The sequence below is a fragment of the Camellia sinensis genome, chromosome 3 (genome assembly GCF_055761805.1).
Source record: "Camellia sinensis isolate YWXY chromosome 3, ASM5576180v1, whole genome shotgun sequence".
Lineage (NCBI taxonomy): Eukaryota > Viridiplantae > Streptophyta > Magnoliopsida > Ericales > Theaceae > Camellia > Camellia sinensis.
Window position 1 is genome coordinate 97,971,371 of NC_138963.1, and position 144,179 is coordinate 98,115,549.

At 38.6% G+C, this 144,179-nt stretch overlaps 4 protein-coding genes across 5 annotated transcripts; 2 read left to right on the forward strand and 2 right to left on the reverse strand.

The window, feature by feature from the left end:
• Positions 1 to 38,046: 38,046 nt before the first annotated feature.
• LOC114263658 (putative polyol transporter 1) lies at positions 38,047 to 40,807 on the forward strand. Of its 2 annotated transcripts, none has more exons than XM_028204243.2 (3): positions 38,047 to 38,396; positions 38,997 to 39,359; positions 39,483 to 40,807. In XM_028204243.2, exons 1-3 carry the CDS (start codon positions 38,246 to 38,248, stop codon positions 40,592 to 40,594), a joined length of 1,626 nt encoding a protein of 541 aa, XP_028060044.2. In that variant the 5' UTR covers positions 38,047 to 38,245; the 3' UTR covers positions 40,595 to 40,807. The 2 variants fall into 2 exon arrangements, with proteins under 2 accessions (XP_028060044.2, XP_028060043.2); XM_028204242.2 differs by having other exon boundaries at positions 38,104 to 38,396; positions 38,976 to 39,359.
• A 504-nt stretch (positions 40,808 to 41,311) lies between these two features.
• Positions 41,312 to 56,505, reverse strand: LOC114263665 (uncharacterized). Its single transcript, XM_082918264.1, has 2 exons — positions 56,358 to 56,505; positions 41,312 to 42,141 (listed from the first exon to the last, which is right to left on the reverse strand). Exons 1-2 carry the CDS (start codon positions 56,503 to 56,505, stop codon positions 41,312 to 41,314), a joined length of 978 nt encoding a protein of 325 aa, XP_082774390.1.
• Positions 56,506 to 59,376: 2,871 nt separating this feature from the next.
• Positions 59,377 to 59,799, forward strand: LOC145821713 (uncharacterized). The gene has a single exon (XM_082918265.1). It carries the CDS (start codon positions 59,377 to 59,379, stop codon positions 59,797 to 59,799), a length of 423 nt encoding a protein of 140 aa, XP_082774391.1.
• A 41,374-nt stretch (positions 59,800 to 101,173) lies between these two features.
• Positions 101,174 to 104,012, reverse strand: LOC114283340 (uncharacterized). Its single transcript, XM_028226151.2, has 5 exons — positions 103,289 to 104,012; positions 102,717 to 103,141; positions 102,410 to 102,564; positions 102,007 to 102,212; positions 101,174 to 101,508 (listed from the first exon to the last, which is right to left on the reverse strand). The coding sequence occupies exons 1-5, from the start codon at positions 104,010 to 104,012 to the stop codon at positions 101,174 to 101,176; spliced, it is 1,845 nt and encodes a 614-aa protein (XP_028081952.2).
• Between the last annotated feature and the right edge of the window lie 40,167 nt (positions 104,013 to 144,179).

The window sequence follows — 144,179 nt, forward strand, 5'->3', positions numbered from 1 at the left end:
GTGAAATTTGTTAAAGATGGAAAATGAGAAGTAAAAGTGAATCTTTTGTGTTGTTGACGAAACTAGATGATTTTTTTAAAAAAGTACTTACGCAAGTATACTTTGGTTATAAACCATCACATTGTTTATATAGTATGAGATGAAACATTCATGATCATAGCTATCTGTAAAGTGTTATTGTTTAGGATCATGTTGAGATCCTTACTGGACTTTATGTTCATCCCACGTTGCTAATTCTTTTTCAGGTGAACTTTCAGAAATGTTTCAAGGTCATGGATTTTCTTTACCTGTTGGCCATGTGGCCTTTTATTTATGGGCGGAATGCCTTTGATGTAAAAAGGGTTAAACCCTTTCTTTTCCTTTAATGATATAAGCCTACGGGCAATTGATTTAATTATGCTTATGTTGCATTTAATTTGCACTTGGATGAGAGAATCTCTATTTATTCTTACTCATGGATGTAAAGAGTTTTTTACATGTTATCTCTAAAATTGAATTAACTTAATGAATCTGGTAATGGAATTCGAGTAATAAAAAGTGGGGCGTTGTAACGCCCCCAAATAATAACATTGAACCCATCAAATAAGACATGCATTGATATGTAAAAGTTCCACATTCTTCCATATATCTGAATTCCATTACATAAGTATTACATGTTAACAACAAAAGCAAATGCCCTATGGGCTTACAGCATTCCAAGTTAACACTTGGTTACAATAAAAGAGTACTAACTCATACACATTAAGCCCTTGGCTTGAATTTACATGTAATACATCAAAAAGTAAAAACGACAAAAGTATGTCTGCCTCCAGCCTCCCAAGCTATGTCCTTGGAGGTGGCATGCTACCTGTACCTGAAAATGATATTCCTATATAGGGTGAGCCACAGCCCAGTAGAAATACACTAAACCAACCATGAACAATGACTAAAAGATTAGCAATTGATAGATGGCCAACACTGATACATTCACATAAATCACATATTTATGTCATACGACTTATGAGTCCAAGTTACTTTTCATTTTCCCTTTTTCAACAGATAGACATATAAGCTCTATCTACATTCTCAATAGATATGTATAAAAACAATATCCCACATTCACAGATAAGCATATAAGCTGTATCCACATTCTCAACAGATATGTATAACAACAATATCCCATATTTACAGATAAGCATATGAGCTATATCCACACTTCACAAAGATAAGCATATAAGCTCTATCTTCACTTCTCTAGACAAGCATATGAGCTGTATCTACGGAGTTCATCCCCTATCTTCTCCCAATACTATCCGGTTTAGAGGTACATCCCCCATCTTCCCCTAAACCGCGGAGTACATCCCCCATCTCCTCCTCTACACATAACGTATACAAACACATTGGTTCTATATACAATCACTCAATACATACAGTTAATGTATTCTATCAACCGTCAAATTCCATGACACATTCCATTGATTAGTTTCCGTTTGCCTAATCATCATGCATTGTCTACAACAATCACGACTATCCTCCACCGATAGCCCAAAGCAGTTATCTCTAAACAGAAAATAAATGCACAATGGATATTCAATCAACATTTCATTTCCTCATTTCTCACAATTAACTATCCCAATTAATCAAACAATGTAATTAGGTTGTTATCCATAATTACCATTTCAACCTTTAGGTCCCATTTTCATCAATGATTCAACATTTATTCCATTTCTCTATGCCAAACATGCATCTAGGTTTATTATGAATAAAACCCCAACTTTTGTAAAATTGCACAAAAGCCCCAAACTTTCACCAAATTACCAAACCAACCCCAACATCTCAAAATACTAAAAATTTAAAGACAAAACCCATAGAGAGGAGTAGGATATCCCTACCTCGAAGTTTGAGCCAAAAAGGAGATGAAGACTCGAAGATCAACGTGCTCCAAATCCAAACTTTTCAGATTAAAACAAAGCTCTCAACGCCCTCTATCTTTTTAACAAAGGCCCTAGGCTAGATTCACACTCTAGGGAGATCAATTCTTAGAGAGAGTGTAAGTTTAGAGAGAGAGAGTCTCGGATCTAGGGTTTGATCAAAAGGAAAGTGAAAAAGTGATGTTCAAAAACGCTACTGTCCGCTGATATAAAACACGCTCGCTCGAGCGAAGACTTCGTCGCTCGAGCGACCAGACACAGAAAACTCTCGCTCGAGCCAAGAAGTTCTCGCTCGAGCCAAAAACTCAGAAGTGCGCTCGAGCCAAAGAATGCTCGCTCGAGCCAACAACTCAAACCCTCAGGTCTGCAACCAGAAGCACGCTCGAGCGACAGACCTCTCGCTCGAGCGAAGAACAACCAGACCGCTCGAGCCAAGAAAAACTTGCTCGAGCCAAGAAATGCAACTCTCAGGTCCAGAACCAGACGCAATCGCTCGCTCGAGCGAAGCCACTCTGGCTCGATCCACCAGACACAAACTCAACTCTCGCTTGAGCGACCAACTCCTCGCTCGAGCGAAGGTCCAAAAATCTGGGCAGCAGCACTAGGCTCCCAAACACAACCAACCTGTAATAAACCTGCCCAACATATCCTAAAACTCAATATACAAAGTAGAAAGGATGCAAACTAGATAATAAACCACTACCAACATCCACGGACACATGTCCGGATCACTGTACAACAAGGGTAAACCCGGGATCGCTATAGGCGTTACATAGGTACACTGCCAATCATTTTGCCACATCCCTTCATGTTTGTCTCTTCGTCGACCACCATACCTCCAGACATCCCTTCTCTTTCTAATATTCCATCCACGAATTTCAAGTGTTATTTGAAATAATCTAAATAAATAAATATATTTTATTTTTTATAAAAAAAAAATACGATATAATAGAAAGGCAATGTGACCCAAATAAAAAAAAATATGTCCTAAATAAAATAAAAAGATAAAAAAATGTGTTAAAATAGTTCATCCCAAATAAAAGCTTTAGACCACTAATTAATTTTGGCCTTTTTATTTATTTGGGATATTACACATAAGTGTATTTTTATAAAAATAACCATAAATCAATAATTTTCTTTAATTAATATTAATAATTAAAGTTATAATTTTTTTAATGATTTTGTAATTATTTTTCTGACACTACAATGAATTTCCTTTATTCATTTCATCTCGTACAAATTGAATTTTATCATAACAAAATATCAAAGTGTCAATATTGTTAGTAGAATTTTTATTTTTTATTTTTACACTACATAAAAAACGTATTTTAGTGGCACTATACTAGTGGCATATTTTTAGAAAATATCACAAAAATAATATTTGGTTGCACGTTCTACAAAAATGTTACAAAGTCGCAAACATAAAAGTCTCTAGTGGCATTTCAATAAAGAAGTGTCACATCATTATAACAAGAATGTGATTTAATGGCATCAATTTTGTGGCATTTTATAAAATAATGATACAAAAAAATTGTTTTAATGACATTTATCAAAAGATGCCACTAAACTTTAGTAGCAATGGCATTTTTTTAAAAAATGTCACTAAAAAGTGTCATTGAACCAATGTTGCCCCTTAGTGGAGTCCTTAAATGCCACCCATTAGTTGTTGTGAGTTGTGACAATATGATTTAAAATTAAAATCAGAAAAGTGAAGCGAGAGAGAGAGAGAGAGAACAATTACGGATGACAATTTGAACCCGGCCCGACAGGGACCCGACCCCGCGACACCGATTAGAACGGGTTTTCCCCGAAAATTATTCCCATAGGACCGAAGATGGTTTTAAAAATTAAATCCCCGACAACTTTCGGGCCGAGGACGGTGATAAATTTTCCAACCCCAGTCCCGCCCCGAACAGCCCCAAATAGCCCCGAATAGCTATTATATTATATATCTTTATTATATATATGCCTCAAGTTGCTAACAGCTTGTCCTTTATCTTTTTGAAAAAGTTGTACCTACCTTACCTATCTTTATTATATTATATAGCTTGTACCTATCTAACCAATCTTTATTATATTATATATCCCAAGCTCACAACCATCTCTCCTACTTTCTGACTCTCATCTCAACTCTCTCATTCTTCTCTCTCAACTCTTACTCTCACTCTCACAGTGGCACGGCGACACCACCACCACCGTTGGCCTCGACCCACCATCTCTCTCTTTCTCTCTCTCTCTCTCTCTCTCTCTCTCTCTCTTATAGTCACTTTGGTTTCTCTTTTTCTCTCTCCACTTCGTCTCTCTCTATTCCGCATGGCCACTGCCACCACCACCGCCGCAGAAGGTCCGTCTCTCTCTCACCACCACCGAACCCACCGCCACAGCCACTGTCGATGGAGGTGTACTCAGATCTGTTAGATCTGCACTCAGATCTGTTATCTCTCTCTCTCTCTCTCTGATTTGATCTTGCTAGTATTGTATTGTTGTTGATGATGATTGTTAGTATTGTTGTTGAAAATATTTTTTTTTTAGATTAATTTTTATTTATTTATTTAAATCTGTTGATGATGATGAAACATACTGATATATCATATATATATTGATTTGTTGTTCTTGAACAAAATTCAAAAAAAAAAATTCAGGGATTTTTCGGGGTCAGGGAAACCTGATCCCCGTTAGGAGACGGGGACGGGAGGGGGACGGGGAGTGCAGTCCTCGGCCTCGCCCCGGCCTGTTGCCATTCCTAAGAACAATACTGTCTTTTTAAAATCCCTAGTTTATATCTTTATATCTCATTCGTCATTGATAAAAACCACTGAAGCTAGCCATTGCACTGGCCACGACGATCGCCGCACATTGGCCATTGCGACCATCTTCTCAACTGACAAACATCCACCATTTTTTCTAGCACTTGTGAGTAATACAATGCAGTCTCAATTTCTCATATCTGTATCTACCCTTCTCTTCTCACAATGTTTTCTCTTAGCACACTGTCTTTGTTTAATTTGGAACAATTTTGTACTCAACTTGTGAATAAAGCCAAGTCTCTTTGACTATGAGGCATGGATAGGAGGTTTTATAAACCTTTTTTGTGTGTGCATATCACTTGTTTGATAAAATACCCCAATGAAAGGGCATTGATTTGAGTTCCTTTGTTGAAATTTTGGAGCTTTTAATGGGTCAATTTGAGATTTCATTTAATTGAATTCAAACATTGGCTAGTATTACAAAAGACTTGTTTGTAGTTCTCTCTCGTTTGTAGTTGCTAGAAGTAAAGATAACTTATGCTTCTACTAGGAATCCAAATGATCTTGACAATAGATTTCTCCATACTATGGTTGCCGAGGGTCTCTAATTGAGTATCCAGTAATTTTGTGAACATGATAATTGTTGACTTCACAGCCAAACAAAGAAGACTATAAATAACAGTGGATAGTATTGGATGGTTCACCCAATTAACATAGAGATGAGATACCTACTTCACAGATTGAAAAGCAATTTGCAGAAATGAGGACTATATAGAGTATGTGTGCATGGGGATGACTGAATTTAATGTTTCTCTTTTTTTCAGTCTACAACATAAATAAAGAAAATGTGGTATAGACGTAAAATAAAGAAAGAGACTAGAAACTTTGAGTTTAAAATTCTCCATTATTTGTTTGGTTATGATTTAAAATAATCTTACCATATGCATGATCGTCAATTCTATGAGACATACTTTTTAAAAGGTGTATATCATATGTTTGATTATAATGTAAATTGATCTTGATCTTGATTTTTTTTTTAATCAATTTTCGTTGAACTAATAAATTGGAATGAAACTTTTGAATCTATATGTATGTGTAGAAAAAGAGCAATGATTACAAACCTTGGGTGTTTGTATGTGTGGTTATGTTTTTATTTTTTATTTTTTGAAATATTTTTGTGTTTAATTGCTTGAGTAATCTAACAGTTGTCAGTTCAAAGCATTATTGAAGATCTTAAAATATATGAACCAACTCTCTCTCTCTCTCTCTCTCTCTCTCTCTCTCTCTCTCTCTCTCTTTGTGTGTGTATGTGTGAAGCTGTCATGTTCTATTGATCCTTGATTTAGGTAATTTTTTTTTCTAAAAGTTAAAGGGATCATCTATCATGCTATATCAACTAACTTTGATTCACTTAAGGGCCTTTAACATCCTTTATTTATTTATTTATAAATATACAACATCCTCTCTAAAATGTGAATTGGCTAATTATATCATTGTTTATAACTATATATTTTTTTTTGAATTTGTGACAGGGGTTTCAAATCTTGTGCTTAAAAGAAATCAACAAATGCGACTAAGAGAGGTAAAACATAGGGGATTACTTTATGGCCATGTTTGTTTGGGCGAACTGGATTAGGTTGGATTAGCATTCCCATGACTAATAGTTCTAGGACTACGAATCGTTTTGGATTGTATATCCTATCCTATGTTTGAATTGAGTTAGGATTATAAGGAGAGACTAATAGTCCAGACTTTGGCTAGTCCTCCAATTTATATCCCACCCCCTATGTGGGATTAAATAGTCCATCATATGTGGGATACTATATCGGTTGGATTGTTAGTCCATACTTCAATTATTTAACCAAATATCGGATTAATAATTTTATTAGACTATTAGTCCAATCCCAAGCTCGTGTCCATCCAAACAAACATGGCCTATAACTATTAGGCTAATCACTAAAGTGATTACTAGATTTAGATATTTCATTTTTTGCTTCATATGATGACAGAAAATAAGATAAATTAGCTTTGATTAAAGCATGGGAAGAAAATGAAAAATCAAAAGCAGAGTGTAGTATAATTCATTTTTCTTTTTTCTTTATGTAATATTCATTTTGTGGTGGTGTTATTAACTTCTTTCATTTCACTGTTTGACCATACATCAATTTGCAGAATAATTTAAAAGTATCTTCTATACTAATAGTGGTGAGCTACTATAAAGTATCTTCTATAGCATCTGTGGAGGGTTAAAAACAATTACCCAAAGATCAGGTGTATGTAACAACCCCGACTTGTGATTAGCCTATAATCCTTGATTAAGAATGATTAAGAAGTAATTAAGATGAGTTAATTGTGTTTATATCTATCTGCTGTAGAGATATATGTCGATAATTCTGTTTTAATTTGTGAATTGAAGACTTTATCGGCATCCGAAGATGAAATTGACTATGTTTATATGTTATTTGAAATTTTTAGAATCATATGTTAAGTTTAATTAGAATTCAATTCAGAACCAAATAGTTAGAATAAATTAATTATTAATTGAATTCATTTAGTTCTAATCATAATTAATTAACCTAAGCTAATTGGACCTATATAAGCCCACTTGTGACTTATGAATACAACATTCCATCTTCATTTCCTTGAGACGAACGTGGAAGAGAGAGAGAGATTGACTCTAGAGTGAGAGAAGGAAGAGAATTCAAGGGAGATGTGTGAAGATTGAAGATAAATTGGAAGAATTTGAAAGATTTAGCATTAACACCTCTAAAATCAAGGTTTCAGGTAGGAAATTCAACCTTTTAGTTGTGAATCTAAGTCACTTAGTGTAAGAATTCAAGGGAATTCGAAGAATTAACATGAGAATTAAGTTACAGATGTGGAAGTGAGCAGGATTTATGCATGCATGCATATTTCATGGCATTTTGAGTTTGATTTCCAAGAATTCTCACATGCATGGGCATATACTTGCATGATTATGAAAATTCAACATGATCCTTCTCTTCTTACTTCATTTGGACATGTTTTGGAACCAAATATTGTGAGTGATTACATGCATGAAAGCATATACAAAGTTTTAAAATTTGTTTTGAACAATTGACTTGCTTTTGAGCCTTGATTTTGCGAAATGGTTTTCAATACATGATATATTATGAGTTTACACATGTTTTCTCAAGTTTTGGGCCCAAAAGGATGTGTTTTGTTTCTTTGAAATCAAGTTTTGAACTTGGAGAGCAATATGGAAATCCCAAAACTCCAGTAGTTTGCTCGAGCGTACATTTCAAGCTCCCACTAGTTTTGTAGACAATTGTATGGTGGCTCGAACGAACATCCTTTTCCTTAGTACTTGGCTCGAGTGACTGTCAACTGACCGTTGAGCGTGAAAATCGAGTATCCAGTACTTTTGTAGACTTTGCAGATAGCTTAAGCGAACTGCCCTGTTTTAAAAATTTTGGCTAAGTGTTCCAAAATGCATTTTTGCATCCTCATTGCATCTAAGGCACTCCTAGGCCATAATTAAACTACAATAATGAGGATGAGAGTTAGAAACATATGTTTAGAAAGAAGAATGAGAAGTTAAGCACTTTAGGGCGTGTGTTCAATGTGTATTTGTCACATGTTTGTGTAGGTAACGTGTTATCACCGCCTGATCAGTTTGTGATGGGTCATTTCATACACCAAATATAAACACTAAACTATACCAAATTCTTTAAAATAACGGTAAGTCTAGGTATCGATCCATAGGGGACAAATAAGAAATTAAACTAATTTAATTGTTAAATTCCTAATTCAATTTTGATTAAAAAGATGATGATTCATAAACTAGTAATAACTAAGAGATTAAACTAAGCAATTAAAAGTAAAATTCGAATTTACTGATTTTGAGAAAGACCTAGGATAATGAATTCATCACTAGTTCCATAAATAAGGCTTGAATTTGAGACTCAATTATGTTACAGTTCAAACTAAATAATACTTCGCAACTACAAGCTCGAAGCATTTATCAAGAGAATTAACATCTCAAGTAGTAAAAGTTGTTCACTCTAAACTAGGGTAGCAACACAACTCGTCCCTCGTAGTATGGCTCGTCTCTTACCTTGAACATGAAAGGATAGAAAACCATTGTATGGAAAATATTCAACAGTAATAGAAAGAAGAATACTCGAAGAAATAATGGAAAAATATATTAGAAAACTTATTGAGAACCATACAACTGTTCAAACCATTACATCAAAGAAAACCTATTTATTTGGCTAGGGTTTCATCAAAAGCCTAGAAATAGGAGCATAGCCACTCATGGAGGAGTGAGAAAAAGAAAAAGAAGACGAAAAAGAAGAAGAAGAAGAAGAAGAAGAAGAAGAAGAAGAAGAAGCCTCTATGAAAATTGCCCTTGAAGCTTGAGAAATCCCTTTCTAAACCCTAGCCTCTCATTTTCTTTGAAATATTTTTGACCTTAAGAGTAGCCTCTTTTCTTCTTTTTATTCCCAATAGAACAAACTAAAATTTCCGCGTACACAACCCTAGGTGGGTCACTCAAATTTCTGCTTGAGCGGTGGTGGGCCACACATGCGATGGAGCCTGACTGCACGTGCGGTGAGGTAGCAGGTCGAGAATTGTCACTATTCGCATGGAGAACCTGCTTTTGCGCCACTTTTTGCTTGAATTTGCATGTTGCCTGCCAATTCTGTACAAGTGCAACAAACACATCATCTCCACCAAATAAACAAAATTCAAAGACTATAAATGTAACTTAAGTAGCCTCAATGTGGTACCTTTCGGCCTACATCACATCCCCCAACTTACATTTTGCTAGTCATCAAGAAAAACAATAGAAATAAGAAAAATAAAATACTCTAGGCCACTTTTATAGGGATCACGATTGCATTTAGCATAAACAACAAGCCTTTAAATCACAAAGTTATCCGAAGTGGACAAGTATAGTCTCATGAGGGTTTTCAGAAATGACACCCACACACATTAACATATTCACATCTGCCTAATAATAATAAGTAATCACACTACTCCAACTATCAATTAACTTACGTGCCAACTACAGTGTGATATTAGGACATGACGAGTCATTGAAGGCACAATGGACAAGTATGAAGGAATCTATTGAGCAAGAACCACAATTCAATTATTACAAAAGTTAAGTTCCATGTACTTGTGAATGCTAGTAGACACATTATCAGTACCCTCGGTGTAAAGTGCAATCCCTATAACTAGTTAACTGTCCACTACAATAGCCCAGTGTAACTCATAATAACACCCATCATATACAGAAAAACTAAACTTTTGCAATCAAGATTCTCATTTTTTTTTTTTGAAAGACAGTGCAATATCCTGATCCATTAAGCTTTCTAATCAACCCATGTAACAAGCATTAGGCCATTGACTCCAAAAGCAGACGGTTTTAGGGCACTAGGTGTAAAGACACGCTACGGGCTTAATAACTTGAGCTGAAAAGGCTATGAACATTTTCCTTATTTTTCCTTAATTGTGTAATGTCTAAGTCCCTTAAGCTTTCTAATTAACTCATGTAACAAGTATTGGGTCAATGACTCTCAAACTAGACGATTTTAGAGCAGTAGGTGTAAAGACACCCTTATGGGCTTAATAACTCGAGTTAAAGAGGCTACAAACCCAAATAGGTCAAGGAATTTTATTTTATTTTATTTTATTATTTTTTTTGAGAATCAAGGCTACTTATTTATTCTTTTCTATAACCCTAGCAATTATCAATGATGTACACTAGGCATTATAATAGAGAGGTCGCCGCTATGATAGTGTATTCATGTGAATCAAGGCATACTTATGATAAGTGTACAAATACCACAACCACAAGCAACTAACTTAGTGCAAACATCACATGCTAGTATTTACCTAATAAACCCTTTTCATACAAGTCTACTATGTTTCCTAATTAACATATGCTTATATCACCACCTTACTAACAACAAGTTAACATCAAGTAAGGTAGTGCAATCAAGTAAAGCATGTATAAACATGAATTATGAATTAGGAGCCAAGTAGAAGTACACAAAAGAAAATACCCTCATCTCCCAACTTGAATATGACATCGTTCGCATCGAAAGCAGAAGTATATTAGAGAGAGAGAGAGAGAGAGTATTACCAGACATTGTAGGTGCACCTCCAGCTAGGCAGATATGAACACACACACACACACACACACACATATATGTTTTTGAGAAATAATAAAATAAATAACATACATTAAAAAAAATTGCAATAACGATTTTTTTTAATAGATAAATAAATAAAATAAAATAAAATAAAAATAAAAATAAAAGAAACAACTCTAACAAGTACTGGACTAATTAGTATACCACAACCAGTGATAGGCATGTACATTAAACTAACTACTTAACAATGGTGTGGTTAGGCACAATACTATTTTATTTAAGTAACTAATGACTAAATAATTAAAACTAACTGAACTAAACAGGTAATGAACTAAACTATTTTAAGCAACCAAAATAATACAAAAGAATAAAAGAAACAACCTATTAAATAATAAAATAAAGAATTAGATATGCTAAACAATTTTTTATTTTTTTTTTAATTTCGACGTGCTGCACGTGCGGTAGTGCACGCCGCACGTGCGGCGACACAAGCTGCACAACCCCTTGCGCCCATATATAAAACAGTAGCGAACGAAGGAACCATGATTTGTGCTGCATGTGCGGTGAGTTGTGCCATACATGCATAATTTTTTTTTAAAACCCAATTATAACCCAAAAACTTCAAACTATTTTTACCTTCATTGCACATCTGAAATATATATCTATATATATATTGCACTTCGAAAACATCTAACTGATCAACAAAGGTATAATCTTCGCACGAAAACCACGGGTACTTCTTTAATCCCTAACTATGTTTGTAACTGTCACTATTCTCCAACAAGGTGACAGACTAGGTTGATTTGGTATCTAGAATCGAGACGCCTGAAGCTAACTTGACCTTTGGGGTTGCCATATAGAGTTCAAGTTGAGGTGGTTTTGAAGCAATCTCCACACCCCTGGGTATTTAAACCAGACTTTAATGTCGAAAATTCTAAGCCTTTGCGTTCTAGGCTTTGCCATTCAAACTCTAGTCTCTACCGTCTCAGTTGGTCTCTTAGGAACTCACTACAAACATAATTAGGTGGCTATATCAGATCATCAGATGCCATTCAAGCGTGGCTAACACCAAAGGAATTACACCTTTAGAGGATTTAAAGTCTCCTAGACACGAAATGCAATCACACACACTACACAAAACACTATTTTGACTTTTGTTTTTTTGTTTAGTTTTTATTTATTTATTGTTTTTTTTTAAAAGACAAAAACAATAGCACACAATATATCTAAATATTTGTTAAATTAAAAACAAAAGCCTTTCCCCCCAACTTAAATGATAATGGCATATACCAAAAGGGATCGACAAGAACAGTAAAAGGAAAGGGAATTAAAACACAATAAAATATACATCCCTGAAATGCAGAGAAAGATGCCCCCCAACTGGAAGGAAACAAAAAAAATAAATGAATAACTAAAACTAAAATGCTCAGGTTTCCTCTAAAGAAGAGCTAAATATATTGTCTTCAGCCAAATATCAACACAAACTTATTTTTGCCCTCCCCCCCCCCCCCCCCAAATTTATGAGATATGGGTCCCTGTAACAAAAATAAATCAACCCGTCCAATAGTGCGGGGCTAGGTTGTAAATGACTTTTGGGAGGATGATTAACTATGTGTGTGAAAAGTATAGTGTGTGAAGAAATGTCATAGGTGGAAACAATAAGATCAAAACCAAAAATAAAATCCCACCCATGCTGATTTACTTTATCACTATAATTTTCTACAATTAAATCCCTATCAATTTTGTCCACATGATAGGCCAAAACTATGGAGAGAGTTTATGTCATATATCTGGGTGCAACACTAGGTTCTAGTGACAAAAATACTAACTCCATATTAGTTGTTGGATCACTGGAGAGATGTGTTGTGGTTTCACAAGGTTCAATTTGTAACTCTTTCAAAAATCTCACAGCGTGCACTCTTATGAAAGTCTTGAATGAGTTGGTCAAAAGAAATCCACACCTCAGTTGGGAACATCTCAAAATTTCCAGTTAACCACATTGTGTCTACAAATTGACTTATTTGAGAGTTCAACCCATTGTAAAAGAAAGCAATGAGTTGAGTCATTTTGTAGCCATGTTGTGGACAATCATCTACATAGCTCTTATATTGTTCCCAACAATGACAAAATAACTCATCCGCTTCCTGAGTATAATTTAATATTTTTCTTTTAAGAAAAGTGAGGTCAGATGGAGGTTGTAATTCTTTCCATTTAAAATAAGCCAACATATTTACCCAATTCAGAGCGGCAAGAACGGCGCCCACGCATACACCACTCACACACAGACACACTAAGTTCTGACACTTGTGCGCTAAGTTATGAAAGCAAAATACCAAAGGAGAAAATACTCATAGCGATTTAACGAAAATGCTTTACTCGTCTTGCGGATGCTTGACATGTAGACCGTTGTCTCCAATCTCCACTTGAGCTCTCTATGTTTAGCACTTTGGTGCTTTGCTTGCGAGTAATTTTTTTTTATTTTTTATTATGCACTTTGGTGCTGCGGTTTGTTTTTAAAGCTCAGTTGCGTTTTGCTCGCACTTTGGTGATAGCTCCAATTGTAAAAACTCTGCACACTTAGCAACATGAAAGCATAAAATTCTAAACTAAAAATTAAAATAAGAATATAACTTTAAATTAATTAATTTCGCTAGAAGTCCCTAGCAACGGCTCTAAAATTTGATGGGTCGTTTCACACATCGAATATAAACACTAAACTATACCAAATTCTTTAGAATAACGGTAAGTCCAGGTATTGATCCACAGGAACAAATAAGAAATTAAACTAATTTAATTGTTAAATTCCTAATTCAATTTTGGTTAAAAAAGACGATGATTCATAAACTAGTAATAACTAAGAGATTAACTAACCAATTAAAAGTAAAATTGGAATTTACTGATTTTGAGAAAAACCTAAGGTAATATCTTCATCACTAGTTCCATAAATAAGGCTTCAATTGAGTCTCAATTATGTTACGGTTCAAACTAAATAATACTTTGCAACTACAAGCTTGAAGCATTTATCAAGAGAATTAACACGTTCAATGTATAAGCACAAACCATCTCAAGTAGTACGAGTCGTTCGCTCTAAATTAGGGTAGCAACACGACTTATCTCTCGTAGTATAGCTCGTCTCATACCTTGAACATGAAAGAATAGAAAATCATTGTATGGAAAACATTCAACAATCACAAAAAGAAGAATAATCGAAGAAATAATGGAAAAATATATTATAAAACTTGTTGAGAACCATACAACTATTCAAACCATTACATAAAAGAAAACCAAAAAGAAAACCTATTTACTTGGCTAGGGTTTCATCAAAACCCTAGAAAAAGAAGCCTAGCCACTCATGGAAGAGTGGGAAAAAAAAGAAGCAATCTCTATGAAAATTACCCTTGAAGCTTGAGAAATCCCTTTCCAAGCCCTAGCCTCACATTTTCTTTGTAATATTTTTGACCCTAAGAGCAGCCTTTTTTCTTCCATTTATTCCCAATAGAACAGACTGAAATTTCTGCCACGCAACCCTAGGTGGGTCGCTCGAATTTCTCTCGAGCGGTGGTGGGCCGCACATGCGGTGAGGTAGCAGGCCGAGAATTATCACTACTTGCACGGAGAATCTGTTTTTGTCACTTTTTGCTTAAATTTGCGTGTTGCCTGCCAAATCTATACAAGTGCGCAAAACACATTATCTCCACCAAATAAACAAAATTCAAAGACACTAAGGCCTTAATGTGGTACCTGCCTACATCAATTTGTTCTATCTAAGTGATCTGTTCTACTACTGGAGATATCTGTGACTAACAATTTTATGAAACTATGTTTGACTATAAGTATTTTCTGACTGATATGATATGATCTATTTTTTGAAATGCTATTTTGTGAATTATGAATGAATGTCTAATTCTGAAATGTATACGTGGCATCCTTAGCATCATGTGAATCTATCATGTGTTATCTTTTACCTGGTACCAAAGTTCACTTGGTTTCCATTTATGGGTCTGGTTGCATAACCGCTTTTCTAATCTACACGTGGGTCTTTTATGACCAAATCTCATGTGAATAAGAGTCCTTATGACCATCTCAAGTGAAAATGGGTCTTTATGACCACCTCATGTGCATGTGGGTCTTTATGACCAATCTGATCTGTAGCTAATGGATGTATCACGTATGATTATTTATGAATCTATAAAAGCATGTAAATCTGAATCTATTTCTGATATGAAATCTATTCTATGAATCTGTTTGGGACATCATTCATAAATTCTTAACTCTATTGTTATTTACTGGGCTCTAGCTCACCGTATTATTTACGTATGCAGGTGATCAGGCACAAGACCAGGCCTAAGATGCCAGCCCGGAGTTCTATTTGTCAAACCAACCATCGTGCCTCCCGAGGAGATTCGCAAGTGTTTCAGTGTTCAAGTCAAGTGCACATGATGTCTGTCTTTATCTTTTTCTTTCTTTTGTTGAATAAGACTTTTTTATACTCTATAAATAGAGCTAAGTCCCTTTTTGTTTATCTATGCATGGAATGACATGTGGATGATGTCATATATAGATATGATTATAAGTTTAAATTTTTTGTTCCATGTAAGTGTACACAGCTCTATGGACATTGTATTTTGCATATTTGCTTCCGCTAGCCCCTAATTATTTAATTACTATTAAGAGACCTTCGGTAATCTATGGAATACTGGCAGGTTACGATGCTGAACCTATAGGGGAGGGTTTGGATTGTGATAGCGTATTAGCCCAAGATCTAGAGGCCAAATCCAGCCCAGCAACCAGAAAGGCCCAACCATTGATAGATCTAATGAATGAGGGAATAGTGTCACGTGACTAAAGCCTAAACAAAATCACATTCTAGAAGGAGATCTGCAGAATGTAGGAATGTCTTCATTCACAATCAACAGTAAAGATCACAATCGTCAGAGGTAGGTACATAGGCTTGGCCTATGCAAATGAAATAACAGTCCGATGAACCTGATTAGATGGATGAGGCATTTAAGCAGCCTGACATAATCTCAGCCACACACAGTAAGGTAATCCAACAACAAAGGATCAAAACAACCTGGCCACTTGCCTGACCAAAGTCTGGAGATAACTAAAACCCTAAATTAAGGATGTCAATCCAACGATCAAAGCCCGGACTATAACACTATAAAAGGAAGAATAAAGAAAAGCAAATAGGAAGGGAAAAAAAGAATTAAAAAATCTATTCCATAATATAAATATTATATGGTCGATCTTATGTCTAACTTAATCATCGGAGGGTACTCCTGGCCAAATTTGGTCCGGAGAGATCACTGACCAATTGGTTTCTCCATGTAGAGTAAAGAAAGGACTACCTAGTCTTACATTCCCTGTGGAGAATCTTCTACCTTTCACAATTGGTGTCGTCTATGGAAATCGCGAAGATGAGTAACCATCTTTCTCTAGAAAAGATACAAGCGATCATCTAAATGCATTGATCGAGAATATGGCCAGCCTAAACTTCGGCCATGACTCTGAGGTGGCACTCGAGAACTCAGAAAAGCTAGTTTCCAAGCCGAATAATGACCAACAAAATCCACTTATAGATCGGTTAGTGGCACAAGCTGAAGCCCTCAAAGAAGAACTACGCTTTGCCCGAAGAAGACATGACGCCTAAATAAGGATTGCTAATGTTCAGAAGAAGACCGGTCCTCACAGAACCGCCAGCTAAACGGCTAGTAGCCAACCAGATCGGACGCAGAGAAAACGCCAAGTCACCAGAAGAGAGGACTCCCAGGATTATCAAAAGGATGACTTATGGAGCTGGCTTGATGGACGAATGAGGGGCAATCCTAAACCCATCTGAAGAATTAGCTTCACCATTCTCTCGGGCAATAGAACGTACTGACTCGCCAAAGAGGTTTGCCCCACCAAAATTCAACCTATACGATGGAAAAAGGGATCCAACTAACCACATTTAACATTATACCCAAGCCATGATGTTATGGAGTAGTAATGGCCAGATCATTTGTCGAATGTTCTCCTCAAGTCTAGGAGAAATGGCATTTCGATGGTACTATAAACTGGAAGTCCGATCAATCAATGATTAGAAGCAATTGCAGCAAGCGTTCATCTCATACTTTATCACTAACAACTAACCACCAAAAGAAGTTGATGTATTCCTTACAATGAAGAAAGACGATACAGAAAGCCTATGAGAGTATGCCAGTAGATATTGGGTGGCCTGTAACGAGATTGATAATTGCAACGAACAGTTAATAGTGGCCTCATTCAAATTGGGTTTGCGGTCCACAAGTAAGCTTCGATTGTCCTTAACAAAGAAGCCACCTACTGATGTGGCTAGTTTAATAAGGCGAGTAGAGCAGCACTGCGAAATCGAAGACGATCTATGAAGGACTGAAGAGCCAAAATCTGCCCAGCTCTCACCAAGAGCTCTAAGAAATGACGAGAAGAAGTCTCTTGACATCAAAAGAAATGAATCAAATGCCATCGCCGAACAATCAAAGCCAAGAAAGGAGTTTTTTCGAGCGGTCGTCACCACTTTCATCGAACTCATATACCGTCTGATAGAAAAGATCTAGAATGAGTTCTACTTCTCTTGGCCTCCAAAGATGATCGGAGACCCATCTCTTCAAAATCGTAGATTACGATATTCCTACCACAAAGACTATGGGCATCTTATAGAGGATTGTAAGGGATTGAAGCAATATTTGGAAGAGCTGGCTCAAAGCGGGCATTTACGATCTTACTTCAACCACTCTTTTGATATAAAAGAGAAAGGAAAGGACAAAGCAGCGACACACAACAAATGGCAGTCATTATTATGATATATTCAATCCCTCAAAAAGTCAGGCGATAAGAAGATCAGCACATCATGGAGAGGTAATGACTCTATTCAAAGTCCCTACCAAAAGAGTGTGTTGCTCAAAATCACGGATCACATTTCTGATGACGATCTGACATGGGTTTATCAGCCCCACAATGATGCTCGGGTAGTAACCCTACAAATCAGGAGATTCATAGTCAAAAGGCTATTGATAGACCAGGGAAGTTCTTCGGAAATCATGTACTATGCGCTCTTCAAACAAATGAACTGTCCTTAGAAGCCTTACTCTTAGTAGACTCACCACTCTATGGTTTCAATTCAAGCCCAGTTTTTTCCTTGGGAAAAATCCTTTTACCAGTGAAAGCTAGAGCAACAGTTCAACACGTTGAATTTCAAGTGGTAAATGTGCCCTCCCCATATAATGCCATAATGGGACGAACATGGCTCCACCAAATGGGGGTAGTTTCATCCACATTCCACCAGATTGTATGCTTTCCTGAGGAAAATAGAATAAGGGAAATAAAGAGAGATCAGGCAATGGCGAAACAATGCATGGCTGTGTCTACTGTGAAACAAGTAATCCAAGAAATCTGAACACAAGAATTGGAGGCTGCCGAGAAGTAGGTCGGTGCCCAACCTAGCGACAAAAGCACCAAAGAACTTGAGAAGATACTGATTGACCCCACTAACAAGGAGATGTTCTTCCTCATAGAAAAATGTCTTACCTCAGAAGAAAAGAAAAGGAGCAACTAGTTCACTTCTTACTTCGTTATAAGGACATTTTCGCATGGACCCCATATGAAATGGAGGGAATCGACCTGCATGTGGTATGCCACAGGCTTAATGTAAGTCAGGGCTCGAAGCTGGTGGTATAGTGGAGTAGAAGGTCGGCACCACAACATGTAGATGTCGTAAAGGAAGAAGTCGCAAAGTTACTCAAAGCTGACAACATTCGCGAAGTACAATATCCAGAGTAGTTATCCAACACTATTGTTATCAAGAAGAAGAACGAGAAATAGAGGGCCTGTGTGGATTTCACTGATCTAAACAAAGCTTGCCCCTAAGACAGCTTTTCATTACCCAAAATTAACCAACTGGTAGATGCAACATCCAAGCATGAGAGGATGAGTTTCCTAGATGCATATAGGGGCTACCATCAGATAGTAATGCATCCGAACGATCAGGAAAAAACGTCCTTCATCACTCCTTTAGGGTTGTTCTATTGCAAGGTAATGCCGTTTGGATTGAAAAATACAGGGGCTACATACCAACGGTTGGTTACAAAGATGTTCAATAAATAGATCGGATGGAATCTTGAAGTCTACATCGATGATATGGTGGTCAAGCCATAGGAAACCAAAGATCACCCATCCGATCTTCAAGAAGCATTTATGGTGCTTTGAAAATACAAAATGAAGCTCAATGCAGCAAAATGTGCCTTTGGGGTTGGATCTGGGAAGTTTCTTGGGTATATTGTTATTCATCGAAGAATAGAAGCCAACCTTGACCAGATCCAAGCACTGTTTGATTTATCTCCTCCCACATCCATAAAAGGGATTCGGACGCTTACTAGGATGGCTGCAGTGCTCAACATATTCATCAGTTGATCATCAGACAGGTGCCGACCATTCTTCCAATTAACAAAGAAGAAATCTCAGTTTGAGTGGACCGCAGAATTCAATCTTGCACTACAAGAATTGAAAGCCTATCTGGCCAAATCACCCCTACTCACAAGCCTAGTAGTGGGGGAAATGCTGTATGTATACCTAGCTATATTCGACCATGTTTTAAGTTCGACACTCGTTAGGGAATCACCAAATGGGAAATCACAGGTCTTCTACATAAACAAAACATTGCTCGATGTAGAAACCAAGTATTTACCTTTAGAAAAACTCCTTTTGGCGCTTGTCGTGACGTCCAGGAAACTACGACATTACTTCTTGGCCTATCCCATCATCATTTATTCCGAACATCCACTTAAATGAATCCTTCACAACCCAAATTCATCGGGGAGAATTTCCAAGTAGGCTATCGAGCTCGGGCAATACGACATCCATTTTAAACCATGAACTGCATTTAAGGGATAGGTTCTGGCAAATTTTATGGTAGAACTCTCCGTAAGAGAAGGAGCCAGGAGGGGTAAGTGAGGACTCGCTGCGTAAATCATGGACCGTGCACTACAATGGTGCTTCTAACAACAGAGGAGCAGGAATAGGGTTTATGCTTACCATGCTTGACAAAGAGGCTATAGAATTTGTTGCTCGGTTGGATTTTTCGGCCACCAACAATGAATATGAATATGAGGCTCTCATTAATAGACTCATGACCGCCAAATTGCTTGGAGTAGACCCTATCAGCGTTCAGTGTGATTCACAGTTGGTCACCAAACAGATGAATGGGAAATATGCAGCATGTGATGAAATAATGATAAAATATTTGGCTACGACCAAGAATGCAGCAGAGTAATTTTTTTCATTCGAGATTCAACAAATAGGATGAGATCAAAACAGCCATACAGGCGTATTAGCTAGCTTAGCTTAGACACGATAATTGACCAAAAGAATACTTGAACAATTGAGGTCAAAACCATCATCTCCTCCAACATTGCGGAAGAGAGAACTATGTGGCACATCCAGTAAGCTGAAAATTAGATGATTTTGCTTGTCCGCTATCTGTCTGAAGGAATATTACCAGCCACAAAAAGAAGCACATTGGATTAGCCTAGAGGCTACGCGTTTTTTGATGAATTCCTCGAACCAGCTATACAAAAAATCGTATTCTGGCCCTTACCTAAGGTGCATCCACCCAAGCGAGCAAGAATCTTGGAGAACGTTCATGAAGGATCGTATGGAGCCCACTCCGGAAGCAGATCTCTAGCCTATCGAGACCTTACCCAGGGGTATTGGTGGCCTTATATGCAAAATGATGCCCAAGAATTTATGCAGCTATTCTCAACATGCCAAAGGTATGTACCGATTGTTTAGCAACCCTCTAACGAACTTAACCCAGTTGCTAGCCTTTGGCCATTTGCTCAATGGGGCCTGGATTTGGTCGGACCAATGCCAAGAGCCCCATGAAATTTAAAATGGTTAGTTGTGGCCACAGATTATTTTACGAAATGGATAGAGGCTGAACCACTGGCCAACATCAAAGAAGTGGATATCAGGCAATTTCTTTGGCGCAACATAATCACCAGGTTCGAAATTCCAAGGGCACTTATATCAGACAATGGCACGCAATTTGACTATAGATTATAGAAGGAACTTTCTGACCAATATAGAATTAAAGCTTACTACTCAACATTGGCTTATCCTCTGAGCAACAGGCAAGAAAAAGCTTTGAACAAAACTATCTTGAATGGGGATCAAGAAACAATTGGAAGCGTCTAAGGGGAGGTGGGCCGAACAACTCCCGATTTGCTACCAGAGTTCAGATCTACATCTAGTTGGCTATTGTGATGCTGACTGGGGAGGAGACCTAGATGAGCATAAGTCTATTTCAGGATATGCTTTCATGCTTAGCGATGGTGCTATTTCTTGGAGCAGTAAGAAGCAATCCTGTATCGCCTTATCGACTATGGAGGCTGAGTTTGTGGCTTGTTCATCTGCCGTTCAGGAAGCCGTGTGGTTGAGAAGATTCCTTCAGCATTTGGATGTTGTTACACACACTTCAGACCCTGTGACTATCCATTGTGACAGCATGGCTGCACTCACTTACGCTAAGGATCCTAAATACCATGGCAGAACCAAACACATTGATGTGAGGTTAAACTTTATCAGAGACATTTTGGCGCAGAAATAAGTGATCTTGGAGCACATCCCTACAAGTCGCATGGTTGCGGACCCTTTGACTAAGCCCATTGCTAGAGATGTTTATCTTACTCATGTTAGGGCTTTAGGACTACGTAGGTGGTGATATTTTTATGTGTATTCAGTTGAACTCATTTTTTTGGGGATATTTATGCCATTGGTATTCATATTTGTTTCTATTACACATTTATGTTTACTACTTTTAGCAATGGTTTGTGAATTAGCATACACAAAATAATTAAATTGATGTTAGCAGGCAAGATTGGCTCACTCACACGAGCAATCGCCCTAAGCGCTAGGTAGCGAGTAAGGATGAGACTAGAAGCTAAAATTATCCACTAGCTATGTCGCCTTGGTTGGAGCCAAGATGAGGTCTTGTTAGAGACCAACCATGGATATGAGAGTACCCACTTTTCCATGATATGCCTGTTATGGATAGCTAGATGCGAGATCTCATTTGATGCCTGAGAGGTGAGCAAATAGAGAATTCGAGTTAGACGCTAGGAAGCGACTTGTGCGCTTAAGAGCGACTAGACTAAGATCTGTATGGTGTGTGAGTTTAATATCACTCTTTGGAAGAGTAACTTCACTATAACATGCATTTATACTGCATGTGCTTATCGACCCGTTAGCGAGGTGAAAGAATGGATCTCTGCTTCTTCACCGTGTGAGTCCTAAAAGTCATTTTTCCCTAAATGACTTCACTTTGTGCCTTTTGTGACCTTTGACTATGTCATAAGATGAGGAGTTGATGTTCAGCTACTTTGATATGTTGCCTGCGGTCATGTATGATTCGGCTTTAAGGGACATTACTGAGAAAGCGGTCAATTTCAAATTGAATGATATGAGGGTGAAGGGAAGATCATCTAGTTCTACATCTCTGCTCTATATTCACTGTCGACAACTCACATCGCTCTTTATAGGATGCTGAATGGGTGTGAATATAATGCGGGACCTAGGAGAGTCAAACATGCTCTTTGAGGGATTAGAGATGTTGTTGGACTGATGTAGCTAGATGGGTCTGGGTACATGAGACACTATTTTTGTTCTTTTTGGGTTGATGTCTCTATGCTGACTCATATTGAGTTTCTAGTATAGAGCTCCCACTTGCAGGTGTTCTCAGCGGTCGCACGGTGCATTGGCTAGTATGAGATTGTTCATTTTTGGGGAGATTGAGATAGAGATGTGGTAGTGTCATGCCAACTCATGTGCGAGTGGGAGATGTTAGAAATGGGCGCCCATGTGGCATGACCCTTTTCAGCCTTTTGAACCTTATCCAAATGGGTTTTGAATTTGAATTCAAACCTATTTGGATAGCCACTCAGGATATATATCTATCATATCCTGATATGGATAAATGATATAGATATCAGATATTATCTCATATAACTAATATGGATAAATGAGATAAATAGATTATATATCTGATATATGGGATATGGGTGATTAACGTATGTTTGAGTTTTTCCCATATACTGACTCTCTCCCAAAAACAACGATCAAAGCAATTTGCACTGTGGTTTGTGTGGGTGATATTCACTATTGTAATATCACCCCATTGCTGGGTTGATTGACCAGATTCAGGAAGTACGTGATTTACCCACGAGATCCTTCAATTCAGACTCTGTTTGAAAGGTATGATCATAATTTTTATTCCGCTGCGTTATACTTTGTTTACGGGATTTGTCAAGACTCTGTTCGTTCTCGTGGCAACATTTTACTTGATCGGATCGGGCGAAGACCATTACTTTTGACCAGCGTTGCGGGTATGGTCGTGTCCCTGGCAACTCTAGGGGTGAGTTTGACCGCCATACATCACTCCGATAAGAAGTTGATTTGAGCCGTTTTTTATCAGAGTGATCTATGATAGTTAAAAAACAGATAAGAAATTGATCCGTGTTAATTGCAAAATTTGAAAAATAATTTGAAAAGAAAAAAAAATTGTAAATAAAATATATTTATATTTTATTTAATTTTATACAATTTTTATTTATTTTGTAATATTTAAAATCTCTTATCAAATTTTCTACCCAAACATAATGTAAAAGATTCTTCCTGTCCAATTATTGGGGAGAGCATGGGTTGAATGTGCACGGTACTTCATGTGTGTGTACGGACGTGAGTGTGTAGTTTCTGAAATGATGAAAATGAGAATGTTCTAATGCTTCACCGTTCGCAATTGTAATTTTGACGAGGCAAAAATACATTCATCTTGGCGGCAATCACAAATATCATCTTAGCCTCCGTTTGGCAAGGGCTTTTTCAGGTTTTTTTGGCTATTTTAGCCACAAAAAACAAAATAGGCTATTTTAGCCATAATAAACAAAACATCACATCCAACCCATAATCATTACATTCTTCTCTCACAAAAAAAGTCAAAAAAGTCAAAAAGTCAAAAAACCCTTCCCAAACCAAGCTTTTTAGCCCAGGCTAAAATAGCCAAAAAAGCCAAAAAGCCAAAAAGTCAACCCACTTCCCAAACGGAGGCTTAGAGTGATTTATTTTTTGTTTTTTTATTTTTTGTTTTTTCTTTTCAAATTTTAAACTTACATGAAATATATAATGAATATGTGTATCTTTATCCAGGACGAGATGAACATTTTATATAAATTAGTTAATGATGTGAGTAAAATTCATTATTGTTTAGGATAAAAAGGATCCGTGGAACGACAAGACAACCAAATAATTTATTATCCAAGAGATTATATATTTGAATTTTATGAAGACTACACATTCTAAACCTTAAGGTCACTAAAGATTTGTCCAATTGTTAACTTTAGAACCCCAAAATTAATTGAGATACCCATAAATTGATCCGAATAACTGATTATAAAAAAATGTTAGAAAAATTTCAATATATTGCACTATTTTAATGGTAAAATTAACAACTCCTCTTCCAAATTTCAAAAATGCTTGGGAGCACTAAAGTAGGAGTTATAGGGGAGCTCTAATGAGCTGGTCCTCTCATGATGTGATGGTTGAATCTTTTTTTTGTTTTGTTTTTGTTTTTGTTTTTGTTTTTTTTTTTTTTTCTTTTTTGCATTTCCAACTCATTATAGCTGATTTAGCATTTTTTTTTTAGAGCTCTAAATCATCTCTGTCCAAATTTATCATCAATGATACATTATCTTTCATACTAACCTATAAAATTACAAAAAATTAATAAGACACTCTCTCTCTCTCTCTCTCTCTCTCTCTCTCTCTCTCTCTCTCTCTCTCTCTCTCTCTCTCTCTCTCTCTCTCTCTCTCTCTCTCTCTCTCTCTCTCTCTCTCTCTATGAGGCTTATAGATGATATTTACATTTGATTTTTGATACAAAAATATAATAATCATATTTGTACAACGTTGTCAAATTAAAAGATGTCATCAATTGGATTGATGTTTAATAAAAGGAAATTTTAATATATATGCACTTTTAATTATTTTATTTTTTTAATTATAATATTATTCTAATTATAATTTATGAGTTTTTTAGTTATGTCTCATATTGTATTTAGTTATGATATTTTTTAAAAATTATGACTCAAAAAATTAAAATTATATCATTTTTTAAAATTATAAAATACATATAATATATAATATAAACTCTACAAAGTCGACTAAATTGGGTCACCTTATGATTGGACTGGTAGATAAAAGTCAACATAATTGTAATGTGTAACTAGGTTTTCTTACGTGTAACTCCCACTTCTCTGGCAATAAATTTTCGAAAAATGTTTTAGAGGCATAATTTTTATGGTTATAATGGTTTAAAATTGTCAAAACGACGTCATTTTGGGTGTAAAATATACCAAAATGACATCGTTTTGACAATTTTAAACCATTATAGCCATAAAAATTATGATCCTTTAACATTGTTGAAAATTTTCTTTACCGGCAAGAAAAAATAAAAACAAAAGTAAAAATTATGCCACCTAATAAAAAATAGGGACCATTAAAAATTTATCATCCACATAGGTACACCGTCCATCATGTTATCACATCCCTTCGTGTTTCTCTCCATGGACCACCATACCTCCAGACATCGCTTCCTTTCTAATATTCCATCCACGAATTTTAAGAGTTATTTAAAATGATTTAAATAAATATATATTTTAATTTTTATATAAAAAAATATGTAATATAATAATATAAAGATAATGTAATCCAAATTAAAAGTAATATGTCCTAAATAAAATAAAAAGATAAAAAAAAATTATGTTAAAATAGTACATCCCAAATAAAGCTTTAGACCGCTAATTAATTTTGGCCCTTTTATTTATTTGGTATATTACACATAAGTGTATTTTTATAAAAATAATTATAAATCAATAATTTTATTTATTTATTAATATTAATAATTGAAGTTATAATTTTTTTTAATGATTTTGTAATTATTTACTCATTTTTTACTATTATTATGTTTTGGTAGTTCTCAAGATTCATGTTGATTGTCGTTCATTTTCAATATCATTGTGAGTTACTTCGTTGTGTGTTTCTTGGTTGTGTTAGGGTTTGGTTGGTGTTTGAGGAAGACGAAGAGTCAAGACTTCGTTTGTGCTCTATTTTTTTACAATACTGCGAAATAAGATATATTGATCAAAGGAAAGAACGAGTAGTCATCTCAAGGTTAATATATAATTGATGCATGTTCATTTATTTTTGTATTTATATAAAGGATTGTATGCTCAGTTTTTTGTTTTCAATTTTATTTTCTGAAATTGATGGATATGCAAGTTTTGATTGGTTGAATGGGGTTATGGGTTTTGTCTGGTAATGCGTTTAAGATATTGCTCTGTTTTTTTAATGTCGTGAATATTTATATCGCATGAACAATGTGAATGTACATAAATGATTGTATGTTTTTGCTGTCAATTTCATTTTCTGGAATAGATAGACATGCAAGTTTTGGTTGTTTGAATGGGGTTATAGGTTTTGTTTGGTAATGCGTTCAGATATGACTTTGTTTTTTTAGCTCTAGTGAATATTCACATTGCGTCACCAACGTGACTATACACATTGTGTGAACAATTTGTACGTTCACATATTATTGGTTATATCATTGTGATGAGATGTTTTCATATTGTTTATTGTCATTATATTTGGTGGTGTGGATTTGGACTTGTATAATCTGTAATGATGTGTAGTTATGACAACAAAGTGTTCAATTTGGGATTAGTAGTGTTGTTTGCCTGATGTAAATATTCACATATCGTTGGTTATTTCATGTTTTGGAATTGTGTGTTTATAATGTGGTTGTTTACTTCTTTATTTTGTTTTTTGTTTTTGCAGTAGATGCATACCTTCATGTTGGGTGCAGTAGTACTACTTTAATAAATGTGATGCGAGCACTATCTTATTCATGTTTCGTGGAGTGTGTGCATGAAAAATGAAGTGAATTATCTGCTAATTGTGTTTAATTGTGTTAGGGAAAATCGATGTGATTCCCTAAAACTAAATCAATCAATGAGAATAAAAACTAATGCGGAAAAATTAAATCAAAAGCAACACAAGAATTTTTACGTGGTTCCCTCAATGTAAGGTACGTCCACGAGATCGAAATCCGATTCCACTATCAACCAAATAAGTTTCCAAACGATTACAAATGAGACACGAATGGTTTCACAGACCATCCTTAGGTGAATTCCAAATAATCACAAATAAACAAGAGAAAAGACATCACCAAATAGAAGAACCAAAATCTTCAGAACCAGAGTTGAAGAAGACCCAAAAAATAACAACCCATATCAATCAAAAAAAATCTTGGAATTTTCCTTTACACTACCAAATTGACTGCTGCTCCACAAAGTAATTCCAAAGCCACGAATTGATTGATTAACTACAGTATAGCAACGGCAACACTATTCCACCGAATTGATTTTCCAAAAAACCTTCTGGCACAGCCTCATGGAAACATATAACAATATTTATATATTGTGAATCTAAGGTTTATTATCAAACCTTAGTTGTTTCCAAATTGGAGTGTGTCTCAACAAATTAAATATAATGTATAAAAAATATATTATAATTAATACTAAACCAAATTAAACTCTTTTTCCAAAACCAATTGGGTCCCACACTCCAATAAAGAGGTATACCCAACAATTCTCCCCTACCGACATAGGTGGAGATATCAACCATACCCGCCAAAGTTCGACACTTCAAATGTTTGTCCCTCGACAAAGTTTTAGTCAACATATCCGAAATATTATCATCCGTGTGAACCTTTTCGAGTTGTAACAATTTCTAATCTAACACATCACGAATCCAATGGTATCTCACATTAATGTGTTTCGATCTCCAATGAAAAGTAGAATTTTTACTCAAGTGAATAGTACTTTGACTATCACAACAAAGCACATACTTTTCTTGCTTTAAACCCAACTCTTGCAAAAATTTCTTCAACCATAGCTCTTCTTTGCAAGCTTCTGTAATAGCAATAAATTCAGTTTCGGTAGTTGAGAGAGCAATACATTTTTGTAATTTAGATTGCCATGCCACAGCTCCCCCCGCAAAAGTCATCAAATACCCCGAAGTAAATTTCCTAGAATCAATATCACCGGCCATGTCATAATCTGTGAACCCATCAAGCATCGGCTTACCATCCCCAAAATGCAAACACACCTTCGAAGTCCCTCGAAGATACCTTAAAATCCATTTTACTGCTGCCCAACGTTCTTTACCCGGATTAGAGAGAAAACGACTCACCACACCAACGGCGTGAGCAACATCCGACCTTGTATAAACTATGGCGTACATCAAAGAACCAACTGCTGAAGCATAAGGAACTTTCAGCATCTCTTCCTTGTCTTTCTCACTTGTAGGACATTGATTCGAACTAAGCTTGAAGTGACCCGCAAGTGGAAAACCAACCGACTTTGCTTTATTTAAGTTGAACCTCTCAAGAACTTTCTCAATGTAGCCTTCTTGAGACAACCAAATCAGCCCCTCTTTGCGATCACGAACAATTTTCATACCAAGTATTTGCTTTGCCGGTCTCAAATCTTTCATAGCAAAAGACTTGCTCAACTCCAATTTCAACCTGTTTATTATGGTAGAATCTTGACCCACAATTAACATGTCATCAACATAAAGCAAAAGAATAATAAATTTACCAACAGGGAAATTTTTCACAAACACACAATGGTCCGAAGTGGTTTTAGAAAAACCATTATTCATCATGAAAGAGTCAAATTTTTGTACCATTGCCGCGGGGCTTGCTTGAGACCATACAAACTTTTCTTCAATTTGCAAACACATTTCTCTTTTCCTTTTTTCACAAAACCTTTCGGTTGCTCCATGCAAATTTCTTCTTCAAGATCACCATGAAGAAATGCGGTCTTCACATCAAGTTGCTCAACTTTAAGGTTCATACTTGCAGCCATGCCAAGTACAACCCGAATAGAAGACATCTTCATAACCGGCGAGAAAATTTCATCAAAGTCAATATCTTTCTTTTGCCCAAAGCCTTTCACAACAAGACGTGCTTTGTACCTCAGATTCTTGCTATCATTCTTCAATTTGAAAACCCACTTATTTTTCAAAATTTTCCTCCCCTTAGGCAACTTCACTAAATCATAGGTGTGATTTTCAAGTAAAGAATTCATCTCCTCTTCCATGGCCTTTTTCCAATCACCTTTCTTTGCATGCTCAATTGCTTCTTGATAGCTCTCAGGCTCCCCTTGATCAGAAATCAACACAAACTCATTGGGAGGATACTTTTTTGAAGGTTGTCGGTCCCTTGTAGATTTCCTCAACTCAAGTTGTGGTAGCGGTTCTTGAATTGGATGCTCTTCCTTAATTTTTGGCTCAACTTCATTAGGATTAGCATCATCCTCTACATCTTCAATAGGTGGCTGCACATCTCCCCCATTTTCATCATCAACTGAAGATGAAGGAGATGGATCCATGTCAATGAGATCACTAGTTTTTGGCTCTGGTTGATCACATTTGCCAAAGTCTTCAATTGTTTGGTCTTCAAGAAACACAATATCACGGCTTCAAATGACTTTTTTATTGACCGGATACCACAATCTATACCCAAATTCATCACGCCCATAGCCAAGAAAAATTCATTGTCTTGACTTACTATCAAGCTTGGACCTCTCATCTTTTGGAATGTGAACAAAAGCTCGGCAACCAAACACTTTCAAGTGCTCATAAGACACATCTTTGCAGGTCCAAACTCTTTCTGGAACATCACCATTCAATGGATAGGAAGGAGACAAATTGATCACGTCAACCGCTGTCTTCAATGCCTCACCCCAAAAGGATCTTGGCAATTTAGCTTGTAAAAGCAAACTCCTTGTTCTTTCCACAATGGTGCGGTTTATCCTCTCGGCAACTCCATTTTGTTGACGAGTTTTCTTAACTGTCTTTTGATGCCGAATACCTTGACTGTGACAATACTCATCAAATGGCCCAATGTACTCACTATCATTGTCTGATCGGATGCACTTCAATTTCTGTCCTGTTTCTCTTTCAACCATGGCTTGAAAATGCTTAAATACTTCTAGAACTTGATCTTTAGTTTTTAGTAGAAAAGCCCAAACTTTCCTTGAATAATCATCAATGAAAATAACAAAATAAAGTGCACCACCATGTGTTCTAACTTTTAAAGGACCACAAACATCCGAATGAATCAACTCCAAAACATTTTCTTTTCTTGAAGCAACATTTTTATGAAAAGAAACTCTATGTTATTTACCCGCCAAACAATGAACACAAGTTTTGAGATGTGTACCTTTCAAACCGGGTAGGAGCTCTTTCTTGAACAATACTTTCAGCCCCTTTTCACTCATATGGCCAAGCCGTTTGTGCCACAATTCGGTAGAAGTGTCATCTTGAAGTGCATTGACAACACCTTTACAAATTTTTCCTTGCATCAAATAAAGTGTATGAGTCTTCTTGCACTTAGCCACCACCAAAGAACCCTTTGTGAGCTTCCATATTCCATCACCAAATTTGTTGTTGAAGCCTTCATCATCCAGCTTCCCAGTAGAGATCAAATTAAGGCGAATGTCAGGAACATGTGTAGACACCCCATTTTTGACCGACCTTAAGACTCAGACATCACCGATTGAGCGCTTGGTGACGTTGCATATCGTGCTCGTTCAGAAGTTTCAGAGTCGCGGCCGTGAGCCCTGCCTCCGGACTTTCGAACCCTCTTCTATGCCTTGCCTCGGTTTGTGAACCAGACTCGGTTTTCTCTGTTTCTTTTCCCGAGGGGAGGGAGAGGTCCCGTAGACCATCTCTCAGTGGCCGTGGGCTACATTTTGTGGCCGCAGGCCATTTTGCCCATTTCGGAGTCCGATTTCCGGTTTTTCGGGACCGTTGGCCGTGTGCCTCGGTTCAGGACCGCCTAACCATCTCCGTTTGTTCTGAATTTTGGCATACATCTTATTTTCTCCCTTTCAAGGGACACTGGGGTCTGAGAAACCCACTTCGTGGCCGAACGCCACTTTCGGTGCTTGGCAGCCCATTTTCGGGACCCCGAACTGCGTGTTTTGGCCCCCGAGCATTCGTTTTGCATCGGTTTTCGTTCATTTTTGGCAGGTGCCTCTGTTTCATCACCAGGAAGGTCACTGGAGGGTGGGAGGCCAGCAATTATCTTGGCAACCAGTTATATTCCATTTTCGCCCTCCGACACCCGTTTTTCTCACTTCCGAGCCAATGTTGAACACCTTGGAGCCATTTTCTTCAACCCCAAACCACATATTTGTGATGTACACACATGGGAGGACCCTAAAAGTTTATGGCCGGCCATTAATTCCATTTGAACCTTTTGAACCCCTCTTCAAAATGGCTTGTTCTCTCTCCTGTTTTAGAGTTTCCAAATTCGAACCATAGGGTTGTGAAGAGGAGACCTGGGAGGCCACCTTTTGTGGTGGCCGGCCACTAAAGCAGGTTGACCTTTTTGACCCCTAGCCGGCCGGCTAGGGGAGGTGGCCGGCCGGCCACCTGCAAGTCCAAAAGGTGGCCGGCCATGTTCCTTGCACTGCACACTTTACAGCTGTATAGCTGTATCCCCCAGAAAATATCTCAATCCGGGGGATATTTCTTGGGGGAAAAACTTGTCTCCTTTTCCCCCACCTTTGCCCCTCCTTTTCTCCCTCTTTTTTGTCTATATAACCAGCTGCAAGCATTGGTTTAGGGGGTTAGAAAAAATCATCTTCAAGCTTGCATACAAAGATCCTCCTCCATCTATCTCATTTCCTTGAAAACCTCCAAGTCCAACACCACCATTTCTTCTACACCACCAACCCCCACCCTTCCATCCTCCATTCCAGAAGTTTGAAGGTGTTCTCCAAGGCCTAAGGGTGCTGCAAACTCAAGCCAAGAAGCATCCAAGACTTGTCTTCAAAGGTAAGTCCTATTTCCCCTCTTTTGAGCTTAATTTTGCAACATTTCTTAGCCATACATGCTTATTGTTTTGAGCTCCGGCCCTAACTGAAAGTGGCCTTCTTTTGAGCTAATTTTCTTGTTTCATTAAGGGCTCAACCCTATTTGAGCCCCCCATATTGCACTTGCTTCAATATCCCTCCTTGGTCCCCTTTTCTTGCATGTCTTGGCAGCCCATTATGCTTCCATTTTTGGGTGTTTTACAGAGCTAGAAAAGTCTTATTTTGACCTTCTTAACATGTTTTATTAAGGGTCCTTTCTTGTTTGATGAATGCTTTGTATACCTCATGTTATAGCCACTTTTGAGCCTCATTTTGCATCGCATTTCTAGCATGTTTGTATACTGTTTTGGGGTTTTTACAGTTCTGTAAATATGCATATTTTTGGTCCCTCTTCAATGTTGTAGAAGAGAATTTTTCAGTTTGGGCTTTTCATATACCACTTGCCTCTTTGGCCACCTTTTGGCCCTTTTTCTTGCATAAGAGCTTAGCCATATCTATGTTTGTTTTTAGGGTTTTTACAATTCTGTAAAGTGGGTTATTTTTGGCCCCTCTTCAATGTTGTTGAAGGGCCTTAACCTATTTGGAGTTAGCGGCTGTGAGTTGCTTCATAATCTCATGTTTAGGTCCATTTTTGCATGCCATTGTTGCCCTATCTTTGCTTGCTTTTTGGCCATGATTTGTACTGTAAAAATACTTATTTTGAGGCTGCCTTGCTTCTGTCTTTTCGTCTCGTGTACCAATTATGCATGCTTTGTATAGCTGTAGTTCATTCTATGCGCCTAATTTGCATTTCGGGAGAGATTCCATGCATCAGGTGTGTTTTCGCCTCATTTCGGGGCTGTTTTCCCCCACATTTCATTGCTGAAAATCCATTAGCATGTTTGCATATCATTTTCCATGCTATTGCATTGCGTATGCCATTACCACGGTTTACGTGCCCGTGTGCACGCATTTCGAGGCACTTCATTTTCATCCATCGGCCTCTTATATGAGTGTGGCTGAGGCTCTCTCATGTTAGTGTAAGTCCATGTTACATTTTATATGCCATTTCCATGCTATTGCATTGCGTATGCCATTGCCTCGGTTTACGTGCCCGTGTGCACGCATTTCGAGGCACTTCATTTTCATCCATCAGCCTCTTATATGAGTGTGGCTGAGGCTCTCTCATGTTAGTGTAAGTCCATGTTACATTTTATATGCCATTTCCATGCTATTGCATTGCGTATGCCATTGCCTCGGTTTACGTGCCCGTGTGCACGCATTTCGAGGCACTTCATTTTCATCCATCGGCCTCTTATATGAGTGTGGCTGAGGCTCTCTCATGTTATTGTAAGTCCATGTTACATTTTATATGCCATTTCCATGCTATTGCATTGCGTACGCCATTGCCTCGGTTTACGTGCCCGTGTGCACGCATTTCGAGGCACTTCATTTTCATCCATCGGCCTCTTATGTGAGTGTGGCTGAGGCTCTCTCATGCTAGTATAAGTCCATGTTGCATTTTATATGCCATTTCCATGCTATTGCATTGCGTATGCCATTGTCTCGGTTTGCATGCCCGTGTGCACGCATTTCGAGGCACTTCATTTTCATCCACCGGCTTCTTATGTGAGTGTGGCTGAGGGTCTCTCACGTTAGTATAAGTCCATGTTGCATTCTGTATGCCATTTTAGCCAAATTGCATTGCATATGCCGTTTTCTCGGTTTGCGTGCCCGTGTGCACGCATTTCGAGGCATCTCATTTTCACAGCATAGTGCATACTAGGTTGTATCTTAGATCGCATTCTGTCATTTTTTTAGTTTGCGTGCCCGTGTGCACGCATTTCGAGGCATCTCATTTTCACAGCATAGTACATACTAGGTTGTATCTTAGATCGCATTCATGTCATTTTCTCAGTTTGCGTGCCCGTGTGCACGCATTTTGAGGCATCTCATTTTCATAGCATTGTGCATACTGGATTATATCTTAGTTGCATTTCATGCATGTCATGCATATTGCATCGTGTTCGGGATAGGAGTTAGCCCGGGCACGGGAAACGAGGTGCGTTTCGTACTCCGAGTGACGGAACGTGTCTCAATTCCCAGTCACCGACACTCCGGATTACCCATGATGGAGTTAGGTTCTTGTTGTGTTTACACGTGCATTCATTCTATATTAAGTTGCACATTTTGACTCCTTTTCCATCATGCATCGATATGCGTGATTGGTGGCACGAGGATCGAGGCATGCATATATCTGTGAAAATACATTGCCATGCCCCTTTCCTGCTCTCTGTTGCAGCAAAATGAAGAACCAGCAACTTTTTGGAGTTTGGCGCGCATTTCAAGAAAAGGTGTAAACAGAGGCTAATTGGGGCATCCCAGTGGATTTCCGCGCAAGGCAGCCCAGACATGCATCATTCATCAGGAGCAAGGCAGTCCCTGGCTTGCACGCCAGTTTTACAGCTTTCTTAGTTAATTTGTTTAATTAATTAGGAATTTGTATATTATTCGGACTGTAATATTCGGACTGTAATATTCTTTTATTCGGGACTGTATATTTATTCGGACCCTCTGCGCGAGGGCACAACTGTAATAAGTGTGCGTGTGTGTGTTGTATGTCTTCCAACCCGACGTCTTTCTCCCTTTTCTTTATCCGCTTATGATGGTTAGACTATGGCATATTTCAATTAGCATATAGTATGACAGCATGTTTGCATCATTCATCTGTTTTGCATGCACCGGGCTTGGCGCATCATACTAACTGCATTTGTATTTCAATTCCAAGTTGAATACATGTTAGCTGTAGCATTCCATATGCCATGTTTAGAATAGCCGAGCCTGCTATAGTTTGCATTTTTTGCATGTAATGCATTAGGCATTTCTGTATACTTAGGATCATGCATGATTTCTAATGTAGTCTCTTTTTTGGCTTGGAGTACCCGGTGAGCTTTATGCTTTAGCAACCTTGCATGCGTGTGAGTGAATGCCATGATAGCATGCTTACCATGAGGCTATTTGCTTATGTGATATAACTGCCTGAATGCCTGTGGGTGAAGGTTGGGTTGTTTAAATTGGAACAAATCATTGACTGTGAGTTTTAAGCCCACTAGATAGTGGCAAAACCATCTTTTCCTAAGCCCATCTGAGGGTGGCAAAATCTGTATTTTAAGCCTACTTGCGAGTAGCAAACCATCTTTCAAAAACAAACACGAAATGTTTTGCTCCAATTCAATCGACTCAGTCTATACTTGTATGCTGTGTGCATCACATAGTAACCTAGGCTAATAACCAGAATAAGAACATACAATGTTTTCAAAAATAGATAACATGGTTAGTAGAGGCCGGTCTCTGACCGGGCGAGCGGGGGTGCTCACGAAGTGACCTTCCCCAATCGTACCCAAGTTCCCGAGCCGAGGCAACTTTGGTGATGACGGACACGTGGCCTTTGGCACCGAGTCAGGGTTTCCTAAATTTCCCATAAAAAAACATTTAGGTGGCGACTTTGTATATGGCAAAGCAGTCCATGTTTGGCACTTCTTTCAAAATCTGTTTTCTCAAAACGATTTACCGGATTTGGACTCTTTGGTTCAGATTTAGAACCGTGACAAATTTGAGAGTCCTGAGCTGTAGTGACCCCAAAATGAATGGAACGGGAGCTCGTTCCTCCCGGGGCGTTCGGGGACGGCTACAACATGCCTCACATCTTTAAGCAACAACTTGCAGTCCAAATTTGTTTCCAAGCAAACATCACCCATGCCAATAATCTTGGACAAACCTTCATTACCCATTCGAACAAAACCATAATCTCTTTCGGTGTAGGTAGTGAAAAAATCAACTCGAGAAGTCACATAAAAAGAAGCACCAGAATCAATCATCCAATTACTCTCTTGGCCCACAAAATTGATACAATCATCTTCACAAATGACCATGAGATCATCAGTAGTAACTGCCGTTGTGTCTTCTTGCTTCTTGTCCACACTTTTGTCACGCCTTTTCTCCTTATTCTTGAGCTTTCGGCATTCTCGCTTCATGTGCCCTTTCTCATGGCAATAATGGCACTCAATGTCTTTCTTTGAAAAAGAACCATCTTTTGATTTGTCACGGCTTTGATCACAATCACGAGGAGTCTTACTCCTCCCCCTTGTTTTGCTTCGGCTTCTCACAACAAATGCTTTCGAATGAGAGGAAACCGTTGATTTTCTTCTAGTTTCTTCATTCAACAAGCTACTAGTGACTTGGCCCATTGTGACAACTCCATTAGGTGCCGAATTACTAACCGTCACAACCAAAGTCTCCTAACTTTCGGGCAAAGAACTAAGTAGTATCAAAGCCTGCAACTCATCATCAAAAACAATTTTCATAGAAGCAAGTTGGTTAACAATACTCTTTATTTCATTCAGATGTTCTGGAATATGGCTGCCCTCTTTATATTTTAAATTAACCAACTTACGAAACAGAAAAGCTTTATTTGTGGCTGATTTCCTATCATAAAGGCCCTCTAATTTTTTCCATAAATCATGTGCCGAAGTTTTAGTAGCAACATGATGAAACACACTGTCATTAATCCATTGACGGATAACACCAACGGCTTTTCGATTAAGCCTATTCCATTCATCATCTTTCATACCCTCGGGTTTGCCACTATCACCCTCAATGGGTCCATACAAATCTTTACAAAATAATAGGTCCTCCATTTTAGTTTTTCAAGTTACCCAATTGCTTCCATTGAAGCTAGACATACGACCCACATTCCCCTCCACTGATTTACACAAATAAATAGACCCAAATAAACCGTAAGCTCTGATACCAGCTATTAGGAAAAATCGATGTGATTCCCCACAAGTAAATCAATCAATGGGAATAAAAGCTAATGCGAAAAAATTAAATCAAAAGCAACACAAGAATTTTTACGTGGTTCCCTTAATGTAAGGTACGGCCACGGGATCAAAATCCGATTCCACTATCAACCAAATAAGTTTCCAAACGATTACAAACGAGACACGAATGGTCTCACAAACCACCCTTAGGTGAATTTCAAATAATCACAAATAAACAAGAGGAAAGATCTCACCAAATAGAAGAACTAAAATCTTCAGAACCAGAGTTGAAGACCAAAAAAATAACAACCCAAATCAATCAAAAAAAACCTTGGAATTTTCCTTTACACTACCAAATTGACTGCTGCTCCACAAAGTAATTCCAAAGCCACGAATTGATTGATTAACTACAGTATATCAACGGCAGCACTATTCCACCAAATTGATTTTCCAAAAAACCTTCTGGCACAGCCTCATGGAAACATATAAACAATATTTTATATATTGTGAATCTAGGGTTTATTATCAAACCTTAGTTGTTTCCAAATTGGATTGGGTCTCCAAAAATTAAATATAATATATAAAAAATATATTATAATTAATACTAAACCAAATTAAATTCTTTTTCTAAAACTAATTAGGTTCCACACTCCAATAAGGAGATATACCCAACAAATTATTCTATCAACTACCTGAGATTAATAGGTGTAATTTAGATAATAATGAGTTCCATAAGGAGATTAATAGGTGTAATATGTTTTTACTTGCCAAATCAATGGAAGTTCAATATGTAAAGATTGTTGTTGAATTGAAAAGTAAAGTTAGCTAGTCTAGTAGCTGTCGGTCACTGCGTGTTGGGAGTGCGAAAGAAATTGATGCGCTCTAGAAATTTTGTCACGATAAGGAGAAGAAATTATTGTCAAGCCCTTGGGCCGATGATATTATACACGTGGGACAACGATTTGTAGGAGATGCTAAAGGATTTTGTGATGCTTTATGCAAATATGCAATCCAATGTGAGTACCAATTTAAATATGTACCAAGAATGAAAAAATGAGTGAACAGTGACTATTTGAAATTATTGATGTTCATAGAATATTATTCACAATATTTATCACTTGATAAATATCAAGTTATTTTTAAAAATATAATAAAAAATATTAAATTTTATTATTTTAACAAATAAATATCAAATTGAATTATCATGTAATTTGGTGACGAAAAAAAAAAACTCTCCGAGAGCCAAACTCATCTCGTGATGTATTATAATTTATACGACAGTGATAGTAAGTTCTAAATATAGAGCTGTAAATAAAATTTTATTTGGTAGTGATCAAAAAAAACAAAAAAAACAAAAAAACAAATTAATAAAATTCTTTCAAGCGCTTATTTTAGAGTTCTAAAATATTTTCCTAATTTATAATCGCATCATCATCATCATCAATGATAAGGTATGCTCATCAGTGTGTCTATTTATACTGCACAGCCATAGCTTAACCCACCACACCACAGCAACACAAGAACAAAACAACTCTCCATATAACCTCTGTGCATATCCATTTGAATTTCCAATAATATCTGTAACCAGAAATACCCACATCCTCTCTCTCTCTCTCTCTCTCTCTTTTAAAGATGGCTGACCGGAAGCCTCAGAACAATGGGTTTTCCAGCCAAACTCAAATACCCATTCCAGGCCTCGATCCACCGGAGACACCAAAACGAAACAAGTATGCCTTTGCTTGTGCTATTTTAGCTTCCATGACTTCCATGTTAATTGGTTATGGTGAGTTTTACCATCCATACACTTCTTTACACTCTCTAAAGATATGCTTCTTTCTTTCAAAGTATTGGTTGTGCATATCCTTTTCATTTTCTGTTTTCATGACAAGTTGATTTGGAAAACTGTTTTTGAGAAAATTATTTTTCTGAATGAAAAACCCACCTTTGTTTGTTTTTCCACCCAAAAAAAAAAAAAAAAACAAAAACTATTCACTGCATTTTTCGTGGAGTGAATATTTTTAAAATTTTAAATAATTTTTTTTTTATTTTTTTAAATGTACCTTACTTAAATGTACATGAAAGATAAAAAAATATTTTAAAAATTTAATAAATATATAAGAATATAAAAAATATATTAATTTTTTTTGTATTTTTGATATTTAGTAATTTTTTTTACATATATTATATTTTTTAAATATATTTTATGTTAGATATATTTAAAAATTATAAAATCTAGTTAAAATATTAAAAAATTTAATAAAAATAAAAAAAAAATATGAAAAACAAAATATTTTAATTTTTTTAAAAGTCAATCTTGAGTTATGATACAAATAAGGTGATTGTTATTTGTAATTTTCAAAAGGAAACAAACAAATATGTGCAGATATTGGGGTGATGAGCGGAGCAGGACCGTTCATCAAGGATGACCTGAAGATCTCGGACGTGCAGCTGGAAATCCTGATGGGCATCCTCAACATCTATTGCCTCCTCGGTTCCGCCGCCGCCGGCCGAACCTCCGATTGGGTGGGGCGCCGGTACACCATCGTTGTCGCCTCCGCCATCTTCTTCGTGGGAGCCATCCTCATGGGCTTCGCCACCAACTACGCCTTCCTCATGGTCGGTCGCTTCGTAGCCGGCATCGGCGCTGGATACGCCATCATGATCGCCCCCGTCTACACCGCCGAGCTCTCCCCGGCCGACTGTCGTGGCTTCCTCGTCTCTTTCCCCGAAGTCTTCGGCAACGCCGGTATATATCATTCCTATTTCTTTCTCATCCTATACAAACCAAATATATATATATACATACAAAACTATGTAGTACACACAGTAAATTTAAAAAAAATAATAAAAAAAATCTTTTCATTTTTAGGTATATTGCTGGGATATGTATCAAACTATGCGTTCTCGAAGCTTCCACTTCACTTAGGATGGCGATTCATGCTCGGAGTCGGAGTGATTCCCTCGGTGTTCTTGGCGTTGGGGGTCCTCGCCATGCCGGAATCGCCACGGTGGCTCGTTTTACAAGGTCGGCTGGGAGACGCCAAGCGAGTTCTGGACAAGACCTCCAACTCCAAAGAGGAGGCTCAGCTGAGGCTCGCCGACATAAAGGAAGCCGCCGGAATTCCAGAGGAGTGCAACGACGACGTCGTTCATGTGTCGAAAAGGAGTCACGGCGAAGATGTTTGGAAGGATCTATTCCTCCACCCGACGCCGACAGTCAAGCACATCCTGCTCGCCGGCGTAGGAATTCACTTCTTCCAACAAACGTCTGGCATAGACGCTGTCGTTTTGTACAGCCCGAAAATATTCGAGAAGGCGGGTATAACAAACGTAAACCTCAAGCTACTCGCCACGGTGGCCGTTGGATTTGTCAAGACTCTGTTCATTCTCGTGGCAACATTTTTACTTGATCGGATCGGGCGAAGACCATTACTTTTGACCAGCGTTGCGGGTATGGTCGTGTCCCTGGCGACTCTAGGGGTGAGTTTGTCTATTATAGATCACTCGGAGAAGAAATTGATCTGGGCCGTTGCTTTGGCGATCACGTCAGTCCTAGCATATGTTGCCACGTTCTCGATTGGGATGGGGCCCATCACGTGGGTCTACAGCTCGGAGATTTTTCCACTGAGACTGCGGGCACAAGGAACAAGCTTGGGAGTGGCAGCTAATCGTGTAATGAGTGGAATTATATCGATGACTTTTCTCTCTCTCTACAAAGCCATTACCATAGGTGGTGCCTTCTTTCTCTTCATGGGAGTTGCCATGGTTGGTTGGGTGTTCTTTTACACGTTACTTCCAGAAACACAGGGTAAAACCCTTGAAGAAATGCAAGCATTGTTTGGCACTTTCTTTAGGTGGAGGTCAACCATAAGAGAATTGGAGAAAAACAAAAAAGGAGTCAATAGTACCGGTGATGGTAACGATGATAAGGGTAACAGTAATGGCCAGATTCAGTTAGGAACAACTAAGGCTAGATGTTAGGATTAGGTTAAAGATGGGTTTGCCAAACAATGACTAGCTTTCATGTTATTTACCATATGTGTTTTCATTTCAGTACTTCTAAATTATCACTTGAAAAAAAAAAAAAAAAAAAAAAAGTAAAAGTGAAAGAAAATGTCACTGATCATATACGGTTGACAAGAAGAAAAATTGTAGTAGCATAACATTGAAGACAGAAAAAGTTTTATTTTCCAATTTTGATATTGGTGGATGTACTGAGATTTGTTGTACTTTTATATGAGTGTGTGGCAGTAGTCATGAGATGCTCCATGTTGCTAACACTCTGTTTGTTTATTTATTTATTTTTGATCGGTAAAGAAATTTTTTTTATTGATGATGACAAATATACGTTACATATAAACAAACATTAATAAAGAAAAGATCAAGAGCAATATTATCCAAGCATCCTATCCTAATTTCAACTGAGTTAGTATCAAGAGAGACATCCGATCAAATGTAAACTCAAAGACAAAATGTTGATAAGAACATAAACAAACCAAAACAACAGACAAAACAAAAGCACTCACCAATCACACAAAACGCCCACCATGACACCTAACCAAACAGACAAGATAAAGAGCAACCACCAATCACCACACCCTGCATCCCACCCTCACAGCCCATAAATCATCCCTGATCTTTGCAACATCTTTGTTGTCTTGAACAAAATCTCAATTGCTACAGATTAAAGACCGCATCCTACACAGAATAAGGCGCACCTACTGTGTTATATTTCAACCATAAAGCACTTCTAATTTTAAAAATCTCCCCAAGTCCCCTGAAATATAGATTAACTCCTTGAAACACACACTCATTTCTGATCTTCCATACAGACCACACGAAAGTAAAAAGAATAGACTGCCATAACCTTCTTTCGAATCTGTTGAAACTCATACCAGACCACCACTCCAAAAGGCCTCCAATAGACCTTGGTATAACCCAAGATAAATTCCACCATTCCAAAATTTCACACCATAAACTCCATACCAAAGGATAGTATAAAATTATGTGATTTAGAGATTCCACTTCCTCCTTACAAAATGGACAAAGATTGTTGACACTAGAATTCAGAACTCTTATCCTTTGAAGGTATGCTGTTGTTTTCACTCTTCCCTTCCATGCCAACCAATGAAAGAACTTAACCTTTGGTGGTGTACCATTACCCCACAACAATTTAGTAATACCGATAGATGGGCCATGATTAACCTCACACCTTCTTCTAGCAGATGAAACTGAGAAAGAGCCAGACGAATCTGCAATCCACCTAACCTGGTCATCTACATTGACCCATAAATTGGGGATAGCATTCAACACCTCAATAAGTCTTCTGATATCCTTCTCTTCCCAAGCTTTTAAAGGTCTTTTGAATGAAAAATTCCACTCCCCTGCTGCTTCTCTGTTTTGAACCAATGGCTTTAATGAACCATCTTTAATCTCAGATAAACTGAAAAGCCTAGGGAAAACATCCTTCAACTTTTCATTCAACAACCATGTATCCCACCAAAAATGGATCCTCTCTTGTGAAGACCCTGAAAAATGTATTCTCTTTAAAAACCCTAATGTTTGAATTATTTTCTTAAAGCCCCTTAGTTCCTGGAATTATTTCGAATCTTGTCGGTTAGCATTTTTATTTTTATTTTTATTAAAACAGGAATATCCTAGCCAAATTAGGTTCATTAGCCTAATTTAATCTAATTCTACATAAGTAAAATTCCAATACATGAGTTTAATTCCAAGTCCTCACTACTTTTATTAATTTCAAGAATTTCTCCAAAACTAGTACATGTACTTTTATATTATAGGTACCATCAATCAATTTGAGATCTATATATACATATACATTGGGGGATGTGTCCTTAGTACCTAAATTGAATAGAAAAATGCCCCATCTCCCTTCCCAATGGCTAGCCACCCTAGGAAGATGTGAGGAGCCCATTTTCAAGAATTGTAATCATGGTATTCTAGAAACCTTAACACCTAGTACCCCTAAATCTAGGGTTTTGTTTCCAATACTAGTTTCATTTCAACTAGGAACGAACTAGATATTATCTAATCCCATGATTAAGCTCCCTAATCACTCCTATTCCATTAGACTCCAAGTAAATCCTAACTTTTCCATCCAATTCCAACTAGTGGGCCTTTATGTCATTTTACACCAAAATTTGCCTATAAATACCCCCACTCCCTAGCATGGCAAACACAAGCAACACACTCACACACACATTTGGCCTAGAGGAGAGAAAGAAGAGCAAGAGAGAAGTCTTGAGAGGGAGAGGAAGGAAGAGGAGAGCAATCTTGTTCAAGCCTAGCAAGTAAGCCACAACACAATTCTTTCTTTCATTTTCCTTTTTTCAAATACATGCTCTTAAGGGTTCTAAACCTTGTTTTCAGATGTGTTATTAATGATTTCCTTGTGTTAAAAATGATAAGAGTTGAGCCATGATTCTACCTCTCTTGTAGTTTCCCTCATTTCGGTACAAAACTATCTTTTTCATACCAATCTCTCAAACTTTCCAAAGGCACACCTTCAAGGAAATTTTTTGAGTTTAATATATGTTAGTTAGCATGTTTTCATCACAAAAGAAATGAAAATTTTCCCGTAGTAGATCTCTTTTCTCACAAATCTCCTTGTTTTGTGTATTGTGCCTTAGAATCTGTTTTCTCAGCAACCTTTCAAAATTTCTAGAAAAATGTAGAAAATTATTCTGGACCTCTATTTTATGTCAAATCTTCCTTAAGGAGTTCGCTTTCAACTAAAATTGGTTTCATTGAAAAACAGTGGGTGGCTTACAAGAAAATCAAATTTTCGTAACGGTCGACGAATCTGGATAGCGCTGAAGTGTTTTCTAAATAACTTAAAATCTAGAAAAGCTATCCCATTTCCGAAATATGCTTGGAAAACTAGATTAAATTCTATATGAACTATAGGAAGGTCGATTCTGGTGAAAAATCTAAAATAGTCCTTTTCATTCTAATCCTTATGTGATATCGAATCTAAAAATTTTGTTATGCATGGGTGTTTTATGCTCTTGTGATCATGAAAATGCTTATTAGCTTATGATCATATCTTGGCATGATATTGTACGTGTTATGGTTATGTTCTTTATCTTCTTTATCTTAATGATGCATGCTTATGTGGATATTATTATCTCGTTAAGTTGGTCTAACCTTGAATTAAAACATTTAACTCCACAAAAAACGTAATTGGGATGGTATTGGGTTTTCGATCTTTTGAGGTGTGAAAAGATGATAATGTGTGATGTATAGATTGTTGGGATGCGTTCCCTATTCAGAAGTTAAAGTCTTGCGCAAGTGATTTTTGGAACCCTTGAACGGAGCGGTTGTATTCGGACCCTAGGTAGTTTGGTGTGAGGAGGGATTTGGGCAAGGCCCATTATTACCGTCTCTTTTGAGACCCTTCGGTTGGCGGTATATAATCGTTGGTAGGCATCCGAGGTTAGTTCTGCAATAAAGCAACAAAAGAAGGGGCATACCAAATAATCTGCGTCCGATTCTTGTGGTTAGGAGGACGAAATCTCTTTGGGAGATTTCTAGTTTACTAACACCTAACTTATAACCCTTTATTTATTTAGTTGAGCATCATGCTTTACTACTTGATGTTATACTTGTAATTGTGTTTTGGACTGGGAAAAAGAGACGGGGTGTGCGTGTGTTTACTGGGCATTCAAAGCTCACGGCGTATCATGTCAGGTGCCGAAGAGGAGCTTATAGTTGGAGACGACGAGTTTGAAACCTTCAAAGACTTTTGGCTATCTTAGGAAAGTTAGAAATTTCTTTTGATATTTTGTAAGACTCATATGAAGATTTAAATTTTCTTTTTGGGATGTAATGTAATGGAACAAGTTTTTAAAATTAAGGATATTCATGGTTGTTATGTACTTATATTCTATATGTATGAACCTTATCGTTGCTTATGAAACCTTGTGTCAATACCTTTTAAGATCTGTCAAAAGGGTAATACGTTGCCTAAGAAAGCCGGACATAGAAGGGAGGCTAATTTGACTCCTTCGGCGATCTGGGATCTTACTTGGTTATTGACCATGGGACTCATTAGTGACTCTCCCTTGATTGCAACCTATAGTGTAGATTCGGGGCGTCACAACTTGGTATCAGAGCATAGGTTCAACCCTTAACCCGTGCAACCCAATATGCGACTCTAGAAGCCCTTACCCCTTTATCTTATTTGATTCTATCACGCTATTATATTTAAATAAGACTAACAAATAAAAATCTTTTCCACCTTAGGATGTCATCGGCAGACTATTTAGGACGCAACCTCAGTTTTGACTCGTGGGGTACTTTCCGTATGTAAGAAAGAAGGGTATTGTCTATCAGCCCCTACTTTAGCCGCCGACGCTGTACAAGTGCCGCCGAGGAAATGATCAAAACAGAGATATGTAAGGTGAAAATGGAGTACTCCTGCTATACTAGGGAGTAGAAGAGGTCCCTGGTATGGCGCCGCCTACAATTTTCAAGTCGGGTAGCGAAGAAGGCGATCCGAATGGAGCAAGATGATCAGAGGATGGACTCCCTGATACACTGAGCTTTGACCACCATAGCATACCATCGACCACCGACTCAGGCTGAAAGCTACGAATCTTGTTATTAGGGGCCAGGCAACAATCAACCAATGGATATGGAGCAGCCACCTGAACAGCAAGGGGCAACCCAAGCCTACCCTATAGAGGTGTCATCTAAACACAATCCCCCCTCACCAAGGTACACCCCCTGCTCTCTGGACCAAGCAACTGACTTCGCTGAGGAAGATCCAGAAGAAGACTTTGATTGGTCGGGAAACGAGAACTAGTTCGAGGAATAGTAAAACTAGACTTTTGTAAGATCCACTGATGGGGATCCTTAGAATAAGATAGCTTGAACTTCGTAATGCGTAGATGCCCCTTGAATGTAATTCCGATTTAGGAGCCCTTTTGTAATAATGACTATTATAATATATGAATGATGTGTTCATCTATGTTGTTGACTGTTACTTGCTTTAGTACACCCTACGGAAACTGAACCTTTATTTCAAATCTAAGTAGTAAGATTCTCTAAAACTGAAAACTAACTCACCACGTGCCATGAACAGAACGGTGGGCACACGAGCTAATGGTTATACCGAAACCAGCAACAATGCACGAAACCGTCCCAGAAACCAACACTATAGCGATCCCGGGTTTTACCCCTTTATGTACAGTGTTCCGGACATATGTTCCGTAGTATTGGCTATTGTTATATCTTGTTGTTATCCTTTAATTCCTTATTAATGAGTTATAGAATGTGTTGGGCAGGTTTGTTACAGGTTGGGTGTGATTGGGAGCAAATGGTTGCTGCCCAGATTTTGGTGTCTTTGCTCGAGAGAGGACTTTGTCGCTCGAGCGAGATCTTTGTTTTAGATCCTTCGCTCGAGCCATGGTTTGTTCGCTCGAGCGAGAGTTGAGTTTTGTGTCTGGTGGCTCGAGCGAGAGGTCCTTCGCTTGAGCTTGCGTCTGCGTCTGATTCTGGACCTGAGAGCTGTGTTTCTTGGCTTGAGCGAGCTTTCCTTCGCTCGAGCGAACGAGGTGTATGTTTTGAGTTTCTTCGCTTGAGCGAGCATTCTGTCGCTCGAGCGTGCTTCTGGGTTGCAGACCTGAAGCTTCGCATTCTTGGCTCGAGCGAGACTTTCTACGCTCGAGCGAGAGTTCCATGTGTCTGGTCGCTTGAGCGACCAATCCTTCGCTCGAGCGAGCCTGTGTTATATCAGTAGACAGCAATGGGTTTACACTTCACTTTTTCATCTTCTCTTTTGTGTAAACCCTAGATCCAAGCTCTCTCTTTCTACACACCTTCTCTCTAGGGTTTCATCTCCTATTAGTGTGTTCCTACGCTAAGTCCTTTGTAAGAAAGTTAGAGGGTGGCTTGGGCTTCGTTTTAATCTGAATAGTTGTGGATTTGGAGCATTTCGGGTATTCACCATCTTTTCCTTTGGGCTTCTAATTTCGAGGTAGGGATATCCTACTCTATCCTATGAGTTTTGTCTTTAAATTTTGGCATTTTGATATGTTGGGGTTGTTGGGTAATTTTTAGAAAAGTTAGGGTTTGTTTTGTAATTTCTAAAAGAGGGGTTTTCCATGTTTGAGTCATATTTGTGTTATAGACTTGAAATGGAGGTTGTTTATGGATTATGGGTGAAAAATGAGCCTCAGGTCTATTATTGAAAAAAGGGGAAAAATGCCCTAATTGTAATAAATAATTAATTTGTATAATTAATTTGGGGAAATGTGAAATTGAGTTGAGAATAATGAAATTGGGAAATTATGTGATTAAATGGTGTAGTTGGATTAATTTATCACTCACCTATGGTAAATGTTGATATTATTTCTATTGTTGCATTTATGTTCTGTTTAGAAATATCTGCATTGGGCTATCGGTGGAGGATAGTCTTGATTGTTGTAGACACTGCATGTTGATTAGGGAAAACCGAAACTAATCACATTGAATATGTCATCGAATATGACTGTTGGTATAATACATCAAACTTATGTATTGATTGACCTTGTATATGATACGTGTTTATATACATTGTGTTGTGTGGGAGGAGATAGGGGATGTACTCCACGGTTTAGGGGAAGATAGGGGATGGACTCCTAAACCGGACTTTGTTTGGGAGAAGATAGGGGATGTACTCCATTGATACAGCAAATATGTGTATCTATTGAAGTAGTGATATAGCAAATCTGTATATCATATATGAAGTATGGGAGTGTTTTAATATATTATTGATACAGCAAATATGTATATCTATTGTGAAATATGAAAGTGTTAGTATTTGAGTTATAGTCTCATTGAATTGTTTGGCCAGGTTTTGAGCCATGTATATGAAATGATTTGGATAAGTAAAAATGAAATGTAACATGGACACAAGTGTCATGGAACTGTATTGTGATGTAATTGGTTTATAAGTGTTAACCATCTATCTAATGCCATTCTTTTAGTCATTGTTTATATTTGGTTTAGTATATCTCTACTGGGCTGTGGCTCACCCTATATGGGACATCATTTTCAGGTCCAAGTGATATGCCACCTCCAAGGACATAGCTTGGGAGGTTTAGGAGTTGAAGACTCTTTTTGTTGCTTTGTTATTTTGTTGTATTACATGTAAATTCAGGCCAAGGGATTAATATGATATGAGTTAGTACTCTTTTTTGTGTAACCAAGTGTTGGCTTGGAAAGTTGTAAGCTGTTGGGCATTTAGTTTTGTTGTCAACATGTAATACATTTGTAAGGAATACTCTGATGAATGGAATTAAGTTTTATTTACTTATGTCTATGCATGTCAATGATGTGGATTTTTATGTATTATTTTGAGGGCATTACAACTTGGTATCAGAGCGTACTGGGTTCGAATACTTTGGGTACGCGGGAAGTGGTTAATACCACAATGGGTTTGTCTTGCTTGTTAGAGACTTAGGTATAATGTTATGTGCTTGTGTGATAACATGTTTACGTGAATATATGGGTATGGAATTTAGTTTATGGGATGTTGATTGGACCCTTGGGTTTCTGGGAGTCCTATTGGGAAAGCACTTGATCAATGTTGTTTATAACTGGAACACTAGTAACGCCTCGGGACTGTCATTATCCGGAAATGAAATTCGTAAGTGCTTATGTGATTATGTGCTTATGTGGAGTGAATTATTGTTGTCCATTGTATTAGGACGCGAGTGTTATAGCTTCAGCACATTTGTGAATGTGCTAATGTTCTTCGTTACCTTTATTAGGATGTCAGGACGAGGATGAGGACGTGGGGGTAGATGCGATAGGCGTGGTAGGCAGGAGATGCCTTTACCGGATGAGATTCCGGCACAGCAAGAGGGTATTGGCCAGGCCAATATGGCCGGGCCAGTGGGTCAGCAGGCTATGGGTACCTTAGTCAGCGAGATAGCAAGAGCATTCAGGGAATCCATAGGTATCCTCAGAGCTAAGAATCCAGTTCAGGCTCCAGTTCAGGCCTAGGTTGTTGATGCAGGGCCTTCCTTTCTGAAGAGGGAGTTTTTCCAGTCTAATCCGGATGAGTTTTTGGGGAATCCGAAAGAGCCACTTAAGGCTGATAAGTGGTTAGAGCAGATGACTAAGACGTTTGAGATACTTGGCATCGAAGACGGGACTTTGAAGGTGGCCTTGGCGTCTTTCCAGCTAAAGGGAGATACGGGTCAGTGGTGGAAGTTTACGAGGGGTAGTATTGGTGGCACTTGGGAAGCCTTTGTAGATGCTTTCCAGGAGAAGTTTCTGTCTCCCGCTGTCAGGGAGAAGTTGAGAGATCAGTTCTGCCAGCTAAAGCAGCTGAGTTCATCAGTGGCCGAGTTTGAGGCCACATTTACTAGTCTGTCCAGGTTTGCACCTGAGCTTGTGGCGTCAGAAGAACGTCATTGTCTCAAGTTTGAGAGGAAATTGAGGCACGGGCTCAAGATGAGAGTTGGTGGGTCTATGAATCGGAAGTATAGGTGCCTTGTGGACGCTACGGCTCATATGGAGATTATGATGCATGAGGAGGAGGAGAAATTGAGGGGCTCCAAGAGGAGTCAAGATGGCCAGGGTGATGGCAGGAGACAGAGGGGTTCTAACCCTTAGCAGTCTCAGGGTGGTTTTGCCAGATCTACCTTTCCAGTGCCGAGTGCAGGTTCTGGGAGAGGCAGTCAGGGAGATATGACTTGTTACAAATGTGGTCAGTTGGGCCACAAGTCTCCAGCTTGCCCGCAGAGGGGAGGAGGTCAGAGAGCTGCTGCATCTTCGGCTCGACCTCAGAGCCAGAGTCAGGGCAGAGGTCAGCCACTATCTTGTTATCAGTGTGGTCAGGCGGGGCACCTGAAGAGGTTTTCCTCGTAGTTGAGTGCCACATCAGTTGTGTCTGGTTCTAGGCAGATGCAGAGTTTTCAGCCAGCGCAGTCTGTTCAAGCCTCGAGGGCCAATCAGAGAGCTTCGTCATCCCAGTCTATGCAGCCGTCTTTTGCTCCTAGGGGTGAGCAGGTTGATCAGAAACCTTAAGGGCTCATGTATGTTGTTACCGCGCAGGACCTTGTATCTGCTCCATCTGTTGTGAGATGTACCTTTTTGTTTTGCAACTCGGTTGCTAATGTGTTGATTGATACGGGTGCATCCCATTCCTTTTTATCTGCTGCATTTGCATCTGTTTTGGGGTTGGAGTTGGCACAGTTAGCATCTCCTATATGTGTTGTATCACCTGTTGGAGGTGAATTGATTTTGAAACAGGGGTGTCGGGGCTGTGATATAGAGGTCGCCGACCGCTGACTTCCATTTCCTTTTGTAGTTATGCCTATGTCAAGTTTTGATGTTATCTTGGGTATGGACTGGCTATCGTCATACCGGGCTGTTATTGATTGTTACCGTCAGAGGGTCACAGTATGTACCGTGAGCGGGGATTGTTTCCATTTCTTGGGAGATCCGGTTGGTAGTGTTTTGCCACCGGTGTATGATCCGCGAGGACGGAATGAGCTTAGTGGTCTTCTCGCTAGCTTCATGAGTGGTGAGTGTGATGAGACCCAGACTGTATTGCTGAGAGTGGTTTGTAAGTATTCGGATGTTTTTCCCGAGGACCTTGTTAGCTTACCACCTTATCGAGAGATTGAGTTCTCTATTGATCTAGTGCCCGGCACGGCGTCGATTTCTATGGCACCTTATCATTTTGCCCTAGCTGAGTTGAGTGAGTTGAAGATTCAACTCCAAGAGTTGCTAGATAAGGGCTTTATTCGCCCTAGTGTTTCGCCGTGGGGATCACCGGCCCTCTTTGCTAAAAAGAAAGATGGTGCCTTGAGACTTTGCATTGATTACCGGAAGTTGAATCGGGCTACGGTCAAGAATAAGTATCCTATGCCTCGTATTGATGATTTGTTTGACCAGTTGAAGGGTTCCTATTGTTCTCTAAGATAGACTTGAGATCGAGTTACCACCAGTTGAGGGTCAAGGAGGAGGATATTCCGAAGACGACATTCCGTACGCGGTATGGCCACTATGAGTTTCTGGTGATGCCTTTTGGACTCACCAATGCACCGACAGTCTTTATGGACTTGATGAATCAGATATTCCAGGAATTCCTAGACTGCTTTGTGGTCGTTTTCGTGGACGACATTCTGATTTATTCGCCTTTTGAGGAGGAGCACGAGGAACACTTGAGAGTGGTGCTTGAGTTGCTTAGAGCCCATAGGCTGTATGCCAAATTTGGGAAGTGTGAGTTCTGGCTAGGAGAGGTCAAGTTCTTAGGCCATGTGGTTTCTAGGGAAGGGGTGTCTGTTGATACATCCAAGATTGAGGCAGTGTAGGATTGGGCACAGCCTAAGAGTGTTTTTGAGATCCGCAGTTTTCTGGGGTTAGCTGGGTATTACCGCTGGTTTGTGAAGAATTTCTTCAGGCTAGCTTCGTCATTGACTAGATTGACGCGGAAATGGGTCAAGTTTGTATGGAGTGAGACTTGTAAAAAGTCGTTCCAAGAGTTGAAAGTTAGATTGACCACCGCTCTGATTTTTATTATTCCGGAGAGAGGGTTAGGTTATGCAGTTTATTGTGATGCTTCACAAGAGGGTTTGGGTTGTGTGTTGATGCAAGAGGGGAAGGTCGTAGCCTATGGCTCGCGGTAGTTGAAAATACATGAGAGGAATTACCCTACACATGACCTAGAGTTAGCAGCTGTGATTTTTGCCTTAAAGATTTGGAGGCACTACCTTTATGGTGAGACGTTCGAAGTATTCTCGGATCATAAGAGTCTGAAATATCTGTTTACACAGAAAGACTTGAACTTGAGGTAGAGGAGGTGGATGGAGTTTATTGAGGATTACGACTTTGAGTTGCATTATCATCCGAGGAAGGCCAATGTTGTGGCCGATGCCGTTAGCAAAAAATCCATTAGTGATGTAGCTTGTATAGCTATCCGGGAGTGGGAGATGTTGTGTGCACTTGGCGAGTTTGATTTGCTTTTGGGCGAATCCGTTGAGGCTACGGCCTTGCTTTCTGTTGTTGCGTAACCTACACTTGTGACTTGAGTGTCAGAGGCACAGAGAGGTGACCCTAAGATAGAGTCCCTCCGAGAGAAGATCTCCAGTGGGAAGGTTGAGAAGGGTTTGTCTGTGTATCCCGACCTGAGTGTGAGATATCGAGACTGTTTATTTGTACCTGAGTTTTGCCGAGAGGAGGTACTCCGAGAGTTTCACCATTCACGCCTTGCGGTGCATCCGGGAGGCACTAAGATGTATCGGGATTTGGGTCGCCAGTTTTGGTGGCGGGGTATAAAGAGATATGTGCCAGTCTTTGTGTCAAAGTGCCTTACTTGTCAGCAAGTGAAGGCCGAGCATCAGAGGCCAGTGGGTTTGTTACAACCCTTGCCTATTGCCGAGTGGAAGTGGGAGCATGTCACTATGGACTTCGTTGTAGGTCTTCCGAGGACTCAGCGGGGTAGTGATGCTATTTGGGTAGTTGTAGACCGGTTGACTAAGTCGGCGCACTTTATCCCTATGCGTGTGAGAGATTCAGTAGATCATCTTGCCGACTTGTATATTTGGGACATAATGAGGTTGCACGGGGTCCTAGTGTCGATCGTTTCAGATAGAGATCCCCGTTTTACTGCGAGGTTGTGGCAGAGTTTGCAGAATGCCTTGGGCACTAGGTTGACCTTTAGCATGGCTTATCATCCTCAGACTGACGGGCAGTCTGAGCGTACCATTCAGATCCTTGAGGATATGCTTCGAGGTTGTGTCCTTGACTTTAGTGGGTCGTGGGAGAGGCACTTGCCCTTGGTGGAGTTTGCCTACAACAACAGTTTTCAGTCAAGTATCGGTATGGCACCGTTTGAGGCCTTGTATGGCCGACCGTGTAGGTCTCCAGTTTGTTGGGCCGAGGTGGGTGATGCACCTTTGTTGGGCCCAGAGTTGGTGAGGGAAACGACGGAGAAAGTTGAGCTTATCCGTAGGAGGCTTATTACAGCCCAGAGTCGTCAAAAATGTTATGCTGACCGTAGGAGGAGGCCTTTGGCATTTGAGGTGGGTGATCACGTGTTTCTGAAGATATCACCTAAGCGGGGTTTGATGAGATTTGGTAAGAGAGGGAAGTCGTCCCCTCGATTTATAGGCCCTTTTGAGATCCTTGAGAGGATTGGTGAGGTTGCCTATCGTTTAGCTTTGTCGCCGCAGTTGTCCGGAGTTCATGACGTGTTTCATGTTAGTATGCTTCGGAAGTATGAGCTGGATCCATCGCATGTATTGGATTGAACCGACTTGGAGGTTGACGAGGATGCCTCGTATGAGGAGAGACCGGTTCGGGTCTTGGATAGACGGGATCAAGTCTTGCGAGGCAAGACCATTCCCTTGGTAAAAGTTTTATGAAAACATCATGGGGTGGAGGAAGCCACTTGGGAACATGAGTTGGAGGTCCGAGAGAAATATCCAGATCTATTTGTGGATGTATGAGCATATGTTGTATATCTTGTTGTATTGATAAACCTTGAGAGCATTGTATATGTTTGGTTTATAGAAATATTGTGGAAGTATTATGAATCATGTCTTGAGATTGGAGGTTCATTTTAACATTGTGTATGTTAAATATGTTATAGAAATGCAAATATGTTTTTGGCATTGAATATATAATTGAATTTTGGAATATATGTTGAAATTGGTAAATTTCAAATGAATGCATGTTGTTAATGCACGTTGGAAGTTGTATATTGTGAAATGCCTCTTGGTAAGAGATGGAATGACCGGTAATGGGTCAAATTATTGAATATTGAAACGTAATATTGTTGGAAATTGAGGACAACTTGTTTTTGAAAACTTGTGCCTAATTTCGGGGACGAAATTCTTTAAGGGGGGAGGTTATAGCGATCCCGGGTTTTACCCATTTATGTATAGTGTTTCGGACTTATGTTCTGTAGTTGTGGCTGTTGTTATATCTTGTTGTTATCCTTTAATTCCTTATTTATGAGTTATAGGATGTGTTGGGCAGGTTTGTTATAGGTTGGGTCTGATTGGGAGCAAATGGTTGCTGCCCAGATTTTGGTGTCTTCGCTCGAGCGAAGACTTTGTCGCTTGAGCGAGATCTTTGTTTTAGATCCTTCGCTCGAGCCAGGGTTTGTTCGCTCGAGCGAGAGTTGAGTTTTGTGTCTGGTGGCTCGAGCGAGAGGTCCTTCGCTCGAGCTTGCGTCTGCGTCTGATTCTAGACCTGAGAGTTGTGTTTCTTGGCTCGAGCGAGCTTTCCTTCGCTCGAGCGAGCGAGGTATATGTTTTGAGTTTTTTCGCTCGAGCGAGCATTCTGTCGCTCGAGCGTGCTTCTGGGTTGCAGACCTGAAGCTTCGCATTCTTGGTTCGAGCGAGACTTTCTACGCTCGAGCGAGAGTTCCATGTGTCTGGTCGCTCGAGCGACCAATTCTTCGCTCGAGCGAGCCTATGTTATTTCAGTAGACAGCAGCGGGTTTACACTTCACTTTTTCATCTTCTCTTTTGTGTAAACACTAGATCCGAGCTCTCTCTCTCTCTACACACCTTCTCTCTAGGGTTTTATCTCCTATTAGTGTGTTCCTACGCTAAGTCCTTTGTAAGAAAGTTAGAGGGTGGCTTGGGCTTCGTTTTAATCTGAATAGTTGTGGATTTGGAGCATTTCGGGTATTCACCATCTTCTCATTTGGGCTTCTAATTTTGAGGTAGGGATATCCTACTCCATCTTATGAGCCTTGTCTTTAAATTTTGGCATTTTGATATGTTGGGGTTGATGGGTAATTTTTGGAAAAGTTAGGGTTTGTTTTGTAATTTCTAAAAGGGAGGTTTTCCATGTTTGAGTCATATTTGTGTTATAGACTTGAAATTGAGGTTGTTTATGGATTATGGGTAAAAAATGAGCCTCAGGGCTATTATTGGAAAAATGGGGAAAATGCCCTAATTGTAATAAATAATTAATTTGTATAATTAATTTGGGGAAATGTGAAATTGAGTTGAGAATAATGAAATTAGAAAATTATGTGATTAAATGGTGTAGTTGGATTAATTTATCACTCACCTATGGTAAATGTTGATATTATATATGTGGTTGCATTTATGTTCTGTTTAGAAATATCTGCTTTGGGCTATCGGCGGAGGATAGTCTTGATTGTTGTAGACACTGCATGTTGATTAGGGAAAACCGAAACTAATCACATTGAATATGTCATCGAATATGACCGTTGGTATAATACATCAAACTTATGTATTGATTGACCTTGTATATGATACGTGTTTATATACATTGTGTTGTGTGAGAGGAGATAGAGGATGTACTCCATGGTTTAAGGGAAGATAGGGGATGGACTCCTAAACCGGACTTTGTTTGGGAGGAGTTAGGAGATGTACTCCATTGATACAGCAAATATGTGTATCTATTGAAGTAGTGATATAGCAAATCTGTATATCATATATGAAGGCATGGGAGTGTTTTAATATAATATTATCTATTGTGAAATATGAAAGTGTTAGTATTTGAGTTATAGTCTCATTGAATTGTTTGGCCAGGTTCTGAGCCATGTATATGAAATGATTTGGGTAAGTAAAAATGAAATGTAACATGGACACAAGTGTCATGGAACTGTATTGTGATGTAACTGGTTTATAAGTGTTAACCATCTATCTAATGCCATTCTTTTAGTCATTGTTTATATTTGGTTTAGTATATCTCTACTGGGCTGTGGCTCACCCTATATGGGACATCATTTTCAGGTTCAGGTGATATGCCACCTCCAAGGACATAGCTTGGGAGGTTTAGGAGTTGAAGACTCTTTTTTTTTGCTTTGTTATTTGTTGTATTACATGTAAATTCAGGCCAAGGGCTTAATATGATATGAGTTAGTACTCTTTTTTGTGTAACCAAGTGTTGCCTTGAAAAGTTGTAAGCCGTTGGGCATTTAGTTTTGTTGTCAACATGTAATACATTTGTAAGGAATACTCTGATGAATGGAATTAAGTTTTAATTATTTATGTCTATGCATGCCAATGATGTGGGTTTTTATGTATTATTTTGTGGGCGTTACAAACACGGACCTATTCCCGCAGGGGCTGATATCCCCAATAACCTAGGTCATCAAATTTTGGAAGAACTAGGGCAAGTAAGGACTCGACTCTTTTCTGAATTTCGAAAACAGAGGCCCCCAAAGTTCGCAGATGTGCCGGACCCAAAGGTAGTTGAAAATTGGCTTCGGCAAATAGGGAAAATGCTAGGCACCATGGGCATAACCGAGGCCACTAATAGAATAGCTTTGGCAGTATTCGAGCTTGATGATGAGGCTGACCACTGGTGGGAGTTAATTAAGAATACTCGTGACGTAGCGAGCCTATTATGGAACTAGTTCAGGGAGCTGTTACCAAATACATATTTCCCAAATATGGTCCACCGAGAACGAGTCAAGGAATTCCAAAACCTGGAACAAGGAAATATGACCGTGACCCAGTATGCTGTAAAATTTGAAGAGTTAGCCTGTTACGCAACTAGATACGTAGCGAATGATGGAGAGAAAGCAAGGATGTTTGAGTGGGGGTTGGACCTTACAATCAGGGGAAGAGTTCTTTCGCAACGACTCCACTCATATGCCGAGGTGTTGGAAACGACATTAAAGTCTGAAAGGGAAGTAACTGACGCTAGAAAGGCTTGAAACAAGCGGAGAGGGAGTCAAGCGTCTATTGGACCTCAGAGGAACCAGGGAGTAAACATGACCTTAAATCCCTACCCCAGGCCACAACCACAACAGCAACAGCAGCAACCGCAGCAATAGATCCAGAGGGGAGGCTATCAACAAAGGCCGGCAGGACAACTCCAATGCTTTCATTGCCAACAATTAGGGCACAAAAAGAGTGAATGCCCCCAACTCCCTCCATCTGGGTACCAAGGAGGAGGTTTCAGAGCAAATGCCCCGGCATTAGGTGGGCAGAAGCCTTGGACGAACAAGACAAGATCTACTGGACAGCAGCACCAGAAGAGTGGGGGAACTCAGAATGCCAAGACCAGTGGTAACCAGAAGGCAATCGGCAGAGTCTTTGCCTTGCAAGAGGAAGAAGCAGACCCATCTATAATTGAGGGTAATTTAGTGCTATACAATTCTTGGGTGCATGTTTTATTTGATACTGGTGCATCACATTCTTTTATATCCTCTGCTTGTGCTAAATCATTAGGACTTGTAGGAGAACCCTTAGAAACCGCCTTAAATATAATGTCACCTATGGGAGGATGCGTTTGGATAAGATTGATCTGTAAGGATTGTAAGATAGGAATGTCGAACCTACGCTTAACTTGTGACCTTCGTGTCATGGAAATGTCGGACTTCGATATCATTTTTGGCATGGATTGGTTGTCTGCCCACCAAGCAGTGATCAACTGCCGTCAAAGGAAGGTAATATAGCTCATACGCATGACGGAACACGTTTCCAGTTTAAGGGGGATAGACAAGACCCCATGGCTTCAACGAAATGTAGGACGCAGTGGCGCGATCAACTTGGGGGTAGGATAGCAAGTTTGATTTTAAATGAGGAGGGCCAAGGAGAATTAGAACTTTCGCACGTAGTATGTGAATATGCAGATGTATTTCCTACAAAATTACCGGGATTTCCACCAACCCGAGAAGTAGACTTTAGTATTGAGCTACAACCTGGAACTACCCCAATATCCATGGCCCCGTATCGCATGGCACCCGCAGAATTATGAGAATTAAAGACACAACAACAGGAGTTGCTCGAGAGAGGATTCGTTAGGCCAGGTACTTCGCCATGGGGAGCACCCGTGTTGTTTGCTAAAAAGAATGATGGGTCATTGAGGTTATGTATCGATTACTGTCAACTCAATCAAGTCACGATTAAGAACCGATACCCACCCCCAAGGATTGATGACCTTTTTGACCAACTTAAAGGCTCAAGGTGCTATTCAAAGATTGATCTCAGGTCAAGTTACCATCAACTACGAGTCAAGGAGGAGGATATACCAAAAACTGCCTTTCGTATTAGATATGGCCACTATGAGTTTGTAGTAATGCCCTTCGGACTAACCAATGCACTGGCAGTATTCATGAGCTTAATGAATAAGATTTCTAGACCATATATTGACCAGTTTGTAGTGGTGTTCATTGATGACATCTTGGTATATTCAAGGTCTGAAGAAGAGCATGAGCAACATTTAAGGATTGTCCTTCAAGTTCTTAGGGATAATCGGTTATATGCCAAGACAAGTAAATGTAAGTTCTGGTTGAATGAAGTGAAATTCTTAGGGCATGTAGTATCAGAGAATGGGATTGTGGTGGATCCAACCAAGGTGGAGGCAGTATTAGATTGGAGACAACCGAAAACCGTATCAGAAATCTGCAGTTTCTTAGGATTGGCCGGTTATTACTGAAGGTTCATCCAAGATTTCTCCAAACTAGCTAAACCAATGACTCGTTTGATGCAAAAAGGAGTAAAGTATGAGTGGGACGAAGCTTGCGAAAAATCCTTCCAAGAGCTAAAGAAGAGGTTAACTAGTGCGCCAATTTTGACCATCCCAGAACAGGAAGTGGGGTACACTGTGTATTGCGATGCGTCTAAAGAAGGATTAGGTTGTGTGCTCATGCAAAATGGAAAGGTAGTCGCGTATGGATCCAGGCAGTTGAAACCTCATGAGCGTAACTACCCAACACATGACCTGGAGTCAACGGCCGTAGTTTTTGCCCTAAAGGAATGACGACATTACCGGTATGGGGAACAATTTGAGATTTTCACAGATCACAAAAGTTTGAAGTATCTGTTTACACAGAAGGACCTTAACTTGAGACAGAGACGATGGATGGAGTATCTTGAGGACTTCCAATTCACTCTCTCATATCATCCCAGTAAAGCCAATGTAGTAGCAAATGGTCTAAGTCGCAAGAGCAGAGGAATGATGGCTAAGATTTTCGTCAAAGAATGGGATATGGTTAAGACACTCAATGAATTCAGGATCCAAGTAGAATCTCAAGATACAAAAGCATATATTAGTGCACAGATGGTGATGCCTAAGTTGATGAATGAGATCATGGAGGCCCAGAAGCACGATCAAGAGGTAGCCTATATCAAGGGACGTCTGGAAGTAGGAGAACCAATGCTCGATTGGGTAATTCACCACGATGGGAGTTTAAGATACCAAGGTAGATTGTTTGTACCAAGTGACGAGTTGCTTAGAGAAAAGGTACTTAAGGAAATTCATCATTCTGCATTTGCAGTACATCCAGGAGGGACTAAAATGTACAAAGATTTGAAGAGGCAGTATTGGTGGAATGCAATGAAGAAGGAAGTGGCTAAATTTGTAGCAAAATGTCTAACATGCCAACAAGTGAAGACGGAACATCAGAAACCGGGGGAATGTTGCAACCTCTACCAATAGCCGAATGGAAGTGGGAGTATGTGACGATGGACTTTGTGACAGGGTTGCCTAAGTCACCTAGAGGGTGCGATGCTATATGGGTAATAGTGGATCGCCTCACCAAGTCAGCACATTTCTTACCATATAAGATGACCGACACTTTAGAGTCTATGTGCAGGCTCTAAATTGGGGAGATCATTCGACTACATGGAATTCTGGTATCTATTGTGTCAGATCGTGATCCATGATTCACCTCTCGATTTTGGGGAAGCCTGCAGAAAGCTCTTGGTACTGAGTTATGTTTTAGCACCGTCTTTCACCCGCAAACAGATGGACAATCTGAACGCACCATCCAGACACTCGAAGATATGTTGAGAGCTTGCGCAATGGATTTTCAAGGAAGTTGGGAACGTCACCTACCTTTAATTGAATTCGCCTATAACAACAGCTTTCAAGCTATCATCGGTATGGCGCCTTTTGAAGCATTATATGGACGACCTTGTAGATCGCTGATTTGTTGGACGGAAGTGGGTGATGCAAATCTGATCGGACCTAAACTTGTTCTAGAAACTACTGACAAGGTCAAATTGATCCGACTACAGTTAAAGACTGCTCAAGACCGTCAAAAGAATTATGCGGATAGGAGGAGAAGGCCATTGATGTTTGAAGTAGGCAGCGACGTGTTCCTAAAGGTGCAACCTAGGCATGGAATCATACGTTTTGGAAGGAAGGGGAAACTATCACCACGATATATTGGGCCTTTTGAGATATTGGGCCTTTTGAGTTATTGGAAAGAGTGGGCGAAGTAGCATAAAGACTAGCTCGACTCCTGCAGTTAGCAGGGATACACAACGTCTTCCATGTATCTATGTTAAGAAAATACATCGCCGACCCGTCACATGTCCTCAAATGGGAAGAAATCAGTCTTGACAAAGATGCTACATTTAAAGAAGGACCGGTAGCAATACAAGATAGTCGAGAGAAGAACCTTAGAGGCAAAACGGTTCACTTGGTAAAAGTGCTATGGCGTCATCGGGGAATTGAGGAATCTACTTGGGAACGCCAGGATTGGGTGAAGGCAAACTATCTCGAACTTTTCGAAGGCAGTATGTAGTTGAATTTCGGGGACAAAATTATTTTAAGGGGGATAGGTTGTGAAGCCCCTGAAAAATGTATTTTCTTTAAAAACCCTAATGTTTGAATTATTTTCTTAAAGCCCCTCAGTTCCTGGAATTATTTCGAATCTTGTCGGTTAGTATTTTTATTTTTATTTTTATCAAAACAGGAATATCCTAGCCAAATTAGGTTCCTTAGCCTAATTTAATCTAATTCTACATAAGTAAAATTGCAATATATGAGTTTAATTCCAAGTCCTCACTACTTTTATTAATTTCAAGAATTTTCCCAAAACTAGTACATGTACTTTTATATTATAGGTACCATCAATCAATTTGAGATCTATATATACATATACATTGGGAGATGTGTCCCTAATACCTAAATTGAATAGAAAAATGCCCCATCTCCTTTCCCAGTGGCCGGCCACCCTAGGAAGATGTGAGGAGCCCATTTTCAAGAATTGTAATCATGGTATTCTAGAAACCCTAACACCTAGTACCCCTAAATCTAGGGTTTTTTTTTTCCAATACTAGTTTCATTTCAACTAGGGACCAACTAGATATTATCTAATCCCCTGATTAAGCTCCCTAGTCACTCCTATTCCATTAGACTCCAAGTAAATTCTAACTTTTCTATCCAATTCCAACTAGTAGGCCATTATGTCTTTTTACACCAAAATTTGCCTATAAATACCATCACTCCCTAGCATGGCAAACACAAACAACACACTCACACACACATTCGGCCTAGAGGAGAGAAAGGAGAGCAAGAGAGAAGTCTTGAGAGGGAGAGGAAGGAAGAGGAGAGCAATCTTGTTCAAGCCTAGCAAGTAAGCCACAACACAACTCTTTCTTTCATTTTCCTTTTTTCAAATACATGCTCTTAAGGGATCTAAATCTGTTTTCAGATTTGTTATTAATGATTTCCTTGTGTTAAAAATGATAAGAGTTGAGCCATGATTTTACCTCTCTTGTAGTTTCCCTTATTTCGATACAAAACTATCTTTTTCATACCAATCTCTCAAACTTTCCAAAGGCACACCTTCAAGAAAATTTTTTGAGTTTAATATATGTTAGTTAGCATGTTTTCATCACAAAAGAAATGAAAATTTTCCCGTAGTGGATCTCTTTTCTCACAAATCTTCTTGTTTTGGGTATTGTGCCTTAGAATCTGTTTTCGCAGCCAACTTTCAAAATTTCTAGAAAAATGTAGAAAATTATTATGGACCTCTATTTTATGTCAAAATCTTCCTTAAGGAGTTATCTTTCAACTAAAATTGGTTTCTTTGAAAAATTCAACGGTTTGCAAGAAAATCAAATTTTCGTAACGGTCGACGAATCTAGATAGCGCTGGAGTGTTTTCTAAATAACTTAAAATCTAGAAAAGCTATCCCATTTCCGAAATATGTTCGGGAAACTAGATTAAATTCTTTACGAACCATAGGAAGGAAGATTCCGGTGAAAAATCTAAAATAGTCCTTTTCATTCTAATCCTTATGTGATATCGAATCTAGAAATTCTGTTATGCATGGGTGTTTTATGCTCTTGTGTTCATGAAAATGCTTATTAGCTTATGATCATATCTTGGCATGATATTGTACATATTATGGTTATGTTCTTTATCTTCTTCATCTTAATGATGCATGCTTATGTGGATATTATTATCTTGCTAAGTTGGTCCAACCTTGAATTAAAACATTTAACTCCACAGAAAACATAATTGGGATAGTATTGGGTTTTCGATCTTTTGAGTTGTGAAAAGATGATAATGTGTGATGTATGGATTGTTGGTATGCATTCCCTATTTGGAAGTTGAAGTCTTGCGCAAGTGGTTTTCGAAACCCTTGAACGGAGCAGTTGTATTCGGATCCTAGGTGGTTTGGTGTGAGGAGGGATTTGGGCAAGGCCCATTGTTACCGTCTTTTTTGAGGCCCTGCGGTTGGCGCTACGTGGTATATAACCGTTGGTAGGCATCCAAGGTTAGTTTTGCAACAAAGCAGCAAAATAGGGGGCATACCGAATAATCCGCGTCCGATTCTTGTGGTTGGGAGGACGAAATCTCTTTGGGGGATTTCTAGTTTACTAACACCTAACTTATAACCCTTTATTTATTTAGTTGAGCATCATGCTTTACTACTTGATGTTATACTTGTAATTGTGTTTTGGACTGGGAAAAAGGGACGGGGTGTGTGTGTGTTTACTGGGCATTCAAAGCTCACAGCATATCATGCCAGGTGCCGAAGAGGAGCTTATAGTTGGAGACGACGAGCTTGAAACCTTCGAAGACTTTTGGCTATCTTAGCAAAGTTAGAAATTCCTTTTGATATTTTGTAAGACTCATATGAAGATTTAAATTTTCTTTTGGGGATGTAATGTAATGGAACAAGCTTTTAAAATTAAGGATATTCGTGGTTGTTATGTACTTATATTCTATATGTATGAACCATATCGTTGCTTATGAGACCTTGTGTCAATACCTTTTAAGATCTGTCAAAAGGGTAGTGCGCTGCCTAAGAAAGCTGGACTTAGAAGGGATGCTAATTTGACTCCTCCGGCGATTTGGGATCTTACTTGGTTATTGACCATAGGACTCATTAGTGACTCTCCCTTGATTGCAACCTATAGTGCAGATTCGGGACGTCACATCTCTCCATTACCAATCACAATTTTTGAATTATTAACAGAAAATGATTATAGATCAGAATTTTCCAACACAGAGGATAATATATCTTGTCATACTATGGACACAGATCTAGAGATCACCACACATGGACTCCAACCACCACCTTCATGACCATATTTACTGCACATTACTCTTCTATAAGGACCCATTCTCAGAACCATATCTCCACCACCATTTTAATATCCAACTCTCATTCATATCCTTGATTCTTCCTAAACCCAACCCTCATTTCTCTTTAGTATTGGTAATTTCCTTTCATTTCACTAGATGGACTTTTCTCTTCAAATCCGAGTCCCTCTCATAGAAATGCAGCCAGCAACCTCTGAATACTCTTAACCACTCCCTTTGGCATTCTAAAAATAGATAAATAATAGAGAGGCAAGTTGGACAAAACTAACTTAATGAGTATCAATCTTCCAGCAAAAGATAATAGTTTCTTTTTCCATGATGATAATTTCACCTTCACCTTATCCACAATAGGTTGCCATGTCTTCTTCCTCCTAGGATTTGCTCCCAAAGGTAGCCCCAAATATTTTAATAGAAGTTTTTGCCAACCACGATTGAGCAATGAGGCATCATATTGAACAATCTCATCCTCTACCCCAATCCCAATCCCACATACAACACTCTTATGAAAATTAATTTTTAAACCTGACAATATTTCAAAACATCTTAAGATCCTTTTAATTGAGAGAATCTCCTCATCATCAGCCTTATACAGAATTATTGTATCATCAGCAAATTAAATGTGAGAAATACTAACCTCTGGCTATCTACCACTGCCCTTTTAATTAGACCCTTTTCTTTTGCCCTTGACATGCCACAATGGTAAAGAGAAATGGTGAAAGTGGATCCGCTTGCCTCAACCCTTTTTCAGGTGAAAACTCCTTTGCAGGTGATCCATTCACCAACATAGATAATCTTGATGTTGAGATACAAGTTTTAATCCAATTCACCCACTTCTCACCAAATCCAAAATTTGACATCATAGACAGTAGAAATTCCCAATTGACTGAATCATAAGCTTTTTAGAAGTCAAGTTTTAGGATAATACCATTCTTCTTAGGTTTCGTCCAGCCATCTACCACTTCATTAACTATTAAGAATCCATCAAGAATATATCTAGCTCCCACAAAGGCAGTTTGAACCTCACCTATGATCTCAAGAAGTACCATCTTCAACCTTCTGGCAAGCACTTTTGCCAACACCTTGTAAGTTGAATTGATAAAGCTAATAGGCATGTAATCTGTTAAATCAGATAGGTTATCTGTTTTAGGAATCAGGGCAATGAAGGAATTTTTAATTCCTTTAACCAGTTTTCCATTCAAATGAAACTCTTTTATAAATTGAACAAAATCTTTCTTAATGAATTTCCAGAATTTTTGGATGCACGCCATACTGAAACCATCTGGTCCAGGCGCTTTGTTCCCTCCACACTCCTTTACAGCTAACCAAATTTCATTCTCATAAAATTTAACCTCTAATACCTCTTCAACCTTGACCTTGCTAATAATTTTGAAGTCCCCTGTGAGTTTAGGCCTGTTCACCTAGTTTTCAGAAAACAGCTTGGAAAAGTACCTACAAACTTCATGTTTAATTGCATTTGGATCTCTAATTTTGACTCCATTCACATGTACAGAATCCAGGAGGCTTTTACATCTCCTCCTAGTTACACAGATGTGAAAAAATCTAGGATTCTTATCCCCCATCTGAGTCCAATCCAATCTGGATTTCTGAAACCATAGTGAGTCCATACTATGTCCATACTATGTCCTTGACTTTACATCTTTTGTTTTTAGATTCATTTAATTCCCTGTTTTCTGCCTCCAAATCAAAGCTATGTAAAACCTCCTTAGCTTTGTTGTAGTTGGTGATCCACATTCCTAAAAACCTCTTAGTTCCACAGCTTTAGTTTGTGCTTCAAGGCTGTGAATTTTTTCCTCAGTCTGTACCTAGCCCACCCCTCTTCTTGGACCTCAAACCATACTGCTGTAACTCTTTACTTGAAATTAGGTTGCAAAGACCAAGCATTTATGAATCTGAATGGCTTTGGACCCTAATCCCTAGCATCTTTTCTAACCACTATTGGATAATGATCAGAGACAATCCTAGGTAAGCCCCATAATTTGAAGTCAAACTTTTCCAACCAGGTTGGCTCAAACAAGAACCTATCAATCCTCCTCCATCTCACCCCCTTTTGAGTATTGCTCCGAGTGTATTTTCTACCTTCCATAGGAATATCAATCATCTCCAACTTCTCAATAAACTCATTAAAATCAGACATGCCCCTATCCATCCTTAAACAACCCTTTCTTTTCCCTATCACCCTAATCTCATTAAAATTTCCCCCTCCCCCATACACCAAGGATTTGTGAATAAGGATTTTAGTCTAACAGTTGATTCCCATACTTTTCTCCTATTAGCAACCTCATTTGGAGCATACATATTAACAATGACAACCAAAAGAGCTATTGGAAATACCTGAAAGAATGATGAGATTTCTAGTGCTACCGCAATCCTTCATTGAGAAAATCTCAGGATTCCAAACTGAAAATAATCCCCCTATACTTCCAACAGCATCTACCACCATATAATCCATCATTTCCTAAGGCCAAATTGATCTAATCATCCTCTCATCCAAACAGCTTCTTTTAGTCTCTTGTAGCATTAAAATGTCCACCTTCCTTTCTCTTACCAAGCTTTTGATTCTCCTTCTTTTTTCGAGTCTTCCAAGACCTCTAATATTCCATGACATAATAATTATTAAAACTTTTTATAACTCCTAATCCCTTTCAAGCTAACCATTAATCTTGGTAAGCCTCAACCCTATTAATGACCCTTTCAAGATCGTATTCTTCAAGTTCCATAATCTTATTAATTGTATCCTCTTCATTCCTTTGCCAATCGATCCCCAAATCTTTACCAATTTGTATTGTTATCTCGGCTTCTCTTTATATCTGTCCTCTTCTACTTGATCTACTGTTATAAGACAAAGATACCGAAGTTGCAGTTGCTACTGCTCTAAAGATGGCTCCTTTTTGGAAACTGCTTCCAGCTGGGATATGACAATATTTTTTTTTCCTTCTATTCTAGTACTTCCTCATAAATCTCCTCTTTTTTCTGTTACCGTCCTCTTCAAACAAGGCATTCCTTAATTTAGAAGAAGCAGGGTTCCCACTTGAATTTCCATTACATAAGTGAGCTTGGGCTGAATAAATAAGATCATTATTTAATGGTCCACATACTATATTACCATCTTGGGCCTTCTTCAATACCACTTATACTGGGCCTAGTATCTTTAAACCCATTAAAAATTCTAATAAATCCAGCCTTTTGGATGCTTCCACCTACTTCATTAATATCCTCAGTATTTGCTTTCCTACAGAGCCGCTCCTCTTGCACGCTTAACTCTTCCCTAAGAAAACTACCACCTTTTGCCTTCCCTATACTTATATCAGGTTCTTTTACTCTATATTCCCATTCCACTCCCTTCTCATCAATTGCCTCATTTTTTCTTGGCACACACAGATTTGTTGTTGTGTGTAATTTCAACATCATTGCTTAATACTTTTGCTATTGGTAAATGCTCATCATCGTCCATAACTGTCATCCCTGCCCTTTGAAGCACTATATTGCCACTAACACTGGATTCAAATGGTGCACCATTCTTATTCAAATGGTGCACCATTCTTCTTTAAACCTTTACACTTGTAACAAAATAACTCCAAACAAGATACTACATCAATATTTTCGCACACTCTAATTGGGTACGAAACACCCTTACATCTCAATACAACCACTTTGTTAATAAATTCCATGCACCTTATGAGAATTCTAATCTTGCCACAATGGAAGGACTCTCCACTTAACGTATCAGAATCTATTTGAATTACCTCCCCCCCCCCCCAAGTTGCTCCGATGTCTCTGAACATTTTTGTGTTCCACAAGTTAAATGGAACATCGAAACAACTAATCCATATACATCTTTCTTGTTAGACATGAAATCCTAGCTTCCATTCCATCATGGTATCACACCATTCAAAGATCCAGTCCTTCAAACTGGTTTTGCATATCTTCCAGATTTTTGAAGGATAACACTGTTAATCTTCCCCCTCCTGCTCTAACTTGCACATCCTTCCATTCTCTCTTCAGGAATTCCTTCTTAAATTCATCAAAATAAATACAACACTTAAGTTTGACGATCACGCTTTCATAAAGCCAACCATTACCAGTTTTCTCTACTTGTATAATCACTTCATTGCTTATTTGATTAACCTCATTTTTCACTATATCAGCAAACGACGTCCCTTCCACAAATGACTTCAATGCATAACTTTCATCAATTGTTCTATCCCCATCGGCCTTCACAACTGACTTCCTTTTTATCTCCATCCTCTAGACTTACTTTTGATTTACCTTTTCAAAATTTGCTTTTTTGACTTTCAGTTCTTTATTCTTCAACCAAGTCCCGTTCGCATTTTGAACTGCCACATCCGTAGAAACTCAACAACCATACCTAACAAACCGAAATCTTGACCCTGTTAGTTTCATTCTCTTCATTGGAATGAATACATCCTTGATTATCCCAAACTTTGTAAACAACTTGAAGAGACCTTTTGGAGTCATGCTCTCTGGCAAATTATCTACGAAGATGGTGACGATCCCATCTTCCTTGCCTCCATGATCCAACATTCCCCTTCGATTTCATATAACAGGAATCCAACCTCCTTCTTCTCTCTCTCTTTCTCTCCCTCGTGTCATGTTGACAGTATTCCGCATTTGCTAACGTTGTGTTAATTGGAAATAGAATATTTAGGAAGAAATTTGGAAAGAAAAAAGAAAAGATAGATGTAATGTACATAAATTATATTTATATTTTATCTAATTTTATATATTTGTTTTTTTTTAATTTTTTTCAAATCTTTCAACCAAACATAACTGAAAAAATTCTTCCTCTCCAATTATTGGTGAGTGCATGGGTTGAATGTGCACTATACTTTGTGTGTATGTATGGGTGTGAGTGTGTAGTTTCTCAAATGATAAAAGTGGGAATGTTCTAATGCTTTGTCCTTCACAATTGTAAGTTTGATGAGGCGAAAAAACAATCATATTGGTGGCAATCACAAATATTATCTTAGAGTGATTTGTTTTGGTTTTTGTCCTTTTTTTAAAAAAAAATAAAATAAAATAAATAAACTTACATGAAATGTATGATGAATATTTGTGTATCTTTATCAAGGATGAGATGAACATCTTATATAAATTAGTTAATGATTCGAGTAAAATTCATTGTTATTTATTTATTTATTTTTTTTCGATTCGAAGGAAAGAAAAGGAGAACAGAGAGTTAAGGCATATTGCCTTGATGCACAGAAAAGGAACCTAATATGTCTGCAACAAGTAGGCTTGCAACCTCAGTAGGAGGGTCATTAAGAAAAACAAAAGATTCAGGGTGATTAGCTCCTAAGTTTGTAGACCATCAACACTTTTGTTGCCTTCTTGGAGAATGTGTTGAATGGTGCAATTGCATCTCTACATTAGGAACTTGGTATCCTCAAGAAGTGCACTGTGTTGAAAATTGGGACCAGATTCTTCCTGGATAGGCTTAATAATGTGCACAGAATCGAACTCTATAATTATATCTCGCATTGCATTCTCAAGAATGATAGTTAGGCCTCGATACACTCCCCAAAGCTTAGCTTCCAAGCTGGTTGTTTCATCAAGTCTCCCATGGTATCTATACACCCAGGCTCCTTTCTCATCTCTGAAGAGACCTCCATAGCCAACTGGTCCAGGATTTCCTTTTGAGCAACCATCAGTGTTGAGTTTGATTTTTCCTGCAAAAGGTAAAGCCCAGTTAGTTTGTTGTTCTAGAAGTTCTCCAGTAAGGTGGTCAGATTGGAAGGCTGCATAGGTTTCAACTGCTTGGTGTTGAATGTATTGGATGGCTTCATGTACATTGCATTCCTCTTGCCTAAAAACAAAATTATTTCTAGCTTTCCAGATTGTCCACACAGTGAATAAAAACACAATGCCCTAAGGAATTTGGTAGGCCTTTCTCGTCTTACTTCTCAGGTTAACTTGAAGCCATTGCTCCCAAGTTTGTTGTTCACTTAGCTCAAGCTATCTGTGGTTTCTGATAGCAAGCGAGATAGCTTTAGCTTTAGGGCATTCTCTGAACATATGACTTATGTCTTCCCGAGTTGAGCTGCACCTGGGGCATATGTCATCCATGGTCAAACCTCTAACACTTCAGTGGTGGTTGGTTAATAAATGCTCATGGAATAGCAGCCAGCAAAAATATTTTAGCTTTTGTGGAATCTTTTGTTTCCAAATCCAGTTCCAGCTTACAGTGCCACTGTAATGGTCCATATTTGTTAAGAGATCATAAGCTACACTAACAGTGAAGTCTCCAGTTGGAGCTCCTTTCCAGTGGGGATTGTCTAGGACTTTAACAAAATGAGGCAAATGAATTTTGTGACCTGCTCTGCAGAATGGATTAAGGAATGAAGTCAGCAACTGCCCCAAGATTCCAGGTCCCATCTTCCTTGATTATATCAGCTACTTTCAAACAACTAGAGGTATGGTCACCAGGGCATAGAGGTACAATGGTACAATCTCCACACCACCGATCATTCCAGGAGAAGATGTTCTTGCCATTACCGACTGACCAGTTGATATTTTTCTTAAGAAGATCTCTGGTTTTGATTATACTTTTCCAGGTGTGTGAAACCAATCTTTTAGCAGGCCAACCCATAAAGGGTTCTTTTTGAAGGTACTTACCTTTGAGCATTGATGTCCAAGTTGAATTCTTATCACTAAGAAGTTTCCATCCAAGTTTGGTTAGAAGGGCTACGTTTTGGTTTTCTGCTCTTTTGATGCCAAGGCCTCCCTCTTACTTGTTCTTAAAAACGTGTCTCCAATTAACAAGATGAACTTTCCTCTTGCTTCGTTGGTCCCTGCATAGAAAACTCCTATTGAGTTTGTTAAGTTATTTACAGACCCTCTGCGAAAGCATGTTGGTTTACATGATTTAAGAGGGTATGGATGAGGTTACAGACTGAATGATGGTAGTTCTTCTCTCTAGGGATAAAGTATTAGCTTTCCAGGAGGATAGCTTGTTCAGGATTTTCTCCAAAATGTTGTTGTACTTGCCTCTCTAAACTCTGTTGTAAAGGAAGGGCACTCAAAGGTATTTACCCAAATTATGGGTTAAGGCTATTCCACAAAATTGACTCAGCTCTTTAGCCTTTCTACTAGCCACATTAGGAGAGATGAACATTTTAGATTTTTGGAGGTTGATTTGTTGGCCAGAAATGAGGCGAAATTCATTGATTGCGTGCATGATGGTCTCATAGTTAGTTTGATCAACCTGTGCAAATAGGAGGAGTTCATCCGCAAAGAAAATGTGAGAGATAGACGGTCCCTCCCTAGCTTCTTTGATGCCCTTCCAATGTTTTTTCTCAACATGGTACCTAATCATATTAGACAATCGTTCCATACATAGCACAAATAAGTATGGAGATAAAGGGTCACCCTGTCTCAAACCTCTGCCAGGTGTAAATTCATCCATGGTTTCACTATTCCATAGTAGGGAAAAACTAACGGAAGAAACACACGACATAATAAGCTTAATCGAGTGAGTGTTTAGCTTGAATTCATAAAGGGTATCTCTCAAGAAATCCCAAGAGATCTTATCATAGGTTTTTTCAAGATCTAATTTAATAATAAGGCCCCCATGTTTACCTGTTCTATGTTGAAGAGTGTGAGGGTTAAAATGATGTTATCATGAGTAGAACGGCCAAGGAGAAAGCTACTTTGGTTGGGACGGATGAGGCCATGCAAAAGAGGTCAAATTCTGTTAACAAGAATTTTAGCAATAATTTTGTAGGACACATTGCAGAGGCTAATGGGGTGAAATTGTTTGATAGTTTCAGGGTTATTAATCTTAGGGATAAGGGCAATAAGAGTTTTATTGATTTCCGGAGGGAGACGTTTTTTCTAAATAGCAATGCTTAATGAAAGCACAAACATTCTCACCAATGATATCCCAAAATTTATGGTAAAAGATAGCCTGAAAACCATCTCTTCTAGGTGTTTTAAAAGCATTGATATTTTTTATGGCTTCCCAAATCTCATGACTGGTGATTGCCTTAGAGATCATGTGATTCCCATCAAAAGAAATGGTTTGGGAAGCTAAATTACACCAGTGACTAAGATTGGCCACATGCTCAGCTTGAAACATATTTATAAAATAATCTTGAATATGGGCTTTGACAGCTTGGCCTTCCATAATCCAAACCCCAGTTTTAGTACACAAAGAATCAATTTTCAATCACTTCCTTTTGGAAATAGTAGACACATGAAAATATTTGGTGTTTCTTTCACCTTGAGTAATCCATTTGACTCTAGATTTTTGAAACCAAAGGATTCCCTCTTGTAAGAGGGTTTTATTATATTGGCAAATCAAATCTTTTCCAAGCAAAAACAGATTATGAGAGAAATGATTAGCTGGAGACTTTTGAATTCCTTCAATCCGTTAAAGAAGACACCTTTTCCTTTGAAAAATATTGCCGAAGATGTCCTTATTCTTGGTAAGGGAATCAGCAGCAACCTATTGAAAATTATTACTCAGGAAGAGCTCATGATTCCAAGCGAAACAGACCACGTCTCTGTACTAGGGGTATGAAAGCCCAGCGACCTCAAAACAAAAAGGACGATGACAATGAGAGAGTTTAGAAATACCTTCCATGTAGACAATGAGAGGAGAGTGATCAGAATAAGTCCAAGGGATATTGCGTATAGTGCCGTTAGGAAATAGAGTGCTCCATTTAGCATTACACAACGCCATATCAAGTCTCTCCATAGTGTTGGCTAATCCCTTCCTGTTGTTTGTCTAGGTAAATCTAGGCCCCGTGCAGCCGAGATCCATGAGCACTGACTGATTAGCTATGTGAGCACTGACTGAGACTTTTGTAAGGTTCTAAAGAAACCAAATACCTCCAACCCTTCCCACGGGATCCACAATAGTAGATGTAGTATAACCTAGGTTGTTGAAAAATATTCCCATAGAACTAAACAAACCTTGGTTTCGAAGAGGGCCACCACGTTAGGTCTATGAACTCGAGTGATTTCCCTGAAGTTCCTTCTGAAGGTTTTGTTACAGGCTTCTCGGAAGTTCCATAGCATGACATTCATTGATGGACGAGTAGGAAAGTCTGGTAACGAGTCTGAGTGACTCAAACCAATCTTGTCACGCATTAGTTTGTGATTCAATGTAGTCGGCCTCGCGGCTGCCATCTACGTCGCCTGTAGTGGCTTTCCTATTGTGCTCTGCCATCTAGGTTCTAGATTCAGGCTAATTTTGCTTATCCACCAGACGATGCTTACTTGGTGAATTGCTTCGCTCTCGGTTCGAGGTACGAACCCATCGCATAATGAGTTATCGTAGATAACTATACTTCCAACATCTCTATTTCTTCGTTGGTGATATTGTCGCCTATGGTTAGGGTCAGGGGGTTTTTCTTAGGTTTGGGTTTTACAGAAGAAAGAATGGCCAAAGTGTTATTTTCTTGATGGACAAAAAGGTGGGGTGATGAAGGGGTGGGTGGACAGAAAATGGGTGGGTTAATGGGAGCTAGCTCATTCATCAGACTCTCTGACTCTATCGTAGAGTTCACCTCGATTCTAATCTCAGAAGCAGTGGTACACTTCTAATGGCAAACCTGCATTTGAGTTGACATATCTGAGCTAGAAGGGGGATGGTTCACAACAATAGTAATAACCTCTGGAGTAAGGGCTGCAGACACAATGTTGGTGTATGAGTGTATTACACTGGACGATGCCTTTGGGGAATGCATGGGCTAAGACACTTGGACCCCTTTGCTTTTAGTATCATCATTGGTGCCACCCATGGTATGCATATTATTAAGTGGCCCAAATTTGTTGTTGAGCTTTTTGTGCATTGCAGGCCCTGAATTACGGTTATGAACCGTGGGCTTACGAGTTCTTCTGTTAACAAGCATCCATGGGCCAAATTGAGCCTCATCTCCAAGTGATAGATCATCTTTTGGGCTGGATAAGGTAGCCGTTAGGCTCTACTCAGCTCTTTTTACTGTACTGTTGCTTTCTCCTCCTTGACACACCGGTGTCGAAGTCGATACTGGTACCTGTACTGGTTTAAGGCTGTAGTATTCTTTCTGATGGCCAACCTTTCCACAAGCAAAACAAAAGTAGTGTAGATGTTCATATTCTATTATATACGTATATTTTCCTATGGCAAATCTAGAGACTAGCGGCTTCGTGAGATCAACTTCAACACACACCCGAGCATATCTACCTCTTGTAGACATTACTGTGTTAAGATCCACTTTAAGTGGTTTACCTATCACATTGGCGATATGGAAAAGTTCCTTTTCATTGTAGTATTCAATTGGGAGTTGTGGGAATCTAACCCACAAAGCCGTTGCAACCTCCTTAGCTTCTTATGGTTTGAAATCATGTTTCCACCTTCAAACAGTTAGGTAGTGATCCATGATTATCCAAGGTCCTTCTGTGTAGACTCTATTGCAGTTAGCTATCATTTCGAATTTCATCCATAACCCAGATCAGTGGCCTCAAAATCTCCTTGTAGTCCCCAAATTTTCTTCAATTTGTTGATCAGAAATTTAAAACCCACTATTTCCCCAGTAGATGTTCTATGAGACAATCCTTCCATGGTTTACGGATTGATTTCATTAGACGTGGGGGACGTTTGATTTTGGGTATTCGTGGTTCTATAGCGTGCTTGTGTTCATCCTCTGATAGTGCCTCATTATCCTCTTCATCAGTGAGGAACTCATCATCAGTGGAAAAGCGATCCAGATCATTGTCGAAGGCCTTTTCATTATGCTTGGTTGCTATGAGAGCTTGTTTAAAATATTTCCTTTGCGTTGCCTCAGAAGGCGGCGAAAGCACTTTTATCTCTTGAATCTCAGAATTTGCCTCAAGTGGCGCCAGTACCTCATCCATCTATTGATTTCCTTCCTCAATCGTAGAGCTTTTGACTTTTTTGGTGCAATGCACCAGATGATCCTCCTTCTCGATGGATCTGCCATTGTTACCGTTACTTAGAGAGAGAGTTTCTTGAGAGAGGGTTTCGTGAGACGCACTTTATGTCATTGTTACGTACAATGTGTTCCCACAAAAAGAGGGGTTAGTGGGAGGACGAGATAACCAAATAGTTTATTGTCTAAGAGGTTATATGTTCGAATTTTATGAAGATCAAACATTCCAAACTTTAAGGCCATTGGAGATGGCCATTGGAGATTTGTCCGATCGTTTATTTTAGTATCCCAAAATTAATTGAAGTACACTTAAATTAATTCAGATATTTGATTATAAAAAAAAAAAAATTGTTAGAAAAACTTCAATATTGTACTATTTTAATGGTGAAATCAAACTTTGATAACAACTCTTCCAAATTTATCATCAATGATACATTATCTTTCATACTAAGCTATAAAATTACAAAAAAAATTAAAATAATAATGAGAGGTTGTCTCTCTCTCTCTCTCACACTCTTTTACAATGAGGCCTGCAGAGAATAATGATATTTGTACAACATTGTCAAATTAAAAGATGTTATCAAAGGGAGTGATGTTTCATGAAGGGAATTTTAATATATATTTTTTTAAAATGGTACATTATATGTATTTTTTTATTTTATTTTTTTGAGTTATGATTACATTTTTTTTTAGTGTTGATATTATTTTTTTTATAACTTATAAATTTTTAATTATGTCTCATGTCGTATTTAGTTATGATATTTGTTTTAATTATGATTTAAAAAATTAAAATTATATCATTTTTCTAATTATAAGGTGTATATAGTGCATTATATAAACTCTACCAAGCCAATTAAATTGTGTCTCCGTATGACTGGACTAGTAGATAAGTGCCAACATAATTAAAATGTACCTATGATGCAGTTTCAACTAGGTTCTCCTGCATGCAACTCTCACTTCATGATCAATAAATTTTCTTTACCCACAAAAAAATTTAAAAAATAAAAAAAAATAAAAATTGTGCCAACTAATAAAAATTAGGGACCATTAAAAATAAAAAATACTTGAAACTTCAAAATTTGTGATCCCACAATCTTCAATTAGTTTGTGACTACTTATTATTTTTTTTAGTAATGATTGAGACTACACTCTTACAAGAACCCCAAAAATTTAAACCATTTATGATATAGACTCACACGTATATGTTAGAGTCCCACGCATATAAGAAGGGCCAAAATCATTTTGAAGGTGTAGGCCATTTCCAAAGAGGGTCCCTAATATATATGTAAACTAAAAACACAGAATATGCATCGGATAAAATAATTAGATCATACCTTCTTGATGATAGAACCTTCTTGGATAAATCACGTGCTTCCAGAAAACTGATAAATCAACCCAGCAGTGGAGTGATATCACAGATTGAATATCACCCACACAAAATCACAGTGCAAAGGCTTGATCGTCGTGTTTTTGGGAGACAGTCAGTATATGGGTAGAAACAGACTATACGTTGTTTCTCACTTGATTACCCATAACCATATATCAGATATATAATATATTATTATATCTATCCATATCAGTTAAAACTGATAATATCTGTATCTTGAGTGGTTATCCTAAATAGGTTTGATTTCAAATTCAAAACCTATTTAGATAAGGATTCAAATTCAAATTTAATGGTCATGCCACATGGGCGCCCATTACTAACATCTCCCACTCGCACATGAGTTGGCATGACACTGCCACATCTCTATCTCAATCTCCCCAAAAAAATGAACAATCTCATACTAGCCAATGCACCGTGCGACCGCTGAGAACACCTGCAAGTGGGAGCTCTATACTAGAAACTCAATATGAGTCAGCACAGAGACATCAACCCAAAAAAGAAAAGAAATAGTGTCTCATATACCCCAGACCCATCTAATTACACCTGTCCAAAAAGCATCTCTAATCCCTCAAAAAGAGCATGTTTGACCCTCTCAATTCTTGCAATATATTCACACTCAATTCGCCTCTCATACAGAGCGATATGAGTTGCCGGCAGTGAATATACAACAGTGGTGTAATACTAGATGATCTTCCCTTTGCACTCATGCCATTTAGTTTAGGATTGACCGCTTTCCCAGTGATGTCCCTTAAGGCCGAATCATGCATGACCGCAGGCAACATACCAAAGTAGCAGAACATCAACCCCTTACCTTATGACATAGTCAAAAGTCACAAAAGGGTACATAAATGAAAGTCATATTAATAATGACGCGTAAGACTCACACGGTGAGGAAGCAGGGATCCATTCTCTCACCTCATTACTCGGTCGCCAAGCACATATAGTATGAATACATGCTACGGTGGAGTAACTCTTCCATAAAGAGTGATGTCATACTCGATACACCGTACAGATATTAGTCTAGTCGCTTTCTAGCGCCTAACCCGAATTCTCTATTTGCTCGCCTTCTAGGCGCCAAATGAGATCTCGCATCTGGCTAATCATAACAGGCACAACATGGAAAGTGGGTACTATCATCCATGTTTGGTCCTTAACACGACCTCATCTTGGTTGTAACCAAGGCGACATGCATGGTGAATTATTTAAGCCTCTCCTGGCTCCAAATAAAAATAAATCACTAGTCTCAACCTTGCTCGCTCCCAAGCGCCAAGGGCGATTGCTCGTGTGAGTGAGCCAATCTTGCCTGCTGACATCATCATCTGCTAATCATTATGACACAAACCATAATAGTGTCAACATCCTATCATCTCAAAATAAGTGATCGATTTAAAAAAAAAAAAAAAATGACCACAGCTTGCGCAATTATAGATTCCAAACATAAGCCTTATCAGCACCTCTTGCGATAAGTATATACAACGGAATCCACCATGTGCGCCTCACATGAAATGATTTAAGATCACTACCTCTTGCGCAATAACCTCTCTAAAGATATTTTTTTGGTGACCAATTTGTGTTCATTCTTAATGCGCCCAACTAGCGCAGATGCGCCCAACTAGCGCATTGAATTTTACAAGGAGCAAATTAATATGCTTCTAATAAAGCATTTTATCCACAGTCTAATGAGCAAGGTCAATGTCTAAACAACTCAGTTGACCATTTACCAAAGATAACACTTATCATGCCGAATACGCCCACATAGCGTACTTTAGTCTCCCACAACAAAGAAAATCAAGGAATATAGGTCCTCCCAAAGACAATCCGAGGATTCACTCAATAGCTAAGGCTCTGGCTTTTACCGATAGGTAAGTCAATGGATTTGCAATTTTGCATCTAGAATCATTCTAGGATATTCTCTATGTAAGTCATCGAAGACAAACCGAGAATTTTCCTAAAACAATCCCTAAGGATCGTACATCCGAGCATATAAATTACATCAGCCATGTCCATCATATCTAAAATAGAGGACTGCCCACCCTAGGTGGCGACAACCTTATAAATTCCTGGCTCATAATGACTAAGTAAGGAAAAACTTCTTTTGGACCATTGATCATGCCTCAGTGGTCTTCATCGATCATCTTTGCCCTATCATGGCTTGACGAAATCTAAGAACCACTGTTTGGATAACTGCTTTAGGCTGTAAAAGATTTATTGGAACTAGCAACCTTTTTGCGCTCCTAACTTTTCACCATAAAAGCAGAAGGTAAATCCCTACGGATCTACTTATCCAATTCTCTAATGAGAAATCAGGTCACAATGTCCACAAATCAATGTTCCGAACTTCTATCAATTATAGCCTAAGTCAAAGTAACCTCACTCCCCAGGAGGAAGTCTTCTCATGGTCTACACTTTCCTCAATGGTGCGACTTTTCGGTATCTAGCGAGCCTTATGCCTCAACAATGACTATCCAAATTACGCATAACTTTATAACAGTTTTGCGTCATAATGGAAAGTCAACCAAATTATAAAAAATGGTTAATCCTCAAAGACTTTGTCTTAAACTGCGCAACATTGATCCACTTTTTTTAAAAAAAGGGGACTAGAGCTTTAGGCATTATCCTTGGCTCTTTATCATCTTGCGGAGCAATCATGAATGTTTTCCTCTCAATCACCCAGTGATGACGTGGAAAATTTTCATATTTGCTACCACGCAACTAAGAATGTAGAGTATTCTTCTCTAATGGAGTAATCCATTAGTAGGCACATCGCTCCCACTGTCCCTAGGATATTGGAAATTTCTTTCCATTCTCAACTAGGCTACATAGAGCGCTATGCTTGGAATTCTCTATCTTGTAGAGTTCCGAAAACTCTATTCACGTCACCTTTACTAATAAAACTTTATGTGACTTAGTTACACTACCACAAAGCTGCTTACCTATATGCACATGACCCGGAGGGTTTGCATGACCGCATACAAAAATGCGCCACACGACCCTTTGTGTTTACAAGACAGCATACAATAATGCGCTATAGAACCCTAGGTCTGAACTTCGCAATCTTATGAGAAGTAAAATAAAGATAAGCTGCTTAACGGTTACAGATCGCCCATAGATGGCTCTCCGCTAACCCATTACTCAAATGGAGTGTAAAATCTGATATGGAGGGCACTTAGTTAGGGATATAGGCAACAAACTAGTGCAATTTCCAATTGGGAAACATTTTGCGCCATTATCCACCTATCATTAACAATATTTAATTCCTTATCTCTACTACACAATTGTGTTGTTGAGTACTAGGAATAATCAATTTTCTAAGCACCCATCTCTCTTCACAGAGTTTTCTAAAAAAAATAACTCAAATAGATACTCGCCACCTTGGTCAAAAACTAAAAGCATGAAAGCTGTTATCTAATTGATCTCAACCTCATATGTGCAATGTCAAAAAAACATCTCAAAAATTTTGACTTATGGGAGATCAAATAGTCTTGACTCAGATGCGTATCGTAATCTATAAATGTATCGAGATTGAGGCTTAGCTATCATACCCTCACACATATCTAGTCACAAATATCATAGTGGACTAAATGCGCCAATACAAATGACCTTCTACGGCTTTCCTACTTACTTGTGCGCACCCATTGCGAACAAAGTTACACATTCACATGAGAGCAGGATGTCATAAGCGAGTGGGCTCGAGAAGGCCTACTCAAACCATCGTGTCATCATCTCATTAATGTGATTAAGTATAATAAGCCACTGGTTCATGACCAATGTCATAAACTAATTCCAATCATCTTAATGTGTGAGTTCTCGAAGACAAGTTTTAAAGGTTTAGGCCCAACTAGGTAATGACTCACGACTAAGTCATATTCACCAGATCATAAAAAGGATGTCATGGAGATATCAACTGCGCCTAAGTCACAAATTTAACTAGTAAGTGCTAATCCCCTGCACCTTCAAGTCAATTTTATTCTCCATACACTTTAATACATCTAGTTGAAAGATGACGATACTCCTCTTGCCATCTCTATTTCTCGCTTCATAGTTACTTGCAATTAATTCTACTATCCACAAGAAGGAGAGAATAAGCTATCAACTATGACAGCTCCTGAAGTAACTTAAGCGCGAATTAGGCTAAAGAGTCTAATTCAACACAATGCTCTTACAAGCGATGCGTTAAATTCCTAGAGTCATAACAACCTTGTCAGCCTTAACCTTTTCATTACTATGCTGCAACGTTTGCGCTTAGTGGTAAATGCTATTCAAAAACGTTAGCCTAGTAAAGGAATCACACAAAGAAGCACCTCATCCATGTTTCACACTCAAGTGTGGAAACAGTAAGTGTCCACACTTAGACAAGTTGGCAATGCTAATAGATTTTGCAGCCACTAAGCGCTAATCTTTTCACTCAGTGTTAATAGATTTTGCAGCTTCTAAGCGCTAATCTTTTAACTTCACGTGATATTTCAACGCACACTATTATAGTGCATGAAATTTCGCTCAATCCACTCCCAATAATTGGGTAGAGAGAAAAACACTGCTCGTACTGGCTACTCGTCTTACACTTAATGACTAATTTATTTAAGCTCGCATTTCTTGGATGGCGTGACTCTTGAATGTTACTTCATCCAATGATGTAACATTATTTACAAGTCAAATTACAAAGTCAATCCGCGCAGCTCATTAGTCAAGATCATATACAGATCTATTGAGGGCTTACTAATTTCATAACTCCAAAACTCGCCAACCAAAACTATGTAGCGTGCCGCTAACTATAGCGCACACATTAGTTTTTATTGTGCCAAACAAGGCAACAAAACCACGGCGACTTTGAGTCATGTTTCCTTACTTTGGCTCAATTAAGGTTTGACCTAAAGTCTCCAAGACTTTTGCTCATCTAAAGAATGGGATTAGTTTGTTCACATTTGAACATCTCTACTAAGTCTAGGTCAATCAAATTAACTTCCATAAGTTAAATCAATTTAGAGAGAAATTCGCATTGGGATTAATTTGATTAGCATAATATAATTTTGCCGCAAAAAACTAAATTAAATAGTGACAATATTACACAAGTCGCAAGATCGAAAATCCGCTATGCTCGTAATCATCTCTTGCGCCACAGGTGACAATTATCCAAAATTTAATTTAATTTATGCGCAAAATATTAGTTTTCGGGAGTTAATCTACAAAGATTTCTCTCAACCGAATAACCTCCCACTGACTATGGCATATACAAAGCATGATAAATTCCATACAATAGCATCTTAATGTAAATTTACAAATAACTCATGCTATATTCATTTAATAATGGAATTCTAATAAATAAATAAATAAATAATCATGCTCCTCTAATTACAACATATTACAAATTCTAAAAAAAAATATGCTGTATTAAATATTTAAATTATGCCATAACAGAAAGTACATCATTCTGAAATTTTCTGGAATTTTCTGGTATTTTCTGGAATTTTAAATAACTAATTAAACACACATAAAATTAGAAATAAAAAATCCAGAAACTAGTAAACAGAAACAATATTCAGATTATGCCATAATTAAAATGTACATTGTTCTGAAATATTCTGAAATTTTTCTGAAATATTCTGGAATTTTAAATGACTAATAAATACACATAAAATTAGAAATAAAAAATCCAGAAACTGATAAAATGAGACAATATTACCAGTAAATAATAAAACCTTTCAGAAGTCTACAATAAATATTTCAGCCCCAGAAAATTATTTATGCAATACCAGAAGCAGTTTAAAGCATAAAACATGAATTATTAACACAGGAAAAATAATTTACATTTTCTGAAAATTTTCAAAATTTTACAGAATGTAGAAAAATTAATTCTGAGTCTAACAGTATAAGCCACGCATAAAACAAATATGTAATGAATTAATTATGACCATTTAACGCAATTCAGAATTAAAAACAAAACAAACAGTGCCTAATACGCCAGCAACCAAGCCAGCCGAGGAAAACGGCGCGGCTCAGCACGCGGCCCAGATCGCGGCTCGGCTCTTGGCTAGGCTCGCGGCTCGGCGCGCGGCTCGGCTCGCGGCTCAGCCCGCGGCTCAGAGCACGGCGCGCGTGCGTGGCGCGGAGGGCGCGAGCGTGGCTACGCCGCTGACGCGCGCGTGAGAGCGCGTGCAAGCACGTCGGTTGAGCAGCTGGCGCGTGGGGGCGGGTGGAAACGGCCCACGGCGTCAGGTGGCGCGTGCAGACCACGCGCCGCCTTCCAGGGTGTTTTCTGGTCCGATTTTTGTACTGCCGGACTCCTTTTTTCAAAATAAAACTATTTATGATATGAAAAAAGACATTAATGAACATAAAAAAAATTATTTTTATGCTCCTAATCTGATACAAATTTTTTTTTCTTCTACAAATATTCATGTGTATAATGTATACATATACATATAGAAGTATACACATGATTAAAGGAAACACGAAAATATCCATTAACATGCTCTGATACCAATGTAAACTAAAAACACAGAATATGCAGCGGATAAAATAATCAGATCATACCTTCTTGATGATAGAACCTTCTTGGATAAATCACGTGCTTCCAGAAAACTGATAAATCAACCCAGCAGTGGAGTGATATCACAGATTGAATATCACCCACACAAAATCACAGTGCAAAGACTTGATCGTTGTGTTTTTGGGAGAGAGTCAGTATATGGGTAGAAACAGACTATACGTTGTTTCTCACTTGATTACCCATAACCATATATCAGATATATAATATATTATTATATCTATCCATATCAGTTAAAACTGATAATATCTGTATCTTGAGTGGTTATCCTAAATAGGTTTGATTTCAAATTCAAAACCTATTTGGATAAGAATTCAAATTCAAATTTAATGGTCATGCCACATGGGCGCCCATTACTAACAATATATATATATATATATATATATATTTTTTTTTCCTCTCTCTCAAAATGTGTGGAGGTGTGGGGGCTCTGAGTCTCTATCACCGCTGATTAAAAATTTATCAACCACATAGCTACACTGTCAATCAGTTTATCAAATCCCTACATCTTTGTCTCTCCATCAACCACCACACCTCCAGACGTCCATTCCCTTTCTACTCTAACATGCCACCCACGAATTTTAGTTGTTGTTTGAAATAACTTAAATAAACATATTTTTTATTTTTTTTTATAAAATAGATATAAAACGTGATAGAAAAGTCATGTAATTTAAATAAAAAATTATGTGACATAAAAAAAAATATAAAGATATGTTCAAATAGCACATTCCAAATAACACCGTAGACCACTAATCAATTTTGCGCTTTTTTTCATTTGGGATATTACAAATCAGTGTATTTTTATAAAAATAATTATAAATCAATAATTTTTTATTAATATTAATAATTAAATTTTTAATTTTTTTTAATGGTTTTGTCATTATTTTTCTGACACTACATTGAATTGTAATTTTTCCTTATTCATTTCATCTTGTACAAATTGGATTTTATCATAACAAAATATCAAAATACCAATCAGTTTGTTTGGTTTCATTTTACTGAAAACAATTTTTAGAAAATTCTATTTTTTTTATTTTTCATATTTTTTTGTTTTCACTGAATTTTTTTAATATTTTAAGTAATTTTTTTAATTTTAGACATACTTAAGATAAATACACATAAAAAGTATAATTTTTGTGAAAAAATCTTTTAAAAATTCAATAAATACCAAAAATACAAAAAAAAAAAAACAACGAAAATTTAGTATGTTTTTCATATTTTTATGTATTTGTTAATTTTTTAAAATATTTTTCACAATTTTTTTACTTTTTAGATATATCTAAGTAAGGTACATATAAAAAAGTAAAAAAAAAATGTTTAAAATTTTAAAAATATTCACTAAAAACAATAAAAAAAACAAGAAAAACAAAAACTTAATTTTCAAAAAACTTAATCCACAAAAGTCAAACCAAACACACTGAATACTGTTAGTTAATCCTAAAAAAAAAAAAGAAAGATAAATAAATAAATAAATACTGTAGTCATTTTTTTTCCCCCTCTTTCTCAAATCACCAAATATGTTTATGGTTTAACTCAGTGTTGGTTTGAAAATTAGGTCTTTTAGTGATTTTTTAAATTTTTACAAAAAAATCGTGCAAGAAAATAAAAGGAAAATTTGTCCATAAATTCTATATGGGTGAATGTTGATCTATTTGGTCATAGCTAAGAGTTTTCTTCTGAATCAATTAATCATTTTTGTTTTAGAGAGTTGTATTTATTTGATTCAGTGTCATTTGAGTTTACGTGAATGTTCTTTTATGATTCATTTTTTCAATTTTCTTATTCATTTTTGAGATGAGAATGGAAACGTGAAGCGTTAAAAATTCTTGAATAATATTAGGGATCATGAAAAAAATATCATGAAATGCATCATGAAGGTTTTTCATCCTTTGATTAGTGTGCGGTGTTTTATTGTGCAGCAATGCTAGGTATCATGAAAAGTTTTTCATGAGAATGATCATGAAAGATTTGTGATATTTGGATTACACTTAGAATAAAACAGCACACACTAATTTGGGTAATCTAAGGGTCACAAATCTTTCATGATCATTTTCATGAAATTTTTTTCATGATCCCTGACATTTCTCTTTATTGTGTGTGTAATTCAAAGGCGAAGAATCTTTCATGATCATTTTCATGATATTTTTTTAATGATCCCTAGGAGAGATTAGTGGTTGAAATATTGATTGTCGAGTTTGAAAATTTACATTTTTATTAGTGTTGTTTTCTAATATTACATTAGAGTACGTTTGAAAAAAATATACTAAAGAATTTTTGTGTATTACATTGATTGAAATTTTATGTTTCAAAAAAAATACAGGAAGAATCTTGGACGTCCAGTTGCAAATCTTGATGGGCATCCTCAATGTCTATTCCTTGCTCGACGTTGCTGTAGCCGGAAGAACCTCAAATTGGGTTGGGATCAATCCTTTTGGGCTTTGCCACCAACGACGCCTTCCTCACGGTGGGCCACTTTGTTACTGGCATCAGCGTTGACTACGCCGTCATGATCGCCCCTGTCTACACCACCGAGATCTCCTCCGCCTCCTCCCACGGCTTCCTCACCTCTTTCCCTGAAGTCTTATCAACGCCGGTATTATTCTCGTTTTCTCTCACATCCTATACAAACATTTATATATATATATAGGACTAGACTTCCTCAAATCCATGATCCCTACCCAAGGGTACTGTCCGGACCTTGAATCTTACCACGGATCCCATTTTTATTATTTAGATTGTTCGTTTTGTAACATGTTCGTTTATATCAATCATACAAAAAAAAAATTAATTGATTCAATAATTATAACATATTCAATTTACATGATATTAACTTCTCTGTAGTTTACTTTTGTGGACTACACTTTGCCCACTATGGGCTCACAATGGATTCACCTCAATAATATAAATTGTTCATTTTATAGGATTTGTCAAGTAAATTATTTATATTGAAAATTAAATTAGTCGGATATTGGTAGCCACACAATCTAATCACATATTCCTTTGTAAAAATCAATGGCATCTATCATTTTTAAAATGAATTGTAAAAATTAGTCGGATTTGTCACCCATCCTCTGATCATTCATTCACATCAATATGATAAACAAGTTCTCAATATTGAATATACAATTCCCATTTCCAAAACATATACAATGTTTATATTAAATCAGTATAACAAAAGTTTCAAGACATGCTCAAACATTAACAAATAGGTCCAGATACTTTTCACAGACTTCCAACTCACGTTCCCAAGTTGCTACCTCAACTCCGTGATGTTTCCATAACACTTTTACTAAAGAAATTGTCTTATCTCGCAAGACTTGGTCTCGAGTGTCCATGACTCTCACCGGTCTCTCCTCATACAAGGCATCCTCATCTACCTCTAAGTCAGTCCAATCCAACAAGTGCGATGGATCCGGCTCATACATTTGAAGCATACAAATATAAAACACATCATGAAGCTTGAAAAGTTGTGGCAGCAAGACCAAACGATAAGCTACCTCTCGAATCCGCTCAAGGGTCTCAAGAGGCCAAGTGAATCTAGGGGACAACTTTCCAGTCTTTCCAAATCTCATCAAACCCCATCTAGGCGATAGCTTTAAGAAAATGTGATCTCCTACCTTAAAGGATAACGGTCTTCTCCTTCAGTCGGCATAGCTCTTTTGGCAACTCTGTGTCATGACTAACCTCTTATGGCTATGTGTAACTTTCTTCGTCATTTTTCGGACTAACTCTGGACCCAACATAGCTACATCACCCACCTCGGCTCAACACACAAGAGATATACACGATCGGCCATACAAGGCCTCAAACGGTGTCATGCCAATGCTCAACTGGAAGCTATTATTATAGGCAAACTCTACTAAAGGCAAGTGCCTCTCCTACGACCCCTTAAAGTTAAGAACACAATCTCAAAGCATATCCTCGAGGATCTAAATAGTACGTTCAGACTGCCCGTCAGTTTGAGGATAAGACACAGTGCTAAAAGTCAATCTTGTGCCCAAGGCATTTTATAGGATTTGCCACAAATAAGCCATAAAATGCGAGACTCTATTCGAAGCAATAGTCACAAAGAGCCCATGAAGTCTCACTATGTCCCTAATATAAAGGTCGGCAAGATAATCTATCGAGTCACTCACGCTCATAGGTACAAAGTGTGCCAACTTAGTTAACCGGTCAACTACCACCTAAATCGCATCACTATCTCGTTGAATCCTTGAAAAACCAACAACAAAATTCATCGTGACATGCTCTCACTTCCACTCGTAGGCAAGGGTTGTAACAAACCTGCTAGCCTCTAATGTTCGGCCTTCATTTGTTGACAAGTAATGTCATGACCTGAATCTGCCCCTATAGATTAAGGTCATAATCGACCAGTAATCGTGAGATTACCTACGACCTCAAACCAAAACAAACATATAGCAACAGAGTGAAGGTGCCAAAACGGAAGCAAACTTAAAAATTTTGTCCAATGAGCTATGCTTACATGGCATGTCAAAACATTTCACATATACTTGATAATAACTCACACCACATATCAGTAGTTAACATTTTGTATATCCAAGATCATTCAAACACATAGTCAGCCATGCCAAAAGCTTATACACGTAAATGGTCTATCATGGCCAATAGAAGTAGCAAAAAAAATACAAAAAATCATAAACGAAGCCTCTTGCGTGAGGCATCTGGGCTGACTTCACAAAATTCGGGTTCCTTTCTTAAATTCCACTAAGGCTGGTGTAGACACCCCATTTTTGACCGTCCTCAAGACTTGGACGTCATCGTTTGAACACTCGATGATCATCCATGTTTGTGTTCGTCTAGAGTTCTCGAAAGTTTCAGTCGCGCACCTTGCCTCAAGACCTCTCGACTTGTTTGTTTTGTACTTGGTTGTGCACCAAACACTTGTGTTTTTGCTTCTGAGGGCAGGGAATGGCTTGTTGGCCATCTCCACACCTCACCGGCCTTGGCTTGAGGCCACCGGCCTTGTTTTCTTGCTACCGGCCAAAGATTTTGGTCGGTCGGCAATGTTTTTGGTCGACCGGCCATTTTTGTTAGTCTATCGACCATATTTTCCAGCCGACCCCTTTCCATCTACTTTTGACAGATATTTTATGCCAGCTGTCACAGCTGGCATCTACATTACACCCCCTCCATACACGTGTATGGAGGGATTTGCTCCTTGCATAGCTTACTTAGGAAGCTTGGCATTTGAACCTCTATAAAGAGGGAGCCCCTCCTCCCTCCTCCAAGGTTCAAAAAAATTAGGTTAGAGAGTTTAGATATAGTTTTGTATCTATACTCCCTTGTTTGATTATATTTTGTGCCCTAAAGTGAGTTTTGTCTTACTTTTGCACTAGAGCACCTAGTATTACACCATCCTTGGGTTGTTGAGGCCTTAGAAGGTTGTTGTTAGGGTTCTTGGACTGGTTTTGACCAAAGAAAGGTGCTGGAGCTTTGTTCCTGAAGAAGGTCTACAAAGGTGAGCATCCTTACTTTAGTTACCCCTTTCTTGCTTAGGCTTTTAGCCATTCTTGCTTATTGTTTTAATCTCCGACTATAATTGATAAAAGTTTTGATTTTGTGTGCTTTAGAACTTTGTTTAAGGTCACTTTGAGGTTTGGGGTTGTCTCCCCCCTCAAGGCCTTGTTAGGCCTTGTTTTAGGCCATACCTTTTAGTCATTGTTTCGGTCTTTGCATGACCTCTCTACCACTAAAATCCAGAGGATTTTCAGTGGTGGAGAGGTGGTTTTGAGGTCCTAAAAAGGAGAGGGTCATCCCCTCTCCTTGTTGTCTTTAATGCTTGCATAAATGGCTTATGTGGTAGCATGTGTGTTTAGTTTGCTTTAGCTCCATTTCAGCATGTATTAGGCTTTGTTTTGCCATGATACACCTCTATTTTGAGTTGGTTTAGACATGCCATGTATGCTTCATACACTTGTCTTGTAATCCCATGATTTGGCTTTAACATGCATCATGTTGTAACATGTGTTTTTAGCATGATTTTGGCTCAACTCCATGAAGCTTTTAGCCTTGTTGTAGCATGCTTAAGCTCTGTTTTTCATTGTTTTGGTTATGCTTGCATTGTTTTGTATAGCCACCATGCAATCTAGCTTGTTAGCTTCGAGTGTCCAAGTTGCTAGCATGCTCTATGTGGATCATTTTAGTGGTTTGGCATCACTTAAAATGTTATTTCAGTCCATATGTCATGCTTATAAACCTACACTTATCACTCCTTTAATGTTTTAAAGAGTTTGTGTTTTATGCCTCATGAATGTGTCATTGTGAATGCCAACATGTTTGGGTATTCGGGATGACATCTAAGCGGGTTTTTGGGCTCATTTTGACATGTTATACCTCTGATTTTGGTTGCTTAAATCATGCTATGTTTGGTTGTATTAGGTGTAGTGTAACACCTCTTTGATGGCCTTGCATGCCTCATGATTTTGCCCCTTTGTTTTAGCTTGTTTTGGCTTTGGTCATTGCATGTTTTAGGCTCACATTAGCATCATTTAGGACTGTTTTGGGTCATACTTGCCATATGCTCTTTGTTTTGTGTAGTTTTGGTTCAAGTCCGTCGACTAGTCTTAGGCTTCATTCTTGAGCGTGCCATGCTTGACTTGTTTATGTGATTTGGCATCACTCCTAGCTTCATTTCAGAGCATGTAATGTTGTCACATTTGCATGCTTTTCCTTCCTTTTAAGTGTGCTTAAAAGTTTCCCTTTTATGCTTAAGTATTGGACCATTTAGCATGCATGTTTGTATGTGCATTTGCCCTCAAGCCCTTAGCATTTTGACCACTAATTTTGGCTTATTTGAGAGCTGCCTATTTTGGTTTAAGACCATCCCCGTATGTTGTTACATGCTTGCCTTGCATGTTGTCGCATACTTGGCCTATTAATATGTTGTTGCATGCTTAAGTGGTAGTGCATTTGGCATGCATTCTTTTGGTTTTACATTGCTTAACATGTTATATGTTTGCCTCACATGTTGTTACATGATTGAATAAAGTCACATGCTTGTTTGCATGCTTGTCTTTGCATATTGTTATATGCTAATTGCCTTGTGCAACACTGTTTGTTTGCATGTTCATGTTGCATTAGCTTGCTTGCATGTCTAGGTTGCATAGCTTTAAGCATGCATTCCTTGCCCCTTGATAAACCATGATAGGGGTTGGGGAGGTCCCTCATTTGTTTTATGTGCATTTCATTTGACATTAAAACGCACACTTGGCACATTTGGCCATCATGCATTGAAATGCGTGATTGATGGCCCGAGGGTCGAGAACCATACTCCTTTCAGTCTCAAACATGATAAGGAGGGTGGTGGTGCAAACATTGCTTTGAAAATGCATTGCCATGTTCTGTCTGTCCTCTGCTACAACAAAACAGGATTCTGTAGGAAGAGATGGTCGGTCGACCATCTTCAGTGCCGGCTGGCCATTAATTGTTAGCCGAGATTACTACAAATGGTCGATGACCAGTTCCCCATGGCCGGTGGCCTCACCTCTTGGTCGGTGACATCCTACAGTGCTCAGGGAGTGATTCTGAAGCTTCCTTGGGACTTGTGAAGTTTTCAGAAGTACAGAGCAGTGTAAACAGAGGCAGCAGGAGTGTGGCGATGGATTTCAGAGCAGAGCCGAGCGTGCACGCATTCATCCCTCTTCCCGAGGCCTCTTTACTGCTTTCTTATCTTAATTAATTAATTTAATTAATTAAGTATTATGTAATATTTAATTAGCTTGTTAGTTAATTAATTTGTATTATTCTTTCGGTCCCTCCCTCGAGAGGACGCAATCGTGTAATAAGCGTGAGTGTGTGTGATGCATGTCTTCTAACATCCACTTCTTTCTCCCTTCTACTTAACCGCTTACGATGGTTAGTTCTAGGGCATGTTTCAATTAGCATCCTTATGCTATGCATTTTTGCATCATTCATCTGTATTGCATGTACCGGGCTCGGCGCATCATGATAACTGCATAGTATTTCAATTCCAACTTGATTACGTATATCAAGTTGTTGCATTTCACATGTCATCCTTATATTAGCCGAGCTTGTTCTAGTTACATTTTGTATGTGATATATTAGCCATTTTAACATGGACTTAGATCATACATTGATTACTAACATGTTCTGTGTTTTGGCTCGGAGTACACTGTGAGTGTTTACGATTTAGCATCTTGCATGTGTGTAAGTGTTAACATGACAACATGCTTGCCATGAGACTAACTGCTTAGTTGATATAAACTGCCTGAATGCCTGTGGGTGAAGGTTGGATTACTTGAATTGAGACAATTCATTGAAATCCGCATTTTAGCCTACTTGCGAGTAGCAAACTTCAAACCATTTTTCGAACAAAACGGATATGCGATACTCTGTTCCAAATTAGGCGATCTAGTCTATACTTGTGTGTTGTGCGCATCACAGAGTAAATTCTAGCTAATTAACCGGAATAAGAACACATATGTTTTCAAAACTCGATATCATGCTTAGTACAGGCCGACCTTCGGATCGGGCGAGCGGAGGTGCTCATAGATGACCTTCCCCAATCGTACCCAAGTTTCCGAGCCAAGGCAACTTTGGTGATGACGAACACGTGGCCTTAGGCAACGAGTCAGGGTTTCCTAAATTCCCCCAAAATAAATATTTAGGTGGCGACTCTATATCTGGCAAAGCAGTCCATGTTTGGCACTTCTTTCTCAAAAATCAGTTTTCCAAAATGATTTGCCGGATTTGGACTCTTTGGTGATTTATCAGTCTTGCATTGCACTTTACAAGGTCAGATTAAGAACCGTGACAAATGAGTCCAAACTGTGAAAAAGCATAAGCGCACGAGGGCGCATCCACAGCTGGGGTTGAACGTCCCTTTGCTCACCTACATACATATAAATAAGAGTGAGCTAACGCCCAGTGAATAATATCAAAATAAAGAGGTTAATGAATAAGGTTTGTTCATAAATGAATCCTACTTATAATGTACACATTTGAACCACTATTCTCATTCACACCAGATTTACGAATCTCAACAAAGCAAAACAACCTTAGGTCCAATACATCATGTCCATATGCAAAACGACCTCAGGTCCAATTCTTATATAAAACAATATGACCTCGGGTCCATCCATACGAAACGACCTTTGGTCCAACCAACTCTCTATTCAAAACAACCTTTGGTCCAATTCGAACACATGAAACGGCCTCGGGCCCAATTCAAACATATTAGGCGTATCAAACGGCATCGGGCCCATTCTCTTTATATTCATATCCATGCATATTTCATATTCATGATCATGATCCCTTTCATTCAAACAGCCTTTGGCCCATCACGGTATTCCAACATATCGAATGGCATATTCAAACGGCCTTTGGCCCATCTTTGCATTCATGTCTAACGGCCTTTGGCCCATCTTTGTATTCATGTCTAACGGCCTTTGGCCCAATCATTCATGTCCGACAGCCTTTGGCCGAATCATTCATATCCGACGGCCTTTGGCCCAATCATTCATGTCCAACGGCCTTAGGCCCAATTCAGATATATCAAGCAGATCAATGACAAACGGCAAATGGCAAACGGAAAACGGCAAATGGCCTTAGGCCTAATTCAAATATATCAAGCCTATCAAACGGCCTTATACAAATTAGGCATATAGAATACTCATTCATATTCCAAATCGACAAATCCATGGAGCTTATACAGAAGTGGCATTTGGAAAGTAACATACTTGAAAATATCTTTACTAAGATATTACTCACAGTGTTCTGCCGGTGGATTGCCCTCGAGCTTGACCCTATACATTACATAACACATATGGGTTACAAACAATTCAATCCGTTCTTAACTTGTGCATTCCTCTTAGGCCTCTTTATTATCTTCTTAATCCATTTACAATGTTCAATGCACGCCTACGAGTGCTCAAAAATGGAAGAGAACGGAAAACGAAACACAAAATATCTTTACAAACTTTCTGAAACAGGGCTCCCCGCTCGAGCGTGGCTTTGGCCGCTCGAGCGGACCCATTGGGTCTGCAACAATACTAGTTGTCTCATTTTCACGCTCGAGCGTGACTTCGAATGCTCGAGCTGAAAGCCAAACTACATGGCTCCCCGCTCGAGCGTGAATCTACCCGCTTGAGCAGACGTCCATGTCTGCAAAAGTTCTAGGAACTAGCATTTCACGCTCGAGTGGAGCTTTCCCCGCTCGAGTGGGCATGCCGAATTCTGGGTTTTCTAGCAGCCAATTTGAGCTTCAAACTTGCATTCAAACTAATGTAACTTGCATATTATGACTCATACTTCACATGCAAACCTTCTAACATGATACAAATGCTAAATTACAACATTTTGAAGCTCAATTCCCATGGATCAATTTCATACTCATACCATTCTTACCAAATTCATCTCCAAAACATGTAGTTGAGTCCATAGTCTCATTTTCATGGATGCATGTCTTAAATGACTTCCAATTCAACCCACTCAACATGTCTTATACACAAACATGAGGACTCATAACAAATTGCTACATGCATGCACACCTTGATCTCAATATCATGATTAGCATGCTTTACCTTCAAATATGCAACTATATGGCAAGTCATGGTAATTCTATGCATACATGCTCAATCGAACTTCATATATAACTTAATTCACACTTTTGTTTACAATCTAGTTTCAAATTCTCAAAAGTACAATCTCAATATGTGAATCAATGCTCAAATACTCACCTTGGAGTTCCAAGCTTCCAATTTCTAGCTAATTCTTGGAGTTAAGCTTCCAAATTCACAACTTTGAGCCAAGATACACAATTCTCCCTCTTTCTCTCTCTAAAATCGGCCTCTCTCTCGCTCTCTAGAGTGTATAACCGGATTTTTGAGCTCACCAAAATGAAGAGTTAAGTGTAATAAGGCCCTTATATAGTCCCTCTCTTAATCAAATTGATTAAGGTTATTAATAGAGCCTAATTCAATCAGTTTACTCGAATTATTTTGATCCGAATCAATTTCCAATTAAATTTCACCATAGGCTCTAAAAATTACGCCAATCACAATGGCGTAGTCAATTTTGGGTTCAGTGGCCGATAAGGCCTTCAATTTTTAGTTCAAAGCACAGATTCTAACAAATTTTCTTACGGTGAACAGATACAAAGCCAAAATCACATATAATCATGCAATTAACACCCAAATTCAAATTAAGCACATAATTACAAACATAATCATGATTAATTAACATAGTACAGGACACGGTTATCACAAGTAAGGCACCTTGATACAAATATGGCCATATCCTTCTTCATTTCCCTCTATCAAAACTAGTGACTAAGGTCGTGATATATCTTTGTGCCTCCCAGATCCACTGCAAGGTGTGAATAGTGAAACTCTTAGAGTACTTCCTCCCGGTAAGACCCCGACACGAAAAAACGATCATGGTATCTAACACTCGAATCGGGATACACATTCAAGCCTTTCTCTACCTTCCCACTAAAGATCTTTTTTCGAAGGGTTTCTACCTCGGAATCACCTCGTTATGCTTCAACAACCGACTCACAAGTGTAGGTTGTAAAACTACCGAAAACAAGATTGCAGACTCAACGTACTCGCCAAGATGCAAGTCAAACTCACCAATAGCACCCAACATCTCCCATTCCCGAATGGCAATACTACCTACAGTGTTGATGGATTTCCTACTTAAGGCATTGACCACAACATTGGCCTTTCCCGGATGATAATACAACTCAAAGTCATAATCTTCTATAAACTTCATCCACCTCATCTGTCTCAAATTCAAGTCTTTCTATGTAAACAGATATTTCAAACTCTTGTGATCAGAAAATACTTCAAACTTCTCACCATACAAATATTGCCTCCAAATCTTCAAGGCAAAAAATACTATTGCTAACTCTAGGTCATGAGTAGGGTAGTTCCTCTCATGTGTTTTCAACTGCCATGAGCCATAGGCTACTACATTCCCCTCTTGCATCAAAACATAACCCAAACCTTCCCGTGAAGCATCACAGTACATAGAATAGCCCAGACCCCTCTCCGGAATAATCAATAATGGAGTAGTGGTGAGTCTAACCTTAAGCTCTTGAAATGACTTCTCATAAGTCTCACTCCACACAAACTTGATTCATTTCCTTGTTAGTCTAGTTAATGGTGAGGCTAATCTAGAGAAATCTTTAACAAAGCAATGATAATACCCGACAACCCTAAGAAACTACAGATCTTAAGAGCATTCTTAGGTTGTTCCCAATCTTGCATTACCTTTATCTTGGATGAATCTACAGTCACCCCTCTCCCAGATACCACATGGCCTAAGAACTTTACTTCTCTCAACCAGAATTCACACTTTCCGAACTTAGTATACATTTTGTGGGGTCTAAGCAACTCAAGCACCACTCGTAAGTGTTTCTCATGCTTCTCCTCAAAGGGTGAGTAAATCAAGATGTCGTCCACAAAGACGACTACAAAGCGGTCTAAGAACTCATGAAAAATCCGATTCATCAAATCCATAAACACAGCTGGTGCATTGGTTAGCCCAAAAGGCATCACTAGGAACTCATAATGGCCATACCACGCTCGGAATGTTGTTTTTTGGATATCCTTCTCCCTTACCCTTAACTGGTGATAACCTGATCTCAGGTCTTTCTTAGAAAAACAACAAGATCCCTTCAACTGATCAAACAAATCATCTATACAAGACATTGGGTACTTCTTCTTAAGAGTTACCCAGTTCAACTTCCGATAATCAATACAAAGTCGCAACGCACCATCTTTCTTTTTGGTAAAGAGAACCGATGCTCCCCAAGGTGAAGTACTAGGGTGGATAAAACCCTTATTTAGCTATTCTTGGAGTTGAATCTTCAACTCAATCAACTCGGCAGGTGCAAACCTATATTGTCACGACCCAAACCTACCCCTATAAGTTTAGCGTCATAACCGGCTAGTAATCCTGGGATTACCAAAGGCCTCTGAACAGAATAACAAAATATAAAGGGTTGCGGAAGCAAATATACAAAATACAATGTCCATAGAGATTTGTAGACATACATGGAACAGAAAATTTAAAACTTATATACATTTATATAATGTCAAACTTCCATACGTCATGTATCACCATACGAATAGTACCATAAGGGACTTAGCCCAATGTATAGTTAGACAAAAACAAAACAAAAACATCCTTCACATGATTCACAAAACTTGACTTTTAAATGGGAACCTCCCCGGGAGGCACGATAACTGGCTGACAAAACAAAACTTTACAGGCAGCAACTTAGGCCTAGTCACGCGCCTGCTCACCTACATACATAATATAAATAGTGAGCAGAAACCTAGTGAATAATAACAGAGTAAAAGTTTTAATGAATGATGTCTGTAACAGAAATAGAGTCTTGTACATAAACAAATTTTCAAGCAGAAACAGATTCATATACATAATCACACTTGTATTCCAAGTTCATACATTTCACATGATAGTACGTGGTACATCCATTAGCATTAACAAATCTAATGACCTATGAAGGGACGGTCGTGAAGGCATTCTGATGACCCATAAAGGGACTGCCATAAGGCATTCCGATGACCCATAAAGAGACGCATATCATATGATGCTGAGGATGCCACGAATATATTTAAGAACCTTGGACAATCATTCATTCATACAAAACATATCATTTCAGAAAGCTGATCATTTTATATTATCAGAAAATAATTAAAGTCAAACATAACTTTATAGAGTCATTACTCGCAGATGGCTCTAAAGCTACAGAGTAGACAAATCAAATAACTTGCGGCGCGTGACCTACACAAACATAACTGACACACACATTGAAACACACACCCGGATAATTTTTAACTTGTTTTATTTCGTTCTTAGTGTATTTCTAAGTCTTATCCTCATTATTATGTCTTAATCTTGGCCTAAGAATGCCTGGGTTGCAATGAGGATGCTAAAATGCATTTGAAAATACTTAGTCAAATATGCTGAAAACAAGGGTCTCGCTCGAGTGGACGTGTAAACATGTGAGTGGTCACTTGAGCGCAACTTCCTTCGCTTGAGCGGTATATAAACTTTGCAAAAGTACTGGTTGCTTGTTTTTTCCTCTCGACTGTCACTCGAGTGTGAGACTGAGGTCTTCGCTCGAGCGCAACTCTTGTCGCTAGAGCGATCTGCAAAAATGGTAAACTTCTAGGAGCATGCATTTTCCGCTTGAGCCAACTTGTGGTTGCTCAAGCAGAGTTGCAAAATACAGAGTGGTCGCTTGAGCGAAGAAGCAGAATCTGGAATTTCCATATTACTCTTCCAAGCTCAAAACTCAAATTCAAAGCCAAAAATCATGTTCTTTTGGGCCAAAAGCTTGAGAAAACATGTCTAAACTTGTCAAACATCATGAATTCAAAACCATTTTTCCAAATCAAGGCCCAAAAGCTTGCCAATTGCTCAAAATTCAACTTGAAACTTAAGAATATGATGTGAACATGACATGCATGAATTGTCAAGAACTTAAACTTTCCAAAACATGATCAATTAAGGTCAAATGATAAGATATGTGATGAATTCTCAAAGCAAGGTCAACATAGACACATGCATGTGAGACTTGTGTTAAGTTCAAACTCAAAATGCTATGATATATGCATGCATGCATGGAATTCATCTATTTAAGCTCAATTCTCATGTTAATTCACCTATCACACTTGATATCATGTAGTAACCAACTAAATTACAAAACTAAAAGGTAGAAATTCTTACCTTAGAAGCTTAATTGTGTCCTAGATGTCCAAGTGGTTGAGTCACTTAGTTTAACACCTTGAATTCTCTACAATTCTTCTTCCTCTCCTTAGATTTTCAAGCTCAACTTTCTCTCTCTCTCTCTCTCTCTCTCTCTCTCACGTTTGATGCTTCAAGAATGAAGAAATGAGAGTGTAAAGTGTAGTCAAGGGTCCACTTGTGCCATATATAGGTTTGATTAGGGAATTCATTAATTAGGCTTAAGTAAATATTATTTATTCTAATTATTTCGTTCTGAATCCAGTTTCAATTAAACCTACCATAATTTTCTAAAAATCGCCAATAACGCATAAACCAAATCAATTTCATGATCGGATGCCGATAAAGCCTTCAATTCCCAGAACAAAATAAGGACACAAATAGATATGTCTATAGCCGGCAGACATAAACACAAATAATGCCATATACATGCAATTAATTTAGAATTTCATCTTAATTATTCATTAGGCATAATTAATCATGGTTTATCGACTAATCATAGGTCAGGGTTGTTATAGTCTTCCCCCCTTAAAGAGTTTGGTCCTTCAAACTCGAATTACCTTCGTTTTGGAAGAACACCGAATCCAACAGAAACAAGTCAAGGTATCTTTTCATCATATCTTCTTTAGTCTCTCAAGTTGAATAGGTCCCTCCGTGGTTTTGCCAATCAACCTTTACCAATGAGATTTCCTTGTTCCTCAGTCTTTAAATTTTCTTTAGTTACTAAAAGATTACAAAACTAAGAATGTATCAATATAGATTTCTAAAATGAGTGTAACAGTAGACGTACTGGTTTATGTAGACACGTGAATTATGGGGCAGCTTTATGATGCAAGGCCATAAAATAACACCAAAGCCACTGATTTTTTTAACAAAAATGACAACTGATTCAACCGAAAATTGGTCCAATTCAAAACATAAAGAAAGTGGATTAATTTCATCAAAACCCAAAAACCCAGAATAGAAAAATTCTCAATGAATCAATAGTATGCAACAAGAACATGAAATTATACACTCTACAAGTGCCAAAGATTGAATTTATCCATAGTATGAAACAACAAGAAACAATGCCAAAATAAGATTCATTCAATCAACTTCCAAATGGGAAGAGAGGATGGAATGAAGGTGTTATTTTAAAATACAGGTTATTTTAAAATAAATTCCTAAAGTCGAGCAAATTTTTAAACTTATTTTCAAACCCGAATTTTTTCATGAAACATGATTTCAATGATGATTTTTTTGGAAACAAAGGCAACAATGCTCACAAGCAGCCATAGAACAAAACAGAAAGGAGAGCTCCATTAGCACATTAGGAACAAAAAAGAAAAAAAAAACCCTCCCAAAGAAGATCCGTTTGAAAAATAAATTTTGAAACTACTTGAGTTTTGATCTTTTGTTACCTACACATTTGAAAATCAAAGAAAAACAGAGAGTGAGAGAGAATAATGGTCATCCACTTAATACTGACATTGGATATCAAAAGTAATGTTACTCTTTCTTTTGCATCACTACATCAGTAGAAAAGTAAGTGTAAATACATAGAAACTAAAAAGGATAAAGAATGTACACATCAACACAATAAGGCTCACCAGAACAAATTAAACAATTTAACAACAAATTAAAAATTGAATTGAAGAATCATAGGAATCTCGGCGAGGAATATCAAATTCAACATCAATTCACTCCACTAAACCACCAAAAAATCATTGGAATCTCGAAATGCAAGCGAAAATCAACAAGTAAGAATCAAAAAATAAAAGCTAGAGAGAGAGAAGGTACTGTGATAACGTTCTTCAAAGAAGACTTCGGCTGAAGTAATCACGATGAGAAAACCTGAATACATAATTGCTGAGGTTGGATTGAGCAAAATAGCCTGTGTGAACTGCTCTATTGCTTCCTCTAGTTTCCCTAATCAACCCAAAACCATCAAAATCAAATTATGAAAACATTTGTTTGCAATATATACACGTGTGTATGTACATGCAATGAAATTAGAATGCTTTCAGAAATTGCTTCCACGTTAGCCTCCTGCGAAGCATCATGGTTTTCTTCCATGACCTCGATAGAAGAGTCTCCCATTTGCAAAATTCAGCATTAATAAGATAATACATGTTACAAAATATCAAAATTCTGAATCAAGCTACATGAAAGTGAATTATATCATACCTTTCAAGGTAGTCTCGGAAAAAGGAGAGAGAAAGATTGGAGAGGATTGAGGGATTGGACTTGCAATCATCGATGAATTGCTTTAACTGGTTCAAGTTCACGATCAGAAAGAAGATTGCAGAGAGGTCGAATCGTTCGATACAGAGGAGTGCGTAGAGATCAGTTAGGGTTTGAGATCAATTGATTAAGAATTTGTTTGGCTTCGTAGTCTACATTTCCATGGCTCTCACTAAACCCTAACTTCAAATAAAATAATGAATTCGAAGCTTTTAGGAAAAAAATTATCGAGAGACAAAGAAAAATTGATCGATTCGGAGAGAAAGTGAATGACATACATTGTGAGGCCATGTGAAGTCGCGCGATTGATCAGGGAAATGCTCGAAGAACATACCTCAAACAGACTAGAACGAAGAGAGCTCGAAAGCTCGCGCGCGCACACACACACACACACACACACAGAGAATGAGAGGTTTGAAGCAAAAACATGAATAGATAGAATGAAAAAGAGAGTGGTGAACAGGGTCTTAAAATAGTGTTTTTGAGTTTTTTGTTTTTGTTATTGTAAGTTTTTAAATATTTTAAATAAATTTTTTTTTATTTTTTAAATTCAAATATTTTACATATATTTAGAAGGAAAATATTTTTTACTTCTCTAAAAAAATCACTAAATTCAAAAAAATATAAAATTTAATACATTTGATATATTATATTTTATTATAAATATTTTAGTTTTTAGTTATATCCAAATTAGGCACATCTAAAAAGTAAAAAATAAATAAATTATCAAAAGACACTAAATTATAAAATAATGTATAAATTATTTTTTACGTTGTCCTCAATTAAAAAAAATTAAGGTGAGAAGCTTGGTTGGAAATTATTAGCTTTTTTAATTAAAAAAAATAAAAAATAATTGGATTGAAATTTTGTTTAATAAAAGTTTTCACGACATGCTAATAAATGCCGTATAAAGTTATAATATTTTCATGACATGAAATGTATGCTGTCTTAAGTGCAAATATGTTACGACATTTTTGTATGCCGTGAAAATATGCATTTTTTACGGCATGCTTTTACATGCCATAAAAAAAATCTGATTGAATTTTTTTTTTTTTAGAAGTTTTTACGACATGTTAATGCATGCCGTGTAAAGTTATAATATTTTACAACATGAAATGTATGTCGTCTTAAGTGCAAATATTTTACGACATATTTTTTAAGTCATGAAAATATACATTTTTTACGCCATATTTTTGTATGCCATAAATATATGAATTAATGACTTACATGATATGTATGTCGTTATTGAAAAAACATTAACGGCTTGCAAAAAAAAAAAAATGCCGTAGAATGTACTAATTACGACATGCATTTGATGTATGATGTAAATTTAAAGTCGTAAATAGTTAGTTTTGTTAAAGTGTGAGTCGGCTCAATCAGATAACGTGGATCTCGTAGATATTCCCGAAGCATTGACACATGAAAAACATTATGCATATGTTCCATGACCGGCAGTAAGGCTACCCGATGCGTCACCAGATTGATTTTCTCAAGAATTACGTATGGCCCAACATATCTCGGTGCCAACTTGCCTTTTACCCCAAACCGTGTTTGCCCTTTCATAGGGGTCACTTTGATGAATACATGATCCCCGACTTCATATTCTCGATCTCTTCTTCGGACAGCCGCATTACTCTTTTGGTGACTTTGTGCAGTTTTTAATCTTTGCTGAATCAATTTCACATTTTCTTCCATTTCTTGCAAAAGTTCTAGTCCTAACAAAGGTTTATCACCTACTTCGGCGCAACAAATCGGAGATCGGCATTTTCTACCATACAATGCTTCATAAGGAGCCATACCGATACTTAAATGATAACTGTTGTTGTAGACAAACTCAGCCAAAGGTAGATAAGTCTCCCAATTCCCTTGGAAATCTATTACACACATTCTGAGCATATCGTCTAAGGTTTGAATGGTTCATTTGGATTGGCCATATGTCTGGGGGTGATAAGCACTGCTTAGTCTTAGTTCGGTCTCCAAAGCCTGTTGTAAACTCTGCCAGAATCTCGAAGTAAACATGGGATCTCTGTCAGATACAATAGATACTGGCACACCATGTAATCTCATTGACATACAAGTTAGCCAACTTATCTGTATTATACAAAGATTTGACAGGCAAAAAGTAGACAGATTTAGTTAAACGATCAACAATGACCCAAATAGAATCCATACCTCAAGAAGAGCAAGGCAATCCTATAATGAATCCATGGTAATGTGCTCCCATTTCTATTTCGGTATTGGAAGCGGCTAAAGCAGCCTAGCAGGTTGTTGATGTTCTGCTTTAACTTGTTGACAATGCAAACATCTAGCCACAAAATCAGCAATGCTTTTCTTCATTCCAGGCCACCAGAAATTCTGTTTCAAATCCTTGTGCATTTTCATGTTTCCCGGGTGCATAGCAAACTTTGAATTGTGAGCTTCAATCATAACACATTTCTCAAATCCAGACAATCCGGCACACAAAGTCGATTCTGAAACTTCAACACATTATTCTCAAACACAAATCCTGGCCTTGGTTTTGAGTCTATTTCATTAAAAATCTTCTTCAAAAATTCATCCTGTAATTGCCTTTCTTTAATTTCTTCAAGTATGGTAGGTTGGGCAGAAATGGCAGCTAAGACTCCACCTTGTTCTCGGAACACAATTTCAATCTCATTTCTTTCCAAGTCACATAACAATTCTTTTTGACCGGTGAGTAAACATGACAAATTCCTAATTGATTTCTGGTTCAAAGCATCAACAACGGTATTTTCCTTTCCTGGATGATACAGGATTTGCAAGTCATAATCTTTAATCAACTCTAACCATCTTCTCTGTCTCATGTTCAATTCTTTTTGGGTGAAGAGATATTTCAGGCTTTTGTGATCTGTATATATCTCACAAGTCACACTGTACAGATAGTGTCGCCAAACCTTCAAAGCAAACACCACAACTGCTAATTCAAGGTCATGCGTTGGATAGTTCTTTACATGTGGGCAGAGTTGTCAAGAAACATAAGCAATCATTGTCATTTTGCATTAACACACCCCAAGCCTTTGTATGAAGCATCACTATAAATCTGAAACCCATCGGTTTCGTTGGGCAATGTCAGGATTGGTGCAGTTACCAATCTAGTTTTCAGTTCTTGAAAGGCCGATTCCCGCTAAATAGTCCAATCAAATGGTTACATTTTTCTAGGTCAACTGTGTCAATGGCATAACAAGCTTAGAGAAGTTTCTCACAAATCTATCGTAGTAGCTAGCAAGTCCTAGAAAACTTCTTATTTCTAACACATTAGTTGGCCTTGGCCAATCTACAATAGCCTCAACTTCCTGTAGATCCACTGATATGCCGTCTTTATTGATTACATGTCCCAGAAATACTACACTGTCAAGCCAAAATTTACATTTGGAAAGTTTTGCATATAACTTCTTCTCCCTTAGAATCTGTAAGGCAGTTCTCAGATGATTTTCATGTTCTTCCCTGCTTTTAGAATAAATCAAGATATCATCAATGAACACAACTATAAATTCATCCAGAAATTGTTTAAAAACCCAATTCATTGGATCCATAAACACCGCAGGTGCATTGCTCACCCCAAATGGGATTACCAAAAACTTGTAGTGCCCATATCTAGTTCTGAATGCAGTTTTCTCTATGTCTTCTGCCTTGACTTTTACCTGGTGATACCCGATCTAAGGTCTATCTTAGAGAACACCTGTGCTCCTTGAAGTTGGCCAAATAGATCATCTATTCGAGGTAATGGGTATTTGTTCTTGATAGTCACTTTTTTCAATTTCCGATAGTCTATACAAAATCTCAACGATCCATCTTTCTTTTTGACAAAAAAAATTGGAGCACCCAAGGTGAAGTGCTTAGGCGGATAAATTTCTTGTCTAAGAGTTTTTGAAGTTGAATTTTTAATTATTTCAATTCAAAAGTCGACATTCTGTATGGGGTTTTGGAAATCGGTGGTGTTTCGGATACAACATCACTAGAAAACTCAATTTCCCTATCAATTAAATCTCCAAGCAATTCATTTGGAAACACGTCAGGGAATTCATTTACTACAGAGATGTTCTCAACAGTAGAACCATCAAAAGTCAGAGTCAAAATGCAACATAAGTAACCCCGACACCCTTTTCTTAGTAACTTTATGGCTCTCATAAAAGAAATCAAATACATTGGATGAATTACCCCATTCCCAACAAATTCAAACTCAAGCATACCAGGTGGTCGAAACACAACAGTTTTATTCATGCAACCAATAGTTGCACAATACTTCGTCAACCAATCCGTGCCCAATATACAGTCAAAATGATCAATGCTCAAAGGCAGCAAATCAACATACAATGTCATATCACCAATCATAATACCACATGCCAGATAAATATAAGCACATATCATAGAACCTCCAGATGGTGTGGACACAGATAATAAATAGTTCATAGGTTCCAAAGGTCTAATTAATTTTCGAGAAAAAGCATACGATACAAATGAGTGCGTGGAACTAGAATCTATCCATACATAGGCATTCTAAGTACAGATAGAGATTATACCTGACACCACTAATTTAGTAATCTGTCCATCCCCAAGCATTAGTGTGAACACTCTCCCTTGTCTTAGCGTTTCATTCCCGGTGTTACCCCTGACATTAGCTCTGGCATTTGACATGGTTACAGAAGAAGATTCGGCTGAACTTGTTGCGGGGCGATTGGTATTCTCGGACCGGATTGGACAATCTCTCATTATGTGGCCAGTTTTACCATACTTGAAACAGGCACCTGTTGCTCGATAACAGATGCCCTTATGTTTCCTTCCATAATCTGGACAAACTGGTATAGACCCATTACTCTGACTAGAGCTACTGTAAGACCCTGTGTTTTGCTTCTTGCTTCCAAAGGAGTTGCCTTTTCTAAACTTGTTCCCCGACCTCTTTCCTCTCCATTCTATTGTCGTTGGGGCCTTGCTTTGCCTCACAGCTATTAAGGTAGCTTCCATCATCAATGCTCTGTCTAATACTTCTACATAGGTAGGCAACTTCAAGATGCCAACCCAGTCAAACACTTCCAAAGTCAAGCCTCCCTCAATTTTTCGTGCCATTTTATAATCGGTATCTACCATGTGTGGAGCAAACCGGGCCAATTTGGTGAACTTAGCTTTATATTCAATGATTGACATATTGCCTTGCTTGAGTTCTTGAAATTCAGAAACTTTTCGGTCTCGAAAACATTGAGGGAAGTACTTATCGTAGAAGATTTCCTTGAATTGAGTCCATATCATGTTCCCATTATCATTTCGGATTAACAACCACCACCTTCAAGCTTTATCCTTTAAAGTATAGGTGGCCAAGAGCACCTTTTGAGTCTCGGAACAGGGAAAGACTTCATATAGTTTTTCCATTTTAAGTAACCATGTCTCAGCCTTCAATGGTTCAATCCCACCCAAGAACGTTGGCGGTTTCATCTTCATAAACTTTTGGGTCAGGTTGATTATCTCATTGTTATCTAGTTCATTTTGTACTGGTGGAGGCGGAGGATGCATGGGTTGTTGCCACAAAGATTCCGTTGAGGCTGCAAGCATTTGTTCCATGCGACTCATGCGAGCCTCAGAGGATTCAGCTGTACTGTCACTTCTTGTATTTTCCATTGCTATAGGCAAACAGAGCACTTATAAGCATAGGCCAATAATTCTTTTCACAATATTCGGAACATTTAATCCCAATTCATTCGTTTCAATTTCGTGGGTTCGTGGTCAGATTCAGCTTTCACATGTACAAAAATTAATACACACACTCACACATGTAGATGGAATGTCCCTAATTCTTACTAGAACATCCTAAAGCTCATATGGACTCATGTGTGCGATTTAACTCATGCTCTGATGCCACTCTGTCATGACCCAAACCCGCCTTTATAGGTTTAGCGTCGTAACCGACCAATAATCCTAGGATTACCAAAGGCCTCTGAACAGAATAACAAAATATAAGGGGCTGTGGAAGCAAATATACAAAATACAATGTCTTTAAAGCTGTGTAGACATACATGTAATAGAAAATTTAAAACGTATATATATATAATGTCAAACTTCCATACGTCATGTATCACCATACGGATAGTACCATAAGGGACTTAGCCCAATGTATAGTTAGACAAAAATAAAACAAAAGCATCCTTCACATGATTCGTAAGACTTGACTTTCAAACAGGAACCTCTCGAGGAGGCACGGTAGCTGGCTGATAAAACAAAACTCTCCAGGCAGCAGCTTAGGCCTGGTCACGCACCTGCTCACCTACATACGTAATATAAATAGTGAGCAGAAGCCTAGTGAATAATAACAGAGTAAATGTTTTAATGAATAATGTCCATAACAGAAACAAAGTCTTATACATAAACAGATTTTCAAGTAGAAACAGATTCATATACATAATCACATCTGTATTCCAAGTTCATACATTTCACATGATAGTACGTGGTACATCCATTGGTGTTAACAAATCTAATGACCTATGGAGGGACGGTCGTGAAGGCATTCTGATGACCTATAAAGGGACTGCCATAAGGTATTCCGATGACTCACGTGCACATAGACGTTTCCAATGACCCACAAAGGGACGTCTATAAAGGCATTCCGATGACCCATAAAGGGACGCATATCATATGATGCTAAGGATGCCACGAATACATTTAAGAACCTTGGACAATCATTTATTCAGACAAAATATAGCATTTCAAAAAACCGATCATTTTGTATCATCAAAAAATAATTAAAGTCAAACATAACTTTACAAAATTATTACTCACAAATGGCTCCAAAGCTATCGAGTAGACAAATCAGATAACTTACGGCACGTGATCTATACAAACATAACAGGCACACACATTGGAACACATACCCGGACAATACTTAACTTGCTATATTTCATTCTTAGTGTGTTTATAAGTCTTATCCTCATTATTATGTCTTAATCTTGGCCTAGGAATGCCTAGGATGCAATGAGGATGCTAAAATGCACTTGAAAACACTTAGTCAAATATGTTGGAAACAACGGTCTCGCTTGAGCGCAACTTCCTTCTCTCGAGCAGACGTGCAAACATGTAAGTGGTCACTTGAGCGCAACTTCCTTCGCTCTAGTGGTCTGTAAACTTTTCAAAAGTACTGGTTTCTTGTTTTTTCTGCTCGACCACGCTCGAGCACAACTCTTGTCGCTCGAGCGGTCTGCAAAAATGGTAAACTTCTAGGAACATGCATTTTCCGCTCGAGCCAACTTGTGATCGCTTGAGTGGAGGTTAAAACACAGAATGGTCGCTCAAGCGCAGAATCTGTCACTCGAGTGACGAAGCAGAATCTGGAATTTTTAGATTGCTATTCCAAGCACAAAACCCAAATTCAAAGCCACAAATCATGTTCTTTTGGGCCAAAAGCTTGAGAAAACATGTCTAAACTTGTCAAACATCATGGATTCAAAACCATTTCGCCAAATCATGGCCCAAAAGCTTGCCAATTGCTCAAAATTCAACTTGAAACTTAAGAATATGATGTGAACATGACATGCATGAATTGTCAAGAACTTAAACTTTCCAAAACATGATCAATTAAGGTCAAATGGTAAGAAATGTGATGAATTCTCAAAACAAGGTCAAGATAGACACATGCATGTGAGACTTGTGTTAAGTTCAAACTCAAAATGCTATGGTATATGCATGCATGCATGGAATTCATCTATTTAAGCTCAATTCTTATGTTAATTCACCTATCACCCTTGATTTCATGTAGTAACCAACTAAATTACAAAACTAAAAGGCAGAAATTCTTACCTTAGAAGCTTAATTGTGTCCTAGATGTCCAAGTGGTTAAGTCACTTAGCTTAACACCTTGAATTCTCTACAATTCTTCTTCCACTCCTAAGATTTTCAAGCTCAACACTTAATCTCTCCATCTCTCACGTTTGATGCTTCAAGAAGGAAGAAGTGAGAGTGTAAAGTGTAGTCAAGGGTCCATTTGTTTCTTATATAGGTTTGATTAGGGAATTCATTAATTAGGCTTAAGTGAACATTATGTATTCTAATTATTTCTTTCCCAATCGAGTTTCAATTAAACCTACCATAATTTTCTAAAATCGGTAATAACATGTAAACCAAATCAATTTCATGATCGAATGCCGATAAGGCATTCAATTCGCAAAACAAAAGAGGGACACAAACAAATATGTCTATAGCCGACAGATATAAACACAAATAATGCTATATATATGCAATTAATTTAGAATTTTATCTTAATTATTCATTAGGCATAATTAATCATGGTTTATCAACTAATCATAGGTCGGGGTTATTACATATATGGTGCCATAGAAATCTATGCCGTGCTAGGCACTAAGTCAATAGAGAACTTAATCTCACGGTGAGGTGGCAAACTAGTGAGATCCTTAGGGAAAACGTCTAGGTATTCACAAAGTACCGTCGGCAATTAGACTAGGACTTCATCACTCTCACTACCGAAGAAGTTGGCAAGAAGATAACTAAGATCACTCTGCCCACACGGATTATACACCGGTGATAAAACTCTATTGACTCTATCCACCATGAAATTAAAACAATCACCGCTCAAGGTACATACAGTAACTGTTTGATGGTAACAATCTATGACAACTCAATACGAAGACAACTAGTCCATAACCAATATAGCATCAAAACTTGACATGTCAATCAACACAAATGTAAAACGAAGTCAGCGACTGACAACCTCTATGTCACAACCCCGACACCCCTATTCCAAAACAATCTCACCACCAATAGGTGACTCTACACTGAGTGGAGATGCTAATTGAGCCAATTCTAACCCTAATGCTGATGCAAATGTAGACAAAATAAAAGAATGGGACGCACTCATATCAATCAACACATTTGCAATAGAATTGCATAATAAGAAAGTACCTCTCACAACAGAAAACGCTGGTACTAGGTCTAGTGCGGTAACAACATACACACGTCTTGTAGGTCTCTGCTCCACTTGTTCACCCCTCGGAGCATAAGCCTGATGCACTGACTGAGTTAAAGACACTCTATGATTGGCCCAAAGAGGCCTGTACTGACTGTGCAAGTTGGTGGCTCTATGTCTGCCTCGAACCAGACGCACCAGGTGTGCCGCCCAATTAAGGGCAAAGTCTCTTCATTTGCCCTGCCTGTCTATACTGATAACAAGTGAGCGGCTGCCCTCTTTTTTGACTCTGGGTTTGAGAACAAGCTGCAGATGAAACAGATCGTTACCCTCCTCCTCTTTGTGAGCAAGTTGGAGACTAGGGGCCCAACTGGCCACACTTAAAGCATGTGAAATCTCCTTGACCACCTCTCTCAGAACTTGAACTCAGACTGGAAAAGTGGACCTTGACTGTGCTCCATGGGACTTTTGTGGGGGTAGAACTCCTCTGTCTCTTACTGTCCCCATGAACATCCTGACTCCTCTTGGAGCCCCTCATCCGCTTCTCCTCCATCTGCATCATAGTCTCAAGATCAGCTGCCGCCTCCACAAGGCGTCCATAATCTCTAATCATTGACTCAACCACCTTGAACATGAGCCCGGTTCTCAACATTTTCTTGAATTCTAAACAATGGCGCTCCTCTGTTGCCATGAGTTCCGGTGCAAACCTCGACAGACTAGTAAATGCGGCCCCAAACTCAGCCACCAGTGTACTCAACTACTTGAGCTTAGAAAATTGGTCCCTCAACTTCTCCCTAACTATGGAGGTAAAAACTTGTCCGGGAAGGCGTCGACGAAAGCCTTCCAAGTCACTCCAATGCGCCCACGCACATACTTCCACCATTGACCAGTATCTTCCTTCAGTTGGAAAGATGCCAAGGTCAGTCTCAAGCCACCGTCTTCGATGCCGAGCATCTCAAACGTCTTCACCATTTGTTCAAGCCATTCATCCGCTTTCAAAGGCTCTTTAAGATCTCCCAAAAATTCATCCAGATTCAACTAAAAAAACTCCATCTTCAAGAATGACGGCCTTGCTTCAGCTACTTGGGTCTGGATTTGAATCTCAACCCTGAGAATGTCCATGGATTCCAGTAATGCTCTGGCCATTTCACGGGCTAAAGCACCAGTGGCCTACTGACCAACTAGTTCATCCAGATTGGCCTGACTAACCCCTTCCTCTTGTGCCGGAACATCATCCGGTATTGGCACCTCCTACCATCTAGGCCTACCACGCCTACCACTACAACCACATCTTGACATCCTAATAAAGGCAACAAAAAAATTAGCACATTTACAAATGTGCTGAAGCTAACTCACTCACATCCTAATATGGTGGACAACAATAATTCATTCCATATAAGCACATAGTCACATAAACACATATGAATTTCCTTCCTAGATAATGACTGTCCCACAGTGTTGCCAAAGTTCTAATTAGAAACAGCAGTGATTAGGTGCTCTTCTAATAGGACTTCTAAAAACCCGTAGACCTAATCAAAATCTTAGGAATTAAATCCCATACTCATATAATTGTATAAGCATGTTATCACATAAGCATACCATACATACAAACGTCTCTGTTAAGTGAGACAAACCCATTGTGGTAATAACCACTTCCTATGTACCCAATGTATTTAAACCCGGTATGCTCTGATACCAAGTTGTAACGGCCTGAAATAATTACAATAAACCATCCATGACGATAAGTAAATAACAATATAAATTAGAGTATAATATCCTTTCATTACGTAATACTCAGATGTACAAAAGGGTGACACATGCGAATATACATTCATAAGTCCTAACCCTGAATTTATCGCATGTGTCAACAACAAAAGTATGAAATAGAAGTTAAACAGATAATTGAAATACCCTGATGGCTACAACTTTCCAAGACTGTACTTGGTTACATCAAAATGGATTTAAATCTAATACAGATAAAGCCTGTGGCTTGTACAAAATAATATCAACAAGTACACAAAATGAAGCTCTTACTCCAATCCTCCCAAGCTATTGCCTTGGCAGAGGCATCCCACCAACACCTGAAAATGGTTTTCCCATATAGGGTGAGCCAAAATTCAGTAAAAATAATCCAACACAATATATGAATCTTAACAAATATATGAGGATGAAATGCAAATGCAATGCCCACATCAAAGCATTTTACATTTCTTTCCCAAAAATCATACCATGCTTAGTTTATATCACAATTCTCAAGTCATGTTCTTTACAATAGAAAATAAGGGAAAATTCTCAAATAGGTACAACCTTTCACGAATATTTCGTCCGCGGGAAACGTCAAACAGCACCTATGTAAACGTAGCGTAAAAAATATTTCATCCGCGGAAACCGATATCCATATATACGTAGCCTATACAAGCGCTACTATTGTATATTTCATCTGCGGGAACCAGCACCTACGTATACGCTCATTTTTTGGGACTTTCACCTTGGACACACAGGCACAGGCCAACTTGATTTAGTGATATACACTTCTTTTCCACATTCACCATTTTTTTCTTAAAATCATATACATTTGCAATGTATTAAATGAGCAACAATCTTCAATGCACATGGATGAGAAATTAGTTTCAATTCACCTAATCCTCATGCAATTTCTACAACAATCATAGCTATCCTCTACCGATAGCCCAAAATAGATATTTCTAAACAGATATAAAATCTCCAATACAGATAAACTTTTCAAAATTCAAGATGTGAGCGATAATACATATCCAACTCCACCATCCATATCAATGTCTATAGACACCCCACTTTTGACTGTCACGAGACTCGGATGCTTGATTCGATGCACTTGATGATGAAAGTTGAATTACGAATTCACAGCGATTCAGAATCAACCAGGCTCCCGAAATAACCTCAAGTCTTCAACATTTATTTTGTTTGAACCTGTGAGCTTTATTTTTGGACCTTTTCCCTCCATGAGCTGAGTTTGAACCAAAAAATAGGGGAAGCCATCAAGGCCCGGCCGTGCATTGGTGATGGATGGCCGTGGGTATGGAATGGCCGACTGGCCTTTGATGGTATTAAACATTGTTCTGGGCAGGAGGTAGCCAGCTGTCTATTTTTGAAGGTATTTGTCACCTCCTGAGCTCAAATTCTATAAAAGGAAGGCTCTGGGATTGTTTTGGGGTTGACAAAAAATATCAAGAGATATATACATATAGAGAGCCTCTCCTCTTCTTCCTTGGAAAGCAAGTTTTGAGCTAACCTAGCTTGTTCATCTCCACCATACACACTATACACAACCTGGTTTAATCATCCTAAGGTCTTGGTTGATCTTGAGAAAGCATAATTCAAACTAGAGAGTCCATAGGAACCAAGCTTGAAGCTCCAAGAACAAGTTTGTTTCTTGAAAGGTATAAGCTTGTGTCCTTCTTTCTTGCTTTCATTTCTATCATCTACACCATCATTCTTGCTGTTTTGGTGGCTTTTGGACTTGTTTGGAGTGTTGGCGTTGGGTTTGGAGAGTTACACCTTTATCCATAACTAAAATCTTCTCCTTTTCACTCTCACTCTTTAGTTTTCAAACTAATTTTTAAAGGCTTGAGAAAGCCAAAAACCATGTTTTGAAGCTTCAAAATTGGAGGGGTTAGCCACCCCTCCTTCCCTTTGTTCACTAGCTTTGATTCTCTTCCTCATTGTTAAGCTTTTAATGCGTTATTGGTCACTATTTTTACCCTTTTAGGGGGTTGTTTTGGTGATTCCATGGCCTTTAAAATTATTTCATGCTTTGGTTGGTTCATGTGTTGTCCCATAAGTTGGCCTACATAACTTGTTGTGATGCTTTCTTTGCTTTGTTTTCATGATTAAGTGTTTCACTCTAACCAATAAATCAACCATCTATCACTTGTATTTGAGAATGATTTCAACCGATCGAGGTTGCTTAAAACATGTAAGAATGGCCTACACTTAAAGGCTTAATCTCTTAGGAGATTCATTGTCAACGGTGTAGCCTTTCTCTCATGTTTTAGAGAAACCTCTCGTTTAACATTATTTTAGAGGACTTAACTTCACCATGGACAAATGGGCTAATGAATGGATATGACTAAAAGAAATTGGCTTAAAATTTGGTTCAACACACTTAAAGAAAATGGCTTGAAAAGCTTGAACTTGGTCGGACGCTATGGCAAGCTTCTTGTATCAAGTGTCATCATGTGTCAACCCATGGCGTTTTGATGTTCTTGAAGCGTCTCAACTTCTCTTTTTGAGTTCATTCCATGACAAAAAGGAAGGGATGGTTCATTTGCATTGCATTTATTGATTTTGTCCAAAATCATCTTCTAAAGCATTAAGCAATCAATTGCTCATTGATGTCTTTAGAAATGATTCCTTTTTTCTCTTGAGGCCTTCCTACAACAGAGAAAAGAAGAAGGGCAAACAAAGCTTGAAAAATGCTCTATCTACCCTGTTTCACCTCAGAGCACAGGAACAGAATTGTACCAAAAACTAATGCACGGCCGGCCCTCGGAAGGCCTGGCCGGGCTTCACTGATACACGACCAGCCCTTGGTGTTTGGTCAACAAGGAAATTCTACAGAAACAGAGGCAATGTGTAGACGTCCCCGAACGCCCCGGGAGGACGAGTCCCCCCGTTCTGTTCATATTGGGTTCACTACAGTTCAGGACTCTCAAATTGTCACGGTTCTTAATCTGAACCAAAGAGTCCAAATCCAGCAAATCGTTTTGAGAAAACATATTTTTTGAAAGAAGTGCCAAACATGGACTGCTTTGCCAGATACAGAGTCGCCACCTAAATATTTTTTATGGGAGAATTTAGGAAACCCTGACTCGGTGCCAAAGGCCACGTGTCCGTCATCACCAAAGTTGCCTCGGCTTAGGAACTTGGGTACGATTGGGGAAGGTCAGCTATGAGCACCCCCTCTCGCCCGATCAAAGATCGGCCTTTACTAACCGTGATATCCAGTTTTGAAAACGTTATGTGTTCTTATTCCATTTATTAGCCTAGAATTACTATGTTATGCGCGCAGCAAACAAGTATAGACCAAATCGCCTAAATTGGAACAAAACATTGCATGTTCGTTTTGAAGATGGTTTACTACTCGCAAGTAGGCTAAAATGCCAGTTTTGCCACCCTCGAGTGGGCTTTTAGAAAAGATGGTTTTGCCACTATCTAGTGGACTTAAAACTCACAGTTTTAATGCATTATTCCAATTTAGGTAATTCAACCTCCATCCACAGGCATTCAAGCAGTTATATCACATAAGCAGCTAGCCTCATGGTAATCATGCTGTTATGGCAACACTCACACGCATGCGGTATGCTAAAGCATAAATGCTTACCGAGTACTCCAAGCCAAAACAGAAACTATTTAGTAATCAAATGCATGATCCTAGTTTAAGATGGCTAATGCAACACATGCAAAATGCAACTAGAAATGGGCTCGGCTATTCTAAACATGGCATGTGAAATGCTACAACTAACACGTATTCAATTTGGAATTGAAACACAATGCAGTTAGCATGATGTGCCGAGCCTGGCGCATGCAAGACAAATGTATGAATGCACGCATGCATAGCATAAGGTATGCTAATTTAAATATGCCCTAGTCTACCATCATAAGCGGGTAAATAAAAGGGAAGAAAGACGTGGGGTTGGAAAACATACACACACTCACGCAAACTTATTACACAATTGCCCTCGTTCGGAGGGTCCAAAAGAATAATACAGTTCAAATAATGAAACAACTATCCTAGCTAATTAATTATTACAGACCCTCTAATTAATTAACAAATTAATAACAAAAGAGGGTGGCCACAGCCCCGCCTCGGGATGCGTGAATGATGCATTCTTGACTCGTCTCGCCTGGAAACTTGCTGCCATAGCACTGCTGCCTCTGTTTTTCACTGCCCTGCTCCTCTGAGGACTGCCAAAGTCCAAGGGCATGCTCTCTGGATGTTGGGGAATACCACCGACCAAGTAGAAACACCACCGGCCTAACAGGATGATCACTGGCCACCTTTTAACCTGTCGGCCACAGATTACTGGCCGGTCGGCACTGTATTTAGCCGACCGGCCAAAACTTCCTGCAGAACTTGCAATTGACAGCAGTAGAGGGCAAGCAGTGTATGGCATGGAATTTTCAGGCAAATGTATGCATGGCCACACCCTCTATCATGCAATGGACTCAAGGGAGCATGGCCCTTGACCCTCGGGCCACCAATTGCGTATTTCGATGCATGATGGCCGAAGAGTCAAGTATGCATTTCAATGTCAAATGCAATACACACAAAACATACAAGGGGCCCAACCTCAATCAGGGTTGATCAAGAGGCGAGGCAATGAGCAACGATGCACATGCGACCTAAGCATGCAAGCAAACATACAAACATGCAATGCAACTACATGGCACACACAATGCTAACAACATAACATGCACAACACATTGAAACATGGCATACACAATGCATGATGGACTTATACCAATGTGAGTGGACCTCAGCCACACTCATATCAGTGGCCAATAAGATGGAAATGAGGCAACCGAAATGCACACAAACACGTCCAATGCATGGACCGATCCTAAGATATAACACGCAACTCTAACTAAGCATGGAAAATGATGAAACATGGCATATGAACACACAAATTCCAGCACTGAAGTATGATGCTAAACTGCCCCAAAACATGAAAATATGGCACCCGATGCACAAGATGAACCCCGAAACTCAAAACTACGCATACACAATGACCTATAGCTATACAAAACATGCATTATTTGATCATGAAGCATGAATACAGATGCAAGACAGTCCCAAAACATGCATATTTCTAGTTTATAACAAGTCTCAAAAATGAACACAAATAGGGCTAATCTATCATGCAAAAATGGCCCTAAAAGAGAGATTAAACACAAAGGGATAGCAGCTGACCCCAAATGGAAAAGAGCCCTTCAACAAAGTTGAAGAAGGGATCAAAACAATGCACTTTACAGTTTACATCAAGCCACGAAAATAATCACAAATAAGGCCAAACTATCATGCAAGAAGAGGGCCTAAAAGAGGGGTAAAGGGACAAGTGGTAGCTGCTGGCCTTAAACAGAGGAGAGCCCTTCAACAATGTTTAAGAGGGGCTCAAAAAAAGATATTTCACATTTTATGGAAAAGCCCAAAACAGCTCACAATTAAACCTAAAATACTATGCAAAAATAGGCCTAAAAGAGAGTTTAAACACAAAGGGTGAGGAGGGGACCTCAAACAGAGAGACCCATAATCAAACATAGAGATAAGCACAAAATATGACTATTTCTAGTTTGGGTCGGAGCCCAAAAATGCAAGCAACAAAGGCTAAGAAAGCATGCAAAATAGAGCTAAAAGAGAGGGAAAAGAGACTTACCCTTGTAGCCTAAGTCTTCAACAACTTTTGATCCAAGAAATAGTGCTCCTAGCCTCTGGAAATCAACTTCAAAGGGCTGGAATGGAGGGTGGAGGTGTGGTGCTATGAGTGGTAGTGTAATGGGGGCAAGAGCCTTAGGGTTTGAAGGGTTTGGAAGAGAGATATAAGGAGGGGTGTATATATGAATCCCAGCTGGTTTTTCTAATCCTTGAAAATGGAGGTGAAGGGCTTCCTTTATAGAGCCAAGAGACTAAAGCTTCTTTTAGAAGCTTCAAACCAAGAGCAAAGATCCTCCATACACATAAGGATCCAGTCTGTGCCCTCCAGCTGGCACAACTGGCATCTACTCAATCTGTAGAATACTCCGGAAGGTCGTCGGCCAGCAAAATTGGTCGGTCGGCTATTTTAAATGGTCGGTCGGCCATCTATTTGGCCGGTCGGATAAATTGATGGCCGGTGGTGTCTGCCAAGGCCAAAAAGTGGACAGTGGATGTCCAGATTGAAGCCCCGGAAGTTAGCTTTCCAATGGCGCAAACCTTGCATTAAAATTCCTCCTGTGGAAAAAGTTATACTCATTTTGGTGAAGCCACGCAGATTCGATCCAACCGGGATGATACCCAACTTCAACCAATCATATCTCCCCCACCCGGACATGGCTCTAGGAGATTCTTGATTGCAAAATGAAGCCCCGAAAGTAAGCTTTCCAACGGTGGTGGCCTCATAGCTAAAATCCAAGTATGCAAATGAATAAGCCCGATTCAGCGAGGGCTGCTCAACTCTCTCTTACCCGGATTCATGCCGAACTTCTCCCAAACTAGTTTTCTCCTCTCCTTTCCTCTTTTCTTCAACTCCAAACCCTTAAACAAAGTGTTTTGAAATTTTTTTCAAAGATTTCATCTCTCTTTCATTCATCTCCAACTTGTCCTTGCTCGGTTTACCGAAGAGCGCAACATTTACCGAAATGTGAGCGTCGGAACATCGTAAGAATTTTATTTTCAAAACATTTTGAAAGAGAGGATTTTAAAATCTAAAATCTTTTGATCAATATTGTTTTGGTCCAAAAGGGGTATGAAGTTGGGATTTGACTCTCTCATTGATGACGAATTCGAACCTTTGCCCTGCACACCTTTTACCACCAAGTAAACCATCAATAACGCCCAAGTCTTAAGGGCGGTCAAAAATGGGGTGTCTACACAATGGCTGAAGGTGGAACAGAGGCAATTTGGGTAGACAAAGCAGCTTTCAGGCGATGCACATGCACTCTCTATCCATCTTCCTTGGTGCTCATGTCAAATTCGTTGTTATTTAATTAATGAACTGTGTTGTTGTATTTTAATTAATATAATTAGTTATAGCTAATTATTCGGGGTTGTAATATTTAATTAGCTTAGAATTGTTAGTTAACTCATTTCAAGTGTTGTATTATTTAGCTTGATTAGCGTAGCTAGTTAGTGCTTATTCATTCTGGCCCTCCTCCGCGAGGACATAATGTTGTAATAAGTGTGCTTGCGTGTGTGCATGTTTTCTAACCCCGCGTCTTTCTCCCTTTTATTTACCCGCTTTTGATGGTTAGATTAGGGATCATATTTAATTAGCATACCTTATGCTTGCATGATTGCATCCATTCATTTGTCTTTCATGCACTGAGGCTCGACGCATTATTTAAATTGCATTGTCATTTCGTTGAATACGTGTTTAAATCGCATGCTGTTCAAATCGATTCATATGCCATTTAGTAGCCGAGCCTATTAATTTCATATTGCGTGTGTTGCATTAGGCATCTTGTATAGTTAGGATCATGTATTTTTCTAACTAGCTTTTGTTTTGGCTTGGAGTACTCTGTGAGTTTTATGCTTTAGCGCACTTGCATGAGTGTGATTGCTATATTGCCATATTTCGCATGTTTGCCATGAGGCTATGTGCTTTCTTGCTAAACTACATGGATGCCTGTGGATGGAAGCTTGTTGTTTGAATTGGAATGATTTAACAAATGTGCGTTTTAAGCCCACTATTTTTGGTGGCAAAATCGCATCTTTAAGTCCACTTGAGGATGGCAACTTCAAACCATTTTCAAAAACAAACATAAGTTGAATTCGTTCCAAGGCTTGCGACTAGTCTATACATGCGTGCGTGCGTCACATAGTAATGTTAGCTAATAATCGGAATAAGAACACATAATGTTTATAAAACATCATATCATGATTAGTAGAGGCCGATTTTTGATAGGGCGAGCGGGGGTGCTCATTTTAGGACCTTCCCCTCTCGTACCTAAATTTCCGAGCCGAGGCAACTTTGGTGATGACGGACATGTGGCCTTTTGGCATGAGTCAGGGTTTCTTAAATTTTCCCAAAACAAAATATTTAGGTGGTGACTCTGTATCTGGCAAAGCAGTCAAATTTTGGCATCATTTGATTTAAAATCGATTTTCCAAAAAGATTTGTCGGATTGGACTCTTTGGTGATTATCAGTTTCACATTGCACTTGTGAGATTAGATTCAGAACCGCGGGAGTCCGAATTGTGAGGTCTTTTTTTCAAACCCTTTCCGAAAGGCGGGGGACGTGAGAAAAAGGCGAGTCCACAATGTCTATTCAATTTCACATTTCCAACATCAATTTCATTTATTTATACAAAATATATGTTTGAGATATTTACGGCGAAACCCCATTTTCTTCGAAAATTCATTCCAAGCATCAAAATCAATAATTTTATCACAACTCAACCTAATTTCCAATCCCACAACCATTTTTAATACATCTATTTGAAAACCCCTTTTTTGATTTTAAACAAAAACCCTAGGTCTGTTCAAAATCCTCCAAAATCACAAGACTTGTTTTATAAAAAGAAATAACTAAGTTAAAAATCATAAAATAGTGTAGAGAATCCCTACCTCAAGGCTAGAAGACCAAGGAGAGAATGAAGAAGCCTGAAAGAAGCTGAAATCTAACTATATTCGGATTAGAACAAAGCTTTAGGTGAGCTCTACCGTTTTAACAAAGGAAATATGGTGGAGAAATGGGTAGATCTTGGTCTATTTATAGAGAAAGAGTAAGTTCTAGAGAGAGGAGCTCTAGATTTAGGGTTTTGAAATGTTCAGAGAGAGAAAAAGATGAAAAAGTGATGTAAAAAGTGAATTTTACGAACTGATATATGCATAGTTCGCTCGAACGCAAAAAGTGACGCTCGAGCATCTCGATACAAAAATAATTACTGCTTGAGTGTAGGAAGTGACACTCGAGCATCAAGACACAATGAAAAAGGCGTCACCGCTCGAGCGCAGAAAGTGGCGCTTGAGCGTAGAATACACACTCCCAAAAGTTTTACAGACAAATGCCTACCGTTCGAGCTCACAAAGTGATCGAGCACACAACCGCTTGAGTGTAGAATACACTCTTTTAGTAGTTTTGTAGACCTACAAAACTACTCAGAGTTCACAAAGACCGCTCGAGCGCAATAATGATGCTCGAGCATAGAAGCAAAATTCTGGGCAACAAGGTTTTTGAAAAACAAGGTACCAACCTGTTCCAAACGCAACCAACACAACCTAAAACCCAAACTTAAAAAGGTATAAGGGAAAACAAGACATAAATGACTATACAAGGCAATGAAACCCATATCCAAAACATCGAACGATTCGGGTCCAAACCAGAATCGCTATAGTTGAATGAGGTTATGGGTTTTGTCTAGTAATGCATTCAGATATGGCTCTCTTTTTTTGGCTTTGGTGAATATTCACATCACGTCAACAATGTGACTATACGCATTGTGTGAACAATTTGAACATTCACATATTATTGGTTATATCATTATGGGGAGATATTTGCATGTTATTTATTGTCACTATATTTGGTGGTGTGGATTTGGACTTGTATAATCTATAATGATGTGTAGTTATGGCAATAAAGTGTTCCACATGGGATTAGCAGTGCAAAATATGGACATAGCTATTGTTTGCATGATGTAAATGTTCACATATAATTATTTATTTCATGTTTGTGGTATTGTATGTTTATAATGTAGTTGTTCACTTATTTGTTTTTGTGTTTTTGCAATAGGTAAATACCTTCATGTTGGGTGCACTACTACTGTAATAAATGTGGTGTGAGCACTGTCTTATTCATGTTTCGTGGAGTATGTGCATGAAAAATTGAGCGAATTATTTACTAATTGTATTTCATTGTTCTATCGGCTACCTGAGATTAATAGGTGTAATTTGGACAGTGATGGTGAGCTTCAAAGTAGCCAAATCAATGGAGGTTCAACATGTAGAGGTTTTTGTTGAATTGAAAAGTGAAGTTGGTCAGTCTAGTGGCTCTAGGTCGCTACGTTTGGGGGGGGGGGGGGTTAGAAGGAAATTGATGCACTCTAGAGATTTTGTCACCATAAGGAGAAGAAATTATTGTCAACCCCTTGGGCCGATGGTATGACACACGTGGGACAACGGTTTGTAGGAGGTGCTTAAGAATTTCGTGATGTTTTTATGCAAGTATGCAATCCAATGTGGGTTCCAATGTAAGTATGTCAAGAATGAAAGAGCTAGGGTTACCGTGGTATGTGTGATGCGCAAGGATAGGGGTTGCTTCCGCACTATGCATTGTAGAGCATGACAAGCAAATGAATTTTTTATATCAAGAGGTTGAGTAACGTGCCTAGTTGTGAAGAAAGGAAATAGTACTGATGATGGTAACCGTAACGGTAACAATAATGGCCATATTCAATTAGATATAACTAATGGCTAAATTAAAATTAGATTATAGATAGTTTTGCAAATATGTGTTTCGAAGAAAGACTTCTATGTTCTTTACAATATGTATTTTCATTTGAGTACTGCTAAATTATAGACCCATTAGTTTGGTTAATTTAGCCTACAAAGTATTCTCTAAAAGATTGAACAGGCATTTCCCAATATCATCAGTGAAGTCCAGATAGTTTTCTTGGGGGGAAAATTCATTCTTGATGGAGTATTGATTACTAATGAAGTGGTTGACTGGTGGAAAAGATAAAAAAAAGAAAGGGATAATTCTCAAATTGGACTTTGAAAAAGCATATGACTCAGTCAATTGGAAGTTCCTACTATCAATGATAAGAAATTTTAGTTTTGGTAAGAAATGGGTGAGTGGGATACGGACTCTTATCTCCTTAGCAAGGGTCTTTTTATTGGTTAATGGATCCCCTATGGCAAAGTTCATATCTCAAAAGGGGCTTAGATAAGGTGATCCACTATCATGATTTTTGTTCAACATAATTGCTGAAGGGCTAAACTTGCTATTAGAAAGGGCAAAGGATATGTGGCTCATAAAAGAAGCGAGTGTAGCGCCAAATGATCTGAAATTCTCCCATCTACAATTTCTAGATGATACTATCATCTTTTGTAAGGCAGAATGGGTGAAAATTGTAACTATTAAGAGAATTTTAAGATGCTTTGAAGTAATGTCTGTCTTAAAGATAACATTTCATAAAAGTATGGTGTGTGGGGTTAGAGTGCATAAAGATTTGACTAAGGACTTTGCTTCAAAACTCAACTATCTCAACAAAAAAATTCCAATTAATTATCTTGAACTACCTTTAGGGCCAAATCCAAATAGGATAAGCACTTGGCAGCCAGTGGTTGATAAGATTAAGAAGAACTTGGCTTCATGGAAGAGGAAATTTTTATCTTTTTTAGGTAGGATAACACTCATTAGATCAGTGATCTTAAGCTTACCAACCTACTTCCTTTCAATCTTCAAATTGCCTGTGGATGTGGCAAAGTTGATTGATAAGCTACAAGCTGCCTTTCTGTGTATTGATTCTAAGCTAAAGAAAAAAGTTCATATGGTGAATTGGAATGTGGCATCCTTGAATAGAAATCAAGGAGAATTGGGGGTCATAAATCTAAGAGAAGTAAATGATTGCTTACTGCTCAAGTGATGGTAGAGGTATGAAAGAGAGGATAAAGCTTTGTAGAAACAAATTGTGTACTACAAGTATGGCAAGGTTGGTAGAAGTTGGGTGCCACATGCATCTGATCTTGACACAATGTCTAGGCTGTGGAAGGAAGTACTTCTGGTTGATGCAGGTAGGCCAACTTTGGTGGACTTCTATTTAACAAATTTTAGGATTGTAATTGGGAATAGAATGAGGACTCATTTCTAGGAAGATAAGTGGCTCAATAATCTTAGCTTGAAGGAGGAATTCCTCAAATTATACAACTTATCTAAGGAGAAAGAAGGGATATTTATGCAGTATTATCAAAGGAGAGAATCTACAAGGGATTGGAAGCTAACTTTCAGAAGAGCTTTGCTAGCTTGGGAAGAAGAGGAGGAGGTTCAGAGGTTGTATGACATACTGGTGGACGCTCCTAATCTCAATCTAGAAAAGGAAGATTATTGCAGTTGGTTGGCTCATCCCTCAAGATTGTTTAGTGTAACAGCAATTTGGAAATGATGGAAGTCTACAAAGAGTCTTATTATCAAAGTCATAGAAGGGTTATGGAGTAATGTTGCCCCTTTTCCCACCCCCAAAGTAAAATTCTTTAGTTGACTAGCATGGAGAGATGGGATAAAAGCAGCAAGCTTTATGCAAAGGATTGGAGTGCTTAACAAAGGTGCCAATCCTGTGTGCTTATTTTGCAATACAGAGGAGAAATCAGTCAACCATGTATTGTTAATCTGTCGTTTGGTGTGGAAAATTTGGGTTGATATGATCAAGTGGTAGGAATTAGTTCAGGTAATGCCTAGTTCCATAGAGGGACTCTTTCAGTGGTGGTCAAGTACTAAATTCAAAAAGTTGGCTCTCAAAATTTGGAAATTAGTTCCCTTAGCTTTGATATGGTCAATTTGGAGGGAAAGGAATAACTACATTTTCAATGAAAAGCAAGCAGATTGGAATGAATAAAGAGAATTGGTAAAAGTGCGGGTAGCACCTTGGAGTAAATACAAACAGAAAGGGCTGCAGTATTTTGTGTAGGACATTGTGTTTAACTTGAAGCAGATCAAAGCTTATGAGAGTGACAGAGGTTTGGGAAGCAGTTGATCTGCCTTTGGTGCCTGGTAGTCTTTGGGGTCTATCAGTTTGGTGCAGCAGGGGTTGGGGGCTGTCATTTAGGCCTGGTTGTTATTTAGGTAGCATGTTTTTCTGTTTGATCTATTTTCTAGTTGGTTTCTCATCAACCTTGGGCTAGAGATAGCACATGACTGGGCTAGCTTTCCAGTGCAAACTAGTTGGAATCATTTGGTTTAGTTATGATACTTGTTTCTCTCCTCTGCTTTATTGATGTATGTCTTATGCTTTATATTTTACATTTTATCAATAAAACTTTCTTCTTTAGCTGATAAAATAAAATTTGAGGGAAAATAGTAAGAAATATCCAGTGAGAAAAGTAAACAAAAGGTAAAAGAAGCCCAAAAAAAAAAAAAAAAATTGACCGTGATCATATGCAATGGAAAAGAAGAAAAATTGTAATATTATAAAATGAATGAATTAGAAAATGAATAAAGAAAATTTTTATTTTTCAAGTTTGACATTGATAGATATATTGAGATTTGATTTGTGTATTTATTTAAGTGTGACAAGAGTTGAGAGATGCTCGAAGTAGCTAAAAGCTTCTTCTTCTCTAATCATTGGAGGGGTATGGGTTGAATACACGAGTCTGGATCCTCTCCTTAACACCTCTCCTTCACTTCTTACTGGCAACGACTGAGATCAGCCATTCCAGATCCAACGACTATAAAAAAAATATCAAAATAAAAATAAAACAAATTAAAACAAATTCAATTTTTTTTTCCCGTCCAAAGTGAAACAGAGCTATACAGCTTTATATACAGTCCCCTTCTCACTCAACCCCCTTCTCCTCCACCAAACTCACCCTCACATCCTTACTAGCGACCCACTCCCAACGGAGACCCACTCTCGACGACGGCGAGAAGCTCCCGACCTTTGTTTCCCTTCTTTCGCTCTCCTACTTTTCTTTCAAACCATAGGCTGATGGACAGAGGTCATATTTATATAAATTAATTGATGTTTCTTATTCATTAACCTTAGCTCTAGAAATATGAGAAGATTGATAAGTGATTGGGATTTGAAGCTTTCTTTTGTTTAGCTATCTTGTCCCAAAGGTTTTATAGTTCAAAACTTCATACAAACCTCAAGTTATTTTTGTTGTCATTTTGCCTATACTGATACTCTCTGCACCTCTAAAATGTTATGGTATTTGTTGTTTGTTGTAGAGATCTGTTGTCCGTTAATGCTTTGAACCTATTTACTATGTATATACAAATTGTCTCAAAGGGTAACTGCTCTATTGGAAATTAATTTTAAAAGTTGCATGCTGGGACCATTCTCTATGTATTTTGCAAAAGAAAATTCACCTTTTTTTTTTCTTTTAATGTATCAAGGAAATATTATCCTTTTGCTAATCAATTGTCATTTATGGGGATGGTTGAATTAAAATCGATCTCAGGTATGGATATGAATCCAGATGGACACAAATTAGTATATCATGAACCTGATTTGTTGGTAAATTAACCCCATGGTAGAAAAAGCAAAACAAAGAGGTATGTGTGGTTGACTTTGCTAAGTTTAAACTAAAACTTGGACTAGAAACTGAGGTCGCTCCATTTATTAGTTTAAGTTTTCAGTTCTGTGGCACCACACCTTCGAAAAAATCTAATTCTCTATTTTTTGTTTTTTCTTCAAATTTTTTATTTGTTTTTTTGAAAAACAAACTTATATGAGGACAACAGATGTAGAAATAGAACACAAATTTACCACCATTTTGTATGAAAATATTGCACCAGATCTCTATTTGTTGAACAAGTAGTGATTTATCTATACAAAGAAGGCATTTGAATTGCACCCAAAAATCTGATAACTCTAAAACTTTTCCAATTCTCCAGCTAAAATTTCACCCCCATTCAGTTCAAGTAATGAATTCAGTTGAAACTAATTTCCACATCATAAAAGTATGGGTAATCCCCATATTAGCACAAACACGAAATATGATTTCAAATGTATTCAAATATGTCTACTCAGATAAAAGTATGAAACTATAAATACAAATTAACAACTATGAATACCAATCTATGAGTTCCAACACCAATTCCATAAGTTACATCAACAACATTAACAACATTAATAAAACACACTTTCCAGCCTAATCTCAGCATGATGAACAACAACATAAATAGTAACAGTTTGACCAAACATTCCAGCCCAATTTCAGCAACTTTTTTAGCAACATTAAGGAGCAAACCTTCGTTTATGAGCTGTTATGACTGAAATTTCCACTGTGTTCTACATTTTTGTACTTGTCGATAGCCTAAATTGAAAGAAAAAAAAATTAAAAAGACAATAGCAAACTAAATTTTCCCATAATTTACGCCACCAAAAACCCTCATCTTTCATTAAAAATCCAACTTTTTTATATAGAAAAAAAAGGGGGAAAAAAAGATTCCAATTGAATCAGAATTACATGAATTAGACAAAAACACAATGAAGAATCTTATACCATTCAGCAACAAAAGCACAATCAGGAAATAGAGAAAGAGAAAGAGACAGAGACAGAGAGCGCGCCATTGTAAGGAGAAAGAAGGAAAGGTGTCGGCCGGTTGGGTTTTAGGAGCTTCTCTTCATCGTCGGGAGTGGGTCGCTCTTGGGAGTGGTCGCCGGTGAGGGTGGGTCACCGGTAAGGGTGTGAGGGTGGGTTTAGTGGAGGAGAAGGGAGCTGAGTGAGAAGGGGGTTGTGTATAAGCTGTATAGCTCTGTTTCACTTTGGGCGGGAAAACGAAATTGAATTTCTTTTAATTTTTTTTTTATAGCCGTTGGATCTAGAATGGCTGATCTCAGTCATTACCAGTAGGAAATGAAGGAGAGGTGTTAAGGAGGTGTGTTAATGAATATTTGTGTATCTTTATCAATGGTAAGATGAATATTTTGTGTAAAATGGTCAATGGTATGAGTAAAATTCATCAAGATTAGTGATGTATTTTTATCAAGGGTAAGATGGATATGTTATGTGAAATGTTCAATGGTACGAGTAAAATTTATCAAGGTTAGTGATGAAAACAACTCTAATAAGATGCCATTCTTAATGTTAAAATTTAAAATTCATCACCAAATTTAGAATTCCTCTCTCAATCTCTCCAATGATGTGGTGTGGTCTACCAATGACACTTTCATTTGAAGAAATAGAGTAAACAATAAAGTAACAAAACTCGAATGTGTGTCATGAATTTTAATTAGAATCAGAAATGTATTGTGAGATTTATACATAGGATGAACTTAGTTGGGATTGTTTAGTTTCACTTTTGTAATTTTTACACCCACCTTCTTTATTGACATATTTTATATCAATAATTTTTTTTTCTTTCATAAAAAAAAAATGAATTTAAATTATACATTGAAAATTCTAAGTAAAATTTCTAAATTTATAATGTTATTGTAGAGTAAACATTGCCAAATTAAAGAAAATCAAGAAAAGGGGATACATGACGGTGTCGAAAATTAAAATGCTTACGAGGCAGCGAATTAAACTGTAACACTTTAGAAAAATAGTCCATTAAAATTGTATCATCAACATACGTACAATTTCAATCATCTGATCACATCCTTTCTTTTTTCATCTCTCCATATTCTACCTCCTCCTCCTCCTTTCTTTTCCACCTAACACTGCCCCACTCTCATCTCTTCTCTTTCTACTCTAACCACCCATTGATGGATTTCAGTACTTTAACCAATTTTGGCCCTTCTATCCATTTCATCTTGCCCAAATTTAATTTTAGGATTGAATTCATTTTAAGTATTGATTTAAAATTTAAAATAAAATAAAATGTAATTAAAGATTGATTTAAAATATAAAATTAAATTAAATTAAGAATTAAGAATTAAGAATTAATTTAAAATATAATTAAATAAAATATAAAATAGATAATAATTAAGGATTGATCTATTTTAAAGTAATGTTATGTAAAATATATATATATATATATATAATTTTAGGAAAAATTACTCATAAGTCCCATTTGGAGAAAAGTTGTTCCATTTAGTCCTAGAAGTTTTCTTTGAAACCAATTAGTCTTTTTTATTTTGGGCATGTTTTATTTCCTTGATTTGGGGGTTTGGGAGTTTACTTGTTTGCCCTTGTGTGTGATTTTGTTCAGATTCTTTCCTAATGTTGGGTGTGCGTGGGTAAGGTAGGTTTTTACATTTCTTTTCTTTTTTTTTTTTTGTGGGGATTTAATGGAGTGATTTGTGGGTGGATAATGTTACCCCGTTCGTGGTGTTACTGGTGTGGTGTTCGTCCCTATTATAACATTGACATTATATAGCTTTTCTGGCTTAGACCCGACCCATTTGGTATCTTGGACTCAGATTCCATAGCCTTGTATGGTTGTTCATGTCGCTTCCCTCATATTTCTCCTTAAATTTGGTTATTGGATTGTATTGGTTGCTTGATTTTCGAACCTTTGTTGCCCAGATTTTTTCTCCTCCGCTCGAGTGGCACTTATTGCGCTTGAGCGGGCTTTGCAAACTCTCGGTATTTTTGTAGACCTACAAAATGCTGGAAGAGTGTTTCCACGCTTGAGCGGCGTTTCCTACACTCGAGCAAGTGGACGCTCAAGCAGCCAATCTTGAGCTCGAGCAATGTCCTTCGTTTGCAAAAATTCTGAAAGTGTGTATTTTGCGCTTAAGCGTCACTTTTTGCGCTCGAGCGGAACTATGTGTCTGGTGCTCAAGTGTCACTTCTCGCGCTCGAGTGGACTGCGTGTATATCAGTCCATTAAGACGACTTTTTAGTTCACTTTTTCATTCCTATCTCTCTCTAAAACTTTCCAAAAATCTAGATCTTGAGTCTCTCTCTCTCTCTATAACTCACCTTCTCACTACATTTTTACCTAGATCCATTGGGTTCTCCACCCTAGTGCCTTTAAGAAAAAGTTAGAGCATTCCTACAGCTCTGTTTTGATCCGATTGGAACTTGGTTTCGGCATCATTGAAGCTTCCACATTGCTTTGCTCGTCTCCTAACTTTGATGTAGGGATTTTCTACACCTTTTATGGATTTTAACTTACTTATTGGTCGTGGTGTAACAATGATGGGTTTTGGGAGTATTTTGGACAAACCTAGGGTTTGGGATGTAAAATCAAAAGAGGGGTTTCTAGTGAATGTAATATAAATACTCATGTGGTTTGAAAATGAGGTTATATTGTGCAACAATTGTTGATTTTGGCATTTGGGTTGGTATTTAGAAAGGAGGGTGTGGACGCGCCCTCAAGGGCCTATGCTACCACAGTTCGGACTCATTTGTCACGGTTCTTAATCTAATCTTGCAAAGTGCAATGCAAAACTGATAAATCACCAAAGAGTCCAAATCCGGCAAATCGTTTTTGGAAAATAGATTTTTAAGAAAGAAGTGCCAAACATGGACTGCTTTCCCAGATAGAGAGTCGCCACCTAAATATTTATTTTGGGGGAATTTAGGAAACCCTGACTCGTTGCCTAAGGCCACGTGTTCGTCATCACCAAAGTTGCCTCGGCTCGGGAACTTGGGTACGATTGGGGAAGGTCATCTATGAGCACCCCTGCTCGCCCGATCCGAAGATCGGCCTGTACTAAGCATGATATTTTGTTTTGAAAACATATGTGTTCTTATTCCGGTTAATTAGCTAGAATTACTATGTGATGCGCACAACACACAAGTATAGACTAGATCGCCTAATTTGGAACAAAGCATCGCATACCCATTTGTTTGGAAAATGGTTTGAAGTTTGCTACTCACAAGTAGGCTAAAACATGGATTTCAATGAATTGTTCCAATTCAAGTAATCCAACCTTCACCCACAGGCATTCAGGCAGTTATATTACATAAGCAATTAGCCTCATGGCAAGCATGCTGTCATGTTAACACTCACACACATGCAAGATGCTAAAGCATAAACACTTACAATGTACTCCAAGCTAAAACAAGAAACTAGTTAGAAATCATGCATGATCCTAGTTCATGTTGAGATGGCTAATGCAATACATGCAAAATGCAACTAGAAATAGGCTCGGCTATTCTAAAATGTCATGTGAAATGCAACACTTGATACATGTATTCAAATAGGAATTGAAATGCAATGCAGTTTGTATAATACGCCGAGCCCGGTGCTTGCAATATAGATGAATGGATGCAAACATGCGAGCATAGGAATGCTAATTGAAACATGACCTAAAACTAACCACTGAAAGCAGGTAAGTAAAAGAGAGAAAGACGTGGGGTTGGAAAACATTCACACACTTACGCACACTTATTACAAAATTCGCCCTCTCGACGGAGGGTCCGAATAAATAATACAAGCCACCTAATTAACTAACTAACAAGCTAATTAATTATTACAAAACTTTAACTAATTAAACAAATTTATTAAATAGCAAAAGCAGTAAAGAAGCCTCGAGAAGAGGAATGCATGCATGTTTGGACGGCTTCGCTCGGAAACCCATTGCCATGCCACATGTTGCCTCTGTTTGCACTGTTTTATTCCTTTGAAAACTGTGCCAACTTCTGTGACACTTCTGAACCACCTTGGGGACATTCTGAGATTCCATCGGCTAAGAGATAGGGCCATCGGCCAAGGGAATGGTGCCATCGACCAATGATAAGGCTCTGGGCCATATGTTTGTTGCCGATCGGCACTGAACATGGTCGGTCAACCATACCTTCCTGAAAAATGCTCTTTTGCTGCAGCAGAGGACAAACAGAGCATGACAACGCATTTTCAAGGCAATGTGTGCACAACCACCCTCCCTATAATGTCATGAGCTCAAGGGAGTATGGTTCTCGACCCTCAGACCACCAATCACGCATTTCAATGCATGATGGTCAAAGAGGCCAAGTGTGCAATTCAATACGGAATGAAATGCACAAAACACATAAAGGGCCCCAACCTCTATCATGATTGATCAAGAGGCAAGGGAATGCACACTCAATGCAATGCAACCTAAGCATGCAAGCAAGCATACAAAGAACCCAAGCATGCAACAACATGTGAGGCAAGCATACAACTAATATGCAGTAGGCATACAACCTAAACATGTAAGCTAGCATGGCATGCAACAAAATGCAAAGGGGTTAGCATGCAACAACATGCAATATACTAACATGCAACAACATGTAATATACTAAGTATGCAACAAGCATGTGACAACATGCGAGGCAAGCATGCAACAACATGGGAAGATGGACTTAAACCAAAATGGGAGGACCTCGGCCATGCTCAAATCAGTGGCCATAAATGCTAAGGGATAAGGGACAAAATCACATGCAAACATGCATGATAATTGGCCTAATACTCAAGCATTAAGGGGCAACTTTTGAGAACATTTAAAAGGAATGAAAGGCATGCAAATGTAGCAACATTACATGCTCTGAAATAAGGCTAGAAGTGATGCCAAATCAGCTGAACCAAACAAGTGTAGTATGCAAGAAGGCCTAAAGCTTAAGGCCAATGAAGGGACTTGAACCAAAGCTACACAAAACAAAGGTGTATGAGAAGCATGACCCAAAACAGTCCTAAAGCATGGCTAAGTAAGCCTAAAACATGCAATGACCAAGGCCAAAACAAGCTAAGATAAAAGGGGAAAATCATGAGGTATGCAAGGCCACCAAAGAGGTGTTACACTACACCTAATACAACCAAACATGGCATGATTTAAGCAACCAAAAACAGAGCTACGACATGTCAAAATGAGCCCAAAAACCCACTTAGATGGCATCCCCAAGACCTAAGCATGGTGGCATACGCAATGACACATTCATGAGGCACAAAACACAAACCCTTTAAAGCATCAAAGGAGCTACAAGTGCAAGTATTCAAACATACTATATGGACTGAAATAACATTATAAGTGATGCCAAACCGCTGAAATGATCCAAGTAGAGCATGCTAGAGGATTCAACACTCGAAGCCTACAAGCTAGATTGTATGGTAGCTATACAAAGCAAGTCATGGATGGCCAAGACAACCAAAATCAGACCTCAAGCATACCAAAACATGGATAAAAGCTTCTAAAAGTCGAGCCAAAATCATGCTAGAAAGACATGTTACAACATGATGCATGTTAAGGCAAATCAAGGGATTAGAAGACAAGTATATGGTGCATGCAAGAGACCACTAAACCAACTTTAGACAGAGGTAAATCATGGCAAAATAACACCAAATACCAGCTAAGACATGACCAACATGAACTTAACAAAGGTGCTCACATATGAGGCAAATATGGCAAGTATTGAAAACAACAAGGAGAGGGGATGACCCTCTCCTTCTTAGGACCTTAAAACATCATCCCCACCACTAAAATCCCTCTAGATTTTAGTGGTGAGAAGACCAATATAAGGTAGTCCCGGAGCTCCCAAAAAGGGCACAAAAATGAGGCCAAACAAGGCCTAAGAGGGGGTAAGCAACCCCAAACACCAAAGTGATCTTAAACAACTATTTCAAGCACTTAAAAACAGAACTTTTATCAGTTGTAAGTTAAGCTTAAAAACAGATGCAAGATAGGCTAGAAGCTTAAGCAAGAAAGGGGTATCTAAAGGTAAGAAGCTCACCCTTGTAGAACCTCTTCAAGAACAAAGCTCCAGCAGGTTTTCTGAGTTTAAACCAACCCAAGAACACTGAAATCAACCTCCCAGCACCTCAGCAACCAAGGATAGTGTTCTAGTGTGTGTTTGTGTACAATAGTAAGACAATTCTACACTTTTGAGTACAAGACAAAGCTAAAACAAGAAGAATAGATACAACACTCTATCTATCCTCCCAAGAACAATTTTTCTGAACCCTAGAGGAGGGAGGAGGAGCTCCCTCTTTATAGAGGCTCAAATTCTAAAGCTTCTAAGAAAAGCTAAACAAGTGGAAAATCCCTCCATACACGTGTATAGAGGGGGTTAATTGTGGGTGCCCGCTGGCACAAAATATCTGCATAAAGCAGATGAACAGGGTTTGACCAGCAAAAAAGGCCGATCGACCAACACAATGGCTGACCGACTAAATATAGTGCCGATCGGCCAACACTATTGGCCGATGGAAAGAAAGATAGGTCGATGGCTTCAAGCCTTGGCCGGTAGGGTGTAAGGATGGCCAACAAGCCACTTTCTTCCCTCAGAAGCAAAAACAGAAGTGTTTGGTTCATAACCAAGCACAAAACAGGCAAGTTGAGAGATCCTGAGGCAAGGCGTGCGATCGAGGCCTCCGGGAACTCAAAACGAACACGAGCATGGATGATCATCAAGTGTTCAAACGATGACGTCCAAGTCTTGAGGACGGTCAAAAATGAGGTGTCTACAGTTGCCCCTCTTTGACAGAACTCGAAGTCATAACAATGACGTGAGTGAATGTCAAAGCCCAGAGACGACCCATTTTGGACAAGGCTGAAGACTTAGACAAAGCATACAAGCTAGCAAGATATGTGCCCGAAGGCAGGGGCAAAATTCAAAGACAATGCATAAAGCCAAATCATAATTTATGATCATGCAAAGGGAGCTGTAATGAAGCAAAACATGCAACTGTTTTAAGCAGGAAAAAATAAAGCTAAGGCCTCGTTTGGAATAACTTTTTGACTTTTTAGCTAAAATATGAAGTAAAAAAAACTGGGATAACTTTTTAACTTTTTACGAAAAGATGTGCAAAAAGTAGAGAGAAAAAAGAATATTTGACTTTTTAGTATAGACTGTTGGCTTTTTGATTTTTTTGTAACTTTTTGACTTTTAGGCTAAAACAGCCACTTACCAAACAAGGCCTAACTACATTACATGCAGAAAGGATGTAAGAGAATTATACAATTCTCGCTACGTCTCACGCGGAGAATACAATACATGTCCAGTTCGTCTGGTCGTGCCAGCTTCAAATGAACCGTACGTACAATATCGTGCCTGAAAAAGAAAAGAAACTTAACAGGTACAACATCGTTAGAAACATGCATAGCAATGCAAGTGAGAAGTGCGCGACAACGCGGGTGAAGTGTGCATAACAATGCAATGCACTAACAAGTGCAGGTAGGGTGCGCAAGATAGTACGAATGTAATGTAATGCACTAACAAGTGCATGAGGTGCACAAAATAAGACGATGCGCAAAATAGCGCGAATGATGCAAAATGCAATGCACTAACAAGTGCATATGATATGCGCAAGATAGCGCGATGCGCAAAATAGCGCGAACATAATGCATGCAAAATGCAATATGAAATGTAATGCACTAACATGTGCATGCATACAGTGCGCAAGATAGCGTGATGCGCAAAATAGCACGAAATAAAATACAATGCATGCAGTGCACAAAACAGTGCGATGCGCAAAATAGCGCGATTGAAATGTATGCAAAATCCAATGAGATGTACAAAACAGTGCGATGCGCAAAATAGTGCGATAGAAATGCATGCAAAATGCAATGAGATGCACAAAATAGTGTGATGCGCAAAATAGCGCGAATGAAATGCAATGCACAAAAAAATGTGATGCGCAAAATAGCGCAATTGAAATGCATGCAAAATGCAATGAGATGCATAAAATAGTGCGATTAAAATGCAATGCACAAAACAGTGCGATTGAAATGCAATGCACAAAACAGTGCGATGCGCAAAATAGCGCAATTGAAATGCATGCAAAAAGTAATGAGATGCATAAAATAGTGCGATGCGCAAAATAGCGCGAATGAAATGCAATACATAAAACAGTGCAATGCGCAAAATAGCGCGATTGAAATGCATGCAAAATGCAATTAGATGCACAAAATAGTGCGATGCACAAAATAGCGCGAATGGAATGCAATGCACAAAACAGTGCGATGCGCAAAATAGCGCGAATGAAATGCAATGCACAAAACAGTGCGATGCGCAAAATAGCGCAATTGAAATGCATGCAAAATGCAATGAGATGCACAAAACAGTGCGATGCGCAAAATAGCGCGAATGAAATGCAATGCAGAAAATAGCGCGATGCGCAAAATAGCGCGATTGAAATGCATGCAAAATGCAATGAGATGCACAAGACAGTGCGATGTGCAAAATAGCGTGATTGAAATGCAATGCACAAAACAGTGTGATGCGCAAAATAGCACGATTGAAATGCAATGCACAAAACAGTGCGATGCGCAAAATAGCGCGATTGAAATGCATGCAAAATGCAATGAGATGCACAAAACAGTGAGATGCGTAAAATAACGCGAATAAAATGCAATGCACAAAACAGTGCGATGCGCAAAATAGCGTGATTGAAATGCATGCAAAATGCAATGAGATGCACAAAATAGTGCGAAGCGCAAAATAGCGTGAATGAAATGCAATGCACAAAACAGTGCGATGCGCAAAATAGCGCGATTGAAATGCATGCAAAATGCAATGAGATGCACAAAATAGTGCGATGCGCAAAATAGCGCGATTGAAATGCAATGCGCAAAACAGTGCGATGCGCAAAATAGTGCGATTGAAATGCATGAAAAATGCAATGAGATGCACAAAATAATACGATGTGCAAAATAGCGCGATTGAAATGTATACAAAATGCAATGAGATGCACAAAATAGTGCGATGCGTAAAATAGCGCGATTGAAATGCAATGCACAAAACAGTGCGATGCGCAAAATATCGCGATTGAAATGCATGCAAAATGCAATGAGATGCACAAAATAGTGCGATGCGCAAAATAGGGCGATTGAAATGCAATGCACAAAACAGTGCGATGCACAAAATAGTGCGATTGAAATGCATGCAAAATACAATGGGATGCACAAAACAGTGCGATGCGCAAAATAGCGCGATTGAAATGCAATGCACAAAACAGTGTGATGCACAAAATAGCACGATTAAAATGCATGCAAAATGCAATGAGATGCACAAAACAGTGAGATGCACAAAATAATGTGAATGAAATGCAATGCACAAAATAGTGCGATGCGCAAAATAGCGTGATTGAAATGCATGCAAAATGCAATGAGATGCACAAAACAGTGCGAAGCGCAAAATAGCTCGATTGAAATGCAATGCACAAAACAATGTGATGTGCAAAATAGCGCGAATGAAATGCAATGCACAAAACAGTGCGATGCGCAAAATAGCGCAATTGAAACGCATGCAAAATGCAATGAGATGTACAAAATAGTGCGATGCGCAAAATAGCGCGATTGAAATGCAATGCACAAAATAGTGCGATGCGCAAAATAGTGCGATTGAAATGCATGCAAAATGCAATGAGATGCACAAAACAGTGCGATGCGCAAAATAGCGCGAATGAAATGCAATGCACAAAACAGTGCGATGCACAAAATAGCACGATTGAAATGCATGCAAAATGCAATGAGATGCACAAAACAGTGCGATGCGCAAAATAGCGCGAATGAAATGCAATGCACAAAACAGTGCGATGTGCAAAATAGTGCGATTGAAATGCATGCAAAGTGCAATGAGATGCACAAAACAATGCGATGCGCAAAATAGCGCAATTAAAATGCAAAATGAAAGGTAATGCACTGACAGGTGCATATGATGTGATGAGACATGATATAGAAAATGCAAAGGGGGATAAACTCCAACCATGTTGGAATCATGAAAGGAGGAAAAATGAATAATCAGGCGCGCATACAACGCAACCTGAGATAAATTCCAAACACGCTGAAATCGCGTAAGGAAAAGGGACACTCAAACCACGCTGAAATCATGAGAGGAGGTCCAATAACCCGCCCAACGCATCTACAACGCAACCTGAGATAAATTCTAAACACACTGAAATCATGTGAGGAACGGGACACTCAAACCACGTTGAAATCGTGAGAGGAGGTCCAAAACAACCCACCCAGCGCGTCTACAATGCAACCTGAGATAAATTCCAAACACGCTGAAATCGCGTAAGAAAAATAGACAAAAAGAGAAACATAGGGAGAAATCCCCACTGTTTCAGAAGGAAAGAGAAACATAAGGACATATCCCCGTGTTTCGGAAATGGCGCGAGCATTGGAACGTATTCCAAATGCTTGTAACCAGAGAAGGAGAAACAAAAGGAGACATCCCTGTGTTTCAAAAAGACGAAGAGACATAAGGACGTATCACCGTGTCTCTAAAAAAGAAGGAAACATAGGGACGTATCCCTGTGTTTCAGAAATGGCGCGAGCATCGGAACATATTCCAAATGCTCGTAACCAGAGAAGAAGAAACAAAAGGAGACATCCTCGTGTTTCAAAAAGAAGAAGAGATATAGGGACGTATCCCCGTGTCTCTAAAAAAGAAGGAAACATAGGGACGTATCCCTGTGTTTCCTGAAGAAAAGAGGAACATAAGGACATATTCCCGTGTTCCCCGAAAGAAAGAGAAACATAGGGACATATCCCCGTGTTCCTCGAAGGACAGAGAAACATAGGGACATATCCCCGTGTTCCTCGAGATGGTATGAGCATTGGAACGTATTCTAAATGCTCTAAACCAGCAAAGGAGAAATGCAGGGAGACATCCCCGTGTTTCGGATAGAGGAAGGAAAACTTCTCGGCGTATCAACACGCGAGGGGGAAACGACTGTGCAAGAAGGCATAGCCATCCAAACGTGTATCAAACGCGAGAGGAGAACGCATGCCGAATGCAAGGGGAGAAAGGTATCAGTCAAAACTGAATCAAAATGTCTCTGAATGAACAGTACATACAATACTGTGTATAGATGAGGAAGAAACTCGAAAGGTAGAATGCAATACAATGCACGATGTTTAATGAAAGTAATAAACAAACAAAGTGGCGCTTTAGACAGCACCTTACAGGGTAAGTGGCGATAAACTGCTCTACTCTAACGGGGATCCTCCCCTCCTGTGTTCTTCAAACACCTACCTTCAACTCGCAGTACAAAGGTCTAAAATGCTGACAAGGAGCAACATCTGCTAGGGAACCACGGATGCCGCTTTTCTTCCTGACCATACTCACAACTTTCCCTATTCTTCAACAGGGTGACTGACTAGGTTGATTCAGTATCCAGAATCAAGGCGCGAACCTGCTACCTCAACCAATGGGGCTTCCACACAGATTTCAAACCGGGGATACACCCTTGGGTATTCAAACCAGACTTTAGCCTCGGGAATTCCAAACCTTTGGGTTCTAGGCTACAACCATTCGAACTCTAGTTTCTACTATTGCAATTAATCTCCTAGGAACTCATTGCACACACAGCCAAGATGCCTCTGGCAGGAATTGGTACTCAGGGAGAGCACTTCTGGTCGCCATTTTGGCATAGAAACGGCTGACACAATAATTCGTTTGTTTTGAACACACAGCCCTTACAGCGCACTGCTCATTCTGAACACACAGCCCATCACACAGCACCCGATTTATTCTACACCCGGCTTATTCAACGTACTGCTCACTCTAAACCCGTGGCTTATAACACAATACTTGGTTTATCCTGCACACAGCTCATTCAACACAGTGCTCACTCTGAACCCATGTCTCACAACACAGTACTTGGTTTATTCTGCACACAGCTCATACTGAACATACGAGATGTACAGCAGTCGAAACATACTCAGATACTCCGAATTTTCCCTTTTTTCTTCTGCTTCGCAGTCCGGAACCCACATAGCTTCAAATAGGTCGTGGTTCCAGTGTTCTGACGCGACCTGGGTCGAACCCTGCAGTTTTACGAGAGAACAAATTCTTGTTTTGCACAAATGTGGAGAACAGCGTAGCACTCCTAAGCAAAAAATGATTTATTTTCGAAATTGAAAGATGAGTTCTTAACCAGGTATTGAACCTACGACTGAACACAATCAAAAAGACTTAACAAAGACAAACAAGAGGTAAACAACCTTAACACATCGAGTAAAACTCGAAACGACTCAAAACAAGAATCGAGACAAACAAAACAACAAACACGACACTCAGACGCATTACAAAGGCGAGAGACCTCTTAGCTCGCGAGGAGCTAGTTTCTCCGGGTATTGTTTCCCACCCTTTCTTATTTGTGATTGTCACATCATTCGGCCCTCAGGCTCTGTTTTTCTGAAAAGCCCTTTTCTCACTTTTTCTCTCATCGCACATCTCTCTATTCTTTAATCTCTCTTCTTTTTTATCCCTCCCCTGGGTGGTTGATGGATAAACAGAAAGTTGCGGGCTCTTGCCCCTAGCATTCTGCTAGATTCTTTTTCTTCTGCTCACAACAGTGAACTTTCCCACAGAGGGGGTGCACTATAACTAGGTGTGTAGCAAATCTGCAATTGACATCGGTTGACGATGCTCTGCTGGGGAGTTTGGATGTGATCAGATCTGTCCAGATTAGGGAATGGAATATCTTGATCCATTCCAATTCGTACTTCACACTTAGCTTGATACCTTGCTGCTTGGAGGATGAGAGAGCTTTCGGCCCTTTCCTGACAGCTTCAGCTGTGCCCTTTCTGGCGAATACGGTGCCCTTTTGGCAAGTATGTTGACAATGGGGATAAGACAGAACATCTGACTCAACTGTGCCCCTAGTTCATCATTTTGACCATTTTTTGTTTTGGTTTTCTATTAAAACAATTTTGACCAACATGAGAGTTAGATTAACATACTTGTTCAACTTTTGATTTGAAAATCATGCAAGTCAGGCTATGAGCACTGAAAATTTTTCTTTTTTTGGTCCAAGAAAAGGGTCCAGTTTTGGAAAAAATGGAATAATTTTTGAGAAAATTAGTCAACCTCAGTAAAAAATTTCAAAAACTATTTTCGCAAACAGCCACTGCTGAACGACCACGGAACCTACTCTCGAGGTGCACAACCTCAGATCCGAAGGAAAATTGCCCCTTGTTTGAGGAGAGCTGCATGGTAACAGAAAGCTCTCCTTTGTTTAAATAGCACCACAACGCATCGACAACGGAAAGTTACGCCTTGTCTGAATGGCACCACAGTGCATTGTAATCAGTCCCGAGAGCGACGATCACGACCGAACTCCCGGATACAGAGAAGGAAAAGATGATCAAAACCATTACATGGACACACTCGATTTGGAAGTGTTTGTGGCTGGACTTCAGAATGAAGTTGCCTACGTATCCCAAACATGGGAATCAAGCCTTACGTAGTTCCGATTAAGGTACACTCGAGTATTAACCTCTCCTTTTGCGCTCTAACTTTTGCCAAGGCCGCCCTTTTGGGTTTTCAACCTTGCGAGTTATGTTCTTTTTTTCTTTTCATTCCTTTTCTTCTTTTCTTCAATATTTTCAAGATTTTTTATTTCTTTTTATTCATTTTTTGCATTTTTTCTTTTTTTGTTCTTTTTCTTCTTTTTCTTGCTCTAATTTTTGTCTGGGTCGCCATTCCGGGTTTTCAACCCAGCGAGCCTCTCAAAGGTAAAAGTGTAACTTTGTCCATGTCCAATGGTTTTCAGATCTCGAAGCCATCTGAATCCAAGAGAGTGGCTGCTGTTTGCTGATGATGTAGAAGTCCATCCAATAGGGGCTGAATTTGCCCCTAGTGTTGCGGATAGGAACTTAGTTGTTCTTTAGCAATACTTTCTTCTTTCATCCCTTTTGGGATTTGGCATTCTTGCCGATCTTCGTTAGCTTGAGAAAAGTCCCAATTCTTGACTCTTCGAGCACATCTGGCATTTTTTGCCCCTAGTTCGAGGGGTGTTTCTGATCTAGCTTTGCAAGCTTTCTTTTGATCGTATCTGACCTTCTTGCCCCTAGTCCAAGGGTTGCTTTTGATCTGGCCATACAAGCCTCACATCGTGGTTGATCGTTGAACATTCTGAATCTGAGTTCAAGGTTTGAAAGCAAGGGGTCGAGTCTCGAGGCTGAGAATGGTCCTATGCTGCACAATCTCAAGAGCGATTCCACACAGGTCTTCGCAGGACTACGCAAAACATTTTTGGAAATCTTTTAAGAAAGCGACAAATCGCTCGCACTGAAGACAGTGTAGAACCAATCTAGATCAAGCCAGGATCCTTCTCAGTACTCATGTTAACAAACATGATCTCATTCATTAAGGGCTAAGCATGCCTCTCTTTCTCTCAGTTTGATCAAATTTTGCAAAACCCGAGGAATTCCTTCCTCCTCGTTTTCATTTGAAAACTTTTTTTTTTTGAAAAACTTAGGTCAATGCAATGATTTCGAGGCACAAAAAAGACATAGTTCTAGTCAAATACAGCCATCTTATTCAGAACTTCTAGCACAACTGGCACAAGGAAGAAGCAAACACAAGAGTATGAAAATCACTGTTGTTTCATTCAAAATCTGTTGGCACAATAGGTTCAAGATAACAACAAACACAAAAGCGTGAAAACCACCGTTGTTTCATTTAGATCTTCTGGTGTAATTGGCTCCACGACAGAAACAGACTCAAAAGAAAGGGAAAAGATAATCACAAAAGAGACAATGACGTCCGAGGTAACAACCCCAGAATCACCCGACTTCTATACAACAGGACTGACTCGATACAACAAGACAGACCTTTTAAGCAAAAAGACTGACTCCAAACAAAGAGACAGATTCAAAACAAAACCAAAGAATTGACTCAATACCCGATTCAGAAACTACAAAAGCTAGCATTCGCAAATGCTCAAAACAGTGCGTGCCATACGCCACATCTGAAGTAAACCGAGAGCCGCCCATAGGTGGTTCATCCCTTGATCACATACTTGTATTATCCTCGAAGTCCACCAACCCGGTGCCGATGGACTTCGCTAAGCTAGGTGGAAGGATGACCTCATTGTCAATCAGATCCTGTACTTCGTGGCAAAGTCGAAAGTAGTTGTCGGTGGTATGACCGATCTGTTGATGGTACACGCAGTACTAGGTAGCATCATGTGAGAGAGGGAGGTTACTTGGAAGAGGTCGAGGTTCAAGATGATCTTTTTCGGTAAGGATTCGAAAAGCCTTAGACAAAGGCATGTAGAGGGCATGAAAGACACTGCGACCTTGAGGCAGATATTTTGAAGTCAGTGGACCTTTGCTGGACGTGCTAGCAAAAGGATCGGCAGGTGCTGCCTTAGCTCTCTGATCTTTTCCAGGTGTAGGGTTAGGATTGGAATGAACTATTCTGGTATGACGGTCCCTAACCCGATTTTCCCTCCGGCTTGAACTGCTCTCAGTCTGAGTGGGGAAAATATCATCCACAGTTTTTACAGTAACAGCGAGCACCTGCTGTTTATTCAGTCCTGCGGCTTTCAAAGCCTCAACAGCCCACAGAAGTTGTTCATAGAGATCGGTGTCTTCCTTCATCTTGTCCTTTCCACTAGCCTCAGCTTGGTGGACGGTTTGGGTTGCTTGATCAGAGTGGAGCCTTGTTGTTGTTGACAAGTCATTACCGGAGTTTGAGACAGCTTCAGGTTGGCTGAGCTCAATTACAATTCGCCCCAGTAACGGAGGCTCCTCCGGCATAAAGTTCCCGGCATATAATGTGGTTGGTGGCGGAGCCGACATCTCGTAGGCTAGGTCAGCCACAGATCTCTGAAGATCTCTGATCATTCCCATCAACTCAAATGTGGTGGGCTCACGAGCTTGAAAGAGTTGGGGTTCCCAAATCGGATGTGCAGCGGGTGACCTGGGCAGATGTGGTACTTCGACGTCGGTCCCACCTTGCAAGATGATTCCTTGGTTTAACGCGGCTGCCATAACCACATTTTCCTCTGAATTTTGTGTCATCATAGGTCCGCTGAACTGGATGGAGGTGATGTGACCGGTGACTGACGGATCAGACGTCTACCTTGTCTCAGCGAAGGAGAACACCGGCTACTCTGAACTAAATCTCTGAACTGAAAGAGAAGACAAGCAGCATTTCAGCCCAATTTCATCAAAACAGACATAGGCATAGCTGAATAACTGTACTCTACTACTAATCACTGTTCCCCAAAATCACTGCCCTAAATCTGAATCTGATACCCACAGATATAACTGATTCTCAAAACACTAACACTGGTGCCCGCAGGCCTGATGCCCAGACTTGCAAACTGATATATGCGTTCCCTGTAGAGATACAACTCTAAAAAGCACATAACAACCAAATGAGAGCCAATACACCCCTATGTTGGGGTAGGGTTTTCCTGTCCTAGTTTCGTCAAGAACTAGGGTTTCGCTACGCACACAGCGGTTTCAAACAACCTATAATCGGGTAAGCAACCTGTCCTAGATTGGAATGGTCACTATGGATTCCGAATATACACTAAGTCGAATGGTCGAAAAAAAGGGTGCCTCGGTAAAATCAGGGTTTGTGTTCCCATCGTGGCAGAGCCCGCAACCGGTCAACCGGTCGCTTCTCAAAGCACGCCTCCGGCAAACCGTTCAGGAATAACATACGGCAAACACGGTGTCCTAGGTGCACCAATACACATGCAATGCAAAGAGACACATAATTGTAATAAAAAAAAGATATCATAAGTTTGAGTCAAGTTCTCTAGCTCCCCAGCGGAGTCGCCAGAAACTGTGGACGCGCCCTCGGGGGCCTATGCTACCACAGTTCGGACTCATTTGTCACGGTTCTTAATTTGATCTTGCAAAGTGTAATGCAAGACTGATAAATCACCAAAGAGTCCAAATCTGACAAATCCTTTTTGGAAAATAGATTTTTAAGAAAAAAGTACCAAACATGGACTGTTTTTCCAAATACAGAGTCGCCACCTAAATATTTATTTTGGGGAAATTTAAGAAACCCTGACTCATTGCCTAAGGCCACGTGTCCATCATCACCAAAGTTGCCTCGGCTCGGGAACTTGGGTACGATTGGGGAAGGTCATCTATGAGCATCCCCGCTCGCCTGATCCGAAGATCGGCCTGTACTAAGCATGATATTTTGTTTTGAAAACATATGTGTTCTTATTCTGGTTAATTAGCTAGAATTATTATGTGATGCACACAACACACAAGTATAGACTAGATCGCCTAATTTGGAGCAAAGCATCGCATACCCGTTTGTTTGGACAATGGTTTGAAGTTTGCTACTCGCAAGTAGGCTAAAACATGGATTTCAATGAATTGTTCCAATTCAAGTAATCCAACCTTCACCCACAGGCATTCAGGCAGTTATATCACATAAGCAATTAACCTCATGGCAAGCATGCTGTCATGTTAACACTCACACACATGCAAGATGCTAAAGCATAAACACTTACAATGTACTCCGAGCCAAAACAAGAAACTAGTTAGAAATCATGCATGATCCTAGTTCATGTTGAGATGGCTAATGCAATACATGCAAAATGCAACTAGAAATAGGCTCGGCTATTCTAAAATGTCATGTGAAATGCAACACTTGATACATGTATTCAAATAGGAATTGAAATACAATGCAGTTTGTATGATGCGCCGAGCCCGGTGCATGCAATACAGATGAATGATGCAAACATGCGAGCATAGGAATGCTAATTGAAACATGACCTAAAACTAGCCACTAAAAGCAAGTAAGTAAAAGGGAGAAAGACGTGGGGTTGGAAAACATTCACACACTCACGCACACTTATTACAAAATTCGCCCTCTCGACGAAGGGTCCGAATAAATAATACAAGCCCCCTAATTAACTAACTAACAAGCTAATTAATTATTACAAAACTTTAACTAATTAAACAAATTAATTAAATTACAAAAGCAGTAAAAAGGCCTCGAGAAGAGGAATGCATGCATGTTCGGATGGCTTCGCTCGGAAACCCGTTGCCATGCCACATGTTGCCTCTGTTTGCACTGTTTTATACTTCTGAAAATTGTGCCAACTTCTGTGACACTTCTGAACCACCTTGGGGACATGCTGAGAGTCCATCGGCCAAGAGATAAGGCCATCGACCAAGGGAATGGTGCCATCGGCCAAGGGAATGGTGCCATCGACCAATGATAAGGCTCTCGGCCAAATGTTTGTTGCCGATCGGCGCTGAACGTGGTCGGTCGACCATACCTTCTTGCAAAATGTTGTTTTGCTGCAGCAGAGGACAAATAGAGCATGGCAATGCATTTTCAAGGCAATGTATGCACAACTACCCTCCCTATCATGTCATGAGCTCAAGGGAGTATGGTTCTCGACCCTCAGACCACCAATCACGCATTTCAATGCATGATGGTCAAAGAGGCCAAGTGTGCAATTCAATATGGAATGAAATACACAAAACACATAAGGGGCCCCAACCTCTATCATGATTGATCAAGAGGCAAGGGAATGCACACTCAATGCAATGCAACCTAAGCATGCAATCAAACATGCAAAGAACCCAAGCATCCAACAACATGTGAGGCAAGCCTACAACTAATATGTAGTAGGCATACAACCTAAACATGTAAGGTAGCATGGCATGCAACAAAATGTAATGGGGTTAGCATGCAACAACATGCAATATACTAACATGCAACAACATGTAATATACTAAGTATGCAACAAGCATGTGACAACATGCGAGGCAAGCATGCAACAACATGCGAAGATGGACTTAAACCAAAATGGGAGGACCTCGGCCATGCCCAAATCAGTGGCCATAAATGCTAAGGGATAAGGGACAAAATCACATGCAAACATGCATGATAATTGGCCTAACACTCAAGCATCAAAGGGCAACTTTTGAGAACACTTAAAAAGAATGAAAGGCATGCAAATGTAGCAACATTACATGCTCTGAAATGAGTCTATGAGTGATGCCAAATCAGCTAAACCAAACAAGTGTAGCATGCAAGGAAGCACAAAGCTTAAGGCTAGTGAAGGAACTTGAACCGAAGCTACACAAAACAAAGGCGTATGGCAAGCATGACCCAAAACAGTCCTAAAGCATGGCAAAGGAAACCTAAAACATGCAATGACCAAAGCCAAAACAAGCTAAGACAAAGGGGGAAAATCATGAGGCATACAAGGCCACCAAAGAGGTGTTACACTACACCTAGTACAACCATACATGGCCTGATTTAAGCAACCAAAAACAGAGCTATGGCATGTCAAAATGAGCCTAAAAACCCACTTAGATGGCATCCCCAAGACCTAAGCATGGTGGCATACGCAATGACACATTCATGAGGCACAAAACACAAACCCTTTAAAGCATCAAAGGAGCGATAAGTGCAAGTATTCAAACATACTATATGGACTGAAATAACATTATAAGTGATGCCAAACCACTGAAATGATCCAAGTAGAGCATGCTAGAGGATTCAACACTCGAAGCCTACAAGTTAGAT

Bases quoted from the DNA above. Each gene is read 5' to 3' on its own strand.
- LOC145821713 (XM_082918265.1), top strand. From the start codon at position 59,377: ATGGATTTTCAAGGAAGTTGGGAACGTCACCTACCTTTAATTGAATTC.
- LOC114263665 (XM_082918264.1), bottom strand. From the start codon at position 56,505: ATGGAGGGAGTTGGGGGCATTCACTCTTTTTGTGCCCTAATTGTTGGC. The intron at 42,142-56,357 runs GTAGGGATTTAA...TACATTTTTCAG, and splicing joins TGTTGTGGTTGTGGCCTGGG to GGTCTTCACAAGAGAGGATC.
- LOC114283340 (XM_028226151.2), bottom strand. From the start codon at position 104,012: ATGATATGGACTCAATTCAAGGAAATCTTCTACGATAAGTACTTCCCT. The intron at 103,142-103,288 runs GTATAATCTCTA...CACCATCTGGAG, and splicing joins TACTAAATTAGTGGTGTCAG to GTTCTATGATATGTGCTTAT. The intron at 101,509-102,006 runs GTTTTCTAGGAC...TGTATCATCCAG, and splicing joins TAATGTGTTAGAAATAAGAA to GAAAGGAAAATACCGTTGTT.
- LOC114263658 (XM_028204242.2), top strand. From the start codon at position 38,246: ATGGCTGACCGGAAGCCTCAGAACAATGGGTTTTCCAGCCAAACTCAA. The intron at 38,397-38,975 runs GTGAGTTTTACC...AATTTTCAAAAG, and splicing joins TTCCATGTTAATTGGTTATG to GAAACAAACAAATATGTGCA. The intron at 39,360-39,482 runs GTATATATCATT...TTTCATTTTTAG, and splicing joins CGAAGTCTTCGGCAACGCCG to GTATATTGCTGGGATATGTA.